Here is a 112,272-nt window from a genome sequence, read left to right as displayed (position 1 = left end):
TCGCTGGTCAAATGAGACTGTCAAATCTGTGTGTCTGGGGTTGTCTGACTAGTTTTAGTGAGTCTAGGATGGTGTTAAAAATGGCCTAATTAAATCAACTCTCCATTTTATAAAGGAAATCCATCTCCATTGTCACACTAGATTCAAATTACATGCAAACTATAGACTTCGTAACTCGTTGCACCACATTTCGGTAACTCAGAACTGGATGCTGGTCTGCCCCCTGGTGGACATAAGTACGCCTTACAGGGGCTACCAGTTCCTTCACCTGTTAAGGATTTTTTTCTGAAGATTTTAATGTAAATACAAATTCACTACTAAATATTATATAAACTCATTCCACAGAACGTTATTAATTGACATTGAGTCTGACTGTAATCAATGCATTGAAGTGTTTATTTGGGAAAAAATGTTTTTTTTTTTTAAAAAGATTATAAAACAATCCGGGGTTAGATTATTTTTTCATAAATTCTCTCGCAGAATTGTTTCTACCAGTATTGAATTTGGGGCCATAACAGCATCACACCTGTGTCTTCAGCGGTGCGTGGTTCATCACAGTTCTTCTTTTGTTAATTATCAGCGCGATTTATCATCGTAATCAGCATGTTAATTGTCCGCTCTGCGCCCAAATGACTACGTTGCTTTATCATTCCTCCAGCGTGTGTGCTGGTCTTGTCAAGAGCTCACATGGAATGAGAATGAATTCCCCGCAGAAGCTGAAGCACTGGAAAATTGCCCTCTGTTTGCCCCGGTCACCTAGCAACAGGGACATTGATCTGAGATATTCCACATTAATTATAGATCGGGGCGGACCGTCAGCATTATTTCAGTTTCCCGGGGAACTGGGCAGCGAGCGAAGGTCGGAGAGACATCTCATCACATGACACCTGTTGTCCCCCATTTTGTCGCCCCCCCCCAACCCCCCCACCCCCTTCAGAACCCTGAAGCTTGGCTCTGCTGCTCTCGAATACAGCAGTGCCAAATTAATTTTACACACTCACCTTGTGCTTGATTTTTTAAATATTTCAAAACAACTGTAGTTTGTGTGTGGGGGGGTTGGGGGTTGGGGGACGGGAGGGAAAGTGACCCCAGGAACAGCACCAAATGTGTGCAGAATTACTACAATTTGTCGTAGGAGTATAATTGTGTGTTGCTCTGTACGGCCATCAGCTACAGCCGACACCCGCACAGTCCCACCACGCATCTCTTAATTCAGCCGGATATTTCTCTGAAGAAGGATCCAGGTTAATTAGCCCTGCACAAGGGTGCAACAAGGGAGCACTCTACCCAGAAGCTCAACTGCCAGCCCATTGTGTGAGTCTGAAAATATGTAATTCCACCTTTTTTTGACCTGTTAGCCGCTGTTCCCTCTTAATGCCAGTCTGCAAGTGTGGTGGCAAACATTCACAGCACACACTCTGAGCTAATTTCCTTTGTGCGATGATGATGGTGTATTCTAATATTCTGAAGTGCCCTTCAGCGTTTTTTCCAAAATTAAATGCAATTCTGTTCAGGAGGAGGGCAGCCGGAGCTGGCTTTTTGATTTGTGCGTTACAGTGCCACGCTGTCTCTGGATCGGGTGATTAGACGCTCTTCATAGACAGGTCCAAACCTTCACCCGTTAATTTAGCTGTAGTGGTTGTGAGACATCAGTGTAAAGCCCCATCGTCTTACTAATAATTCACTCGGGCTCGAATCCAAGCTAACAATTTTGCGCTGAATTTTTTGGTCACCAAGCTAAGGTCGTCTGTTGGCTAGCCCCTCTTGACAGTACTCTGTGTTTCTTTGCAAAGAAAAGCACAACACTTAGCTTAATATAAAGTACTTGAATTGCTGCTCGGCAATGTGGCTGATTTAGTTTCTGCCAAACATATTTTGCTGAAAATTTAGTTCTAACTTGGCATCATTTTGATATCAATATTGTACACAGACAGATTTTTAGGCATTGTGTTCTTTTAAATGAGAACGGATACACCACCCTCCTTATCTTACATTACATTTCTTTGGCAGACGCTTTTATTCAAAGCGACGTACAATAAGTGCATAGCAAAGGTCATTTTAACAACTACAACCACAGGTCCGATAATGTACAATACTCATTTTGTAGTTATTCAGAACGCATTAAGTGCAGTTCACACACTGAACGTTACTCTGACCTAACCTACGCTAAGTGAAACTAGGAGGCATTACAAGCTACAACATCAAGACAATGATACAAGGCACTTATATAAATATATATGTATATATACATTATATATACAGTTGATTTAGAGTTGCTTTCCTGCCTTGTTCAGCCTCGCTCCTCAGCCTAGTGCATGGACATCACAGTCCAGGGCTGCTCCCCGCTGAACCACTGGCGCCTTTGTAGCTAACGCCTTTCCCCTCAGAGTTCCACGCTTGCATCACCTTTGACCTTTGACCTTTTTTTCCTAGTGAAACATCAGCCAGTTGAGCTGTCTCCATCGGCCCAACAGTCACCCCCCTCTTTCAAAAGTCGACGAGGCCTCATCTCCCGGCCACGCCGGCCCCAATCACAGAAAATCCGGCCTGCTCTGCACGCTCGCTCATGACCCTGAGACCGTACTGGGATTTAAATTGCTTAATTAAAACGAGGTTAGCAATCCCAGCAAGACTAAAGACTCTAACTCTAACAACATTTGAGGCTAAGATATATTGCTTTTAAAAAAAATTTTTTTTTACATAAGATAACAGGAGGGCGGGAGGGGTGGGAGTGGGGAGGTTCTTGTCAGTCGTCAGTTATTTTTTTGGCTGCTGGAAAAGCATACAAATATAAAACGCACTCAGCCTGTGTGAGGGAACACGGTCCACTCAGGGGGAAAGAATAAAACATAGATTAGTGCCAATATTCCATAAGGCATCTCCCTCAAGTGCTATATTTTCATCAACAATTGTGCAAACGCCAGATTTGCTTATCTCGCTTGATGAAGTTTTTATGATCTCATTATGAATTGGGCCCTAGGCCTACTTCAAACTGTACAACCAAAGTAGTTTTTTACGCTGACATTTTTTATTTCTCTTTGGCATTCTAATAGATGGCTGAAAAAGAAAAAAATGAAAGAGCAATATGTGACGTTCTTTCAAATTGTTCAACGTTTCAGTCCAAAACTGGTATAGGACTCACAATAATATGGGTTACTGGTTGTGCTACTTCACTTTACTATCACTCACTAGCTCCTGACCTAAAGATGAGTGACTTTATTGGAGCATTTAAAATAGCCGTTATGACCATTTTAATTTTTCACCGTAATGCATAGACAGCTCAGGGATGACATCAGTTTCACTGACGGTGATGTTGATGTAGTTGTGTGGGACTTTACTGTGGTGCCTTAAAAAGAGTTAAGTGCACAATGTTTCTTTCTTTTATTTGAGTCTGGTACCCCACACTCTTATAGAACAGAATTTATTAGCAGGTCAGTTGTTAACTAAATGAAACAACTGCTGTAATGATTATGGCAGTAATATGCTTCACTTTTTATTCAGTGGTGTATTTATTCTTGTTTGTATCCATTTATTTTTCCGGTCATTTATTTTTCTGTTGAATCTCCGAAACGGTAATATGTCCTGCAAATCATACTTAAATAAAAACAAAAACACTGTTTTTAAGAAGATGTAAACTGTTTTATTCTGACATCAGACTATAACAAACACAACTCGCATTTAGCTGATCTATCAGAGTACGCTTTCAATGGTTACATTACCCTTAAATATTTAATTATAAATAGACTGTACATCTTGAAAATAAATATTTAACTATTGAGTATATTAAGTCACTTGGTGTTCAAGGTTTCTGAAGCCTGCTGAAAACTCTTTCTTTCACTATGTACAAGTGCTACAGGGTCATGCAAAGTGATTGGTTGCTTGCCACCAGGTGATCTGGATCACGGTCTCGTGCGCAGTGCAAAAAGCATGGAGGACTTCCGGGATCACATCTCGGTCTCGGCCAATAGGCTGTCCCCTAGACCTGACGTCACCAAGACCATCTGGGAGCTGGAGTCTGGCAAGGTAAACACAGCAAAATTGCACTCGTTTTTTTAAGTAAGTTTGTAAAATTGTAAAAAACTGCACACGTTCTTAAAACAGCATGTTGTCGTTAAACGACTATCAATTTAAAAAAATTGTCTACTGTTGGCACAATGTAACAGCTTTCTTCTACAAAAGTGTTTATGTTTTTTAATCTTTCCCGTCAGTACTGTATAAGGTACAATCACATGCTCTTATTGGCTACAACCTGCCGCAGGTTTTTTTCTTCTCTGTGGTCACTCCTAGCTGTAAAGGTTGAATGTCGAGGCAGGGTAGATAAGGCCTGTGATTGGGTCTGTACTCACTGCTGTTCGGGAGCCAGGTGGTCTTCTCCCTGGCCACGCCCCCGCTGCCCCGCGCCCCGCCCTCCTTGTCCTCGTCCTCCTCGCCCTCGGACAGCAGGTCGGAGATCTGCTGCTGGAGCTCGGGGCTGATGGAGTTCTCGGCGAGCACCAGCACGCGCAGGCACGTGGGGTAGTTCTCCACCATGTCCAGGAAGATCTGCAGCAGAGGAGGAGAAGTGGGAGGGGCTTCAGGCGGGCGTGGCCGCGCTCGCTGGCTTCCTCGCGTCACCCCTGATGGCCACTACAAGGGTGAGCTCCACTACAGAATCTTACAGACTCCTTAGATACTCAACTCTGCGTTATTAACATTCAGAGTACTTGCAACTGCCCATTGAAGCCAAATCACTCTTAACTAATTCATGCATCTTCATTAAAAATTAGTAAAGATAGTGACCAAGAGTAATGCTGTGGAAATTGTATGCGCTGTATTGCTACACTATATTTAAAAAAAAAAAAGAAAACACAAAGCAATGTAGCTGAGTATCTAATGAATCCACAATCCGACTAGCCCGTGCAGTCCACAGCTAGGGCCCGTGGCAGTCGGACCGCATTCAAAATGGCCGCCGTGCACGCGAGGCAGGGCAATAGCGTGCCAAATGGCCTGACAACGCATGTAACGATGATAGCTGAGCCCTGCCTCCCTGCACGGCGTGTACGTCCGTATGTGTTTCACTGTGTTTAAACCTCCCCCTTAGTGCTGCTAAGCAACTCCTTAAATAACCATTGCTGCTTGAAGAGCCCCCTGAGAAATGAGGTTTAATCAGGGTTATTGCCAAATTGGCCTACCGCGCCACCCCAAGTCCCAAATCAGTCTCGCACAATACTGCGAGACATCTTTATGGCGAGCGCATGCCAAGCGGATCCTGCTTCCTCACCGAGCTCGGGCCAGAGGCCCACTGTGAAACAGGGTTCGCCGTGGAAACCGGCGCAATTGAAACTCCACGGCGCTGCAGGTCTTATTGAACTTCGCGGTTATTTAAAAATAAAATAAAAATCTTCCTCATTCATTTCATCAGGCTGCTACAGAGCATTTGGAGAGCACACACACACACACACACACACACACTATCATGTCACAGCTGGAAATACGCGCAGCTTCACTACAAATTAGATCCATGTTATTGGTCAAAGCAACTGAGAGAGAGAGAGAAACTGCTAAAGATGTGGCTACGCTTAGATCAAAGAGCGCGTAACTTTGGTATGCTAGCCCAGTGCTCTGTGCAGTCCCCCGTCGTTTCTCAAACACTACCACACGCACGACAGGCATCGTCTCAGAATAGTGGATTGACTTAATTAGACTGTTAGGAGGAAGGCTTTTGCCTGCCTGTTCCAATATACACGATGTTGTGGGCCACAGCACCATCTGCTGGTCGGAAAAAATATATCGTATATTATTTTCAAAAGAATTTATTAATACTGCCAATTCCTATGGGTGTCACTTTGCGTGTTGATACTAATGCACAATCACTTCGGGGGTAATTTGATTTATTTTCTGCCAATTAGTTAAATGAAATTTGGCAAGAAAAAGAACTGAAAAGTTACTTCAGTGATGCAATCAGCATCTAATTATTTCAGGACTAAATGAGAATTGGCTTGGGCCACACAGCTAATTTATTTCAGGGAAACCGATTATCCCTTTATTGGTGCAATGGGTGGCGTGAGGCAATGGACACAAAGGAAAGAAACAAATAGAAAAGAACAGTGTGTGCACTCAGTGTGATAAACACGGTGTGGATTGGCACAAGAGATCAACAGGAACAGAAGACTGACAGCAGTAATACGACTCATCCTATGAGATCACATGCAACTGCATAACTAAAGAAAAAGATGTTACAGGACTTCACTTTTTGACCGGCATTTTTGCAAATGTCAAAAATCCAAACCCCACCCCTCATCCCCCAGGAAAAAAAGATCATTCCCTAAACGCAGTACACCAGTTAATCGAATGCCACATTTTCAGGTTTAAAAAAAAAAGGCTTATCACGTGGAAACACCCTTTTTCTTTTTAAATGCAGCACTGCTAGTTGAATGTTGAGAGCGGCCAGAACTTAATTACATTGAACAAGGAGGGCAAATGTATATCGCAGAATCAATAGGCGCTTCACGATTTAATTGTGCTGGGATGAACGCAGCACGTGATTGGCCGCAGCGTCGCCACGGGCGACATGGTTTTAATCAGCTGGACATAGCCTGCCTCATAGAAGCAGCTTCTCTACTGCAGCTCAGCGAGTCGACTGAGGAGTGATACTATGATGTGTGCTATGATGTGGCAGCTGAGCTGCGTGGATCTTTGGAAAACGCACCTGTGCACCTTCTGAAACTGACAATTTACAGTACTGGGACTGGTTTACAATTCAATTTAGTGCCCCAAATCAGACCAATCAAAGCTGTGGTTAAAAATTTGTTCAAACGAACGTGAACAATAATGAACACAGACCGCGCTGTGCACTTTTTTCTGGGATGGTCTGAGTGCAGTGAGGTTGAGTGGGTATGACTGGGTTTTTCGTCTGTACACGCAAGCACATTGTCACTGAATTTATGGAAACTGAAACAGACAAATAGTAATGGTCACCCTCGTTGTCCCTGTAAAACTGGCTGCTAATTCTGGGCAGGAACTGATGTGTACCCATTCCCGGGCACGGCTGCAGCTACTCATAATGTAATAACTATGTATAATGTCATTTTTAAAAATGTAATAAAAACTCATAACGCAATAACCTGCCTATAATGTAATATAAACATTGAGCGCATAACATAATAACTTTTTGTGTGCAATGCAGAGCAAGGGTGGCCAGTCCTGGTCCTGGACAGCCATGTGGTTGAACATTTTACATGTAATGTTTTAAGTAATTACATTTCATGCACAATGTTATTATGTTATGCCATGAACATTTCTATTACATTGTAGGCAGATTATTACATTACGGGTTTTATTACAGATTATTACACCGTACGCGGTTATTAAATTAGGTGCAGCGATTACATTATGAGTGGCTGCATATGGTACACAGACTGTTGGATTGTGGGTGTTTAGGCGTGTACGCTGCTGACCTGCGCAGACTGGTTTGTGAGGCCAGTCCCCTCCAAATCCAGAACCTCCAGAGTCCTGCTGGACGACACTGCAACCGCCAGCATCCCGGCGATCTGGTCACCTGCAAAAACCAACCGGCCAATCATGAGCCCGCTGGAGAGCTCTGTAGCGCAGCTGCGCGGGATAGCCTGCTGTGACTGCAGCTGTGGACTGGCCCGCTGACTGCCAGCTGAGCAGGCCTGACTGTGACTGGCACTGGGGATGGCTCTGTGACTGTGCAGCTGTGGATAGCTCTGCTGGACTGCGCAGCTGTGAGTATGCTCTGAGACTGGCGCAGGACATGCTCTGCTGCCCGCGGATTGCCTGACTGCGACTGCCGTGCGTGGACATGCCTGACGATGCGCAGTGAGACATGTCTGCTGACTGTGCAGTTGAGAATGTCATCGCCTGTGACATGGCTTGACTGTACTCCACTGAATGCTGACCATGGGTCGATTCAATCATCTTTCTTTCCACTGCAATGCACCAGTGCATCTCCCACAGAGCACCAGGGCATCTCCGCACACCTGGCACACAACCTGGCCCCTTACTTTGTCTATTTTTTTTTATTAAAGATTCTTGAGAGGAAAAAAAGCGTTTGCTGTTTGGTTCAATCAAAATCCAGTTTTAGATGAATCAGGAGGTTTCTGCGCTTGAGCGGGCCCGGATCCTGCAGACACAGCAGTCGTCCAGCGCAAGGGCTGAGCGGGTGCATTTAACAGGATAAACGATTTTCCTTCATCTGCTCCCCGAGCTCCCCTGCAGTGTGCAGCAGTCCGGACGGCAGTGCGATTCGGACAGTGAGATTTCTGGATCCACAAAAAAAAACTTTCTCAACTTTGTTAATAATGGAGCTGCAGTAACGGGCAGAGGACAATACAGCAGCTATATTAATATACAGCAGCTATGTTAAGGCCTGGTAAGCCTTCATACACACCGGTGGTCATACATTAGCTGTGAAAACGCTTAGTTTGTGTCGCACTTATCAAAGTGGAGCTTGCTGTTCACTATCGTGTGCCATCCGTTCCATGCTGCTTTTTCCAGTTCTGAGAGATTGATCGCCACGGCGGACTCAACATCGTTAAAAAGGAAAATGCGGCTCCGCTTGTGTCAAATTATCCGGCCAATCGCAGGATGTGCCCCCGTTCAAATCTCAAAGCGTTTAATTTGAAGTTACACAACTACAGCTCACCCTGAAAAGGACGGCGCCTGACGATTGGCTTAGATCACAGGGGTCGGACGATGTGTGTGAAAAGTCTGCGACTTCACTTCACGGAATAAGATTTGGTTTCCCCCCCCCACTTATGTGTGAACACAGGGTTAAGGAGGCTAGCACCACAGGCTGACCGCTGCTGAGGACATGCTTTACACAACCTCATCAGTCATGTAGCAGGCTAGCTGGGAGCCAACAACAAATTATAGGGCCCATCTGACAGGACTCTATGCGGGGAATCGTGAAGATTTTTCAGAAACCCCTGTACCAATCAATGTATGAATGAATGAATGAATGAATCATTGCATTTATATAGCACTTTTTCGAACACTCAAAGTGCTTCGCAGTGATGAGTAAACCTCACCCACAACCTGGGTACCATGAACCAATGTGGAGCTCACATGGGATAAAAAATAACATGTGTATAATGGGATGGTTCCATTTCAGTTTCAGCACTGGGAGGTAAATATACAGAGCAAAACAAAAAAGGAGTGAATTTACTTAATCGAGCTAAGTTTGACCTAACTTTTTTTTTGTTTGGAAAAAAAAAAAAAAAGATATTTTAACGGATGATATTGAGAGGTCTAATAATGAGGCGGTGTTATGTATGTTTGTCTTTGCCGACTTTTTAATGAAAAGATAACCTTGAACTAATTTCAAAATGTATCAGATCGTCTGTTACCGGGTGCTGATTTAGATCTCCTCCCACAGACTATGTGGGAGGACCCGTCGGGACTGCGGTGGGTCGGAGGGCTGTGTTCGGCCTTCATGCTTCATGCTTAAATGACCTTTTATTCCCAACGAACATGCGATCTGTCAGCTCAGTGAACTCTTGGCCCTTTACAGCAGTAGGAATGAATCAATTAATTGTGTAGATGAATAACTGACTAAAGCTCTGGGATTAAAATACATGTTTAAAATATATCAAGTTCCTTTTGTGAAAGAGTGGGCAGTATATTAGCTCATGAATGACACATTTATGTTAGTTTTGTATTTAATTATTTCATTCTAATTATATTATTTAATTTGATGTTATAAAATTGGATGCCCTGAGTTCCCTGCTTTCTGGCTTGACTTGATGAGGGAAAATGTGCTAGATGGGGAAAAAAAATATATTGGTGTACACTTCACAGGATCTTATTATCATTTAAAAACAATGCATTAGTGGTTAACTGCACAATGCCAGCATTAATACCTTGCATGTTTGGTCAAATGCAACCCCTGTTAATAAGGACTATATTTAGTAAAACATGATATGAGTCTTTAATATTTCTTACTACTATCGTTATTAAAGTACACTATTTTTGTTCTGCCTTTAAAACACTGCCATGGTGGTAGCTACAGTATTGTAGTAGGTACAGTGAAACAAAACAGGGTTCTATCTATCATGTTCACATCCTTGTGTGTGACCCCCCCCCCCCCCAGTAAAAAAGACAGACAGCCTGTGGGGCCTGTATATTGCACATGCTTATTTTGGAGAAGGGCATCCCATAACCCTGTATTTATTTGTTCCACCCTCTATGTCCATCCCTCTTTCTCTCTGTCCTTCCTTCAAATTCCTTTATTATTCAGTCTCTCTGTCTCTTTTTCTCTCCTGCTATGTCCCTCCCCTGTCTCACTCTTTCTCTCTTTAACCAGAAGTGCCAGTGATTATCAGGAAGGCTGGCGTACGGTGTTGGCAGACAAACGGAACACCACGGAAACCTCATCTCATCCATTTCATTCACCCGGAAAAGTGCAATTAAATTCTATTCATGCAAGTGCAGGTGCTCATCAATATGAGCTCATGGAACAAAAGGTTAACCTCCGCGCGACTTTTCAATAAAAGAGGGGGGTCCCTGTTCTCTCAAAAGACGGGCAGAGCTTGCACATCTCACCAAGTTCACAGGTACAGAGGTCCACGAGGTAGGTTTGATGAGAAAAAAGGAATAATGAACCAATTTTAATGTTGCAAAGACAGCCTTTGTCAGGTATAGATAACATTCACTGTTCCCTCTCATGCCAGGAAGATTCAGAATCCCAGGTCTATTTTAGAGGCTAGAGTTGTAGCCATCTTGTCTGTTCATCAGTTTTATATAAAAATGTATGGTGCATTTGACAAATATTATGGAAGTTACTCGTTTTTTCCCCCACAAAATGAACAGAGCAGACAGAACAGTGGAATGTCAAAATTGTGATCATCAGGCTCTTACTAAACTCACTTTGCCACTGCGTAAGCATTATAAAGGATTCGCTGTGGTGGGCTGGAATCCCCTGTTAGATAATAAAATCTGCTGCGGAGAGTTTTTGATGAGGTCTCTGGTGACTGGAGTAACTAGATGATAAGCTCCCGTAGGCAGAAAGCGATGGTTTGTTTCATATTTCATTTTTTTTTTCACAGCGGAAGAGGAGGAATTGATCCATTCAGGGCCGCTGATCCGCTCGAAAAGTGAAGTGCTGCCCTTGCATGGACCCTGGTGGGCCCTGACTGAGAGAACTACAAAAACAAGTGTGCCAGCACAGAGAACCAATACCAGCCTTTTCCATGGACACAGGCAAGTATTAAAAGATAAGACAAGTTAGTTTACATCTTTGTTTAACAAATTATATGTTTGCTGGTTGAAGCCCAACACTGTGATTTTATTTTAAAGCAAAGGGAAGAATTTTAACGAACAAGAGTTGGAGTTTTTTTGTTTTTGAAATGCTGGTTTGTTTTGGTGTCAAAGCCCAGTTTAATTTGGCTAATTTTAGACAGAAAAGGAGGGGGTGACCTGTGTTTAATATTGCCCACATGCAATAGGCGCATGACCCATCTGTGTTCAGGCCGATTAGGCATTAACTGGCAGAAACTCCTACACCGATTTCGCTCTCTATGTGAATCTAATAACCATTTAAGTTTCGTTTTAACCCTATTTGAGTGTTCACTTTTAGGTTATCCTGTGTTTGGTGTAGAGGTACACCCACCACTATGACATTTCTGTGACTTAAAGAGTATTCTTTTTTTTTTTTACAGTAACCAATAACTGAAAGCCATGCCTTTTTCAGCGCAGTGATTGGCTCTTACCCAGGGGATTGTAGTCCAAGTTAAGCACGCGACTGAAAGCCATGCCTTTTTCAGCGCAGTGATTGGCTCTTACCCAGGGGATTGTAGTCCAAGTTGAGCACGCGCAGCTGGGAGCTGTGTGCCACGGCGATGGCCAATCGGGCCCAGCCTTTGGTGGTGATGGCCGGGTTCGCGCTCAGGGTCAGCTCTCTCAGACCTATGACGACATCATCACAATGTGACCAATCACATGACTTTTTTACTTACCAATTTTTTTTTAGAAAAAACAGATCAGTGAGGCAAGTGTGCTAAATTTTGAGTACAGATATAGTTATAAAGGATTTTAACATCACAAACATAAAGCACAAACCTGTCAGTGGCAAATAAACAAAAATGTTGAGGTCCAGGCGTATGTATAAACAAAAAATGTGCAACAATGCAGCCCTGCTAACATCTTTATAAAATTAATTATACATATACTGTGCTATAAACAGAAAAGGTAAACCATACAGGATCGATTTCTTTAAGCAATTTTGAAAGTCAATGACTTGTGAAAGATATTTTTACCTTGATTGTAACTGAATGTACGCAGCACTGTGGTGCACAGAAATGTCCTATACAGACGTTAATCTGGAATTATATCTTGTTTACATTTTATATCCTTATTCAAAAAGCTTCAGTGTCTAAATAGGTTAATATTTAAACTTTTTAAAAAAATGCCTGGATCAGATCTCCGCAGGCAGGTGCACTGAAAAACACCACATAAAATTCAAATGAAACCTGAAGACCGAGACTGTGAAATATCTACGGAAGATATTTCTACGAATTTCTGTGCGATCCCACTCTAAATGTTATGGTCTCCAACTCCATCCGGCGGCTCTCATAGTACTTCCCAATATGCCGCAAGCCTGGATGTGAAAATGGTCCAAATGACTGTAAAATGAAGCAGCTGTGAGATGAGTCACCTGACTTCGCCCCATCCGGTGGCAGCATGCCACAGATGAGCTGCATTGCCTCGTCCCCGAGCATACAGTCTCCCAGGTCAAGTGACACCAGCGACGGATGCGTGGACAGCGCCGTGTTCAGCGCCACCAGCCCGGCGTCCAACAGGGGACTACCGTGAAGGCTGCCGGGGACAAGAAATGGCAATTAAGAGCGATGTTACAGGCTACGTGTCAGGGATTGCCACTGTATCAGAATTTGTTTGCGTTATCAAAGCTTAATATATCTACTTTTCGACAAGACATTCGTTTGAGCTCACATTCACCTGGGACTGAACAGTGACTATGCGGAAAGTTTAACGCCAAGACGAGTCATTAGGTATTTAGACAATGCATATCTGTCTAGTCTAAACACTACGCGGCTCTTCTGAGTGAACATTTACTGCAGTTAATTTCCCAATTAAACAAGGACTTCTGCATTGTATTTTCTCAGAAGCTCCGCACGAAAATACAGTAAGCCTTTAAACCTTTAAACCCACCAACAACGCTGCCTTTGTTCCCCAACTCATTATTTTAAGTCTCTTCCATTCACGCGCACTCTCCTATCGCGTTTATCTATTCACTCGTGCTCAGATGAACAGTGAACGCTCAACTATAGTTAGAAGCGCGTGCCTTTAATGGACTTGGACTTCTTGGCCAACTATCAACTGGAAAACGCGCGTCAGTTAAATTGCATCTACCTCCCGATACCCAGAAAACTAGAATAGCGTCAGTGCAGTGCCCTGTTAGAATCAGGGTCGTGTTGAAAACGTCTAATTTTCTGCACATTCAAAGCATTCGCTCTCACGTGTATAAGTACATTATAACTTCATTTATAACGAGGTGTTTTCTTGACCCTCTATATTCGCAATATAAACATGTGGTCTTGTGGGATGAAGTGTCACAATGTGGATAATACCCCGAAAAGCTGATTAAGTGACTATTGTAAACCTACAAGATGTGCACCGCTATAAATCAAAAGAATTGATTGGTGTTCATAGTACATGCAATATCTATCGTACTCACAACAACGTCTGAATCGATCTGTTGGTCTTGAGTGCATCGGCAAGCTGCTTCACCCGGCTGATGCTCGACACCACGCCGAGGTTGAGGTTGAGTTGTGCCAGAGAGTGGGACTCCGCCACGCCGCGACACACCCGTCCGAAGTCACGGTCTGAAAACTGGCATCCCCGCACCGACAGCAACCTCACGCTGTTCTCTTTGAGACTGTCGCAGATATCTTTTATTTCCGCCCCAGAGAGCGTCTCTCCCGTTATCTGGATAGAACCTGGTAACATTTCGTGTAGCTAGTTGTCTTGTAGCTGGCTAACTACCGTCCTTACATTCAAGAAAACTACCCTATGTAACCGAGCATGTATGAACTTGTGCGGCTGAATAATTTAGAAACGTCTTCTACTTTTTGATCAAAGTGCTTTAATTATGCCTTCCCTTTGGTATAATGCGGAGTTATTGATTCCTTACAGTGACTTCGCAATACGTCCATAATTAACCATGCTTGCGAGTGGTCGCTAGCCTCTTCTAGCTATAATCCTGTAATGTCAATGCGACTGTTGGTTATTGTTTCGATTACTCGGTGGAAAGTAACGTTACCCTGTTGGTTATGGATTAAACTGTATGTTAAAATCTTGAAACATTTACGACTTTAGCTAGCTACCTATATACATTTTTTCAAACTGCAACGCTGCAACCCACTGGTAGGTTTCTCCAAGCGCTGACATCATAGGACAGTGGCCAGCTCCGGTATAAATCCACTGTCAACTCTGCAGGTCAGCTGTGAAGCGAAACAGTTAGCCTACGCATTCATTTATTCAGTGCTGAATTATTAATAAGCATCCGATTCCGTTATCCTAAAGAATAAAATATATTGCCAATGATTCACTCTTGATTCCGCTGATATTGACAATATCCATCGCCATTAAAGAGAAACATTTAGCATTCTTGTCAAGTTTGGGTTTCTAGCCTCCAGCGTTGCAGCACTGTGGCAAATGCGGCCGCCGTTTGTTTGCATCCGCTGCAGGTGTCGGTTACTATGGACACACTCCTCTCAATGTCACCCTGCTTTTAAAATAACATTATCTGGCAAAGCATTTGACGAAAGATGTCCCCTTCTTTTTCTGACATAAGTTCGCCATAGTTGCGCGTGGAAATAGCTACTTGGCTAATTCACGATTTTGCTTGTCAGAGGCGCGACGGATGAATTCCCTGTGAACTGTCACCGCTGCAATAGCCACTAGCCAGAAATATTGCAAGCATGTGAAGGTTTCCCGAGGAAGGAAAAGAGGCGAACCAAGAGTTATAGATGCAGCAAGTGCAGGGCCCAGAGCTATGTCTCAGAGTATCAGGTGTGATTATTTAGGTCTAGCGTTATCATTTCTTTTTGATGACCTAACCATTTATGAGCTTTTCTATTTTTCCTTTTTTTAAAAATTATACTGTAACATTAATACGGAATTATTTTGTAACAAAGGGAAAAATGTGCACTATGTTTGGATTTACAAAATTTACCTGTGTATATACTAAACGGAAACCACAACTTCTTCTTTCACCTTACGTCACACAGTTGAGACTAAAAAAAAAAGAAGAAATGCTGTTGTCAAAGCAATAGGATATTGTAGTGGGAAAACATTAATAAAAGATCTATGCACTGCTTTTCATGGGGTATTTATGAAACGGTGAGACCCGTGTAACCTCAAGTGCTTGTAATTGCTTCCTGTATTCTGCGGTTGAGGAGAGTCACAAACAATAATCCCATTAATAATACATCCCGTGGGACTCGATGGCCACGGGCACCGATTATAGTCGAGCAACCTGCCCTGTGGGGGTGATGGATGATGATGCACGTGTGCTTTGCGTCTCTACACAGGAGGCATCTCTGGTTGCAGGTTACACAGCCCCCCTGCCCTGGACCCCCCCCCCCCCAGTGAGGACAGAGTGTAAAGTGATCCATGAGCCTGGATCTGAAAGGAGCCACAGTGCCCGTCTCATTGGTGGACAGGTCAGCGTTTCCCTGTCTCATTGGTCAACAGGTCAGTCTTTGCCTGTCTCATTGGTCAACAGGTCAGTCTTTGCCTGTCTCATTGGTCAACAGGTCAGTGTTTGTCAGGCTCACCTCTGGTTAACCTCCCTGCTATGCAAAATGCACCCTGGCAGCCGCTTATGTTGACCATTGTGACATACAGACTGGCAGACAATGGGTCTAACAGGCTGTGCAGGGTGTAAGGCCAACATGGACAGGTCACCGTGCATAATATTGACTAATAATAATGGCTCCATTGTGTGTTTGAAGCAACATACCCGTGTCACTGCAGGACCTGGCTCGAGATCCAATCAACTCCTAAATCCTTTGCCCAAAAGAATGGGTCATAGACTGTGCAACAGTGAATTACTATATACCATTTCCCTCAATTTTAAGTGCTGAAAAAATACCTGGTTTTAGGATCATTCTTATATTTACAATTTTGTTTCCACACCAAACAGGTTTCAAATCCATACTTTGAATATTGAGTGCATATTCTCCCTTTTAGTTAATTCCGATGGCATTTTTGAATGACTGGTAAATCCCTTTAAAATGACTATTAAGTAGTTTGTGCCAAATGAAAATCAAGGCCACATGTTCTTTAAACATTAGCTTTATTTTCTGTACAATACCTCTATATGTACACACGTGAAAGAAAACTGAAGATAGTGAGAAAAAGACTTTACTAAACCTTACTCTACAAGAACATCTGAAATGACCATGGGAATACGACATCCAATTTTATAGACTTAATAGAAGAATGCAGAGGTAAAGAAATAAAACGAATACCTTCAATACTTTCCAAAAGCATCTTCAATTTTCTTAATATAAACCTAAGACTTACATTGATTTGCGGTGGATACATGAACTATTACATACTTCCTTGATGGGTAAGAAAGGCAATTCTCGCTTGCTGAGGAGAACAGTTATACACAGCAAATCATCCGTTCAAACAGAGAAATATTTTAACATGGTGCACGTGTCATCTCATCAGGTTCCACCAGTTCTTTCATGAAAATCCCAGTCTTCTTTCAACAAATGTCCAGCCCTTCATCTATGTATTATTGTCATAACACCTCTAATAAATACGTGTTTTTTCCAAAACATACTTTTTGCAACGTCTCAAATATCTCCAGTAAATGGACCAGACCTGGGTCAAATACTTATTTGTTTTGGATTCAAATACTTTTCTGTGCTCTGTTGATCTTGCCTGGTGTAACTGACCCTTCCATTATGACCAGAAGGCGGGGTTTGCACTTTTTGAGAGCATTTAATTGGTTCCAATACACCAGACAAGATCAGTAAAGCGCAGAAAAGTATTTGAATCCAAAACAAATACATATTCGACCCAGGTCTGAAATGGACAAAGAAACATACACACTTCACCTAAACCTTTGGATGCCATGGTTATCAGCAGTCTTACACGGCAAAGGTGACTACAGCGAGCTTAACTGTTCTTTTCCTTGCATTTAGGAACCAAAAAGACCATCACACACAGTCGCCAATCTTTAGGTATATAACGTGTTTAGTGTTCTCAGAAAACCTCTGGGATTCAAGTGGGAATGAAAGTTGACGCATAACAAACATCAAATCTTCCAAAACAAGGAGGCATGCTTATGCTGAGCCTAGAAAATATTGCTGACAATTAGCATTCTCCTGTTATGGGAGCTGTTCCAGCAATCTTTGTCAAGGAACAATCTTTTTTTTGTTATGATCCCTTTTGTAAGGCATGTTGGGGTTGATTGGCAATGTTACCAATGTTATACCCATTGTGTTAGCCTACATAAAACGTTTTTGCATGTGCTTTCTCAATATAGAGTACTGAGAAGTGACGGGGAGTTATCTTCAAGCCGACACAAACATTTATGGGTCACCAATGTGTACTTGGATGACAGTTAACTCAAAGACGTTTCCCCATCCATGAAAGAAATAAATGATGTTCAGCCTCTCTGGAGCCCAAGAACAAACACATAATCTTCATTTCTGTCCCCCCCCCCCCCTCACCAATTCTTTTAAAATGGGACCAGCATAATCATGCTTTCAGCCCCAAAGATGAATGTACACCGCAACACTGTGCCTACATGGAAATGCCAAGTGACTTCACTGTGCCATTAACCAGACTGATCGCCACTTCAGGCAAATCTCTGGCCACTCTCTGAATGGGGGGAACATTGGGTCCTTCCAGGGTGTCCAGAATACCTTCAGGGGAAAAGAACGAAACATTTCACACAAAAATCACTTAAATCACTTATTATAGCTTTATGTTCATTAGGATAATCTATTAACGAAAACCACCTGAGCTTCTGGAAAAAAAAAAAGAAAACTAATTAGTACGCGCTTAAATTAGGCCCGGGGTCTTAAACTCAATTACCGGAGATCCGCACACAGCTTTTTAAGTTCCACCATACTTAATCACAACTTTACAAATCTGTTCAAACCGAATGCCTGTAGTTGATATTGTAAGATTTACCCTTAAAAGAAAAAACACTAAGCCATCAAGTGAATTTTGGCTCAAGATAGGTATTACATTTATTCAGAGAATCACATAATTAGATATGCAGAACTGATGGCTGACGGGGCTGGAACAAACCAGCCTATGCAGGAATTACATTACATTACAGGCATTTAGCAGACGCTCTTATCCAGAGTGACTTACACAACTTTTTTTACATAGCATTTACATCGCATCCATTCACACAGCTGGACATGCACTGAAGCAATGCAGGTTAAGTACCTTTCTTAAGGGTACAACGGCAGTGACCTGCTGGGGAATCAAACCACTGTGCTTTTGGTTACAAGATCAGCTCCTTACCCGGGGGGGGGGATACCGGCGTGAGTAATGACCGTGTCAGTCCCGGTGCTGTCGGGGGGGAGCCTTACCTTCGACGATCTTGTGGTAGGCGAAGTGCAGGTACAGCAGGAAGAGCATGTGCAGGGCGGCCAGAGTGCCGCAGAGGATGAGGCGGGGGGTCTGCCCCACGGTGCGGGAGATCAGCGCCGTCACCTGAGAGAGGAGCGACGTTAAAGCCCATTTCATTTTCCCAACTGCCCAACTGTATATCCGAGGGAACCGTCTCCATGACGCAGTGCCTTCCGTCAGTTGGGGAGAGACGCAGAGAGCGGGTGTCTGCATCGCGCGAGTACACCCCATTTACAGCACGAGTACACCCCAGGGTCGACATAGCTCAGGAGGTAAGAGCGGTTGTCTGGGCAGTCGGAGGGTTGCCGGTTTGATACCCCGCACTGGGCGTGTCGAAGTGTCCCTGAGCAAGACACCTAACCCCTAACTGCTCTGGTGAATGAGAGGCAACAATTGTAAAGTGCTTTGGATAAAAGCGCTATATAAAATGCAGTCCATTTACCCCATTCACAGCATGAGTACACCCCATTCACAGCCGCTGCAGGCAGACTGCAGGTGCACAGTCAACCGCAGGAGCAAGCCTGGGCGTGTCCCTTTTTGTCCTTCTGTAATGTTTCAGGCCTAGGCCTTCATTGTGGTGACATCACATGCTGAAACCATATGGGGCAGCGATCTAACAATCTGAACTAACTGAAACTGCGTTATCTTGACTCATTTCCAGATGCAGGCCTCACCATTCGCAGAGTGGAGAGTCCTCCAATCACCAGCCACAGGATGTAGAAGAGGGAGTGGAAGTGGACGTTGTAGGTGACCAACAAAACCACGCAGTGGCCAAAGAGGCCGTAACCCTGAGGTAAAGAAGAAATAATTTAAAAAATATCAACTAAGGAACATCCAAAAGGAAGATCGTATATTTACAGAAAAAGTGAGATTCTAAAGTTACCTATTAATATCTATAACTTTGTCACAAGACTATACTGCAATAAAAACAGGCACAAATGGTGTGTATCCAGAACCAGGACAGAGGAAACGGTGTGATAGGGTACACTATGGGCCAGTTTCGCAGACACAGATTCAGCTTAGTCCAAGACTAAATTTAATTTTGAATGGAGATTCTCCGTACGAAACTCAATTTAGTTCAGGACTAAGTAATCTGTGCCCATGAAAAACCGATGCCCTAGATGTTGCAGGTCAACAGGACCCGCATCTGCGACGAAGAGTCAGGTACAAACCAGAAGAGACAGCATCTGCAGCATAGTGATCTGAGCGTTGCAGAGGTAGGCCAGGAAGTAGATGAAGGACGAGACGCCCAGCCAGTAGCCAAAGCAGGTCCCTATCGCCGTACCCATCAAGGTACCCTCTCTCTGAGGGGAAAAAAGGTAAACCATGAGTCCAGATGAGGGAGTGTGTCCAGCCAATGCTGCTTAAACTGCCATCCTGGTAAACTAAAGAGTATTTACGGTGCAAACTGAGATTGTAAAAATTATACTCAGGCTAGCTCCTGTGAGACAAGAGGACCCCTGACAAGAATACAGGTGATAAGTCTAAATATAAGTACGCTTTATTTATAGTAGCAAGCTTTAAATGCCATCAAATAATTACCTTAAACTGTGTCAGCTTCACAGAACAAATGACCAAAATACAGAAACAGGGCCACCTGGGACTGGGAATCTGGGACAGTTCTGAATGAGCACCTCTAGCTTTATTTTTGTGGATATAATGTCTGGGCCGAGTACAATCAAAGATTTACAGTAATGCTTTCTGCATTTGTGGAAATACCTAGATGGTCCACCTCCATGAGGGACGTGTGGAAGTGTGTGTGTGTGTGTGAGTGAGTGTGTGTGTGTGTGTGTGCATGCGTGCGCGCGCGTTTTAATACTGTTGGACTATATGCTCTGGGAACTCTTACGATCACGGTTCCAGACGTCTTCATCCCGTGCAGCAGGATGGCCACCAGGGTGAACACCAGCATCATCGGCCCGTAGAGCTCCCCAGCAATCTTCTGCAGGTACGGAAAGGGAGAAGTTTGAGTCTTATGTGCAGATTCATACTAATCTTTCCAACACACATGATACTCAGGCCCGTCCATCACTGTAGAACAGGGTTTCCCAAAATGGGTCTTGAGGGAGAGTTGAGGGGGTCCTTGAGACACACTGCACTACCCCCCACCCTAGACATTCACACTAAGTAGACACTGTCCGGTGTGCATGCAATTATGGTGAACAAATGCGGCTGTATTCCATTATGTTAACTAATTTTGCACTACTTTTTCCATGGAAGGTTGGTTACTGAAAACATATGGAATGGAATGTTTTGTGAAAACCAACTTTAGAGTATGTGATGTATTAATAATCTAGACCGAGTTAATATGCCTATTTAATAGCATGAATCTTAATCACAGATAATAATTATGATTGATATTGATGTGACCATGTGAATATGTCTGTAAATGTCCTTCAGTTTATTACGAAGTGAGTGGACGCTCGGATAGGCTTTCCCATGCATTTGTGGCTAACAAAAAAATTCCATTCAATTTCCATCTCTTACCAAATACCATCTCAGTTTATTATAATTAATTTACAAGTTCTGTATATAAGCATTAAGTGTATCTGTACTGCATTTCATGCACGGCAAAAAAACTGTTTTTGTTTCCATGTGGAAATGCATATAAAGTTTGTAACATGTTAATGTTATGATATATTTTTGTAATATGGATGGCTTTACAGATATTGACTTTGCCCATTCAGTCACTTGTGCTGTTATTTGACAAAACTTTAACACATTAGCCTAGCCAGACCAGCTTCTCACCTGTGGAAAGTTGATCATTCGGACAGGAATCATTGACTCCATCAACCTTGTGATAGAAAAAAAGGGCCTATGTTAGTGAAAATTTTGTCCGGTAATAAACAATATCACATGGCAAACTGCATAAAACAAATAAGGGGTGGTGTTTTCTTTCTTTTTTGTTTTAGTGATGCATGATATGTAAAGTCTGGGACCAAAATAAATAGTTGATCATTTCCTGTCCATATTAGCCGATGCGTGCACATCTCCATTTCACACTATGGCATAAATGCAAACTTGTACCAAGTTTCATATTCATGTATGCAGACTGGCATAGAAGTCATCTTATGAACGAAAACTGTAACAAATTATATTTGTATAACAAAATGTTTCTATACAATTTGCCTACTTTTGTTTTTGTACAACAGTGACACAAATTTACCGCACATAAGTTGCGTCATCATATGGGCCAAAATGTTATCTTGTATGAGAAGTTTGTTTTAAGCTCTCATCAACCGACACAGATGTGACTACAAAAGACATGTTGTGCATTCCTAGATTTCCTCTATTCTCCACAATGTACAATTTTTGATTGGTGTAGACACCACCATATCACTTGTTTGAATCAAACAAAGATGAGTTCATAGAAACCCAACACACCCATACTGCTTTGGGAACCTGTGTGTTCTTTTTAAAAAACTATTTAAAATTTTGTTTCCCCCCACAAAGTCCCCACTGCCCAAATACAATGCCTCACCTGTTCCTGACTTGAATGGGCTCCACATCAAAGTAGGGCCTGAGGATATCAATGTTGGCATAGAGGTTGAAGGCCTTGGATGCCTGCCTTTTCCCTGCCCTCCACACCTGAAGAGACAGACTCGGTTCACACCTCTGTCACACATATTCATTATTCATCTCTCTAATCTGTGCTTCAAATTGTTCTCTACACCAAACTGCATTATATTGGGAATTGTGGTTATGTTTTAATAAAGTAAAACTGCTGTCAATTTGTCTGAATTATGGGCACAAGTATAATATTGCTTGAGATGAATACAAATACTTTATTTTCAGAAGCAATTTATGAAATATTGACGTATTATATGCTACTAATTGGACTGAAGTTTCACGAACCTCAAAACAGGTGGAGCTGTGATGAGCTGTCAGTCATTGTCATGTCTGAGCCAATGAAAAGACTATGCTCTCCATAACAAACAACTATGATTGGTTTAAATCAGGGAGTCAGGGAACAGCATATGGTAACTCTGCCCATTTGTAGTTCCACAAACACTCATTCTCCCATCATGCTCATTCTTGCTGAAGCCAACAGCAGCTGCAAGCAATATCAGCACTGGGGACCCCTCAGAGTCTCACCAAATTGTGAACTGCTGGCCTGTTTTAAGGTATTTCCTCCCCTTGCTCTTCCTGTAACACGGCACCCCTTACCGCTTTGTGAGCTCACCTCGTCTGCCACCTGCCGTCCCAGCTGCCCCTTGATGCCCTTCATGCCCAGGAACTCCCCGTCCTCCCCGGTGTCCTCTTCAGTGGCCTCCGCCTCCTCCGCCACCTCCTCCTCCTCCTTCATGCGCTGGTGCATCTCGCCCATGTCCTCGAAGCTGGAGCCCGAGGTGTCGTCCATGTTCTCCATGTCGATCACCGCTGATCCACTGCCCTGAGGAGGGGGGAAGTGCCCGGTGACATCATCAGTGACATCCCAGGGACAAACGACACCAAACAGGCCTAAATGTACTATCAGGAGACCATTAAGAGGTTTAACCAGATGCCTGCAAAATAGAACCATTTGCAGGAAATTACATCACAGGCATTTAGCAGACGCTCTTATCCAGGGCGACTTACACAGGATTTTTTTTACATAGGATTTACATTGCATCCGTTTATACAGCTGGATATATACTGAAGCAAAGCAGGTTAAGGACCTTGCTCAAGGGTACAATGGCAGTTCCTATCCAGGAATTGAACCTATGACCTTTCGGTTACAAGCCCAGTTCCTTACCCACTACGCTACACTGGCGCCTGCAGCGTGGAAATGCCTCTCAAGGCACAGCAGCTTCAGCCATTCTAGGTCTCACTAGAGGGAGGTGGCTCAAAGAGCTGAAGACATAGATTTCTCAAACGTATGACTTCAACTCTTAACACTCACATGCCTCCAGTAAGACCCGTGAGGGTATGCACTGGGATGGTTATTTCATTCTCGGCAGTGATTTTATTTGATCAGGCATACCTAATTTGTATCTCCTGGTGAGCTTCAGGTATGAGTACATTGTAAATATACTGTGACCCACTACGCAAGTTAGTGTCCGAGTATAATTAAAAACTGAAGGGTGGTTAAAAAATGATCTCAGCTTCAATCACTAGTATTTCTAATGTGCTCAATCCTGCAGAAACACAGAATAACACAACTAGCAAAAAAACGACCTTAGAATTTCAATAATAGAATAATAATAGTGTCATATGTTCTAGCTAACTAGGTTTCATTTGAATTTCTAACATAAGTAGCCTAAGCATTCTTCCAAATAGTTAGAATTCTTTTTTACAAATCACAGACAAGTAACGACCTAAATAAAAAACTAAAATAACGTTGGCACAATGTTACATATTACCTTACCATCACTATTTGAAGAACTCCAAGTTATTAATAATGGAAACCAGTCTGGTAGGTAATCTCAGTTAGTCTTCAATGCACACTCAGCTGCTAGCCTATAAAGCTAGCTGTATGTATTCTAACATTGCTGCCTGGTTACATACAGGTACAATATTTTTGCCGCCCCCTTTACGCAACAGAATAACGTATTTACAGACAAAATGCTTGTAATGCTTCGCAATCGATTTGTCCAGCTACAGTACACAACGTTGGCTAAAGCCAAGACTGGCTAGTACTACCTGGATCAGGTTGTCATCAAATCCTCCCCATGCTTCCGTGTTCGTGTTTTTGTTTCCTTCGGGTACCGACATCTTCGCAGTGGTGTATTTTCCTTTAATTTAGAAACGTACTGAAAACCATTCAATTATGATCAAGTATACACATAACTTGACAGTTGCTCATAACATTGCTATTTTGCTAATCTGTATCTCCTAGCCTAAATCGTCTATATTGGAACTTTAAACGAGAATCTAGCTATATCGCTCTGTTCCTGCTATGTGGGTTCCTGCTCGGCTTGGATTGGACGGGAGACGTGCATTTCTACAAAGTCTCGCGAGATTATATTAAACGTCTATTTTGTATTGTTTGATACAATTGTAAACTGATGTGCTGCGATTTAGTGTCATAGCGGCAGGTAGTATTAGGTTTTAGTTACTCAATGTGTTATTATATTGCATTAATTAAAAAATAATCTATGTGGCACACAGTGGTGTCCATTGGCTTATGTCTATGGTGGTGTTAACACGGTTTCCGTAAAATTGGGTGGAAATACGTCATTGCAGGAAGTCAATATTGTTCTAATATGGCGGCACCCATGAGTAACGTGGAAGAAATTCGGAATCGAGTGATTTTGGGCGAATTTGGTGTCAGGAATGTGAGTAAAAGTGACATGAGTTGTAAATAGCTAGTAATCAGAAAGTGATATGGAGTGTATTTTACGTCCAGAACGGTATTGGTTCAGTTCATGGGCAAAAGTGTGCCGCACGCTATTAGCGTGGGAACTAACTAGCTCATTTTTAGCTATTCAACAAATATTTTGTATATACTTTTGCTGACCTGCTAGATACGTGCATAATACTGTGTACCTCTATTATCTCAATGTAGGAGGACGTACGTATAGTATCGCTTACATTTGTCTGAGGAGTTTTGAAATCTGGTATGCTGTTTTTTTCAGGTTCACACCACTGACTTTCCTGGTAATTATCCCGGTTATGATGATACTTGGAACCAGAAGAAATTTGAACAGGTGAATTACTGAACGGGGTTTGGAACGGTTTGTGCTATTTAAAATGTGTTCTACTTCAATACTGCTGTTATATCATGCTATGTTTTACCTTCACTCTTGCAGAATTTCAAAATCGACATAATTCAGATGGATGAAAATACCCTGGAGTTCGATATGGTGGGGATAGATGCTGCCATAGCCAATGCCTTTCGACGGATATTACTAGCTGAGGTAATGGTTAACACTGGGTATACTATACTGATGCACTTACTAGTTTCATAGTGTTCATAGTATTTGACACTTGATAGAGAAGTTAAGATACTGTCATATTGTGGCAGCCAAACGTGTAAATGCACAGTGATTGTGAGTGATGTTTTTCCTACTTATCTTGTTCAGGTGCCCACCATGGCTGTGGAGAAGGTGTTCATCTACAACAACACTTCAATCATTCAAGATGAGATTCTTGCCCACAGACTGGGATTGATTCCCATTAAAGCTGATCCACGCCTGTTTGAGTACCGAAATGCAGGTAAACATGCATGCATCCTAGAGAGCAAGTAAAATATAAACTAGGTTTCCACCAGCCTGAGAGAGGTATTGCTCGACTTGGTATTATATTCCGTCCTCACTTCAAGTCCGCCGCTAGCCAATCAGTCACCCACAACTTTCTTTGCTGAGCTGCACTTGAACTGTCTTCCTCTGACTCATGTCCGTGCAAGCCCGACATCAACTGCAGTGTGATAAGAAGTAGCAGCTGTCGTCTTGTGCGTCGGTTGAAAGCACATGCATGTGTGCTGCCTCCCGAATCAACCACAGAGGTTGCAGTGAGCATTATAGCCTGAGAGAGGTGGGGTGGGGTGGGGTGGGGTGGGGGGGGGGGGGGGGGGTTGGTGTAAGTGTCACTTGTCATTCTGACATTGATTGTATGATTTTATATTGGACAATTCCCAGGAGATGAGGAGGGAACAGAAATCGACACGATTCAACTTCAGCTGAAGATCAAGTGCACGAGAAACCCTAGGGCCACTAAAGACTCTTCAGATCCCAGTGAACTGTATCTAAACCATATGGGTAAGTCTCCTCACGACAGCATCTCCTAGTAGAGTAACATCACTCTACTTGCGTCCACTAAGAACTATGATGTCACCCAAGGGAGTGAAGAATGGTTGTTTATCTTTGTGACGGGTCAGGGTGTTAAAGCTAGTTCCAGTCTGTTGTTGTAAAGTATAAGTAGTTCTGTCTTGTTGAGGAAACACCACTCATAGAGAATGTTTTGTGATTGTTACGGTAATCGTTTAATAGTAAGTTGTTCAGAAAATATTCTTGTAGACATCTAGCCTGTGCCAAACCTGGACTTGTATTACAGTAGGCCCGCCATCCTGTTTTGAAAATGTAGTTATGTGTAAAACCAGAATGCATCCTACCACAGCCTGAGGGCTCAACTGAAATGCTGCACTATGATACATTTTGATTTCTGGTGTTACATTTCCCTGTTGTCACCTGTATACCTTTTGTCAAACAACTTGTTTTTTCTGTTTCTCTCAGTGTACTCCAAGGACATGAAGTGGGTGCCTATTGGTAATCAAGCTGACGTTTTTGCAGACGCCAGCATTGGTCCTGTCCACGACGATATCCTTCTGGCACAGTTGCGGCCAGGACAGGAGCTGGATATTGTCATGCACTGTGTAAAGGGCATTGGTGAGGCCTGTAAACATATTCAGTGTTCAGGGTTGAAAGGTAGTCAACGGCCGGGATATTGAGTACCTGTGTTTGTTTGAAATCATCATACTTGTGTTGACCTGAATTATGTTGTTGTAGATGTTAGGGTGTTATTTCCTCCTTTCAGTAACTGCGATACCCCTCTCCTGTTGCAGTGGCCAAGTGTGGTTTCCTAAACCAATTTGATCTCAAGGACTTGAACTAATCAGTCTGTTTTTGAGTTTGAAAGCAAACTTGTTTGAAACGAGTCTAATGACTGGCACTACGTGACAGTTATAAAAACAGTTAGTGAATTCCCATAGGCCTCCTTTGCCTGCCGGAGATTTGTTACAGTGACGCTGGAGCTCTCTCTCGCTTGTATTCTGAGGGCCCTCCGGGGTTTTTTGTTTCCAGGCAAAGATCATGCCAAGTTCTCCCCGGTGGCCACGGCCAGCTACCGGCTGCTCCCGGAGGTCACCCTGCTGGAGCCCGTCGAGGGAGAGAAGGCAGAGAGGCTGAAACGCTGTTTCTCCCCCGGTGTCGTGGAGGTGGAGGACTGTGGGGGTGAGAGATTGCAGCTGAGGGCACTGTATTGTGAATCATGGTCCCATATCCTTTAAACCTGTTTGAGCCGGTTTGGGGTGGTAGTCCTTTGCGTGTCTCACGCCTGTGTGTTTACGATAGAGTGTGTTTCTGTAATCTCAAAATGACACAAAATAGTTCAGATGAAGAGGCTTGATTTTACTTTAATTCCTGTTCCGAGAAGCATCCTTCATTCTTTTAAGGTTTTATATTAAGGTTTTTGTTTGATGTTTTAGCTGTTGGACATTCAAAGCATGTGTTCCTCCTTAGAATATAACTGAGCCTTTTACTAGCATAAATGTAACTATGTACTGAAACAACTATCAATTAAAAAATTTTTTTAGATAGACTCTGTGGTCACTTTATTAGGTACAACTACTCATTAATGCAAATAGCTTCCTCTTCCAAACAGCGTATTATGTGGCTGCAGCTCAATATATAAAGCATGGTGACATGGTGAAGTGGTTTTTAATTGTTTGACCATCCATTAGAATGGGCATGCCTAAGCATTGTTGCTGACCACATGCATCTCTTTATGTGTATCAATCAATATATGATGCTTATACCATAGTCATGTTTACTTGTTTTGTCCACCTCTGTCTTTCACCCAGGGAAGAGGGTTGCCAAAGTCGTGAACAGCCGTTTGGATACCTGCAGTCGTGAGGTCCTTCGGCATGACGACCTCAAGAATTTGGTGAAACTGGGAAGAGTCCGGGACCATTTCATCTGTACGTCCCTAAACTTTCAATAACGTGCCATGGAAAAAAGCCATACTTGTCCGTTCTTGCGTAATTTATCAAATTGTACAAACCTGATTGAAAAATCTTATAAAAATGGAAAATATAAGGTAAATATGGAATGTCTGGTAAGCCAATTTAAAAAAAGAAACCTGGCATACTCATACCCAAATAATATATGTGCACAATAACTGTGACTTGTTACTGATGCACAATTTTGCTTAACTTGTAATATGCATGGAGTTGATATCAGCAGTTCTCACTGTGGTTGTTGTCTCCCTTGAGCAAGGTACTTAACCTTCATTGCTTCAGTATATATCCAGCTGCATAGATGAATGCAATGTAAATGCTATGAAAAAGAAAGTTGTGTAAGTCGCTCTAGATAAGAGCATCTGCTAAATGCCTGTAATGTAATGTAATGTCTCCTGCAGTTTCAGTGGAGTCCACTGGGATCCTGGCCCCTGAAGTCTTGGTCAGCGAAGCCGTCAAAGTCCTCATGGCCAAATGTCAGAAATTTCTCAGTGAACTGGACTCTGCAGAGATGGAGTGACAGAGTGACAGGGCAGGAGCGCACAGCGTCTGTGACTTTGTCATCAGAAAAGGTTGCCTGAAATGGAGAGAACCCAAAAGACGAAGAACTGGCTGGATCGTTCAACAGTGTACCACCATTTACAGTTTTTTTTAAATCCTGTAATGTTTATATTCTCTGCCTGCCCCATTATCATGGTGAAATTATGTCAAATGTGTACATAATGTATTTACATTGGCCTACATTTTCGTAGTTGCCATTTTCCTTTGTTAAACGAGTAGAGAATGTGTGTACTACTCTTATCACCATCACTTTGTTTCTGAAACAGGGAATATATACGTTTGGTTTGCTTAGCTGAACAATATTGCTAACCTACAATTGTAATGAATTGTCACTTGAGGATCCCTTTGGTAGTTTGAGAAAATGGCATGGACAAGACAAAGTACATTGTACATTTGAGTTTATGCACTGTATTAAACAAACTTTTCAAATGGAATATGCATACTAATTTAATGTTGATGACCTCTTGTTTCATTATTAAGATTAGTAGTCATCAATAAATCATTTGGGGTTTAAGTGATCTACTGAACTTTGATTCATTGTTCCATGAAAAAGGTAAGACTTAAAGTTGTCTGTAGAATGTAATACATACTATTTGTCAATTATAATGAAAAAAATGAACTACGAGGTGAACAGTTTATCAGGTACACATAAAAGGAATATGGCCTCATTAATATTTCCATCGGAGTATTATTTGCTAAATGTATTATTGTGTTCCAGATGTGTGCTGGAAATGTTTTTGATTTTAATGCACACGGTTAATGTGATACATTAGCCCTTAACCTTTATGCAACAGGTCCTCAATTGCTGCCTTCGTGTTTTCTGATTTTTAATACCATATATAGTTATAAAACACGGGGTTAACGAATTATGTTCAAGTTCCTTTTGCAATTGAAATAATTGTTCCTCTATCTATGACAACACATATTAAGCAATTATAGATCCTATTAGGTGGTCTGACTTAAAAATGTGGTTACTGAATTATATGTGGCTTTGAAAAACTATACAGAATATTAATTTAGGTAAACTGCATTGTGGCTCGTTGGCTACGTCTGACTTTCATTAATAACTTTGCCATTTAAAAAAATGGACGCCTGAATGTTCTTGCAAAGCATTTGTACTGCGCTCAGAGGGACTTCCTCTTTCAATTTGCCCTTAATAAACGTCACTTCCTTAGATTCCTTAGGAAAGGAAGATGGCGGCTGTAGAAGAGCGAGTGGAGAGGGGTACCGGAGCGCTAGATTCCGATTCGGTTTCACCCAGATTATCCACTCCTCCACCGGATCAGCCTCACCAGAACAACCCGCTCTTGGGACTTCCCATCGTGGCGATCGAGACCATTCTAAATTTCTTGTCTTACGACGAAATCAGTCTGCTGCGATTGGTGAGACGGAACAAAAACAAACCTCTAATTTCCAATGCGGACGCGAGAAAGGGATAGTTGCGTGTTGCTTGTGTTACCCCCTCACTGTTCACCAATGTTAGCTTGTTAGCCGGTGGATTGAATGCTGTCTGTTGGTGATGCTCTCTGTGTTGATGACAATATGCATCCGCTAGCACTGACCTTTCAATTCCCATTGGATTTAAAAGAATGGTGTTTAATTAGTTGCTCAAGGGTTGGCAAGTTGGCTAGTTTGACCGCTGTGGTCTCATATTTAGCCGACCACAAGCCAGCTACGCCCGTTAAAATGAAAAAAAGTAGCTAACATGTTAGACTTGCGCTATTGTTAGCTGTGTGGTGAAAGGGGTTCGTTTTGGAGACTGTTAGCTTATCAGTAAGAAAATGGGCCTAATGGCTATTTTTGTGAATTACTTGCTAGGATATTGTTTGTCTTGTGGGTCGACTGGTAGAGCAACTTGTGATCTCATCCCATACCATGGGATTGAGTTACCAATGCATTGGTACGTAGTTAACGTTAGCTAGTTTACAACCACTTTGTTTGGCATGTAGCTTTGTCGATAGTTGTACAGCTAGCTACATTATTAGTGCTATGGTAAATACTGCCCAGCCAAGGATATCTAGCTGCCTACCTATTCAGGATCAGGGAAGTCGGTGGGTTGTACCTTCTTTCTAGACCAGTGTGAAATACCTAGTAAAGTATACGTTTCATCCAAATTAGGCAACTTAAATTGGCTAAATGGGGAGTAGGATAACTTGACAATTTGGGGAAATGACTTTTGTTCAATTGAGAGTGCGAAATGTGTTCTCTGCTAGGTAGCTCACCTGACGTTAATTGTGGTCAAAGTTCTAAAAGGCCTTAGGGATTCACTATCATATCCTGTTTGCAGTTGACGATATGTGCAGTTGTTAGTCGATAGAAGTAATATTGGAGTGTTTTTTTGCGTAACTACAGTCGCGCACGCTGTAATTTTCCATTCTCGTTGGGCTGTCCCACGTATTGAAAGTTCAAACAGGTTTGCATCACTGTCGATCGCCGTGGATACCTGGCGTCCCATTAGCTAAAACTTGTTTGACTAAAAACAAACTGTCCATTATTGAAGTTTTACACTTAAATAAGTTTTAAGTGATAGTGCCTCGTGTAGCATATTAATTTGTTAATTTTCCTTACTGTGGAATTATCCCTGCTGCCAGTTTTTCTGTACACCCAAGGTTATCCAAAACAAGACGCCTTTTTTCAGCTGGTCCTGTAACCTAAGCACCCAGTCTAAATGCAGCCAGTGTACAGGGTGGGGAGGGGAGGGGAATGGTGATATCCAAGGCAGCTGTCTAATGCCTCTGTACCCGTCACAACCTCACCCTCTAGTTACACCCTCCACCCAACTGGTACCCTCAGTACACTGTGTCATTGTTGGTGTGCTGTAGTCTCTTCATAGCAAGAAGCAAGAAAAGCTCCAAACAGCAGTTTGGGGGAGTGTTGGGGTGTCAGTTTTGTGTCAGTATTGAATAGTTATATGATTAAAATACACAAAGTCTGTATCGGAAATCAGAAATTAAGCCTTGTTTCTCTTTTTGAGCAATGAAATCAGCTATTGGTCTTGTTGATCCTTAGTTTAGAGTCAGCTGACTGGTGGGGGTGGGGCGGGGCGCACCCAGGTAAGATAACCGAAGGTTAACCCGGACCCTGTGCGCACGTGCCGTTTCAGGTGTGCAAGCGGATGGACATGATCTGCCAGCGCATGCTGAACCAGGGCTTCCTCAGGGTGGAGCGCTACCACAGCCTGTGCCAGAAGCAGGTCAAAGCCCAGCTGCCCAGGTAAAGGCCACTGGCTACCGGGCTCGTTAAAGCACGGTTCCAGGGTGCTGTAGTCTAGCAGGGGTTTCACCGCTCCTCCTGCCCCACGGCAATAATGTATTGAAATGCAGTTTTGGTTGAATCAAGTGTGACTTTTTTTTTTTTTTGGCTGATGTGAAAACAAAGCTTGCATTAACACTACACTTCTTTCATTCTTGTTGGTGTTAGTTTGACCGACATGCTTCTGGTTCCATTCCATGATACAAGCTGTTAGTTGGAGTAGCGTTCATTCCCCTGGTGTGGTCACATCTTCATATAAAATGTTCCATCTTATGAGATTTTCCAGACCAGAAGTAAATTCAAAAGACAAGGCATGTTTTGTAGGATAGCTTAACCTGGAGGATGGTTTAATTGTTCACAGACTAGTGTTGTAAAGGCTGTTTTTTTGAGCTGTGCTTGAAACTGAAGACTTAACTTTTGCTGGGGCTTGCTGTCAAGTCGTTTGCTCACTTATGTAAATGTAAAGCCTGTGTAAAAAAAATAAATAAATATATATCCTTTGCTTATAATGCTGTCTGTAGAAGTGCCCTGGGTGCTCTTTGGCTGGACTGACAGGTGGATTAAACGGGTCCGCAGCCGCCCACCTCCTGACAGGAGGGGCCCTGGCGCTCGTTGAGCGCAGCGGCAGATTTGCTCGGCGTTTTTAGCGGAACGAAAAACGCAGTGCCCTATCCGCGTGAACGGAGCCGGCTAGCGTATCCACCTCGCGGTAATCTCAGAGGAGGGCCGCGAGCCGCGAGCGCAGCGGACTGTGCCGCCGGTAATTAAAGGAGGAAACGTATCGCCGTTCATCCGGCTGACACGGGAGAATGGCGCCGCGGCTTTGCGGGCGGAATGAATATTTCACGAGGGAGTCGATTCGCAGATAATTTAATGTGCCTAACCCAATTAAGTCAGCGTGGATGCAGTTGTGTGTGGGGGCCCTCTGTCTTATTCTGTTGCACCATAACTAAAACCAATCCGTGTAGAGGGATCCCTATTAAATGCAGTTTGTTGAATAATCCTGATTAATTCTGCCCTTCTGTTGAAAGCCATTCATCTTTATAGTCATTGGCTGCTCTGGTTTTGTGTGGCATGGCCCCTTACTCTGTGTAGACCTGTTTCTCAGATGACCTGTGTCCTCTCCAGCCAGGTCTGCCACTTTAAATACTGGCAGGGTATTTTTTTATTTATTTTGAGCACATGTTAATTAGATTTTAATTTGAAGGTTTCAGGTTTCAGAAAGGGGCCAGTTGAATTGTGCAGACAGGAGATTTCAGTAGCACGAGGTTTGCTTTGCTTCCCCAAAACAGCATGTATTGATTGGTTTATCAGAGCATGGGCCTACTATAGTGTGTGCGTGCGTGTGTGTGTGCGCTTTCATGTGTGTTTGTGCACGAGCGTGTGTGTTTGTGTGTGTTTGTGCGCGAGCGTGTGTGTTTGTGTGTGTGTGTGTTTGTTTGTGCGCGTGCGTGTGTGCACGTTCATGTGTGTGTGTGAGTGTGTGTTTGTGCGCGTGTTTGTGTGTGTGTGTGTGTGTGTGTGTGTGTTTGTGCGCGAGCGTGTGTGTGTGTGTGTGTGTGTGTGCACATTCATGTGTGTTTGTGCGCGAGCGTGTGTGTGTGTGTGTGTGTGTGTGTGTGTGTGTTTGTGTGCGAGCGCGTGTGTGTGTGTGTGTGTGCATGCATGCGTGCGTGCTTGTGTGCGTGTGTGCACCTTCGTGTGTGTTTGTGTGTGTGTGTGTGTGCACGTTCATGTGTGTTTGTGCGCAAGCGTGTGTGTGAGTGTGTGAGTGTGCGTACATGCGTGCTGCCCTTTCTTTTTAACAGCGGACTGAACGCCCCCGTCTCCATTTGCTGCGGGACGGGCTCCTCCTCTGGGTGAGCTGTAGTCACTGCTGATCCCCGCTGCGTGTCCTTGCCGTTGGCAGGCGGGAGTCGGAGCGGAGGAACCACTCGCTGGCTCGCCACGCGGACATCCTGGCTGCCGTGGAGACGCGCCTCTCCTTGCTCAACATGACCTTCATGAAGTACGTGGACTCCAACCTGTGCTGCTTCATCCCGGGCAAGGTAAGGCTGCCGGCGTGCGTGCGTTCGCGCGTGCTTCCTGTCTCACTTCCTGTCTCACTTCCGGGACCTGGGAGTCAGTACCAGAGCAGTCAGGAACTTCACTCAAGTGGGTCTGAGAGGCAACTGGAAAATGGAGGCAGTCAAACCTGTTTCTGTCACTGTTGGTCTGAGCTCTGTTGGACGGCCGCCATTTTGTGTCTCGTACACAACCAGTGGCGAGTTTGTGTTTTAACTGAAAGCCAATGTCTTTTGGGCCTGTCTTTTTTTTTTGTGTGTGTGTCATTTTTGTGTAGATACGGCAGATGCAGTTCAGCAGTACGGTACGCTGATGACTTAATATCAGTCTTTCCTGACAGCACTAGTTCAAACTCTATGAAATTCCCTTTTAACGAACGTAAGGGTGCTTGAAGTTATTTTTTAAGAGCCGTGTCATGTTTTCATTCCACGATTGCTCTGTCTATCCGATGGGCCGCATACCTTCCTTCTCCTGTTTCCCAGCGTAAACATTGACGAGGCGTGTCGAGTCACAGACCCGGTCATGAGGGCCTCAACGTGTCACGGCGAACGCAATCACTTCACTTGGAAGCGGAAGCCAGTTGATTGCGACATTTTATGACCCGAGTTTCCCCAGCTGAGCGCTGGAGTGATGTGTGTGCAGTTTAACCGAGCCGGCAGGCCTTTCCCCAGACGATTCCGCTGCATTGATCGCCTGACTTGCTGGAGCGGGGGGGGGGTCATTAGATCGCAGATGTCGAGTCGCTCTGTGCGTTGGAATTCCTCATCTCGTGTTCAGCGGAATGAAACTGATCCAAGTCACTGCATAATATGGTTTTGGAGTAAGTTAATTCATTCTGTAGGGCAGACTGGAAAAATAGGGGAAAAAAAGTTTTTTTTTTTTTTTTAAATCTGTATTTGAATACAAAAAACTGAATGGCCAACAGCTGAAATCCGCATACAGTACTGTATATACTTTTGATCATATTAAGTAATTTCAAATAAGACAAAAACTTTTTCTTATTGCATTGAATTATTGCAACTATTAGTAGTAGGAATTGCTAAATTTGTCATTTGTTTTCCTGCCCTTCGGGCTGTGGCCACAAGATGGCGCTGTGGTACTGATGGCGTCAGCCTTAAGAAATGGGACCAAAACTTATAAAAGGTTTTGCCATTCTGACCTGAGAACCTTGATTTATTTTACCTGAAATGAGTGGCTACATTATACATGGAAGTGGTTGTAGAGACTGTTGGTTCAAACCCTGTGCGAAGGTGCAGTTTGTGGTAATGCAAATAACTGTTTGCTTTGTCAATGTCATTATTCGTGGGCCTCCGCTGTTTTCTTTTCAACAGCCTGGAACCCAGTGAACACGGTTCCGCATTAACAGGATTTCTCTAGTCTGGCCTTCGTTCTGAGGGAAAGGCCTCTGCGTTATCCTAGCCATGCTTAAAGACCGGGTCACATGACTGGTGTTTTTCAGCACACCGCTTTATAGTAATAGTAGTTATAGTTATAGTATTTTAGTTATGCGTAGTGGGTAAGGAACTGGGCTTTGTAACCGAAAGATCATGGGTTTGATTCCCGGGTAGGACACTGCCGTTGTACCCCTGAGCGAAGGTGCTTAACCTGCATTATTGCTTTAGTATATATCCAGCTGCATAAATGGATGCAATGTAAATGCTGTATGTAATAAGTTGTGTAAGTCGCTCTGGATAAGAGCGTCAGCTTAAATGCCTGTAATGTAATGTAGTAATGGCGTCGGCCTTCTTTCCCCCGCCGCGTAACCGGGGTCAGGTGATCGACGAGATCTACCGCGTGCTGCGCTACGTGAACTCCACGCGGGCGCCCCAGCGGGCCCACGAGGTCCTGCAGGAGCTCAGGGACATTTCCTCCATGGCCATGGAGTACTTCGACGAGAAGATCGTCCCCATCCTCAAGAAGAAGCTCCCCGGGGCCGACCTCTCCGGACGCCTCATTGGCTCCACCCCAGGTGGGTGCCCCCCCCCCCCCCCACTGGCCCCATCCCCTGTCTTCAGCTTGTCTTTTTTATTTAGCTCTGTTGAATGTTACCTCCACTCAACCCATTTTATAGTACATCCGTGAGTGCATGCTATGGGTATAGCAGTGTCCTTTGAAATTGTGGAGATGGGCGGAAATGTTTGTTCAGCATTGCCACGGTCACGGTTCCTTTACCTCACATTTTCCTCTAACCCGCTCTATACTTTGGCACACCCTCCTCCGCCCTCCCCCCCCCCGCCCCACCCACAGTGGCAGGCCCCTCCACCTCGCTGACCACCATGTCCCTGCTGGCCAAGAACACGCCGTCGCGCTCGGAGATGACCAAGGTGCAGCAGCAGGTGAAGGTGAACGGGGCGTCCATGACGGCGCTGCGGCGGGAGATGTCGGAGGTGCGGGTCAAGCAGCTGGAGCAGCAGAAGCAGCTGCAGGACCAGGAGCAGAAGCTGCTGGAGCAGACGCAGGTCATCGGAGAGCAGAACGTGCGATTGGCCGAGATGGAGCGCAAGCTGCGCGAACTGATGGACAGCGCCGTGGGGGGCGGGGCCGGCGGAGGCCCCGCCTCCTCCTCCTCCTCCTCCTCTTCCTCCTCCGCCAACGCCGTGGTGTCCGCTGCGGGGGCGGCGGCGGCGGCAGTGGGCGCCGACGGCCCCCCCAACAAACGTACAAGGAAGAGCCCGGACTCTCCCCGCCAGTCCAAGCGTCTGCGCAGCAAGAAGTAGAGGAACTCTACCCTTTTTTTTTTTTTTTGTTATTTGATTTTTAATTTTATTTTAAAAAATTTTTTTGTTCTCTCTCTGTTGTTTAAGACGCCCCACCCGTGCCCTGTGATGTCATTTTTTGTTTTGAATGCCGTTTGGGGAGGGAGGATGAGGAAGGGAAGGGTGGTGAAGCAAGAAAGTGTGGGCCAGGGGCTCCACATCAGCCTGTTTCCTTGTGTTAAGTCAGCGTCATTGCCTAAAAATCACCCCCCCCCCAACACCCACTTATACACATACCCCCTATACTTACATATGCCCAGGCATGCAGTTGGGCTTGTTTAGACTCTACTAGGGGGAAGCAGTGGGAGAACCTGAGGCAACAGTTAATCTGTTCAGGAGGGAAAGCTAAAATGGCGTCACACACAAGGAGTCCTACGCAGGCTGGGACACGCAATTAGCCAAAGAGAATCTTCTGTCTTGTCTATCCGTGTAGCCGGCACACTTCACTGTGGGCAGCGATCGACTGGACGAGCAGCCTTGGGGGTAAAAGACGGCAAAAAAAATTCAGTCTTCTCTTCAAGTGGCCGTGGTCAGGAGGCGCTTGAGAAGCCCCACTTTCAGAAATGATCATGGGGTCAGTGTAAAAAAAAAAACAAAACAAAAAATGAACTCCCCCGCCCCTAGAACAACTTTTTTTTTGTTCATTTATTAAATGTGTGAAGCACTCTAAATGTATTCACTGGCATGTTTTTTTTTTTTTTTTTAAGTCCATAGTATTCCTGTCAGCTATGTATATAAACCCCTCTTATTGTGGAGGACTAAATCCACTGCTTCTTGTGATAGGTAATGAATAATTTTATGTTCAGGAAGATGGAAGTCATTTCTTCTTAATGATTGTTGTTATTTTGTGAAGCGGGGGAGGCAGGATTGGCCGGCTCGTGTCTGAGCATGTGCAGTCTGGTTTGGCTGCGGCGCTATACCTGCTGTTGTGAGCCTCGCCTCAAGTGTCCGTGTGTCCTAGGAGATCACCGCCCCGTAAGGAAACACATTGCATAAGTACCCTCTTAATCCGTCACGCCCAGCAGGGATGATGCACATTTTTTTTGAAGAGGGATTTTTAAAAATTTTTTATATCGACTAGATCCATTGCATTAAAATATTAGTTGTTGAAGGGGTTTTTTTTTTTTTTTGAGGGAATTACTATTATTATCTTCCCCCTATGAGCTGGCCACATGTTTTTGGTTTTTTCCCCCCATTCTTTGAGCCATTTCCAGCGTGGTGAATGGGAATGGATGACCATAATGGGGTCTCTCACTATCGTGAAGGTAACGGATGCTGGCAGGAAAAGTGAGATGACTGTGATGTCAGTGGATGGATAACCAGACCAATGAACCGTGGTGTCAAGTAATTCTAAACCTTGGTCTTTCCCCAAAAAGGTTTTACGTGGACTCTGTCCCCCTGAGTCATCTGCTAGGCCGCACGGCTGCAACCCCAGGCCTGCCGCTGCGGCGTTGCGTGCGCAGATTCATTCACTGAAGTCTTGAGGTGGGTTGTGCAATTTCCGTTCGTGATGAAGGGAGGTCAAAAATGTGCCGTCTTGTGTGGAGAAATTCAGTGTAGCCTTGATCATGTGACGGGGGTGGGTGGGGGGGCGGGGGGGTGGGTGGCTGGGTGGGGGGTTGGTGTTCATCTTCAGCCGTGACATCACTTCCTGGCAGTTACTTTAGCGGCACGTTGGCATGGAAACGCCTGGATAAAGTCTGTAGCGTGGTGTCCGTGCCACAAACACTAGCGTGGAGGTGGCCAGGCAGATCGACTTTTCTTTCTTCCCAGATTCTGAAAGGGTCCACCATGTCTTGGAAGTGATTTTTTTTTTTTTTGTCTTGGGCTAGAAAATGTCCGGTTAGAACAGTCTTCTGCTGGATACCACTGTAATTTCATTAAGGTGGTGTCGTCTGACTGGCCTCGTTGCTTTTTTTTTTTTTTTAATAAAAACTTGTGACTTTTTTTTTTTTGACACAGACTGGTAACTTTTCTCCAGAGTGGTTTGTGTCATATTTCTATTTTGTACAAAAAGAAAAAAAAATACTAAAGTGGTCTGGCTCCTTCCTAATACACAATAAGAACACATACATTAGTTAAATCTCATTTAAGATCTGTTTGAAATACAGAAAACAAATACCACCAGGTCCTTGGAAATATTCATAACGTAACCCAAATTATTAAGAGATGCTTGGATTATGCAGCTGTATATACTGGGTGAGATGCTGTTCACGACTGGAAGATCTAGTCACCACTGAACCAGTTTGTCTTTCAGTACTGCAAAACCATTGAAGTCTATTAAACCCCCTTGATTTATATGACTAATAAGTCATAACTTATTTGGTTTGACTTCATAAAACCTTCCAAGTTTACGGCAGTTGAAAGGTTTCTTGACTTGGAATGTTGCTTTTTAGACAGATTTATGGTCTCAGCTGTGTAAAAGACCTTTGTCCCATGATATCAAGATTACATATTGACTATTTTTGAGAGGAAAATTTGCCAAATGACCAGGATGTATACCGTAGCAGATTTCTGGTGAAGGCTTTGGGAGGTGGTGGAATGGGAGGAGCGAAGTCACCATTTGATTTTGTTTGAAAACTTTACATTTTACTTCTCCTCCATAAATAACCAGATATATTTCGCACACTTCTTTATTGCCTTGTAAGTAATATCTTGTGAAAAGTCATCGTTAGAAGCATTTCATTAGCTAAGGATGACAGAAGCCGCACATGGTGAGAGAAACTAAAGATGGCTTCCCCTGACAGTGAGGCATGCTGGGGATTGCAGTTAAACCACCGGAGACATGCGAAACGGTCTCACTCACGCGTTAAACGTAGCCTGGCCACTGTGGACAGACACAGGAATATGTTAGCTTGCGGCTTCATGCGAGACAGCGTCTCCTGTTTAGAAATTACTGTACTGTAAACTTTATGTATTTCAGAGTTCAGATTGTGGATTATTTCATGTATGTAAAACAAAAATAAACTCAATCTTGTAACCTGCCTATTTCTGGTTAGTTAATGGCTTATTGCGCACACACTATATATATATATATATATATATATATATAAAAACAAATATTCTAAACATAGCATTCATTTGAGAATGCTTTATTAGCATTTAATTTGTACATGTGTTTTGTTCAGTCCGGTACTTCATTATTATTAATTCTGCTCACTCCCAGTTTTCCCTCAACCATGCAAGGAAGAATTTTAAAGCTTTACCGTTTTCCTTGTTTAATACTGAATAATTGATAAGGAATTTGGATGATGGCTATGGTCACCTGTAGCAGTATTGTATTGTCATTGCGTGTCCTGCTGTAAATTCCCTAAGCTAAGCAAACGCATGGCAAAGGTCATGTTGTATGCAAATCCTGCTTTCTGAGGCCACAGAAGGGCGTTAATTTAACTTTCTTAATCCCTGCCAACAGAACAGCGTCAACTAAAGACGTTTCTCTTAAGCATTCCAATGAAGTTAGCGTGTGAACACCGTAGGACTTGCATCACTGGTGGCTTGTATGTTTCAGGTAGACTTTTTAATTGGTACACCGCAATATTTCGGTTTAGTTTGTTCACTATCTTGACAGCTGTCAAAAAACTGTCCCTGTACTCTTTACATCGGGACTGCCCAGCCCTGTTCCTGGAGACCTACTGCCCTGTAGGTTCTCATTTCAACCCTAATTTGGCACTCCTGATTATACTAATTAGCAGGCCGGTGACATTTCTAGCTGTTGAATGAGGTGTACTTTGGTGGGGCTGGAGTGAAAACGTACAGGACAGTAGATCTCCAGCAACAGGGCTGGGCAGCCCTGGTTTACATGCTTGGTTGTGTAAGGCGCATTACAATAGACTAGACTTCACGATTACAACACCGTCTGGACAATGTTAGGAGGACTATTTCCTGATAAGGCTGCACTTGTAGTCAGATTTACAGGGTGGTTAATGGCAGTAAAGTACAGCTGAGAGCTACTAGGCCCCTGCAGAGGACAAGGATTACATTACAAAAGCTCAGGTGTCTTCATTAACTGACCAACGCAGGTTGTTTTGTGTTAGTCCATTTAAAGTCTGATTCTGTCACCTTCCTGGCTCCTCCTCCTGTCTATGCCATGAGGCTGAAGTGTGGAGATGAGATCCTTCTTCTTTCAAGCTGGAAGATTAGTTTACTGAATACTGCATTGCATTTCAGGGGTTAAGCAAAATGCAGGGAGGGGGATGTTGTCGGGACATAGAGAGCAGGCAGTGGCCAGACACCAAGGATCTTCAGATTCCACCTTTCTGTCCCACGTCTCACCTGAGCTTCAACAGGGGGAGACGTAGAGTGCTGCCAAAGAATATTTTAGGTAGACTCCGGGTGACGCAAGGCAGGGTGCTCACAGAGTCACATGAGGAGTAGCTGAAAAACTTTTCTTTTTCTTGGCTACTTCTTATGTAACTCTCACCAGAGTTAGTCTTGTTTTACATTCCACGTCACAGAGTTTAACCTGGCACCTTCCCTGCCTCTGGGTTAGACATGTTCGCTGCGCGAGGCATTCTGTAATTCATCTCCGAGGTTCAGCGTCCATCCTCTCAGCGCAGGTTTACCCACCTTCACCAAAAGCAGGATTTTTATAATGACACTACTGTTCCTTTGTTATGCTTTGTTCCCTGCTGGGAATTTGTCTTCAGTAAGCAGAATGAATTCCCATTGTGTTTAAAAAAAAAAAAAAAAAAAATTTGAATATATTGTGACTGTGAACTTGAGCCGTGTAAATCATATTACTTACACTTACAGCTTTTAAAACACAGTAGTGCCTTTCCTGCAGGGCATGCCAACGTGCAAAGGTTTGCTGATATCTGACCCTACAGGTATGAGGTTTTGCACAGATTAAGCCCTCTGTAAACTGATAAGAGCTTTACTTTCAGAATTACAATCAGATTTGCTTGTCTGATTAATCTACTCAAAGCTTGTTGCCTTACACAATGAAAATATATGCCCCTGTATTAAAAAGTATACTGTAATACTATAAATAATACCCTCTAATATATGTAGGTACTTCAAATACATAATAAAAATGAAACTTTTGTTGGTAATATTGAGATGTATCCCACTGAGACCAAAGTGATGATAATTGGTATACTTTTGCTTTGGTATACAATGCTGAAAATATAATATTGTCAAACAATTATGAATCAAGAATGCCAGTAAATTGGATATCCATATATGGAAAATATATTTAATTACATTAGGGATTATAATAAATTTTATTTAAGAGATGGAGAATGCCTTTCCTTCCCAATATCCTCAGGTACTGCATTTATAAATGGGAACAGTGCTTAAAGATCAGAGCTTTTTGGATTATTTTGAGGAGAAGAAACCTTTGTAATTATAAGACATGGTCAAGTACATTTTCTCTGTTTCTTTTCCCTACAGAACAGGAAATGTTTCATCCTGGCATTAGCCAGACACTAAAACAAACATGGAAATCTCTCCTCAATTAAGAGGACAGTGGCATTATAATTTTCCTATGGCATAACTTCCTTGTGTAACCCTTGCTCTGAAAACTAGCCCACTTCTAGTTCATGAACAATTAAAATGCAAATTTGCATTTATTTATTTATTTATTTGCACATTTTGCAAAGTACTGCATACTCAAATGTGTTCTTTTTGTTGACCTGGAACTGGGCTGTTTTTAAGGCCGATGGAGTTGATGTTTTGTGGTGGGTCCAGCTTATTTTATTGAATAAAAGATGCACACTAGTGTAAGGAAAAAAGGACGTCTCTCGAACGTGATGAAAATACGCAAAGTTTATTTTCAGTATCGGCAGTGACAAAGCGCACAAATTACACCTTGGATTCAGCAGAGTCTGACTGAACCACGCACCTTTCCAGTGGCTGCTGCTTATTCGTTTTCCAAGCTTTGATCAGGAGTGTTGAATACACATACTATGAAGGATGTAGTCGGTTTTGACACCTGTCAATTAGGCCGTAGTGTATTGGCCGTCATGCTGTGATTGAATTCGCTATTCTACCATTGCACCAACGTTATTGTAATAATGATAAGATCAAGGGAACGTGTGGCCAGCAGACATATTGGCATCAGAGACACTAGTCTTACACTAGTCAGCTGAATATTATTTCCTTGAACTCATTAACATCTCTTACACTGATAAGATTTCAGCACAGCTGGCTGACTAGAAAATAAAACTCAATTGCCCAGATTTCAATTTCTAATCTCCTGACCTTCAACTGCTGAGCCAGCAGGCACTGATGAAGTCTGTGTGTGTGGGTGTGCATGTGCGTGTGCTGTGCGCTGTGTGAGTGTGTGTGTGTGCTGTGTGTGTTTGTTTTTGTGTGTGTGTAAATATACACAGCCAGGACGTGAAGTTACTGGAATCATACTCTTATTTGCTAATGTTTTACTTCAAAAGTTGTTTATTTTGTATTACATATATCTAACTTTACCTCTGAGCTGGTTATTCATATTTATCGTATTCAATTTGTACATTTGCAGGTGCAATTCTTCTTGTAGTTTTTGCCATGAGTGTAATGGGTGCATGTAAATGCATTCTATATACAGACCGGTGACAAATTAAAGGAAACATCAACATAAAGTGTCTTAGTAAGGTGCTGGGCCACCACGAGCCACCAGAACAGCTTCAATGGGCCTTGGCATAGATTCTACAAGTCTCTAGAACTCTACTGGAGGGATGGGGCACCATTCCTTCAAAAGATTCCCTCATTTGGTGTTTTGATGATGGTGTTGGAGAGCGCTAACACGCTGGTCATAGGATAGAGCGGATCACTCAGAATAACTGTGTATTGATTCAAAGTGACCCTTCCCACTTAGGGGCAAGTGGACCCAAACCATGCCAGGAAAATGCCCCCGCACAGCATAACAGAGCCACCGGACCACTTCACTGTAGGGGTTCAAGAGTTCAGGCCTGTACAGTTCTCTTGGTGCATGCCACACATGCACTCACCCATTTGTCGAGAATATGGTAGATGACTCATTTGACCACATCACTTTTTACCACATCTCTGTAGATCAGTGCCTATGGATTCTGCACCACTGAACTCTCAAATGTGCATTATATATATATATATATATATATATATATAATATGTGTGTGTGTTTTATTGTCCAGGATTGCTCTTAAACAGTGGCTTACAGTTTTTTGAACGTTAGATTGCCAATGAGTGTTTGTGGCGGAAATTCTAAATTTCCATCCACTTTGAATAATAAAAGCTGAAACAAATTTTTGAAAACTAGGTGTGCTGCTAGTGTCAATACTCTCGGGAATAATTTAAAAGCCACATCCCTTTTGTACTAATTAGATTGGTACATTACACCTCTTGGGGTTAATTAAAGAAGAAATTACTCCGTTATTTGAGAACACTCTTCTTTGTTGACTGCAAATGCAAAAGTTGTTTCATAACGAACGAATTTAGCACTTTAAGCAAGATAGCTATGTGAAGGTGAAACAATCTGAGTCTACAGCAGTAAACATCCTTCAACATTAAAATAAAATGTTGAAACACACTTTACCGATATGGCGACACGTTGTTTTAAAAAAAATATTGAATCACAAAATTGTCATAATTCAATATTAAATTGTGTTCCATTCATCTAAATCGAGCAGCTTGTGTATTTTTAAAAAATATTTAAAACTAACATTTTTCTGCCTCAGAGCGTCAGTAACGTGAAGTAGGAGGGACAAAATTACATCAAGACGTTTTCCTTATCACGTAACCAGCTTGCCAGCCTGCGTCGCCTCTGGCTTGAAATAATTCGGTCTGATAGCGTAGTCGGGCTTAATGCCGGGTTGCTTCGCTAGCTGGTAGTTTAGGAGCTTGAACTGACTATTCTGAAGCCAGTTGAGCTGGGTGGGGTTTCCTACAGATAAACGCAGACGGGAAGAATAAAGTTGCGAGACTGGATATTATTCCTATTTTGCTAGCTAACGTAACTGTTCTCTGGACAAAAGGCAGATATGGGGAACAGAGTTGCTCGCGACGATTACGAATGGGTTTACACGGACCAGCCACATGCTGACAGGAGAAAAGAAATTTTGGGTGAGCCATGTACCTCGCCGACCTTCTCGTGTTCATGAGCTAGACTACTGGAGAGCCTGCTATAGGTTTAACCTCTTGGTTTAACTTGTCTGCACCGTTACACAACACACATTTAGCTAGCAAGCTAAGATTAGTTGGCTAACATTAGCCGGAATGTTCGTTAACAGTAGTTCCTGGCTAGAGATTGTAGTCTAACTACTAACTAACCCCATTCATTTGCTAACAACAGTTTAGCGAAATCAGTAAAAACAGGTGGCCAACTAACTAAGTAGGCATCCAGCACACCACCTGACATACAGGAACCAATTTGTTCATGGTAGGCTGCAAAGATAGCTGGTCTAGTTAACTTTCACTAGACTAAAGCTAGCTAGACTAGTGGTTAGCGTGTAACCCTCGTTCCTTAGCGTAGCTTTTTAACATCAAGATTAACGTTCGCCAAATGTAATTTACGTTAGCTAGCTAGTCTAGCTATTGAGTGTTAACTTAGTTTAGGTATGTTAATCAATAATGTAGTAACATACATATTTAGAGCGAGAAAGTTGGTTTGCGAGCTAGGCTAGCTAATTTGTCAGTGATATTGATGGCTAAATGGGAACCGTTAGCCAGCAGCCAGTTAACGACTAACGTTAGTCTGAGGAAAGACAACCACTCCCTTATTAATGGTGTCTTTCTGTAGCTTGCTAGCTAAGTGGCCTATCTAGTTTGAACATTGTTTTAACGTCTTGTGTGCTGGCGTGAAACCAAGTTTCCGGTCACTTTGTAGAAAGTCTGGCGCAGGAATTTTGATTGTGAAAATTCAGCAGTAAAAAGAGAAAATAATTGTTCCGAATTTTTTTTTGCTGAAATAAATTTTCTTTTTTTCTTAGTTTTAGCTTTGCATGCTTTAGTAGTGTTTGCTTACCTTGAAATGCGCTTTAGTAAAATAAAATAAAATAAAAAGTCGGTCTAATGTTTGATCTGTAAACTGTATTTGTGTTGTATAATGATTCCACTATAGCGAGCATTGTTTATATGCGTTAACTCTACAATATTTATAAGACATTTAACATAACGAGGGCTTGCCATTTTTAAAGCCAGTTGCAATTCATAAGCGTGTGTTGCAATTTACGTTAGGCCATCAAAACTATATTACTTAGATGACCTGTGAGATAAATATGGTTAATCGTACATCTTGAACTATAAGAAGCACGTAAGAAATTTGAAAGCTATTTTGTGTTCTAACTATGTTGGGTAATGCTTTACTTATGTCCAGGGTATGCTCTTGTATTAGGCAACGTTTCTGCTTGTTTCTAGCTGTGCAGAGCCTCGCACACATTTGTGGCTTAACCCAATAAGTCACGCCTTAATAGACCTCAAATACTGTGGAGTTTAGCTATTTACATGTTTCCTTCATTACTTTACTGGAAGGAGCACTACTTTGTAGGATTACAAAAACGACGTACGTAGCAAGCTATATTTTTATGACTACACTTAACTTATTTACCAATCAGTTACCGTTAGCAATAATGACGTTAGAAATTATACGTCCTTCATATTAGTCACTGGAGCCTTCCCGCGAGGCATTGGCGTTGGGGACAATGGCCTGTCTGAGCGTCTGACAAAACTTCTTTGAGCTCTATTATTTACATTCCCATAGTTTGGCAAACGCCCTTATCCATTGCGACTTACAGAGGTGCTTTGAATTTCAGCGTGACAAGATAGACATTTGCAATTTCCACCAGCTCACCCCTAGTAGTCAACCAAAGTGGAAGTGATCCTGGTGGAAATTAGACATTTTCACCAGCTCCGTATCAGCACATCAGAGTTGTGTAGTGTTTCCACTTGCATTTATAGTACACCTGAGAATATTCAGATTTGTGCATTTCCTGACACAGTGATCAGTTTTATTGAAGTCAGCCGTTTTACTGTTGCTGGCATATTGTTCAACATTTATATATTGTTTCCATATATGCGTGTATTGTTTCATTCTCCTGTCAGACATAAATTCATAAGCAGAAGTCCAGCATGGTTTTGGCTGTAACCATTGGTTTCCTGACCTGGTGAATGCATTAATTGCTGGCCCCAGGCCAACACGCAGTGCAGTCTCCTGTTTCTGGAGGCTTAATAGAAGGGTCCTGCTAGTTGATATGGATCTTCCCATTGGTTTAAATATGATGGTGGTGTTGGGAATGGGTTTTTTTTTTTAAGCATCTGTCCTTTTATAGGTGAACATGACAGACACTTAAGGTAATTGCCTTCCGGGAGGTGCTGTCTTTTGTATTTGGACACGGCTTGGTGGTATGAATGCACGGTGCGACAACAGAAACTTACTCCGGCTGAATAATTTAACAGCACACGAGCACGCACCTTATGGTGCGCACTGAGGTTTGCTGGGGGCCGCTGCTGTTTTCCAGCAGTGCCTGTTTATCACTGCAATCTGATGATATGTTGAATGTGTCGTGATGCCAGGGGTCACTATAAGTTTTGAAACAGTGCGTATTCCAGGATTTTCTCATGACATAATGTGACATAACGACATAAAATTCTCTCCCTCTTTTTTGCCGTCCTGTTGAGACTTGTCATCCCAGGAAGAAGGCTAATGCCTTGTAGCTCTTTTTGCTTTTACACTCTCAACTGAATGGCCTGCCTAAGTGATGTAATTGTGTCCCCATCCCAGATAGTGAAAGAAAAATAGCAAAAGTCGATTTTCTCTTCGTCATATTCTCTGGAGGATTATTTGAGTCAGTAGTTAGCAGGTAGCCAAACCTTCATTGTGAGAGGGAGACCTGTCCATGAATCCTTTTAATGCAGTTCTGTTTTTTGTATTGTGCTCATTTTTAGCATGAATCTTTAGCATACCTAAACATTAGTGAACATTATATATTAGCATATAAATATTTTTTCTGCAAATAAAACACTTCTGTATTAAAATAAGTGCTGTCTCTCTCCATTTTGTGTACCTTAACCAGCCTAGCTAAGTTTTTGAGACCCCACACAGCTCACTTTCAGTCTAGGATGTGATGCAGAAAATTCACAAATTCTTTATTTCACAACAATAAAGACATGTTAATGTAACCTATATCTGTAATGAGAGTTAATGTAGCTGTTGCACAGATAATCGATTGTCCCTTAGTAATATACAGTACTATTCTTCTCACTAGATTAAACATAAATTTAAACTTAAAAAAAAAAATTTAATTGATTTTTATGTTAAAAAAAAAAAAAAAAAATATGGTGTTGACATACTAATTGATAATTATTTCTTGTTTCACCTACAGTATATGTGGCAGCTGCTGAGCTCGTGTCATGTAAGAGATTACCAAGGATAAAATCTTTAAAGTTGTTACTCTGGTTCAGCACAAAGGACATGGCTATTATAGTTGTATAATAGGACTGCTGTGTGTGCCAGATTACAGCTGTACTTCAAACGCATGCCATGGTACAGCTGTACGAGGACCAGGCTGTGTTTCTGTACCACTTACCCCGTTTCCAACAGGTTGGCGTCTCTCCTTTGTCTCGTTCCGTTGCCCATTCTGAATGTGGTGGGCAAAGATTCCCAGAGGTGAAGGCGTGTTTTCTGCGATGCTGTTTAGTGAGGAGTCAGTGAGTGCATTTCTCTAGATTAACGGAGCACTGAAGGCCTTTGCTTTATGTATTACTGTGCTACTGTGAACTAAAGTCCGGGCTGGGCAAAATGGCTGCTATTTCTATAATTTGCCTGGAAAGAAAGCTTGGAAAGAGTGCAGCTAGCCTAGCTTGTTGCGTTCTCTTGGATGGATTAGATGTGACGCAGAACAGCAGACGTGGCTAAGCTTGAGCAGCATGATGTAGTTGAATGCTGTGTATTCTCGTGAGGTAATCGTGAAGTATGCACGCCACTGGTTAGGCCTACCTAAAACGAAACCATTTATTTCTTATGACATTTACATTTCATTGGCATGCAAATTGCAAACAAAAACTTCAGTCTGCCACTATCCTAGAATGCTACACGGGGCTCTTGGCCAAACTGTTGTTGTAAAGGTCTGGTTTATGAATAGTTACATAAAACATGCTTTAACTCCTGCCAGCTTGGCTAAAATGAACTTGAGCCTCTAGAATTTCCCTTCCCAAGAATTACTAATCAAAGGACAATTTGTGTGGAAATTTGTTATGCTAGCCAACGAAAAAAAAAAATCTTTATTTCAGGGAATAAAATTTAAGATTAAAATAAGAATATAGCCTAGTATTTGACAATTATTAATAAACAAGCACCTATCAGAAATGTGCATAAAATGAAGATGAACAGTTGCATAATCAGTTTGGCTCATTTATATGTCTTTTATGGTTTAAGATTTACTGTTGCTTTTCCACAGGCGACTGAATATTGTGCAAGGCAAACTCACTGTCTACACAGCTATTCTGTACCCTAATGCTGAGAGAGTGACAAGTCACTGACCTCCGCAGCAGCCTGAATGGACTAATGATGTAGCTGCAGAAAATGAGGGACAAGTAGTTTTGTATCTTTTTGTATCGCTCTCCTATCTCTTTGCGAGTGCTAAGAGATTCTAGAGATGGTTCTCATCACCATTGATGTCTTTTATATGATAAAAAAGGTTAATTCGAGAGGCTTTGAATAAGTCAGTTGATTTCCGCTCACAATGTGTGGGGCAGCTCTTGTTTGCTCTTCTTTCTCTCGTGTCCTCAGGCTTTGTTTGTATTCAAATCCTGCCCCCCCCTCCCCCCTTCTGTGGTGTCATTTAGAGTGCATCTCCCTCGTAAAAAAAAAAAAAGAAACGCTTTGGTGTTGCAAAGAGGCAGTGTTGCATGCAGTCTAGTGCTGAGTGACCTCAGGTGTGTGTGGCGGGGGGGTGGGGGATTGTGGGTGGTGGGGGGGTGGGGGATTGTGGGTGGTGGGGGGGGGGTGGGTGAAGAGGTGAAGGGTCCAGGTAACTCCAGCTGCGATATTATGTTTCCAGAGGCTTTGCATATGAAAAGATTAATTACATAGTCTTTATTCAGAATTCTAAACGTAGCTATTAGTTCTTGTGTTTTGCAGGTACTTTACCTTCCCCTGAGCATACAAGTCTCAGGTTGTGGGTGCCCATAGGAAATAGTTTCCGACTGAAAGTTATATTATAAGATTAGATGCAGTTTTGCTCGGGTGAGCTGCACACGCACGCATACACCCTCTGGAGTCACGACGAGCAGCTTTGGAGTCACTTTAAGTGCATTTTTGTGTATTTAGACAGTGAACCGACAAATTCCCCCCACCCCTGCCATTGTAACGCTGGCAGATTGCCAGAAACCTAAGTATCTAAAATATCACTCGACACTGTTTGGGCCAATAAAAACTAAATACTATCAAACAAAAAATAAAAAACCTAAACAGTGAACTGTCCTTTTTTCGGGATAAGTTGTAAATCAGTTGGAAGTAAGCCAACTTCTGTACTGAATCAAATCGCCCTGCTTGCCTATAGCAGAGGACTGCAGGAGCTATAATTTAGGCCTTTATCACAACCCAAACATCATTTCCCAGTGTTCACTGCTTGAATCAGTAACAGGAAAGTGTATTACATTATTCCTTATCGTCTCAACTCAAGTTGTTATGATAAGGTAACCCCAAGGAAGTGCATAGATGCAGTTGTTTAGGTTATCTTTAATTTTCAGAAGGTTTAGGGAATTGCCATATCATATGTAAAGTGTGTAAGTTTTCTTTTTATTTAGTTTTAAAGACTGCGACACATGATAAAAGCACTTTCCTGGTTAAATAATTTTTTTTTCCTGGGCGAGACTTCTTGCGTGGTCCGTAGGGCAGCCGATTGAACCATGGGCGAGTCTCCCGCCCCCCCCCCCCCCAATGGCTCCATCTGAGCTATGATCCCTTTTGTATTCTCTCTGCTTTCTGCCTGACTAATTAAAGAAGAACATATAAAAGGAAGGTGGACTGTTTACTAGCCCATAAATATTTTTTGATTTCCTCCTTCCAAAAAGCAAAACAAATTATTTTAGCAGTTAAAAAAAAAAAAAAAAATCCAATAACAACTCCGGTAATTATTTATGTAAATATTTATCAGTCGGCTTTATTAAGTGTATTTAATAACGCCCCACACACTCTCTCTCTCTCTCTCTCTGTCCTTCGTTCACACACACACAGTACTCATTGCCTGTCGTTGCGCATAACATTCAATAGCTATATACAAGCAGGCATATGGCGAATGATTTTAGATGAATATTCTATTAGTTTGCCACTACTGCTTTTAAATGAAGATGTACGTGAACAAACTGAGGGTTGTTTTTGCTGTGGCTTCTACAATATTGAAATACTTCATACACAGCTAATCAGTGCATTAATATAGGCCTAACTCTATAACTGCAGCACTGGCCAGGTTGAGAGTAGCTAGGTTGCATGGAAAGTCATTTTAATGTTACCTGAATTTATAACGAGCTTCAGAGTAACTAGCTAGTTGGCTAACTAACTAAATTACAAAATTACTGCGGCTGGCTTTAGAATGTAACGGTGATGGCTATCTAGCTTGACAAACCAAAACAAAAGAACAATTATGTAGGTAGGTGTCTGAAGAACTTGTGTGACCACGGTATTGAGATTCAAAAATCATGTTAACCTCAATTTCAGTTACTGGTTTTATGCAGTTGCTACTATTCTATTCGCATAAAACTAGCAGAGCCCATTCAAAATGTTAAAGAATATTTTGGTGATGTTTTGTGTTCTTTGCACTAGCGAAATACCCAGAGATCAAATCCCTGATGGGCCCGGACCCCAGGCTGAAGTGGATCGTCTGCATGATGGTGGCTGTCCAGTTCCTGGCGTTCTACCTGGTGAAAGACTTGGACTGGAAGTGGGTCCTGTTCTGGACGTACACCTTTGGCAGTTGCGTCAACCACTCCATGACCCTGGCCATCCACGAGATATCCCACAACGCGGCCTTCGGCAACCACAAGGCCATGCGGAACCGCTGGTTCGCCATCTTCGCCAACCTGCCCATCGGCCTGCCGTACTCGGCCTCCTTCAAGCGCTACCACCTGGACCACCACCGCTACCTGGGCGGCGACGGGGTGGACGTGGACATCCCCACCGAGTTCGAGGGCTGGTTCTTCTGCACGCGTGTCCGCAAGTTCGTCTGGATCGTGCTGCAGCCCCTCTTCTACGCCATCCGGCCCCTGTGCATCAACCCCAAGCCCATCAGCCAGCTGGAGCTCATCAACGTGGCCGTGCAGCTGTCCTTCAACGTCGCCCTCTACTGGCTGTGTGGCGCCAAGCCCGTGGTCTACATGCTGGCGGGCTCCTTGCTGGGCATGGGCCTGCACCCCATCTCCGGCCACTTCATCGCCGAGCACTACATGTTCCTGAAGGGCCACGAGACCTACTCCTACTACGGCTCCCTCAACCTGCTCACCTTCAACGTGGGCTACCACAACGAGCACCACGACTTCCCCAGCATCCCGGGGAGACGGCTTCCTCAGGTAGGACATACCCTGGGGGGGGGGGGAGGCCTCTGGAGCGCCGCTGTGTTGGTGGATTAACGTTTTTTTTCGAGCAGGGGGGGTTTAAAATGGCAGTCGCTGAGGGGGGGGCCTCCGTCTCTGCTGGTTTTATATGGTTTCCTTTCAGTCAGCTGTCAGTTCAGGCCTTGTAATGAAGGTGTTGACCACTGTAGCCACTTGATGTTACTTGCTTCAGTTCTGAGATGCACCAGAAGCCTGCAGATGCGGTGGCTCTCTAGGACTGGAGCCTGACACTGCAGTTTTAGTGTCTTCTTCTATGAAATTGAATCTGTAAATGTGTGGAGTAGTTAGTATTGACGGACTATTTGGAGAAGTGCTTCTAATGTTAATATTTTAAAATTTAAATGAACCCTTTAAACCCCACTTAAAATCCCCCCCCCAAAAAGCTTATAATAAAGAGGACATTTGTACCAAAGTGACCGAATCCCCAGGTCCTGTGGGAGTCCTACTTCGTAAACATACAGGATATATTTATTCTTAAAAAGCTTGTTTTTAGGTCATTTACTTGGCACTGGAATGTCTAGTTGGGGTAATTTTTTTTGCTGTCTGTAAGGAAGAAGTTTCTTTGGGATCAGAGGGGGATTTTAGCGATATGAATACCATTACTGTATTAGTAGTTGTTTGACTTGCTATTTTCTATTTTTTGACTATGCTATTTTTAGAAGCAGGCATCTAATTGGAGTTTTAATAAATGAATACAGATGTGACTGGTGGGTCAGGTACCTAATCAGATTAGCAGGTAGCACGGAAGTATTCCTAACAGGACTGTAATGGTCTTAAGGAGCATTTGTGTTTAGTGAGCTAAACATAAAAAATTCCACAGTGGCCTTTGGAATTTGGAGGGTGACGTGTGTATGGTGAGGAAGCTTGGGTGTGTCTTTGGACGTGGAGCTTGCTGCCCTGATTGTGTGTATCATTCTGTGTGTTTGTTTTTTTTTCTGTCCCAGGTGAAGAAAATTGCAGCAGAGTACTACGATGACCTGCCCCAGTACACGTCCTGGGTCAAGGTCCTATATGACTTTATCATGGACGACCAGCTGAGCCCCTACTCTCGCATTAAAAGGAAGCTGAAGGGGGAGGTCAAACAAGAGTGAGCACTTCCTGTTGTGAGTTCTCTCATTTCCTACAGCATCACACTGGTCTGCCTGAAACCACCATGGACTCTACTGCTTTTGCGTATTAATATACTGTAAACATGTACAAAAACAAATGTACAAAGTGTGTATGTGAAGTGCGCGTGCTTTTTTTTTTTTCTTTTCTTTCTCTCTCGCTCCCTTTTCTTCAAAGAACAATTTTCAGCATGTTCAACAGTTCCTGAAAATATGCCAGCATTCCTGGTCATCAACAGTGCAAATGCAGGCCAGTGGTTTGTACGCGGGGGGGAAAAGAATCATACTTCACTCGCCAGCCTTGATATAATTACAGACTGAACTGGAACGCTGCTGAATTCTGAGGTATTCGTTTTTACTTAAAGTGGCCTTGACCTTGTTTGTGATGGCCGCTTTGACTTCAACAAGTAACATGGCCGACCTAGCATGAGGCAGTTTTAATAACAGCATATTTTAAATGTTTTATTCCATTGGGAATATTAGGAAGGACACCAGATTTATTGCATGAAGCCACTTTTTCCAGAGAGTAGCTTATCTGATGCTGAATTTACTTAAACATAATACCTGCTTCATGGTGATTAATATTTATTGTCAGTAATAAGTAATAAGTCCTCATTAGTTCACCAGATAATGGGGCGGCCTGCAGTTAGGATTGTAAACTGCCATATTAAATGCTACTGAAATCTTAATTTTTTAGGTGAGCCCTTCATCCGCTGTCTTTTATTATTGGCAGATGAAGCGGTTTTGTAGTGGAGAGTTAGGTGGTTTAAAACATTACTCAATATATCATCACTTGTTCTTCAGTTACTGGTTTATCAGTTTTTGTGTATTTGAGACATATATCCTAGTTTCCTGGGTATATATACTTTTCCTGGATCTCAGATGTTGCAACTGAGATTATACAAACATTTCAGAAAAAAGAATAGTTTGATACGTTTCCTTGAATGTAACGTAAGAATGCTTTCTGTTGCCCAGCACCCCCAAATCAAGGTTGACCAATGGGTGCAACCAGGAGCCGGAGACTCCGCTCTTCCTCATAACAATGGGATGAGGAATTTTTTTACTAACGTGAGAATACAGGGTGGCCCTGTTGCTTTAACAGTGGATTTTTGGAGTTTCCTGTGGTAAATATTTTTAAAAATAGATGTTCTCATTTGTCCACCTCCTTAAAAAGCGTTGAAATTGATGGTCTCTGCTGGGTAGGTCAAAGCTTCCAGTGTAGGTTTGCCTATTTTTTAAAAAAAAAAAGGCAAAGCCCAACGTCTGACAAGTCAGCATGGTCATGTGTTTCAGTTTTCTGAGTAACTTGAAAGAAAGAAATGACATGACCTTTCAACGGAATAAACTTGTGCTTTTTACTCATGTACGTGTGGAGCTTCCAAAGTCCTGTCAGGTTGCGCGTGTGCGCTCTGCTAGATGGAGCTTTCTGCGCAGTGTACCCATGCGTTAGCATTCCTGGCACGTCGTACACATTCCTGTGAGTCACGTTGTCCGGTTTTGCTTCACCACCATAATGCCCGCAGTGTGAAATGAATGTTTTAATTTATTTCAATTCATTTCTTCACTTGATGATTCAGCGCAACACTGAACCTGACACCAATCGCAGGTGACGAAGTCATACAGGAAACTGCAGTTAGTTAGAAAAAAAGGGAGTGAACTGTTCCTACATATGACATCACTTGTAATACCTATGCTGTAATGGTCTCGTTAGATAAACGGACTGGTGTCCAGGTTGACTGTACAATCCTGTGCAACCCCAAAAGACCAAAAAGTTACACTGGCAGAAATGAGTCCTTTTTTTTTTGCCGCCATGTTGTAAGCACATGCACTTATGCTGTAGACCGATCAATAATCTGTGTCCTTAACATTAGCAAGTCAAAAAAAAAAACTGCAACTTATTTGCGCTCTCATTCTGAATCGGCCTGTGCTTATACGGAGCTCACTCTCCTGGGGCTGAGTCGCACATTTATCAGTATTAGTGGAGCTTGAGGAAGCCCTTCAGTTCAGTGAGGACACTGTCTGCTTCAGAGGCTTTTTTCTCGGAAGTCTCGCATGTTGGGCTCGTGGATTCCATGCCAACGGCCAGTCGATGCACACCGAGGTCCTCTCGTCCAATCAGATCAGTTCCACCCTCACTGTTTCGCTTTGCTGTATTAATTTGATTTCAATAAACTGTGCAATTGACATTTTGTCTGGCTGTTTTTTTTTTTCTTTCTCACCCCCCCCCCACCTCCCAAATGTATATTGTATAGGAGTTTTTAATTTTATTAGTTTCAGGAGGGAGGCAATCCACGGATTCTGCCACACTACTGAAATTTCACCCCGGCATCATGTGTCAAATGGTCCATTATTAGCATTTCTCTTCACTCTGATGATAATCTTCGATTCTTCTGCACTGACGGTGGGTTTGGCTTGAGACTTTGAGGCATGTTGTCTTGATTTCAGGGTGGTACGGTCAGTGCATTCGCAGTGGAAAATGTTTGTGGCAACAGTCAACAACAAATGGGAGCTGGCAGGATGCGCTTTGGGGACCGCATGCTGAGCTGAGGGAGAGCACTGTAGGGACTAGGGCTGGGCGTCGCCGTATTGGGGAGTGGGTGAAGTGCGGATGTGCAGAGGGCTACTTTAATGGAGCTTTATATGATGACTGCAGGTAGCTGTAGCTAACTGTGGGAATTTCAGCACATTAGTGCCCCTGTTCCAACGCTGTCAGACTGGATGGACTGGTTTTCCCAGGGCAGGCGATGCAAACAGTGAGTGCAGTGTGTGTCACACTTGGGAAAGCCGATTATGCAGCCAGTTATCGCCTGGAGGTACCGATCGGTGTCTCCGGATCACGTGACCCTTAAACCATTCCCCTGTCCCAACTCCCCCGCATATTTCCATTGGTTGTGTTCCCGCCCCCCCCCCCCCCCATCAGGGACTGCATTACCTCGAAGGCAGCTTCCAGGCAGTTTGCATAAGGCGCAGTCAGGTCTGAACATACACCATTCACGCCAAGCAGGGTTCGTCGCATCACACGCAGACATGGTTTCGTTGTGAAAGTTTACACTAATGCGTGTTCATCGATATTAAAGAAATTACGGGAGATGTCTTGTTACAACCCATGCACCAACCAATGACTATAGTCCTTATGTATTTTGCTGATTTTCCACTGAAAACAATTAATTGCAATAAATGCCTCCAAACATTTTTCTGCTCATTTATTTTACCAGGGGTGTTGCATAAACATGATTTCCCTTCATTCTGCATGCAAATATTACATATTTAGAATTTTTGAAGTTTTTTCATGTTTTGGACATAAGACTATAGTCTTATGTATTTTGCTGATTTTCCACTGAAAACAATTAATTGCTATAAATGCCTCCAAACATGTTTCTGTTCATTTCTTTCACCAGGGGTGTTGAATAAACATGATTTCCCTTCATTCTGCATGCAAATATTACATATTTAGAATTTTTGAAGTTTTTGGACATAAGACTATAGTCTTATGTATTTTGCTGATTTTCCACTGAAAACAATTAATTGCATAATGCCTCCAAACATTTTCTGTCATTTCTTTACAGGGTGTTGAAAAACATGATTTCCCTTCTTCTGAATGCAAATTTACATATTTAGAATTTTGAAGTTTCATGTTTTGGACATAAGACTATAGTCTTATGTATTTTGCTGATTTTCCACTGAAAACAATTATTGCATAAATGCCTCCAAACATGTTCTGTCATTTCTTTCACCAGGGTGTTGAATAAACATGATTTCCCTTCATTCTGATGCAAATTTACATATTTAGAATTTTTGAATTTTTTCATGTTGGACATAAGATATAGTCTTATGTATTTTGCTGATTTTCACTGAAAACATTAATGCATAATGCCTCAACATTTTCTGTCATTTCTTTACAGGGTGTTGATAAACATGATTTCCTTCATTCTGAATGCAAATATTACATATTTAGAATTTTGAAGTTTTTCATGTTTGGACATAAGACTATAGTCTTATGTATTTTGCTGATTTTCCACTGAAAACAATTAATGCTATAAATGCTCCAACATGTTCTTCATTTCTTTCACCAGGGTGTTGAATAACATGATTCCTTCATTCTGCTGCAAATATTACATATTTAGAATTTTTGAAGTTTTTCATGTTTTGGACATAAGACTATAGTCTTATGATTTTGCTGATTTTCCACTGAAAACAATTAATGCATAAAGCTCCAAACATTTTTCTGCTCATTTCTTTTACAGGGTGTTGCATAAACATGTTTCCCTTCATTCTGATGCAAATATTACATATTAGAATTTTTGAAGTTTTTCATGTTTTGGACATAAGACTATAGTCTTATGTATTTTGCTGATTTTCCACTGAAACAATTAATTGCATAAATGCCTCCAAACATTTTCTGCTCATTTCTTTACCAGGGTGTTGAATAAACATGATTTCCTCATTCTGATGCAAATATTACATATTTAGAATTTTTGAAGTTTTTTCATGTTTTGGACATAAGACTATAGTCTTATGTATTTTGCTGATTTTCCACTGAAAACAATTAATTGCTATAAATGCCTCCAAACATGTTTCTGTCATTTCTTTCACAGGGTGTTGAATAAACATGATTCCTTCATTCTGATGCAAATATACATATTTAGAATTTTGAAGTTTTTTCATGTTTTGGACATAGACTATAGTCTTATGTATTTGCGATTTTCCACGAAAACAATTAATTGCTATAATGCCTCCAAACATTTTTTGCTCATTTCTTTTACCAGGTTTGATAAACATGATTTCCCTTCATTCTGAATGCAAATATTACATATTTAGAATTTTTGAAGTTTTTTCATGTTTTGGACATAAGACTATAGTCTTATGTATTTTGCTGATTTTCCATGAAACAATTAATTGCTATAAATGCCTCCAACATGTTTCTGCTCATTTCTTTCACAGGGTGTTGAATAAACATGATTTCCCTTCATTCTGATGCAAATATTATATTTAGAATTTTTGAAGTTTTTTCATGTTTTGGACATAAGACTATAGTCTTATGTATTTTGCTGATTTTCCACTGAAACAATTAATTGCATAAATGCCTCCAACATTTTCTGCTCATTTCTTTACCAGGGGTGTTGATAAACATATTTCCTTCATTCTGATGCAAATATTACATATTTAGAATTTTGAAGTTTTTTCATGTTTTGGACATAAGACTATAGTCTTATGTATTTTGCTGATTTTCCACTGAAAACAATTAATTGCTATAAATGCCTCCAAACATGTTTCTGTTCATTTTTTACAGGGTGTTGAATAAACATGATTTCCTTCATTCTGCATGCAAATATTACATATTTAGAATTTTTGAAGTTTTTTCATGTTTTGGACATAAGACTATAGTCTTATGTATTTTGCTGATTTTCCACTGAAAACAATTAATTGCTATAAATGCCTCCAAACATGTTTCTGTTCATTTCTTTCACCAGGGGTGTTGAATAAACATGATTTCCCTTCATTCTGCATGCAAATATTACATATTTAGAATTTTTGAAGTTTTTTCATGTTTTGGACATAAGACTATAGTCTTATGTATTTTGCTGATTTTCCACTGAAAACAATTAATTGCTATAAATGCCTCTAAACATTTTTCTGCTCATTTCTTTTACCAGGGGTGTTGAATAAACATGATTTCCCTTCATTATGAATGCAAATATTACATATTTAGAATTTTTGAAGTTTTTTCATGTTTTGGACATAAGACTATAGTCTTATGTATTTTGCTGATTTTCCACTGAAAACAATTAATTGCTATAAATGCCTCCAAACATTTATCTGCTCATTTCTTTTACCAGGGGTGTTGCATAAACATGATTTCCCTTCATTCTGCATGCAAATATTACATATTTAGAATTTTTGAAGTTTTTTCATGTTTTGGACATAAGACTATAGTCTTATGTATTTTGCTGATTTTCCACTGAAAACAATTAATTGCTATAAATGCCTCCAAACATTTATCTGCTCATTTCTTTACCAGGGGTGTTGATAAACATGATTTCCTTCATTCTGAAAAATTATTTTAAATGCCTCAACATTTCTGCTCTTTTCCAGGTGTTGATAACATTTCTATTCTGATAAATATTACATTAGAATTTTTGTTTTCATTTTGGACATAAGACTATAGCTTATGATTTTGCTGATTTTCCACTGAAAATTATTTAATGCCTCCAAACATTTTCTGCTCATTTTTACCGGGTTGATAAACTGATTTCCTCATTCTATCAAATATTACATATTTAAATTTTGATTTCATGTTTTGGACATAAGACTATTCTTATGTATTTTGGATTTTCCACTGAAACATAATTAATGCCTCAAACATTTTCTGCTCATTTTTCACGTGTTGAATAAATATTTCCTTATTTCTGATCAAATATTACATATTTAGAATTTTTGAAGTTTTTTCATGTTTGGAATAAGACTATTCTATGTATTTTGCTAAATTTTCCACTAAAACAATTAATTGCTATAAATGCCTCCAAACATTTTCTGTTCCCTTTCTTTCACCAGGGGTGTTGAATAACATGATTTCCTTATTCTGATGCAAATTTACATATTTAGAATTTTTGAAGTTTTTTCATGTTTTGGACATAAGACTATAGTCTTATGTATTTTGCTGATTTTCCACTGAAAACAATTAATTGCTATAAATGCCTCCAAACATGTTTCTGTTCATTTTTCACGTTAGTGTGTTGAATAAACATGATTTCCATTTTTCGAATTGCAAATTTACATATTTAGACTTTTGAAGTTTTTCAGTTTTGGACATAAGACTATGTTAATGTTTTGGATTTTCTCATGAAAACAATTAATTGCTATAATGCCTCCAAACATGTTTCTGTCATTTCTTTACCAGGGTGTTGCATTAAATGATTTCTTCATTCTGATGAATATAATATTTAATTTTTGATTTTCATTAGAATAAGCTATATCTTAAAATTTTCTGTTTTCTTAACAGTTATTGATAAACCAAATTTTCTTCATTTTTTACTATGTTAAATTGATTTCTTTCATTTGACAATTAAATTAAATTTAAGTTTTTTCTGTTTTGACTAAACATATCTTATTTTCCAATTTTCCTGACATTATTCTAATCAAATTTTTGCTATTTTTTTCGTGTAATAACATATTTTTTTTGAAGATTTCATTTTAAATTTTTAGTTTTATTTTTGATTACACTAATATTATTTTTATTTCCCAAACAATTAATTGCATATCCTCCAAATTTATACATTTTCCTTTTAATAAAATATTTCATTATATATGAATTTCATATTTAAATTTTGATTTGTTTTATGTATTTTTGATTTTCTTCATAATCATTAATTGCTCAAACTCATCTGTTCTTTCTTTCTTTAAGGGTTGAAAAACATGATTTCCTTCATTATGAATGCAAATATTACATATTTAGAATTTTTGAAGTTTTTCATGTTTTGACATAAGACTATAGTCTATGTATTTTGCTGATTTTCCACTGAAAACAATTAATTGCATAATGCCTCAAACATTTTTCTGCTTTTTTTACAGGGTTGTAAAAACATTTCTTATTATGAAATATTAATATTTAGAATTTTTTGAAGTTTTTTCATGTTTTGGACATAAGACTATAGTCTTATGTCTTTTGCTGATTTTCCACTGAAAAATTAATTGCTATAAATGCCTCCAAACATGTTTCTGCTCATTTCTTTCAAGGGTGTTGAATAAACATGATTCCTTCATTCTGCATGCAAATATTACATATTTAGAATTTTTGAGTTTTTTCATGTTTTGGACATAAGACTATAGTCTTATGTATTTTGCTGATTTTCCACTGAAACAATTAATTGCTATAAATGCCTAAACATTTTTCTGCTCATTTCTTTTACCAGGTGTTGAATAAAGATGATTTCCTTCTTATGAATGCAAATATTACATATTTAGAATTTTGAAGTTTTTCATGTTTTGACATAAGACTATAGTCTTATGTTTTTGCTGATTTTCCACTGAAAACAATTAATTGCTATAAATGCCTCCAAACATGTTTCTGCTATTTCTTTCACTAGGTGTTGAATAAAACATGATTTCCTTATTCTGCATGCAAATATTACATATTTAGATTTTTTGCATTTTTTATGTTTTGGACATAAGACTATAGGCTTATGCATTTTGCTGATTTTCCACTGAAAACAATTAATTGCTATAAATGCCTCCAAACATGTTTCTGCTCATTTCTTTCACAGGGGTGTTGAATAAACATGATTTCCTTCATTATGAATGCAAATATTACATATTTAGAATTTTTGAAGTTTTTTCATGTTTTGGACATAAGACTATAGTCTTATGTATTTTGCTGATTTTCCACTGAAAACAATTAATTGCTATAAATGCCTCCAAACATTTTTCTGCTCATTTCTTTCACCAGGGGTGTTGAATAAACATGATTTCCCTTCATTCTGAATGCAAATATTACATATTTAGAATTTTTGAAGTTTTTTCATGTTTTGGACATAAGACTATAGTCTTATGTATTTTGCTGATTTTCCACTGAAAACAATTAATTGCTATAAATGCCTCCAAACATGTTTTCTGTCATTTCTTTCACCAGGGGTGTTGAATAAACATGATTTCCCTTCATTCTGAATGCAAATATTACATATTTAGAATTTTTGAAGTTTTTTCATGTTTTGGACATAAGACTATAGTCTTATGTATTTTGCTGATTTTCCACTGAAAACAATTAATTGCTATAAATGCCTCCAAACATTTCTGCTCATTTCTTTCACCAGAGGTGTTGAATAAACATGATTTCCCTTCATTCTGAATGCAAATATTACATATTTAGAATTTTTGAAGTTTTTTCATGTTTTGGACATAAGACTATAGTCTTATGTATTTTGCTGATTTTCCACTGAAAACAATTAATTGCTATAAATGCCTCCAAACATTTTTCTGCTCATTTCTTTCACCAGGGGTGTTGAATAAACATGATTTCCCTTCATTCTGAATGCAAATATTACATATTTAGAATTTTTGAAGTTTTTTCATGTTTTGGACATAAGACTATAGTCTTATGTATTTTGCTGATTTTCCACTGAAAACAATTAATTGCTATAAATGCCTCCAAACATGTTTCTGCTCATTTCTTTCACCAGGGGTGTTGAATAAACATGATTTCCCTTCATTCTGAATGCAAATATTACATATTTAGAATTTTTGAAGTTTTTTCATGTTTTGGACATAAGACTATAGTCTTATGTATTTTGCTGATTTTCCACTGAAAACAATTAATTGCTATAAATGCCTCCAAACATGTTTCTGTTATTTCTTTCACCAGGGGTGTTGAATAAACATGATTTCCTTCATTCTGAATGCAAATATTACATATTTAGAATTTTTGAAGTTTTTTCATGTTTTGGACATAAGACTATAGTCTTATGTATTTTGCTGATTTTCCACTGAAAACAATTAATTGCTATAAATGCCTCCAAACATGTTTCTGCTCATTTCTTTCACCAGGGGTGTTGAATAAACATGATTTCCCTTCATTCTGAATGCAAATATTACATATTTAGAATTTTTGAAGTTTTTTCATGTTTTGGACATAAGACTATAGTCTTATGTATTTTGCTGATTTTCCACTGAAAACAATTAATTGCTATAAATGCCTCCAAACATTTTTCTGCTCATTTCTTTTACCAGGGGTGTTGAATAAACATGATTTCCCTTCATTCTGAATGCAAATATTACATATTTAGAATTTTTGAAGTTTTTTCATGTTTTGGACATAAGACTATAGTCTTATGTATTTTGCTGATTTTCCACTGAAAACAATTAATTGCTATAAATGCCTCCAAACATGTTTCTGTTCATTTCTTTCACCAGGGGTGTTGAATAAACATGATTTCCCTTCATTATGAATGCAAATATTACATATTTAGAATTTTTGAAGTTTTTTCATGTTTTGGACATAAGACTATAGTCTTATGTATTTTGCTGATTTTCCACTGAAAACAATTAATTGCAATAAATGCCTCCAAACATTTTTCTGCTCATTTCTTTTACCAGGGGTGTTGCATAAACATGATTTCCCTTCATTCTGAATGCAAATATTACATATTTAGAATTTTTGAAGTTTTTTCATGTTTTGGACATAAGACTATAGTCTTATGTATTTTGCTGATTTTCCACTGAAAACAAATAATTGCAATAAATGCCTCCAAACATTTTTCTGCTCATTTCTTTTACCAGGGCTGTTGCATAAACATGATTTCCCTTCATTCTGCATGCAAATATTACATATTTAGAATTTTTGAAGTTTTTTCATGTTTTGGACATAAGACTATAGTCTTATATATTTTGCTGATTTTCCACTGAAAACAATTAATTGCAATAAATGCCTCCAAACATTTTTCTGCTCATTTCTTTCACCAGGGGTGTTGAATAAACATGATTTCCCTTCATTCTGAATGCAAATATTACATATTTAGAATTTTTGAAGTTTTTTCATGTTTTGGACATAAGACTATAGTCTTATGTATTTTGCTGATTTTCCACTGAAAACAATTAATTGCTATAAATGCCTCCAAACATGTTTCTGTTCATTTCTTTCACCAGGGGTGTTGAATAAACATGATTTCCCTTCATTCTCAATGCAAATATTACATATTTAGAATTTTTGAAGTTTTTTCATGTTTTGGACATAAGACTATAGTCTTATGTATTTTGCTGATTTTCCACTGAAAACAATTAATTGCTATAAATGCCTCCAAACATTTTTCTGCTCATTTCTTTCACCAGGGGTGTTGAATAAACATGATTTCCCTTCATTCTGAATGCAAATATTACATATTTAGATTTTTTGAAGTTTTTTCATGTTTTGGACATAAGACTATAGTCTTATGTATTTTGCTGATTTTCCACTGAAAACAATTAATTGCTATAAATGCCTCCAAACATGTTTCTGTTCATTTCTTTCACCAGGGGTGTTGAATAAACATGATTTCCCTTCATTCTGAATGCAAATATTACATATTTAGAATTTTTGAAGTTTTTTCATGTTTTGGACATAAGACTATAGTCTTATGTATTTTGCTGATTTTCCACTGAAAACAATTAATTGCTATAAATGCCTCCAAACATTTTTCTGTTCATTTCTTTCACCAGGGGTGTTGAATAAACATGATTTCCCTTCATTCTGCACGCAAATATTACATATTTAGAATTTTTGAAGTTTTTTCATGTTTTGGACATAAGACTATAGTCTTATGTATTTTGCTGATTTTCCACTGAAAACAATTAATTGCTATAAATGCCTCCAAACATGTTTCTGCTCATTTCTTTCACCAGGGGTGTTGAATAAACATGATTTCCCTTCATTCTGCATGCAAATATTACATATTTAGAATTTTTGAAGTTTTTTCATGTTTTGGACATAAGACTATAGTCTTATGTATTTTGCTGATTTTCCACTGAAAACAATTAATTGCTATAAATGCCTCCAAACATGTTTCTGTTCATTTCTTTCACCAGGGGTGTTGAATAAACATGATTTCCCTTCATTCTGAATGCAATAATTACATATTTAGAACTTTTGAAGTTTTTTCACGTTTTGGACATAAGACTATAGTCTTATGTATTTTGCTGATTTTATTAATCCCTATAAATACCTGAAAACATTTTTCCTGTTCATTTATTTCACCAGTGCTGTTGAATAAACAATTTCCTCCTGTTGTAAATGAAAAAATGATACATTTTCACACGTAGGGCAGAAGAATATAGTCCCATGTGTTTTGCAGATTTTCCACCGAAAACTATTCCTCACCATGGATGTCTTCATACCTATTTATATTCACTGGGGTTCACCAGGCCCACCGAGAGTCAATCAATGTGTGACATCCATATGGGTGGCCCATGCTCGCTGAAGCAAGACAACGACGGTCAAGGCAGTGTGAGCATGATTGAGCATTCCAAACTGGCTAGGAGAAATGGGGGGGAAAAAATCGATTTTCTGAATTATAAAACATTCTTTTATTTAAAAAGAAATTACACAAACAAGATGTTTCTCTGCGTTCCCGCTGGAAATTTTCAGGCGAGAAGCCGGACACCACGATGCCTCATCAGGTGAGCGACTCCCTCAAGAGCTCGTACATCTTCTGGTCCTGTGGAGACACGAGGCGCAGAGCTCGGGAAACCCGTCTCTCATTCACAAAAAACAAGATGGTGGACACAAGCCCATTCAAATACAGCAAGAGCAACTCAGTCAATTACAGTGAAGCTGGTGCACAATAAAGTATATTTACTTCCATGCATGTACACTGCAGGAGCACACACGCAACGGCTAGACTTTATGCAACTGTTGCATTCCGTCCGGCTTCTAAAAATCTGTGGCTATTTTACGACCATAAAAAGTATGGAAATCCAGTAAATTCCCACATAACAGACACATGAAAATCATAAAAACAGGGAGAAATGAAAAAGGCTGATGCTATTTCAAAATCTGAATATGTAAAAAAAATTAATTAATTCAACCAACCATTTTGAAAAGGTATATAATTTCATTTGACTGGACAAATAACATCTTCCTCTATGAAAACTGCCATGAACAACTGGCGACAACAAAATCATACACATTGACATGAATACACGTTTAATTCATCAATGTTTCAGAATTAGTCTCAATGAATAAGTAAGATTGTAGGCTGTCACAATATTGCTATAGTATTCAAGGTAATTTAGTGCAGTGTTTCAAAATCAGGCACATCGGGATAATGTGGGGGGGGGGGGGGGCAGTAGTCCTAGCTTGCACCCGAAGAGCAAGTATGGAAATACCATTATTGTACTGCCCTTGCATAAATGTTGGCACTTTGCCCCCATTTAACAGGGGGCAAAGGGGGCATCAGATAATTTGGTAGGCCGTTTAAGATTATTAACCCGAAACCTAACCCTAACCGTTATCCTAGCTCCAAACCCGAACGAGTAGAGAGGACTGTCTAGCAGTGGATGAAATTAAATAACAGAAATAATGCTGAAGAAGAATAATAATGCTAATCTCAGAAGAACATCGGAGAGGCCTAGGAGGGGTTACCGAGAGCCCTGTAGAGCAGGGTGTAATCTGGCACGGGGCTACAGCTCTAACTGATGGCCTTCAGGTTGCTCTCCCTGCGGACCCTGGTGAATAAACACTCTCTGTTTGAAACAGCATCTTTGTATTGCAGAGAGTACCACTGGTGCTCCCCACTACGGTTTATTGCTCTGGATAAAAGCGTGGGCCAAATGACTGTAATGCAATGTACCCATTACCCTCATCTCACTTGGGGCAGATTTCACGTGGAGTCTTCGGGAAGCAATTTTAAAATTTGGCCCACGTGCCAAAAACAGCCAGGCAATGGCAGGCGAGTTCGACGCGAACAATTACAAGCACAAGCATGCAACCGCACGCACAGGAAGTGCACAGCTACGCCGATAAAAATTCAACGGGCAACAATGGTGAGTTCAGCACAGGGAGAAGGGAAGCACAAAAACACCAGGACGCTAAAGCTACTCTGTAAAGTGTCTTTGTGACAGTTCTCTGTAAAAAGCGCTATACAAATAAGATTTAATTGAATAAAGCTACCCAGCCTTTGAGACGCCAGATCTGAGCACACTGCCATACGCACAATATCCACATGATCACGTCACTCAGGAACAGACATTTATATGCACCTGGTGTAAACTTACACACACCATTTCCGCAGCCTCACCTGCACCTGCGTGTTTGCTCACCCTCACCTGCACACTGGCTACTCACCTTCTTGGACACGGATGGCTTTACTTTCCTGAAGGCATCTTCAAAGTTCTGCCTGCTCACCCTAATGTCCGCCAAAGGACCCGGGATGGCGTGATCTGCGCACAGTGATGACACCCTCGTTACCGTGGCAACCTACTCACATGCACGTTAAAATGGCAAGCACAACATTACTAATGTTCATCTTTTTAAAGAGCGTGTGTGTGTGTGTGTGTGTCTGCAAGCAGGGAACACAGTACGTCAACATAAGAGAATCAAATTATATTGGAAACCCTTAACAGGGTTAATGAGGCTTTTAGCTAATCCATATTCTAGAGATGCTGGATCCCCTCCAAGCAAAACATTTGGCTAGTCATGAGAGTTCAGAAGTGTACTTTAGGAAGTGAAAAGGAAGGTAAACGAGGCGCTTGAGAATTGTGGCTTACAGCTATCACATTGTCATACAGCAACATTTTTTTGTATTACGCATTTGTATTATGGCTGTCAAAATGATAACAAAAATAAAGTATTTATCGGAAAGGTTTGCTGAATTTATTTTCTGTGATTAGCTGTGATAGTTTCAGAGTAAAAGTAGAAAAGTACATACTTTTCCTTCAGTAAAAAGTATAAAAGATATGATATTGTATTTTCAGAGCAGAAACTAATAGATTATATTTCAAAAGAAAATAATGTTAAAAGTGAGGATCTTGAAAATACTACTGCGTACTTTAACAGCAGAGTGCTGCAGGAATAAGGGTTTTGTCAGGTCTGTCATGGGAGAAAGGAGGAAAGGACGAGTGAACTCTTACAGGTGGAGGAGGTGTGTGAGTGGAGGTAGCAGAGTGAACTCTTACAGGTGGAAGGTGTGTGTGAGTGGGGGTAGCAGAGTGAACTCTTACAGGTGGAGGAGGTGTGAGAGTGGAGGTAGCAGAGTGAACTCTTACAGGTGGAAGAGGTGTGTGAGTGGGGGTAGCAGAGTGAACTCTTACAGGTGGAGGAGGTGTGTGAGTGGGGGTAGCAGATGAACTCTTACAGGTGGAGGAGGTGTAGTGGGGTAGCAGAGAACTCTTACAGGTGGAGGAGGTGTGTGGGTGGGGGTAGCAGAGTGAACTCTCACAGGTGGAGGAGGTGTGCGGGTGGAGGTAGCAGAGTGAACTCTTACAGGTGGAGGAGGTGTGTGAGTGGAGGTAGCAGAGTGAACTCTTACAGGTGGAGGAGGTGTTCGGGTGGAGGTAGCAGAGTGACTCTACAGTGAGGGGGTTTGATGGGAGGCTTCTCAGTCGTTGAGACAGGCCTCTGACCCAGGCAGACAGGTCTGCCATGGGACGAGACACACATTCACAGGCCTTAACACCGAGACACATTTAAACAGAGCACCTGCACCACATCACACGCAGGGTGAACTTCAGCATCAGTAATAATAATAATAATAATAATAATAATAATTATAATTATAATAATAATAATAATTATAATAACGTGCCGCTCCACCAGAGTAGCCTCAGCCACGCCTACCGGCGGAGAGAGCACACACACCTGGGGCTGTTTTAACAGATCAGCCCAGGTGCGTACAGGTGTGCTCCTCCCCAGAGGGCGGGGCTGAGGCCCGGAGCTCACACCGAGAGAGAGAGAGAGAGAGCGAGCGAGAGAGGGAGAGGTAGAGAGGGGGAGAGAGAGAGAGAGAGGGAGAGAGAGACAGAGACAGAGAGAGAGAGAGGGAGGGAGAGAGAGAGAGGGAAAGGGAGAGAGAGAGAGAGAGAGAGGGAGAGAGAGAGGGAAAGGGAGAGAGAGAGAAAGGGAGAGAGAGAGAGAGAGAGAGAGAGAGAGACAAAGCCGAAGTAACGTAGCAGAAAAGCAGAGGAGCTGGTCAGCTGAACAAGGCGAAAGCTGAAAAGCTTTGTTTGCTGCATTTCTGTTTGCTTTGATTTCTTTAAAAAAAAAATATTTTGGCCTGGAACTCGAGAGGGGGAAGGGTGAAGATTTTCATTGACTTGTTTTACATGTCTGTTTGTGGGTGTAGAATGTGCTCACTCTCTTATCTCGTAATGTGATAAGACACTGGTAAAAACTGGAATCGTCAAAACTCTCTCTCAAGGCTGTCACGGTGTGTGACAAATAATAATAATAGTAATCATAATAATAATAACCTAGTGGGATACGGCCACACATGCACGTTCACCACAGGATGCCCGAGAACTGAAACTGGATGCTTCAGAGCACAAAAATAACAACTCAACAGCACCTGGAGGTGGTGCTGCCTTTGGCCATAAAAACAGTGTTAAAAATGACTCGATGGAAAACGTTTTCCACGCCGAATCAGTTCCACGCTCACGTGAAGCAGTCGCAGCGCCCGTCGCTGGCGATCTCCTCCAGGTTGACGTCCGCCGCCAGTTTGGGCTTAGTGCCACCCTGAGACAGAGAGAAAGGGAGAAACTCGTTAAAATCCCCGCTCCTCTCACTTCCCCCCATTAAGGCTCATTTCCTCCTCTCCCTGCTCAGGCGCTGCCTTTGCTGTCACATCATTATCTCACTGACCTTCACTTCCACCACTGCAAAGGGACTTCCTGAAAAGGATTTTTTTCTTGGCAGGCAATTTTGAAGGGTAATGTATGCCAATTGTAATCTAAACCTAAATCGCAGTTCAGTTCTTATTATTATTATTATTATTTTTTTCCGTAAGTACCTGAGGGTACAGATCTCTCGGGTTGCGAACCAGGAAGTCCTGGCTGTGTATACACCGCGCGGGTTACCTTGGTGATTGTGAGCAGGATGGCGTGCCGGTCGGGCGGAGGGGGCAGCCCCACGTACAAGGTCTTGTCCAGACGACCGGGCCGGAGGACGGCGGGGTCGATGATGTCTGCAAACGGCAAGCAGGCCCCGAGTCACTCATTTACCCACAACCCCCCGGGGCCACACGCCAACGGACGCCCAAAGTCACGCAGTGAGGAACGGCGACAGACGTGACACCGAGCGGTTAAACAGTCGCTCGAGTTTTGAATTCAGGCAGGCGGAGCCGGCGGCGCGTAACTCCTCCCACCTGGTCGGTTGGTGGCGGCCATGATGAAGACCTGTCGTCGGGCCTCCAGGCCGTCCATCTCGGTGAGCAGCTGGTTGACGACGCGGACGCTGGCCCCCGACTGCGGTCAAACACAGAAGAGACGGGACACGTCACAGCAGCCACGCCCCTTTTCTGTGCTGCGCTAGCAGGCTACGCTTAATCAAATCATATTACAAACCCAGGGGAAGGGACTGGTTGCACGTGCTAAACATAATAAATCATGTCCCGGAAGGCCCGTTTATGGATTGTGCGTTTACATTACATTACATTACATTACAGGCATTTAGCAGACGCTCTTATCCAGAGCGACTTACACAACTTTTTTACATAGCACTTTACATTGTATCCATTTATACAGCTGGATATATACTGAAGCAATGCAGGTTAAGTACCTTGCTCAAGGGTACAACGGCAGTGTCCTACCCGGGAATCGAACCTGCGACCTTTCGGTTACAAGCGCAGTTCCTTACCCACTGTGCCACACTCCGTCCAGCATGTCCAGCAGTTTAGCATGTCTATGGTTAATTTTCATAAGCTTACCCATCTCTTCCAGGACAGAAAATTAATCCAATAATAACATGTGCATGGCTTAAATGACAGTAAATCACAAGCAGGTATTTCAGAACCATTCGCCCTTCACACAGTCGGACCGTAATTCAGAGCTGAAAGAGACAAGCGGGCGGCGGGGCTGGACTCCAACCTCGTATCCAGATCGTCGGGGGCAGAGGGCGTCGATCTCATCGAAGAAGATAACGCAAGGGGCGGAGTTTTGGCCTCTCTGAAACACCTGACGGACAGCCCTCTCACTCTCTCCCACGTACTGGGGAAGGAGAAGAAAAAAAATTCAATATTCATCATACCAACATCGTACCAATGCCAGACTCTGGACTCATTCACTCAGTCCTGTTTCTTTGTCATAAGAAAAATATTTATCCACTAATAAACAAGGGATAGAAAAACTAATAAAATAATATTCCAAATTGTACAAAACTGAAGAGGTTTTAGTGTGTTACTGGATATGTACACATCATGGGTCCCTGGTGCTCATTCAAACGGGACATTACTGAAGGAGTGAACCCAAACGGTTTTTACAAAGTTGCAGTTTCAAGGAGGACTGAATTTACTTACCATGTTCAGCAGCTCTGGACCCTTGACCGAGATGAAGTTCAGCCCAGACTCATTGGCAACAGCCTGTTACACATTTAGCACACAATTAAAGTAAAGAAATCATTAATCACAAACCTTATATGGCACCTCTAAAGTCCTCTAAAACTAATATAGGACACACATTGTCTAGTACTACTTGCCTAGTTCCATCTTCAAATTTGAATAATAATATATAATAATGTTTTTTTTGTCTACACAGACACGGTTCAGAGCAATCACAAAAAACACTAACTAGTTCAACTGAGTGAAAGTGCACTCTCAAAAAAAAGAGGTGGGGGGTTTGGGATGGGTGGAAGTACCTTAGCCAGCAGGGTCTTTCCGCAGCCGGGGGGGCCAGCCAGGAGCACCCCGGCCGGAGCGCTTAGCCCCAGGGCCCTGAACTGCTCCGGATTCCGCACGGGGGCCTGCAACCAGACAACAGGCTCACTGTCCTCACGCAACCCAGGCCAGGCCAGGCCAGGCCAGGCCACACAAAGACCACATTCAGGCCCCTGAGCTGGCCATCTGGCCTCTGCTGCCCTGCTCGAGTGTCTGCCCCCCCTCACACAGCCACAGCCACATGACACAACACACAAACCACGGGAGAACATTCTAGTTTGTAAATCATTTACAATTTGACAGAGAGATCTTAATTAGGCCCGAACGACAAGGGCTGGAGTTTGGTTTGGAGTTATGTTTTTGGTCATTTCAGAATGAACAAGGCTTCCAGGTAGGCAAAACTATGAAAGTAAAAAATCTATAATAATAATAATACAAAAATGTAAATTTTTTATTTAAATTATATTTATTTATTTTTACGTTAAAATATTTATTGTCACCAATTTATTTAAAAAAAAATCCCTAACATTTGCATCAGAAAAAGAACACGCACTTTACCACTTGAATGTAAAATGCCAGAGGGGGATTTACAAGGGAAGTGCGGGGGGAGGCCCTACCAGGATGGCCATGGTGAGCTCCTCGCGGATGTCCTGCAGGGCCCCGATGTCGTCCCAGGTCACGTCGGGCACGGTGGCGAAGCCCTCCCGCTTGGCCGAGGGCTGCACGCAGGACAGGGCGGCCTGGAAGTCCGACATCAGGATGCAGAGGCCGGCCAGCTGCCCCTCCGTCAGCGCGCTGGAGCTCTTCAGCAGGGCCAGCAGCCGATACAGCTCCCCCTGGTGGCCAGGAGGAAGAGGCACAGTTTACTTCTCTATTGGCTTCGATGAGACATCAGAATTACCATAAAGGTTCCTTGGTACCTCTGTAGTATTTTTTAAAATTTTATTATGTAACCATAGTGGTTTTCATTTATTTATTCATTTACTGACTAGTAATTTTCATTGAAATTTTATTGGAGACTTTGCATAAGATTCCATGCATACTGATTGGAGAGGGAAGCTTCAAATACCTCCAAATGGGTGTCATTTAAAAGGGCTTTCCAAACACACACAAGTTGGGGGAAATAACAATTCAATTGATTTGGCAGCAAACAGCCAAAGCTGATGGACACTCCATTTCTAATGGAGTCTGATTTCTCATGGGGTCTGATTTCACATGGGGTCTGATTTCACGTGAGGTTTGATATCACGTGGGGTTTGACTGTGTGCACTGCACATGACCTCTGGTGTGACTGACCTCGGTGGCGACCTGTCCTGGTGTGGCCACAGTGGAGGCCTGGACCCCTCCCTCTGCAGCAGGGCCGGGATCCGCCATCTCCTGGTTCCCCGTGTGGGGCTCGGAAACGCAGCCGTCCTGGTTCCCCGTGCGGGGCTCAGAATCGCAGCCGTCCCGTCCCTCAGCAGGCCCGGGGGTCCGCTCCGCCAGGGCGCGGCTCTCCTGGGTCTCCAGCAGCACCCGGTTCACGGCGCCCACCGCCGCCTCGCGGCACAGCGCCATGAGGTCGGCGCCCACGTACCCCGGGGTGAGGCGCGCCAGCCGCTGGAGGTCGAAGCCCTCCGGCAGCTTCAGCTTCCGGCACAGGGTCCTCAGGATCCTGCGGGGGGGGGGGAGCTTAGCCCAGCGAGCAGCACCACCATCCGCCAGCCCATTGGCTGTCACCATGGCGCACGCTCACAGTTCTATTAAAAGCACGCTGCCGCATCAAGCTCACTGGATGCTCGTTTGAAATTTCTGGGGTGACTGCGGTTAGTGACAAGGTTCAAGATCTCATTCATTACTGATGCTATAGATCTACAACGTTCAGCTTCTTGCTCTTCGTTTTCCACAAACTAGTTTTAGTACTTGGTTATTTAAAGCACTCTGATTGTCCTAATGCTTCGGTCAGATTGCTGATGATGTACGCAATTTGAAGACTAACGGCTTCAGTTCTACAGGTCTGACTAAGTTTAAGTGGGTCATAACCCAGCCTCAAGGTCACATACAGATGCCTGACTCTTGCCGTAGAACAAGTTCCCTCCAAAAAAGAAAAGAAAGGAGAAATAGATGCCGTGGCAAATTTGTGTGACGCCTACATCAGAAAGTAACAACGTCACTCCAGGAGCAGCACGCCATTGCACCATCCATAATTTAAACCTGCAGTGTTCGGGCCCCCGGCCCCTGAACCTCACCTGAATCTGGCTCCTTCGTCCGGGATCCCCAGACAGATCTCCCGGTCGAAGCGGCCCGCCCTGCGCAACGCCGGGTCCAGAGAGTCCGGCCGATTGGTGGCGCCGATGACCAGGACCTGCGCCGCGACGGCCAAGGAGTTCAGATCTGCCGAAAAGGAGAGAGGCGGGACACGGGAGGAGACGGTGTAACGGACTCTGCAGCAGTTCCTCAAATCACCCCCCGCCCCCCCCCCCCCCGTTTTACTGCTTTATAACTTCTCCTGAAGCGATTACGTTCACGCGTGACGAATGCGAGGCGCGCAGTAAAACCGTGGCTGTGTAAACAGAAATAAAGCGCCTGCTCGGCGGACAGATCTTGGCCGCGGTCCAGATCAAACACAGCTGGGGTTTTCGGAGCTCGCATGGCCACCGGCCCCGGGCTCCTACCGTCCATGCAGGTGAGCATCTGCGCCACGATCCTCCTCTCCATGTCCTTGGAGGCCACCTCCCGCTTCGGGGTGATGGCGTCGATCTCGTCGATGAACAGGATGCACGGAGCGCTGCTCTGCAAGCGCGAGGGAAAAATCGGGTCAGTTCAGACTTCCTCCGTCCGGCACCTTCCGGAATTACACACCAGCATGGCACAACTGGCCTGGGATGTCCCATGTTGTCCCATGCTGTTTGTGTTAGGAATTATTGTGATGTTGGCGTTAAATGTTGGGACCCTGCTGTTTTTACTGTTCTGTACCGCTCACAATATTCCACCAGCCTTGGCTGTGTGGTCATTAAAGAATCAGATTCTGAACAGACCATTCACAGCGTCATCACACCGCGACCTGCAGGTCATCTCAGCACTCACCCCCGACAGTTGCCAGGCAACGCCTTGCACACCCCGCCCGCCCGCCCGCCCGCCCCCCCCCCCTCAGTCTGCCGTGACGGAGCGCTTACCACAGCCTGCTCAAAGAGCTCCCGCAGCTTCTGCTCCGACTCCCCCGACACGCCCGACACCAGCTCTGGGGCAGACACCTTCAGCATGGGCAGCTCCATTTCCTGTATTTACACACACGCGCGCACACACACACACACACACACATAGACACACATGCACACACACACATACGCATGTGCGTGTACACACACAAATACACGAACACACACACACGTGCACACATGCACGTGCACACATACATAAATACACAAACGCACATACACGTGCATGTACGCACACACACCCACACAAGTAAATACACAAACACACACAGGCACGGACGTGTACACACACACACACACACACACACGCATGAGCGTGCACACACCCACACAAATATACAAGCACACACAGGGGAAATCAGCATCAGGTATTTATAATTTAATAAACTGCTTTAATTGTTTAGCAGACCCACTTATCCAGCTTACACTGTGTGCATATTCCCACACCACCCATTTAACGCCTTCTGCATTTTACTGAAACAGTTAAGGTAAAAGCTCAAGGGTGCGGTGTCCCTGCCGCTCCTGGGATGTGAACCCGCAGCCTCATCATAACGAGCACAGATGATTCTTATCCACCATTACCCGGCACAGCGCTCCCATTGTAACTAATGAGCCAGGAGGCTCCAGGTGTGCGCAGCGCTGATGAACCAGGAGCACGCCCAGGTGGGCATCGCTCATAAACCAGGAGCGCCCAGGTGAGCATCGCTGAGAAACCTGGAGCGCCCAGGTGTGCGTCGCTGATGAACCAGGAGCACGCCCAGGTGAGCATCGCTGATGAACCAGGAGCACGCCCAGGTGGGCATCGCTGATGAACCAGGAGCACGCCCAGGTGGGCATCGCTGAGAAACCCGGAGCGCCCAGGTGTGCGTCGCTGATTACGCGCTCACCCCCGCCACCGCCTGGGCCAGCAGAGTCTTCCCGCAGCCCGGGGGCCCGTGCAGGAGGAACCCGCGCGGGGGGACCACGCCCAGCCGCTGGTACACCTCCGGGTGCCGCATGTGGATCAGCAGCTTGCACACCTCCTGCGAACGTCAAATTTTCACGGATCAAACCGCCGCCCCATCCGGACACTTACTCCCCGTCCCGCTTTAAAAATCAACAGAAATCATTACATTGCATTTATTTGGCAGACGCTTTTATCCAAAGCGACGTACAGTAAGTGCATATCGAGGTCATTGGAACAACTACAAAACGCAGGTTTGATAAGGTACTAATAATTTCGTACAGTTGTTCATAGCCAGGAACACAGTCCAGTTCACGCAGTCAACATTATTCTGATCTTACATTACATTCCATTTATTTGGCAGACGCTTTTATCCAAAGCGACGTAAAAAAAGTGCATTTCATGGTCATGGACAACTACAAAACACAGGTTCAATAAGATGCAATAAGATAGGTTCAGTGATCTAACCTATGCTAATCAGTTTCTAATTCTCGCAACAAAGCAGATGCACTGCGGAGCATGCAGTTTTTTTTCTTCTTTTCTTTCTTACATCAGCGACTCCACTGGTGCCTTTAAAACACATGCATTCCTTTCCCAAGTCAACAGCATTACCTCCGCTTATGAAAGCCCCACTTGTACACAGTGTGAGCCGTGATACAGAAATGTGCATTCCTACTCTCTCAAGTCAACAGCCGAGTCCATTCCTTCCACTGCGTGACACCAATCTCCGCAGTCCCCCTGTTAATTTATTTACCATCGCCAAACTGTTAGTTTGGCCAATCGCTGCAGTGAACAAGCAAGAACAAATTGCCCAACGGCAGAACTCTGCGTCTCCGTGGAAACCTTCTAGAATGCAGAAACGTTTGATGAGAACAGGCCATTCAGCCCATCTTGGCTCTGTGTTTCAGTGGTTCACACAGCATACGGCACCCGCATCTAAACAGGCCCGTATCACGGCACTCAGAAGAAACGTAATGGCCGCCACCAGAGAATGACTCAACCAGAGAATGACTGTGAACGGTTCACCTTCAGCGTCTCCTCACTGCCGCCAACGTCCTCAAACTTCACAAGGGAGTACTGGAGCTCTGGGGTTTTCGTCCTGGCTGGGGAAGCGACGGACCAGAGAAACATTAGGGGGGTTCACTTCCGTGGAAAAGTATGGAAAACACAGTAAAAGAAGAAAGGCTAGGCCACTTTAATGATTAGACTTTGACAAATGAAGCCTTGAACAGAACAGAATATTTGAACAGAGTGCAATGATTGTCAAAGCAATCTAGATGGAAAAAATAAAACCAAACTAAAAATATAATATTGGGTGGCTTAACTGAACCATCCCCTTTCTCGTTCCACTAGGTCAAAATCAGGGTTTGCGGTGGCAACAGGGCAAGCAAAGCAGCCCAGATGAGCCTTTACCTAGCAACCGTCCCTAGCTCATCCTGGGGGAGGCCAAAGTGTCCCCCGGCCAGCTGGGAGACGTGATCCCTGGGTCTGTCCTGGGGGCTCGTCCGAGATAGACGAGCCCATACACCTCCGAAAGGAGGTGCCCTGGGGCCTCCTCACCAGTCAGAACCACCCCAACTGGCTCCTCTCAATGTGAAGCAGCAGCAGATCTATTCTAAAGTCCTCTGAGTTAGGCTGAGTTCCTTACCCTACCACAGAGAGTAAAGCACCACCATCATGCAGAGAAACCCCATTTGGCCATTTGTATTTGCCATCTCGTTGAGTACGCAAAGCTCATGACCACTGGTGAGAGGAGGAACGAACACTGACCGGCACATCAAGAGATTTGTGCAGTAATGTGCAGAATTTACCTTTCTTGTTCATAATGCTGGCCTCCACATCTCCATCAACGCCCTGAAAATCTCCTTCTTTCCTTCTCTTTCCTTTTTTCAGTCTGTTCTTCTTCAGCTTCTTCTCTGCCTCCAGCATGGGAACATCAGCATGCTTCTGTGGGTGTTAGAAAGGTCAACTTAACCAGTGGGCCAAAGGCCACAAGAAGTGCAGGCATCTTTGCAAGACCACAAGGCCACAAAGTCTTCGTATCTTTTCTCAATTCCACATTTTACAATCTACATACACCAAGCATTCACTTAACTTGGTGGGTTGTCAATCAGGTGAGCATGTTTTTGGTTTATTGTGCAGAGTCTCCAATAACCACACAGTTGCTGCAGGTTAGCTCTGTGACACCGTAAATCCGCATACCTGTGCAATTCTTCCATCCCTGTCCAATGGCAGAGCAGTAAAGCTGAGACAGCTCACTGAAGATGGCACTCAATTTCAAATATTGAACCTGGCTGACAAGTAAGCAGCACACTCAATGTTGAACTAAACTGTTAGAATGTACTAAGCTATGCAATGGCTACAGTTATATCAAAGTGCTGCAGTTCCACCAGGTCCAACTATAAGAAGGCTGTGGCACATTGTACTGCCAGTCAGTCAGACTTAGAGATCACCCCAGCTGACATACAGTAGAATTCTCTTATACATTCTACTGCTTTTCACGATGGTGCAATATTTTTGGGAAGATCTTATTTCACATAAATTTTTACATGTAATGATACTACAGACGTTTTCCAGGGAGCGGCTTACAGGGTGGGGGGAAAGGTACCATGATTTCTGATGTGTGAATCAACGCAAGGTATATAAAAGTTAGCCCTGTGGACAGGTTGCCAGCCCATCACCTTTATCCATCTCTATAATGTTGAATGAAGAAATTGTATGGGCATGACTGCAACCCATTACAGGAGTGAGTAATGCTAAAACACTGACAATCTGCAACCTTTCTAAACCGAATTGAAGGTTATAGTTAATACGCATAATCAGTGTACCGTCGAGTTGGCGTCATCCTCCTGAGAAAGGTCGATCAGGATGTTCTTCTCCTCGACCCCCCGGCCCCTGTCGATGAACCAGCCCCCCCTGGACACTCTGGTCCCCGGGGGAACGGTGCCAACGACGGGGGCTGTGACGGGACCGTCCCCCGACGGCTCCCCGGGTGCAGGGCTGCCCCCCTCCGGAACCCCTTTTCGGTACAGGGACGTCAGGGAGCTGTTCATCTGATTGCTGGGCTGTGAGAGGCAATGCAAGCACTTTTGAAAAGGACCCTAAAATCAATAGTGCTAATGGCATCAAAAAAATAAAAAAAAGATTCCTAAGAGAATATTTTGCAATTAATTTACCACGTTGTCAGGCACATCATCTTCGCTGTCTGAAGAGTCGTCTGAGAGGCTAACCTCATCCCTGTTCAGAATAAAAGATCAAGAACAAGTTGGATCTCTGACATGGGTCATTATCAGAATGCTGCTCAAACTGGAACGAGGGAACTCTGAGCACTGACCTGTCAGCTCCCTGACTGTGTCTGGCCCTTTTGGCCAAATGCTTGCTCTCCAAATCAGTGATGCCAGCCTCGCTGCATATCACTCCATGCACTGCAAAGCAATTGAAGGGAAAATGAAAGGAATACAGCAGTTATGCAAGTAAAAGTCTGCCCTCTACTGGATCTGCGAACAACCTACACTCAATTCAGGCAATACAGATGCTGACACACTGTTTATACTAATATGCCAGGGGTCCCCCACAATCTTATCCGAAAAGGGCCGGTGTGGGTGCAGGTTTTTGTTTTAGCCCAGCACCATGACACCTGATTCTACTTAACAAGGTCTTGATTGAGGACCATGATTAGTTAATTAGTTGAATCAGGTGTGGTAGCACTGGGCTAAAACAAAAAACTGCACCCACACTGGCCCTTTTTGGATAAGACAGGGTGCACAGTGCTTTGACACCAACTTAAAAATACATAGAATTTTATTGCTCAGTGACACTAAAGAATATACATCTGCATGGTTCAATAAACAGATATTTTAACCATAAATGAAGAAGGCGGAAAAGAGTTTGAAGTTCTTCTGCATTCATATGCAGCGTATGTGGTTACACGGCTGGTATATTCATTTAATTAAATAGGGTTCATTAAAATGTAAATCGGTGAGCACATCAACATCAAAATTATAAGACTTTTTAAATGACAAGACATATTATTATATTGATGAGGAAAATTAATTGAGCAATTATTCAATCTCACTGGAATAACAGAATTAACATCAGTAAGTTGAAATAACCTTAGCATATTGAATCCATTAAAAAAAGAACACTACATTCTCTCACCTTTCTCCACCTGTATCCTAAATGCAGTTTTGTTTCGTCGTCCATATTCCATTCTGGAAAAACATTTGGAATAGGTTACTTTAATAAAATCCCGATCAAACCAACTTTAACTTGTGAACCACGTCAGAAATTAGAACTGTCGCGCCAATGTTTGAACCAGTCTAACGGACACCCTGGAGTTACACTAGCCAAGGTAACGTTAGGCTACCCGTGTGACCGACAGCTGGGAGAGAACCTCACCTGTAGAGCCTCTGGAGGTGTTCTGCCATCGCTCCAATGTCGACATATCGACTTGTCTGTGAGCTCAAATACTGATACATGGCCGAACGGGACACAAACGTTAGACATTAACAATACAGTCACATTAATTCGGTTGCATGAAAGACAATACATGTAGCTAGCGTTGCGGAAGTTCCAGTAAACCTAGCTCACAGCACACTCTAGCAAACTAACTTTACATTTGTGGCACGCTAATAAAAACATACATAAAAACAAGTTAACGCCTAACTGTACGCTCAACAGTAAAGACGCTGTTTAGCCTCTTTAGTTACCTGTTCAACTCGCTGTTTCAGCCGGTTGTCTATACCACATCCGCCACCACCTCTGTTCTTCATTTCCCTCGAGTCGGTTTTCTTATAACCCTATACAATAACTTACCACGATACGAAATCCGTGCAGATGTACGCAGGAATGACGGAATGACTCCTTTGCTATGGAAATAAGGAAAATAATTTCTGCTTCCGAAATATTCCTGCGGCTTCACAACACTCCACGTGAATCTTGGGTCTTTAGGTAGAGCTGTCTTGGATTTTGCCCGACTGAAAAGGTAACACATTCAAAATTATCAGGTAAAAATTTAACAAAAATACAATTAAAAACCCACTATAGTTAATCGCTAAACAGAATTACTTAGTTTACCCCAGAGACTGTAAAAAATAGGTTTACCCACTGCGAATAAACAGTATTGTTAGTAACATTTCTTTTTTCTAGCAAGACCCCTATATGATAGGCTGTGACGTCGGTAGTTGAAACTTACGGTGGCTCGAGAGACCAAAACGCAAACCAAAAGTGTTCAGACTTGCTAAAAATTGATAAAATTTAAGAAAATTCTAATACAGATGAAGTTGGCTGAGAAAACTTCAGCAGTCTAATTTTGTTTTTGTTTCTTTTTTTTTTAAGTGTTGCATATCCGATTCCGTGTTTAGCCCACAACCCGAGCTTTTCTCCTGTTGCTCTCATTATCATTCCAACACACAGATATTGATATACCTACGAAATCCGACACAGGCTAACTCCCGATGCGAATGCATGCAACTGTATACCTTACACAATATAATTAGCAATATAAAAATGACGCCACACCTGCACTGACAAGACATTAGCTTGATTGGATTCTAAAAATATGATTGGTCAAAGTAAACACAAGGGGACAAAACGGAACAATTACTTAACTAATGAATTATAAAACATACAGATTGTGATATTGCAATATAAATATGTACAGAAAAAAACGTTGTTTGTAATTGTAATCCATCATTGTTGATACATCATAGCTCAACAAAATGTATCTGTGGCAACCAACAGAAATGCTTTAAATATACCAAGTTGGTTAAATGCATATTAATTCTGTCTATATTAAAACTGGATACTGACATTGCGCGTCCTATTGTACTTTGGGAAAAACATTTTAGCCAATAGTGGATAGCCAACCGGTAGGGTCTCCTAACTTAATTTACATAGAATCGGGAATGGCCAATTGAGTGTCAAATTACAGATATCATTGAAAAATCTTGACAGCATAACATGTCAACAATACTAAGGCATGGAAAGAGTCCTTTTTATTAGGGAACTAGGAAGTTGGGATGTCAAGTTTAGGGAGATAAGCCAAGTTTAGTTTAATTTACAAAAATACGGCAATACAGCCCAGTGCTATAACAAGCAGAGACAGCTGACCCCATATACAAGGCCAATGGCCGTGATCAGTTTGCAAAAAGTGACCCTTATACAGAGTCATACATACTTACAAAATTACATCAACATTCCTTAATGTGTGTATGCACAAAAGAAAATTCTACATGTGTATACTACATCTAATTTATTGCTTCAATTAAGTGAAGCACATATATAAATACATATATTTGTATATTCATACAAATGTATGCGCATCAGGTAAAGCAAATTGTAATATTTGTATATTACAATTATATGATGTTATACACACACACATAGAATTCCACTTTGGATACGGTACATTGAACACTGTTTCTTTTTTGTACATTTCTCTCATCTTCATAACATTCTTTTGTGGGATACTGATGGATAACATTTTTCACTTAAAATGCTCTTGTTCTTCACATTTTGCTTCTACAATATTAGCATATTACTTTCATTAGAACAGTGTTACTTTTCTTTATTGGTGTCAATGTATCAAATTTAAAATGCAAACCAAATGGCGCAGTTGAAGTTCTTTATGCACAATAAAAGCCATAGTACACTATAGACCTTTTCCCATTTCCTTGTGCAACAGCTGTGTCCGGCGATGAATGCGAATTGGCATTTGGACCCAACCGAAACGGTTCACTGGTTAAGTTCTGTCAGCCTTTTCCTTTTTTTCCCTTTCCTTTTTTTCCTTCTTTTTCTCCTTTTTCAACCTTTTCTTTTCCTTTTTTTTCTTTTTCTTTTTGCGCGCCTTTGAGGACGAGTCCTCGTCGCGGTCCATCCAAGAACTCCTGGACGAGACGCTGTCCTTCCTTTCGGCCGTCCTGGACGGCGTCGCCGAGCTGGGCCCAGACACCGCTCTCACCCGTCTCGAGGTCTCTAGTTTTTCCACCTTAACCAAAACCTGTTCTCCGGTTTCCCTGTAGCCCTCCGATCCCTCCTTGGAGGTCCACTTGTGCTCAGACCCTCTTGGCTCTCGCCTCTCCGTGTCCACTGCGGGTCGGACCTGGAGATTTCCCTCTGATTTACGCCCTTTGGCATGTTTCTGGTCAGAGATTTAAAAAAAAAAAAAAACAATAAAAAAATACAGCAATAACTGTTAGGTGTTCCTGGGGCTTACGTTACAAAGGCCGTTTTCAGACCCAACACTACACTAGGCCTCTCAAAGTTAATGTGACACACTTAGCATGGGATGGTGGAAATATTAGGACTGTTGACAGTTTTTGTATCTCCATACAGCATTTACTGAAGCCAGGAAATGAAAGGTGATGATACAACCCTTTACATTACATTACATTACAGGCATTTAGCAGACGCTCTTATCCAGAGCGACTTGCACAACTTTTACATAGCATTTTACATTGTATCCATTTATACAGCAGGATATATACTGAAGCAATTTCGGTTAAGTACCTTGCTCAAGGGTACACAAGGTCCTACCCGAGAATCGAACCTGCAACCTTTCGGTTACAAGCCCAGTTCCTGCTACACTCCGTTCCTTTAGACCAATCGGGCTAGTGGGAGTGGTCAGGGGTGTGAGATCGATCCAGGATGTGCCTTACCTTGCATTTCTCCTTATGGCTCTGACAGGTGGCGTGATCTTGGGCGCTTGCGACATCCCCAAAAAACTCTTCGCACAACTGGCAGCAAAAACCAATCACGGGCACCACAAACTCAGAGACTGAAAAAACAGAACCACACGCGGGGTAAGCGGGGGTTAAACAGCTAGTAACCACGGCAACATATATATATATATATATATATATATATATACACACACTTTATAATGCTGACTGCCTGTTGTTTCATATACATCTGAACCTCATCCTTTGAAATTATATTGGATCCATTTTCTGCCGACTAGAAAACAAGTTCAAAATGATCCCATGTTTTGCCCACTTCTAACCAAAAAAAAAAAAGAAATAAAAGGTGTCCGCTAATAACAAGACTCTTAAAAAATAGCATTTCTTTTTAATTCATATTCAGTTTACCAAATGAGGTATAGAAAGCGATGCAATGCACGTGAATCAGTATGATTAACACTAAACTGTATTAATTTGTGAGGACAGCACGGTAAATGCTTTGTGAATGCTGGGCATACCTTCCCGCTTTAGCAAGGACTCCAGTTCCTTCAGAAGATAGTCTTTCCTTCTCATTTGCTCGTTCAAAGCCTCTTCTCTGATCTGGAAACGGTAAGCCACAATTAAAAGTCTCACCCTGTGAAATTTCACCATTACATTTCACAAATCCAAATCATTCGTTTAAATTGCATACATTTAACAATCCGCAGCTAGTGCTAGCGTATCACAATAGGAGGGAAAATAAACAGCACAAAGTGCTACCTTGGCATTCTCTTCTGAATTCTTTTGTCTTTGGCTAGTTCTCCCATAAGCACTTTGATTGGCGAGGTCGATAAGGGTGTCCATGCCAGAGCCTGCGAATTGGAATTAGGAAAATAAATCCATTAATAAAAATACAAATCTATTGAATACACCGCTTGCAAGATTTGCCAGTGAGATCTGAAAACATTTATCTCAACTGTACATAAACAATCTCTTCCAAGAGCCCCCACATGTACATTATTTTAAATTAAACATATAATGATATGTGCACTGTGGGGAAATATATACATATCTTTTTTTTTGTTAAATCAGGAATTCAGCCAGTTGTTTTTCGTCTATCTCACCCTTGGTTGTGGCATTGAGTGACTCCAGAGCTTCCTTTAAAGGGCCCAGCCCTGGGATTTGATAATGACCGGCAGGGGTACGAGGCGCTGGTGCGTTCTGTTTCTGCGGCCAGCAGTTCGCCACTTTGAGCGGAGTCCGTCCCCAAATCGCCGGTTCAGAGCCAAGGGCGGACGTCTGCACGTTCGCCGTCAGGAGGGGCTGCTGTGCAGAATCTGGCCTGAAGAAAGGAATCTCCCCGGCTCCCTGCTTCTCCTGAGCGCTCGTGTCAAACTCGGACCTGACCAAACCAGCAGGAGCCCCACTGTACACAGCCTGCTTGGCAGACGAATGAGAGTTGTGGTACGTGTCTGAGTTTGGGGACCTATTTCGTTTCAGACCGTGATTCGGGCTGGGACTCGGGCCTCCTGAGGACGAGACCCCCTTCAGAAGATGCGAGCTCTCCGCGACCTGCGACGTCTGGTGTTCCTGCGTCCTGGCCACCATCTTGCTGATCTCCGCTTTGCCCAGGTCCAGCCCGATGGTCGTCAGGGCCTTCTTGATCTTCTCGAAATCGACAGCGGCCTGCTGCTTCTCCCCCGCCACGGGCCTGACCGCCACCTTGCCTTTCTCATCCTCGTCCCCGTAGAGGAACTTCTCCTCGTCCTCGATGTCCGTGAAGATTTTCCTCTTCTCCTGCAGATCGGGCGCGTTCCCCATCACGCCCAAAATCCTGGAGAAGCCGCCGGTGTCGTGCCTGACCCTTTCGTGCGGTAGGAGAAACTCGCCAACGCTCTCCTCCGCTGTCTCCTGCTTGACGCTGCCGAAAACGTTTGCACACTGCCCCGTCTGAACGTCCTCCCTCACCGCCTGCACCCTCTGGCCATGGGGCTGTTCCCCCATTTGCCCCTGGATGGAGGCTAAGAGGCTGGGCTCCATCCCCTTGTTCACGGCACTCAGCAAACTCTGCGTCTCCCGGGGCAGACTGCCCGTCTGACGCCCCTCCGAGGCATGCGCGGGGTAACGACTGGTCTGCAAAACAAACCGGACAAACATCTCATTAGGGCTGGGCACCAGAGCTTCTACTCACAGAACCCACCAGAACACGACACTTTCTGGTGCCAAGTTTTGGTACCCGCGTGAATTTTAGAATCTTATCATTTATCAAAAGCAATTAAATTCACAAACGTAAAAAATAATGTAGCGTATTGGCAAATAAATCTGTGGCTGCAATTGCTCTCAAGAACAAAATGACTTTCATTCCTTGAACTAGGTACAGCTTGAATTCAGACGCACAATGCACGCCGGAATTTAGACACATTCTCATTCAAAATATTTCCAAATTATTTATTTCCGTAAAATATTTCCGTTATTTGGTCATAATATCTAAGGCCACGTTCACAACAGGTCATTCACTTAAGGACAGAGTACTCTGAGCCAATAAAGACACCTGACCTGTGTGCTGGCAGGGCCATGGCTCGCAGGGTCCAACTGCTTCTTTAGAGCGGCCATCTTGGACAAGGTGAGCAGTTCCTCCCTGTTCTTCAACTGACCAGCCAACAGAAGCTCTCGGAACATGTCCATTGCACTTTTCTTCGAGGGGGGAGCAGTCCTGCCAGTGCCTTCCACAGTGATGCTGATGCTGCTGCTGCTGCTGCTGCTGCCGCTGCAGCTTCGACTGGGCCCAAGTCCCGCCCCCTGGCTACAACTCTTGGCCAGACTTTTTTCTTGGCTGCGACTCCGACTGCGAGGGCGACTTTTGCTCCGCCCCGCGCTCTTTCCCCGACTGCGACTGCGACTGCGAGGCCGACTTTTGCTCCTCCCCATGCTCTTTCCCCGACTGCAACTTCGACTGCGACTGCGAGGACGACATTTGCTCCTCCCCATGCTCTTTCCCCGACTCCGACTGCGACTGCGACTGCGACTGCGAGGGCGACTTTTGCTCCTCCCCATGCTCTTTCCCCGACTCCGACTGCGAGGGCGACTGCGAGGGCGACTTTTGCTCCTCCCTACGCTCCTTCCCCGACTACGACTCCGAGGCCGACTTCTGCTCCGCCCCATGCTCTGTCTCTTGCACGCCTGGTCATCCGCACCCGGCTCTTGCCCTTGTCCATTCCCCGGGCAGGGAGGTCTGTAGTGTGGTTCCCCCCGGTCGACCGCTCTGTCACGCACTGGGAACTTCTCCTTGGCAGCAAGGCACCGGAGGAACTCTTCACTTGCCCTCTGACTGCAAAACAGTCAAAGGTTCTTTGACATCTCAGTCATTTATTTTTAAAAGTAATAAGCAGTACGTATGGTAGATGTCCTGAGAAACATGCCTACTAAAGAACTAAACAGTTAAGAAGCCATCTCACATGGAAAGTGACCAATTATGCATTCAAATAAAAACAAACACAAATGTAATATGTCCAGCAGAAACGTTAAGCTCCCATGAACATTTAAAAAAGGTTCAATTCAATGTTAAGCAATCTTTTCTCAGAATATTCTTGGTCAGTGTCCTGTTAGCAAGAATACGATTGCATTACAGAAAATCAATCAGGAGGCTGCAGTCAAAATAAACTTAGCTTCATTTAAAGCTTTTACTAACTAGGGGTCAAGCATTAAAGCCCACACAAAATATGTCTAAGATCTTGGGAAACACAATGCATGCCAATCTAATATTTGTAGAATTTGCTGCTGCATACTGGTATTTCATAATATTGATAGGTATACACAGTGCATAAACGTGTTTTTAAAATCCTGACAATTACATCCTGATTGGATGCAGTGCCTTACTTCTCCATATCTTCTTGACTGTGGGGGTTGCCCATGGATACCACAGGGAAGCCAGCACAAGGGTTCAGTTCCTGTATGGGAAAAATGAATTTAACAAATGGAATTACCCTTTGTATGCATGTAGACAGACACGTAAACTAACAATAAAAATGTTTCCATTCATTTGCTAGCAAGCTTCACAACCACGGTATGAACTTCTATGGTAGCAGCATAGCTCACGTTATGAGATTTAACTTTACCAGCAAATCTTGCCTAAGGTTTAGGAAAGCAACACTGTGGACGCCAATGTCTTATTTTACATGAAATTTTGGATGAATGCATTTGATGGGTTAATCAATCATTTCGTTAGTTACATCTACGCTATGCGAGGTAGTTGAGTCGCTAGCTATTATATATCCATTTAATGTCAATCACGTTAGTTTGATAACATTATGACTAATAGTAATAGCTAAACCATAATGTGACAACACAAGCACGTAAGTTAGCAAACAGAACAGAAGGCTACGCCGATATGTCATACCCGGCCGACATTCTCTCCTGGGGGCCCACCACACGGTCCTTGATTGCTTCCACAGCCGGACGCAGGATAGCCCCTGCCAGCTGAGGAACGTCGGCATTCTTCCGAATTGCCTAGGTAGAATGGTGGAAAGGCAGGTCGACTGCCCTCGTACTGGTGCGGCTCGAAGGGCCCGTAAGGTACCCTGGGTCTAGATGGCAGGTTGTACTGTCCGTGCGGCCGAAAGCCGGTAGCCACACTGGGGCCTGGTGGTTGATCGAAAGAAGTCGGGTTTCTACAACGGGGTTCATACTGCCTGGGATATCGTCCTCCAGGTCCACCACCGTGAAACATATTGCACGTAAAATGTGTATTCCAAATTATTCCATGTCCTGCACCCAAGGCTTGGATGCAGCGAACAAAACCATTTTTACTGAACTTATTCAACTAGCTAGCTACAGCTAGCTAGCTAGGGCCGTAGACTGTAGGATCCGACGGCGCAGAACAGCAGCGTGAAGCTGACTTAGCCAATCACCAACGGCGTACCAGTAACTACGCTGATTGGTTATTTCGTGGGCATGCGCCGGTTCCAACCAGAGCTGTAGACAGAGAGAGTTCTGTCTAGTAAGATCAAAAAATTCAACGAAACAATGGCGGATCGCTGCTAGCTGTGAGGAATCCATTACATAGACATATCATTACCATACGAGTCTGGTTTTTTATACAGTCTATGGTCTGGCTCCAACCATTCAGTAGCCTACGGCCAATGAACTACATACGAACTTCTTATACAGTTCAGTGAGTACGGCCTAGGGCTCTGAATACTACAAAAATACCTTAGATTAGAGTATGTCCTAAAGTAGGGCTAACTAGCTAGCTCCCGACCGTCCGTCAGGCAGGGTAGCTATATTTCCGCCACATGCACTTCGAGGTGTATTTCCGTCTATGGTTGAGTGATCGATTTGTCAAGTTTGAAGCCATAGCCTACTAGCAGCAATTTCAGCTTAATTTAATGAAAAACCTCTAGAGTAAAACGAATTGGTGTAATATCTTTGGGCAATGCGTTAGTGGTGCTTACACTTTAAGTATGAATGTTCTGTCCGACACATTCAACAATGTTCTGATTCAGAACCAATTGCTTTCGGTAGTGTGGCTAGTCTGAAATGCATCTATTAAATATATACGATTTCACCATATTAAATATATATTATAAACCCCTCATTTCAAATGCATCTTTCCAAATGCATTCTATACTACATGTCTACACCAATAACATAATTATAAGTGCAAGCATATAATAAAAACCTCAACACACTGGAGGTAGATCAAAGTTGAACTGCATACTTATTTGGTGATTTCAGTATAATTTGGACAATTCAAATTTTAGGTCACAGGAGTCACTTGGTATGGAATTAGCAACTGGATACCTACACATGCTACAACTAAGAGATACAATACTAGGAACTGTAGAGAGAAGCAGTTAATTTTTTAAATTTATGTACACACCAGTGGGCCCATTATTGACTATACCCTCTTAAGAATTATGCTCCCATTAAGTTTAATTCTGAGTTAATGCTTCATCATAGGAACACAAAAGCATATTTCATATTACGTGAAAATCAAATTGTAATATTGCATTGCATAAGATACACATCAACCTCCCCGCAAATTTAATATTGTAAAAATTGATTTTATTAATTGCACATTTAACAGAGACTATTTCTTTTTTTAAAAATTAAAAAAAAAACAAAACTTAAAAACATAAACTTTATTCTCTGCCAAGTGATAATGCAATTCCTGTTAACAGCCTTTTGTACTACAATCTTTACACATTACAAAAGATTTCTAGCACACCAAATACCTGTACAACTGATGATACTCTGAAATAGTATGGTGTGAAATTACGTATTTCCACATTGCTTCATATTCCTTGATCAAGCGTTTTCAATCCTTAAAAGTGGACTCAAGTCTAAGTGAAGGCTTTTCATTCAACAAGTTAACTTCTTTTTTAAAAATTTTTTTTAAATCAGCCCCCCCCCCCCACAAGCCAAAACACACCGGACATGTATGGTCATTACAGGATATGTCCACCAAAGCAGCTCAGTAACTGCTTGCGTCTTTATCTGCGGGACCGCCTGCTCTCGAGAAGCAGCACCACCAGGCGGCTCTTCAGCGAGCGCAGCTTGCCACTGTAGTTCTGCTGCAGCGCGGCCGTCAGTCGGCTGCGCAGACTGCGCAGGCAGGGCAGGGAGCTGCAGTCGGGAATGTTCAGCAAGGTGTGGAAGAACTCCAGCCACAGCTCGCTGTGGGGATTCCTGTTAAATAGGGTTAATATCATCATAGTGTCGGTTTTGTTCTTAGTATTTATGCAATAGAAGTAATACAATTGAAATGCCATTACCTTTTGAAAATGCCATTTGTCTTCCAAACACCATCTTCCTTTTTCACTTTCATGTACGTTCCAAACATCATGCAGTGAACTGTGCCTGCGATTCCAAAGTAGTCGGTCTGAAATTTAAAAATTCAATTGTAAGCATTTTTATTTTAATGTACAAGTTATTTTATTAGTTATTTATCAGTATTTTATGTCCACACTCAATGTCCTCTCATTTGATTCATGAAAGCACCGGGTTCACCACGAGATGGAATTAATGGCCTTCACGAGCGCACATGCGTCTTGAAAATAAATTAGAATTGTGAAGTGTAAACTGTGATGCCCTCGACTTTACCTGGTAATTCCACGGTCTCCCATCCAGCATCTCCGTACACTGGAAGCCTGAGGTCATGCATTTGGCCGTGAAAGCAGTGCCTTCTGGGAAGAGAGTCATGTCAATGCTCTGGCCCAGGTCAATCAAGGTCAATCCATGCTCAAGGCCGTCTGGATCAAAATCTTCATTTTCAAGGAATCTGGGGAGGGGGTTGGGAAGAGCGAGAGAGAGAAAAAAAAACTGAACTTACAAAAGTATGTACTTGATTTGCAATACTGCACCTGTATACAAGACACCGATCTGTGCATGGCGCATACAAAAATAGAGTCACCATTAAAACCTTATGAACTACACATAGGACTGAATTTTTCTTTTTCCGCACAGGGACATCTAGTAATGCCATCTTGTTCCTTTTTAGGGGATAAACAAGTAACTTTCAAATGTAAACAAACTCGGCAAAAAATCTCTGAAATGTAAGAGGACTATACTAGTGTCAGTCACAGATATAACTGTAAATTGGGCTGTAAACTAAGATTAATCCCAGCTATTAAACTCCGCGTGAATATTAAGAGAGCATTTACACTTGTTTGGAGATAATCAGCAACAGCCAATAAAGCATCTGGCTTCTGGTCACCTGACGCACTGCATGACGAATGAGGCTTAAGAGTAAAGGTGTGTGCAGAGAAGGAAGAAGACTGATGCTCCGCCCACCTCTCCCCCAGCAGGAAGTTGTCAGGCTTGATGTCCGCGTGGACGATGTGGGCGGCGTGGAGCTTCTCCACCATGTGCAGGATGCAGGCGGCGAAGTAGAGGACCAGAGGCTGGGGCATCACCTTCTCGCCCACGTTCTTGTACAGGTTCACTGCGTTCTGCGGGGGGCGGAAAGGGACACACGATGCCGTCGAGCCAAATCCTCGAGCAACCTCAAACCAGAGCTGGGGAATTACAATCCAATCCAATCGATAATATGACATACCAGCAGAGTGCCACAGCTGTGGAGCTCGCCCAATAGCACGCTGCCATTGTGGAAGATGTGGGCGGAGTAGAGGTTGTTGTAGAGGTGGCGCACGCTGGGCTGAAGCCGCCGGTTAAGCTGACCGTTGATGTAGAACTCCCAAGGATTCGCAGGCTTCTGAACCTGGAGAAACGCAGGAAAGCTTCAGCAAAATCGGCCTGTATCCCAATACCGTGACCCTTCTCAGGAAAGGAGCCACTGATACAGGGGTTCCAACATTTTAAATTTCTAAGATTTTTTTACAATCAACTTACATCTTTGCTTGTTTGTTGCAGATTTATAGGCCACTCAGTACTTTAAAACATTACCCTAAGTCCAGGGGTCTCCAATTCTATCCGAAAAAGGGTGTGGGTGTAGGTGTAGGTATTTGTTTCAGCCCAGTACTACAACAGCCCAGCACTACAACATCTGGTTCAACTATAATTGACTAATCATGGTCCTCAATCTATTGCATACAAACACATGCACCCACACCGGTTTCAGGTTTTTACGTTGCACATAAAAACCTGAAGGAAACCGAAGGCGTCTAAGGCTGCGTAAGTCGGTAGTTTGGGTGCACACCTTCAGGACCAGCTTGCTGGAGGTCGTGGGGTCGGTGGCTTGGTAGACTGTGGCGAACGCTCCCTGCCCAAGAATGGAATCCACATGGAGGGATTTCTTACCTAGGGTTTTCACAAACAAAAATGTATTATTCTACCCAAGTGAAATATATATATATTTTTTTAATTTTTTGTTTACATAATATTTTTCAGGAATATTCCCAAATTATGAATTTTGACAAATGTCCACTTCCCCAACATGAAAAACACATCTGTTTATTTTATTTAGCATATTCAAGTGAAACACAAATCTAAGAATCCGCTGCTCCTAGATAACTCATGGACCATTTAATGGGCTTCACTTCCTCACCCATTTTTACAGTGATCTTTGGTGCTATGTTGGGGAGCTTGCAGCCCCAGGAGACAAAGCCAGGATAAGAGGAGAGCAGAGCAGGCAGACCGGAGAGTAGGCTGGAGATCAGCTCTTCATCCCAGGGATCGGAAACCAGGCCTGCAGCCGGACAGGACACGAGAAGACGGTCTCAACACATGCTTAATGCTGATTCTGGGGGACAACTGAAGTTAACTAAATTAACATAATCCAGGAAGCAGACGGTACCTGCAGGGGCAGAGGGAGCCGAGCTAACTGGGACGTGGGGGTTGTGCGTGGGTGCTGGGGCTGGGCTCATGGGGACCTCCCAGTCCAGTCCGGTTGTGTGAGTGGGACTCCCGGGAAGGCACCAGTCGGGCATAGCGGCCTGCTCCGGGCTCATGCAGACGTCCCTGACCGGCGCACAGCCGCGGGCGGGGCTGCAGCTCGAATCCTCATCGGCTGGCTGCACCGGGCTCATGCAGACGTCCCTGACGGACGCAGATCTGCGGGCGGGGCTCCCGCCGGCGTCCTCCTCGGCCACCTGCGTCTGCTCGGGGAAGGACAGCGCGGCGGTCGGCTGGGGCAGGACGGTGACGGAGGCGGAGGAGGCGGCCAGGCCGTGCTCGACCAGCCGCCCCAGCTCGCCGGCCTCCGGGGTCGCCTGGTCGCCGTCCCCGCGGGCCGCCACCGTGCACTCCGCCATCTCCGAGCGCTGGCCCTTCTCCGCGGTCGGGCTGTGCTCCAGTATCGGGCTGAGGACATTCGGGAGAAAGGACAGGACTGATCAGAACGCTTTTAAATGAGGCTGAAGATAAAATTGACCTTGCAAAAAAAAACAATTAGAGAAAATTACACAAGCTAAAAAACCAACGCTAATACCCAAGAAGCACTGCATACAAAGGGCACAAAGGCCTCTGCTGGGGGTGCTCATCGTAGGTCAGAGCACATTTACTCATGGATTTAAAAAACAAAACAAAAAATAAAATTTTAAACAAAGTAAAAAGTAAAAGGAACTACAATACCTGAGTTTTGTTGGCTTGCGCTGATAGGGCATCTCTTCAGTGCCACTGAAAACTGTGTGTGGACCGTTTTCTACATGACAAACACAGCAGTCAAACAACTACAAGTGATACGGATATCTCTCTCTCACTCACTCAGCAACACATTGTTCCTTTCAGAGCGTTACCTTGGTCTTCCAGGTCCCATGAGTGCGGGGCATTGCGGGAGAAGGGGGTGGAGACCAGGTGAGCCGAAAGAGCGAAGTCCCCCGTGTTGTTGGGACAGGGGTCCAGAGTGTTGTTGTAACGGGCTCCCCACATCATGCTCTCCTCCGTCATGGACTCTACACCAGAGTGTACATCCTGGTACCGGAGAAGACTCAGTTAAAATACCATCTCCATCGAGACTCAGCCACCAATCAGACAGCACTCCATTACATTACAGGCATTTAGCAGACGCTCTTATCCAGTGTGACTTACACAAATTTTACACAGCATTTACATTGCATCCATTTATACAGCTGGATATATACTGAAGCAATGCAGCTTAAGTACCTTGCTCAAGGGTACAACGGCAGTGTTCCAACCTGGGAATCGAACCGGTGACCTTCAGGTTGCCAGCTCCTTACCCATTATACTACACTCCCATCCTCACCAAAAAAAACACCAACCACCAATAAAACCACACCCCTAATTCTTCACTCATAGCTCCAATCAGCTCAACACCTACAGGAATGACAACAAGCTCTAACATACACCACCTGACCTGCAAGAGATCAGGAAGGAACTCCAACCCGTCTACAGGATGACCGAGGAGCAGCGATGACAGATCAGCGGCTGGGATGTACTCATTACATTACATTACATTACAGGCATTTAGCAGACGCTCTTATCCAGAGCGACTTACACAGCTTTTTACATAGAAGGTAACTTTTTACATTGTATCCACTTATACAGCTGGATATATACTGAAGCAATTCCGGTTAAGTACCTTGCTCAAGGGTACAACGGCAGTGTCCTTACCCGGGAATCGAACCCGCGACCTTTCGGTTACAAGCCCAGTTCCTTACCCACTGTGCTACACTCCGTACTCACCGTCTGCTTCGCCGGTTTGGACACGGGGATGTCCGCCAGAACCCGTGGCTGAGCCTTTTCCGCTCCCATGGACACACTACAGGGATGACTATTTAAAAAAACCAATAAAAAACAAACTGAAGTCATTGGAAAAAAAAAAAAGTTCACAGAACAGAGAAGACTCGTAAGAAGGTTGCAGGGGTTGTGCGAAAGCTTCATGGTGTTCTTATCACTGGTTGTGTAATATGTGCAATGTGTGTAATATGTGCAATATACAGTATGTAATGTGCAAATATGTGTAATGTGCAATATGTGTAATTTGAGGTTGTGATTTGCTTACGTTGTTTTTTATTTATTTTATTTTTTTACTACTATGGAGGCAGCTGTGTGTGTGCAGCATTTGAGTCCAAGACAAATTCCCCCACGGGGACAATAAAGTATGTTGTGTTGTATTGTATTGTATTGTATTAAAAACAGCCCCGAAATGGCTTCACCTTCCGTTTTCCTTGTCGTTTTCATCCTGGAAGATGGCGAATGGGGTGGCAGCCGGGGGCCTCCCCAGGGAAGACCTGTTGCCTACAAGAGCCACACAGAACAGCAGCTGTGGTTAACACTGCTACCCACAACAAACGACGTTATCCAAGAATACCACACTGCCCAGAAGGTCAGCTCCATGTTCTAAACATTTTTGGAAGTTTGGTCTTCCGTGAATGGTTGCCATAACATCTTCCAATTTGACGCCATCTTCTGAAAAATGACTTAAACGGACAGTTCCCTTTCTGGAATTTCTCGCCTTGGGTGGGGCAGTGCATAGGGTAGCCTTCAGTTACTGTCACCGCTCAACCCGGTCTGAATAAATACAATAAATAAAAATACGAAGGAAAAAGTACACCATCGATCTTTTAAAAAAATAAAATCAACATGAACTTTTGTTAGTAAGTGGAGCCTTCAGTTGTTAAGAAAAAGTGAGGACCAAAGGAATGTAAGAGTTGACCATCTGGTTGTAATATTTGTAACAGCCCCCCCTGAAGCTTGCAAATACAGTATAAAGAGACAAATGTACTGTATAGTGTAAACTCAAAGACAAATGTACTGTATAGTATAAACCCAAAGACAGATGTACTGTATAGTATAAACTCAAAGACAAATGTACTGTATAGTATAAACTCAAAGACAAATGTACAGTATAGTGTAAACTCAAAGACAAATGTACAGTATAGTGTAAACTCAAAGACAAATGTACTGTATAGTATAAACTCAAAGACAAATGTACTGTATAGTATAAACTCAAAGACAAATTTACTCTTATTTCTGCAGGCTGCTTCGAAACTGTCATCGTCCTTTCGAGGCCCACCAGTGAACGGGTCATCGTGGAAGAAGGTTGGCGCCTGGAACATGTCCATGATCACGTCTGGAGCCAATCAACAGCAAACAAGTTAGCAATCCCATGGGCCACACCGTACTCTTTCAGTTTCATTGTCAAGACCACTCATACAACTCATGGAGAAAATAAACACTGCCTCAATATGACAGGCGTGTGAATCACACGATGTCTCATAAAACAGCAGCTACGGATGCACAATAACATTGGGGGGTTGTGTCACGTCATCAACTGAAATTGGTTTAAATCGGCATCAGCATCAGCTCAATGCCGAAATCGCAGCCCATCTGGTGAGCCAATATGGTGACTCCACGTACATTCATCAGAGAGGTGACCAGACAAATCATCGTTACTGCTTTTGGCCATGCATCCCTAATGGCAACAATACAGCAGAGACATAGAATCGCAGCGCGGTTTATCACAAATATCAGCAGCAGCACACACATCTGAGAAAAACAAAATCCAGCTTGGTAACCGACTGGACTATAATGCGCTGAACAGACCCAGAAACGGCTGAGCTTACCCAGTGCTTCCCGCGTGTTGACGGTCGGAGAAGGCTGCACTCGGGAGGGCGTGGCTTGGACCAGGCCCAGGGAAGTGTTGGGGGTGACATGGGACAGATTCCCCGTCCCTCCCTGTGACACTGTGATGAGAGAGAGAGAGAAGTGAGCCTCGAACACCAGCCACCACCCCCCCCTCCCCCCGACCCCTCGTTCACACTGGCCACAGATCTGTTAATGAACAGAACTTAGATCTGTTAGTGGAGATTCAGCGCACTTACGATCTGGCTGTGGTTCCGTCTCTGACATCACACCGTCAGGAACATCCCTGAAAAACAAACGGCAAACGCACGTGAAGCCACTTCAGTCACCCTGCTCGCGTCGGACTCAAAAAGGTGCACATGGGGGGGGGGGGTTCATGTTTTTATCCACTCCACCGGAACTCTTCAGAACCAACTTGAACCATTTAGCTAACAGCCAGATTGTTGGAATGACTTGAAGCAGCATTGTCGCAGTAGCAGAACTTACAAAACATGGTTCATTCATAAGCGATAATATTGCAAACCCGAGCAAATAATGGCCGTTGAGATAATCCTGTGCGCTTACTGTTCTCTGAAGCTGTGCTGGTGGAAGCAGTGCTGCTGGAGACTGCTGGCGAAGACGCTGGCCGAGCCGTTCAGATACGAGCGGCCGGCCAGGCCCTGAGAGGCGACGGCGGCGGCGGCCCGCGCACTGGGGGTCCTGTGGGGGGCCGAGAAGGAGCAGCTGACGGGGTCAGCGTTCCTCTCCAGGGCCGGAGCGAGCAGGGAGGCGTGCAGAGCTGCCGCCGAGGAGGGGGGCGGGGCTTGGGCGCCGGGGGCGGGGCTTTCCGTCAGCAGCGGGTTGAAGGAGGAGCCGTTTGGGACGGCGGCGGCGCCTTCGCACGCTGCGGCGGCCTCCTCCTCCTCCTCATATTCCTCCTCAGCAGGACCCGTCCGTACAAACGGCAGACTCTGTTCCCCAGGCCGCACGGTCTCAGCGATTGGCTGCTGAAATGAGCCGCAGGGTAAGGTCAATCCCAGCATCCCCTGCGCCGTCGCGTTCAGGTCCGGCCCGGCCCAACGCGCCGGACCGGCGCCGGAGGCCGCTCCAGAGCTGTGGCTGAATGGCAGGCCTGCGCCGGGCCCCGTGGGCTGAACGAAGGACCGCTGGAGGAACTCCGGGCTCGGCTCTGCCGTCTGCCTCGCAGATGAACGGTCTCCTTGGGAAAAGCCCTGCGGCATTACAGAGGACAGCAGGTGAAGAGGCAGGTACACAGCAGGTCTACAGGTACACTCACACCTGCGCAAAGAAGCTGGCTGGAATGACCTTCAACAGGTGGAGATGGTAAGTTGAGGGGCAGGCTTTCTGTCTGAGAATAGGAATGATCTCTGACTTGCTGTGGCAACATAAGAGCTTTCAGTGTTTATTAACGACCACCGATCTCCACTATTAATTCCTTTAGCAGGCTGTACATTAAACATTTTTCCAAACTAAAAACGTGGTCTTTAAGAATCTGGAGCTACATACACAAGCTAAGCTGAGCTCAAAAGTGGCACCTAGTAACGGGAGCAGCTGCATTGGCATGCCCCTTATCTGAAACAGTCACTCAGAGCCTTGGAGACCTCCAGCCTCAAGGTGAAGTGCCGCAGTCGGGTGGCTAACTGCGCCCTCCGGTGCTTACCCACTGCGGCGGCGCTCTGCCAGAGCTCCCCGCCCCCGCTGCTCGAGGGCCAAGGTGACTGTCCAGCTCCGCCAGTCTCCTCTTCAGCTGTTTCACCTCCTCCTCTTCCTCGAGCAAGCGCCTCCGCTGTTTCTCTGGAAACGGAGCACATCGAAGCGGGTCACAAAACAGCTTGGGAACGTTAAAACTCCATCTATCCGTCACTCTGCACCACAAGAGCAGAGGGAACATTGCGTAGCGCGATTCAAATACTATCTGTCATTGCAGTTCCCCGTCTTAACTGCCTGACCACACCACTTAGTGACAGCAGCTAGATTAGAGTGTGATGTTATTAGAGTACGCAGGTACGGCGACCAATATTATTCCCATGTGTTGAACCGACCCGTGTGACCAATGAGAACCATTCAGATGAAAATATATATATACTACTGATGTGAGAATAAGGCGTCATTTAAACCGAAGTGGGTGGAGCTATAACATGCAATCAACCAATAACGGAGTCTTTCCGTGGAGCGCAAAGCTTTTTGACTGTTGTTAAATGAGTGGATGACTGACAGGTTGACAGCTCCACCCATAATGCATCACACCAGTCAAAACCTCTTCTGTTGCAGTAAAACTGTGGGGGGGGGAAGAGAGGAATTAAGGTGGGTTATAGGGACAGATGAACAGGGGATACAGGGACAGGCGAGGCACAACGCACCCCACTCCCTCAGCTCCTCGAGCTGCCTGCGCTTGTCGAAGTAGCGCCGAGCCCGGAGCTCCTCGAAGCTGAGCTCGGAGCCCTCGCACACGAGGTCGTTCACGCAGTACATGGACACGAACTGCTGGCCTTCAGCCGGGCCTGGCGCGGGCTGCTTCACCAGCGCGTTCTCAGACCTAGAGATTCTGTAGAGGAGAGGAAACACGTTCTCTGTTGGTACACATACGGTCCAAAGCCTAGTTCAGACCAAAGATTAGCGACGCAACAAAACCGTTTAGAACGTCGCTGAGGGGAACTGCGGCGGTTCGAACCGCTCGTCTCAGAACGCCTGATGCCCGCGCTCGATTCAGGTTGTCTGATCGCAGTTGGCCAGTTCAGAATGTTGCAAAGAGTCACCAGTTGCAGCTGGTCGTGTCGCGAATCTTTGGTCTGAACTGGGCTCAATAAACACTCTAATAAAAACACTCTAATGAAGTCTCATTTAAAACCACTGTAGATAAAAAAAGTCACAAAGGATCACAGAAAAAAAAAGGGCAAATATTTGGTGGAAGCGCTTGGTGCTTACATGCGTATCGTTTTGTCGACAGGAAATTGTTCCAGACCCTCTAGTTCCTGTGGCAACAGACACAAAGATAAGAGACAAAGCTTTTTTTGCCACGGAAATGCATGTTCGTGCTAACGAAGATCCGGTACAATGCTGTCGCCCCAAAATAAATCTCATCACCGTTTCTTGAATAGAAAGCAACTCGTCCTTGATCACGCCACCAAAAATAAGTCGGAAAAGCAGTTTATTTTATTTAGGCAGTACCGTGCACTGCGGGGGGGCAGTCTCCCTTGGGCGTTCCTTCTGATTGATCAGCTGGGAATTCTGCAGAGGGTTCCTCGCAGCTCCTGATCATATAAAAAGAGACATTTTTTTTTGCAGAATTTAGCTTCTCCCTTTTTTTAAATTCACCACGAAATAATTCTATACACACTGCAATGGAGAGAGCCAAACTCACCTGCTCCCGCAGTCTGACTCACAGGCATCCTGGCTTGGAACAACCTACATGAGAACAAAACAGAAGCGCACCAAAATATAAAATATGAGAACCTTCTGCAGCAGTTGGGTAAGATGGGGCTCCCTTTCAACCCATACAAATAGGCACACAAGAAACATCAATATAACTCAGTTGTGAGATACCTACTCAATTTGAAATACAGTTTTGCCTCATCTCTTCAATGGTATAAAAACATACCCTTTCTATCAAAAGTTGTAACATTGAGGTTTATTAATGAACAAACACATCCAATAATCAAATATTCAATTTTATACAAAAAGAGACACAGGAGAACAGACATAGTTTAAACCTGCCGCCGAACACCTCTGAAATGAAGAACCGTAAGGCTGGCACTCCTATGCGGCAGAAGATTGAGGCGGTTGTATTTACCGGTATTGCTGGAGGACTAATTCAGCTGGCTCAGCCAGGTTTTCCACAGCACGCTGGTACACAGCATCCGCCTGAGGAAGCAGACCCTGTTTCTCAAACTGCTCTGCCCAGGCAATGTAGAGGGCAGCTGCTCTGGTGCCGATACCCTTGGCGTATATGTAGCTATACAGATTGATTGGTTCACTGTAATAGCTCGCCTGGAACGAAGAAAACACGTTACATTTAACAACTACAAAGGCTTCTATCCAGGACAACGCAACGTTTTTCATATTGACATACATGTACCGACGTACACATTTGATGCAGTAGTTGATGTATCTGACATCGTCGTAGTAGCGGGTTTGTGGAAGGAAGGTTTGAACCAGACGGTCCAATACCACTGAGATGCTATTCTGTTCTCCAGCTGGTAGTTTCTTCTCCAGAAACCCGATATACCTAAAAGTCATAAATGTCAAAAGTCAAGCAAAGATATAGGCTACAAATTCATAAATTCAAATACACATTCAAGTTCTAAAATGAACAAATATTTAATATATTTACCTGTCCCACAGATCGAGCGGATCATCTCCAGTGTAACTACTCAGACTTGCCTCAAACCTCCTGCAATAGACATTTGTCAACCGTTTTTATATTTCACAAACATAATCTCTCTGCAGGTTAACTACTTTAAAATATTCAGTGTCCCCAATATATTACATGAACCCTTATTTTAGAGTTGGGTAATGTATCATGTCGGAAACGCTGTTTAGCCATGATGTGTCATGTAACTTCACATACGCTGTGTTATCATACTTAGCTAACTTTAATAAAAAAAAGAAAACCGGAATTGTTTTTCTGTTTTCCACGTCAATTTGAATCAATGCAAGAGCATGTGAACGGCAGTGTGGGAGCACTGAAAGCAATGGACACTAAGCTAACATAGCTAATGTATATTACTCTATTTAAATAAGTACATTTTGATACACCGTAAGTTTCTGTCAGAGATCACGACTGTTCGTAAAACCACTGACCTCCCAGAGCTACGTCAGCTAGTCAAAACAGTTAATAGAACTTACTGTGAAGATGTCCTAATATCCATTGCGTGCTAAGTCGCTCCAGTGTACGCCACTCCGATTTCACGTTACCAAAGAATACAGGCGAGACCACGTTTGCTAATTTAGCAGACTATTATAGTCTGATATGTTATCAAGAAACTTTCCCACTTTCTCCTCCGAACTCCTCTTGTGTGATCATTTCAAATTCAACGTAACGTTACAAGGAGCCGCATTTTAAAATTCCGCTTAGCCAATACAATGAAACACGAGTATCACTGACAGCCAATCCTCTTGAAGAACTAGCAGTCACGTGTGAACCATTGGGATTATTGGCTGCTCAACCAAAAGGCGGAAACAACAGTTCCTTATGTGAACCAGCAGGAGGCGTTGTCGAGAATTGTTAGCATTTACCAACATGTAAAGTCTGACAAATGAAGAAGAGGAAAGCGGAGGAGAGAGACATTCAGGTTTTTTAAAGGTTTCGTTTTTTGCTGAAAAACAAAACGAGTCATATTTCTTCAATTATTGCTTCGTAATGCGCAGTGAAAACATTCAGAGGGACATGCAATTGTGATAAGCCAATTGTGTGAAAATTGTTTTATGTGACAGTACATGTGTTCTTAAATAGGACACATTATGCATATTTATGAAATATGTTTTTGGTTTGCTTAGAAATGTACCTTGTCGTATATAATAACTAAATGAATAGATCCTAAAAATAGACTGGTTGATCTGGAGCTCATGTGGAAAGGTTTAAAGATCACTGTTTTGCTTAACGCCCATGGGAATTCTTGCATATTCATATAATTGTTTGGTTTCAACAAATGTTCAGCCAGTTCCCAGACGTACTACAATATGCTTGTGGACAGAACACGCAGCAGCTTGAGTCTCTCTGTCCACTCTATCTCTGACTATTTTATTTCGGGTTACTTATTTAGCATCTGATCCTATTTCTGAATGACTGATCTATAGGTCGAGCAGCAGTCAAATTCACTGGCCATTGAGATATCCCAGGGAGCAAATTAAATTAAAAGTAAACTAGATATTTGAACGTTGAACGTTGTGTCTATGTTCTTCCACAGGATAAGGAAATTACAAGGAGAGTATGCCACAATAAACTACTTTTCAGTTGTTGGGTGCTTTCTATTACTCCAATAAAATTCTCGACATGAATTCATTTTATCTTTTTTTATTGCTCACTTTTCATTCAATCACACGTTCAATGTCTTTCACATCTCCTAATAATGTATGTACACAACATTTCCAAAAAAAGCAGCATCACGTGGCTTTTTTCCCCAAAAAAGTAACATTAAAGTCCATCACGGTTATTTGCAACAGCAAAACCACAGTCAATCTTCTCCAAAATGGCAGCAGTCCAGTCCAATGAACACACATGTTTAAAGCAAATCTCACTGGAGAAGAAATACATGTCCTTTCAAGTATTTTCTCATTGAAAAAAAAAGCTAGAGGATGGACTTCAAGAATTCAACACCATTTTTCAACAGGAGACATTATGAAAATGTTCATGTGGTGTCACGGTCAGAAAATGTACTTGTGACACAGAAATTCTGGACTCGGACAACACTATACCTCTCAAATAGTCCCCAAGATAAGGCTTGTCAGTATCAACCCAGTGTTGTTACAGAACAGTTAATGTATTATTTCCAATGGTAAACACACAAATATTGCAGGTCAGCTTTCTTTAGCTTCAGGGACCATCTGGTGAACGAGGATAATAGGAGTTGTCTCATACCTGAAACAAGGTGTGCTGTATGTGCTGATTACATCAGAACAATCAAAGCTAAACTTGTTGAACAAAGTCATGTGATGCAGAAAAATGGTAGTGGAAACTAGCTTGGGTCAGATGGATGCTTGTCAGCGTCCAACATTAGTGCAACACCGATTTCACATTCCCCACCGAAAGAGCACTCGACCTGCAAAACCAAAAAAGGAAAAAAAGAAAAAAAAATCTCGCTATGGGAAGTTCTCTCTGCTTCTTCGCACTGAACCTGTAAGGCGTCTTTCCTGTCTCTCTCATTCGAAGGAGCTTCTGTGTGAGCAGTGCCGCGATCACCCCGCCAGGGTGGTTCCCCCTCAGCTTGTGTAGTGCCTGCCCTGCCCGAAGCCGGCCTGGTTATACTGATGGCCCCCCTGCTGGAAGAACTGCTCAAACTGCCCCCCTTGGTTGAAATTCTGCCCGCCTCGCCCTCCCCAGCCACCTCCTTGTCCTCCCCGTCCGCCTCTGCTCCGACCCCCTCGCCCGCCTCGGCCACCTCTTTCCTGGTAGTGGTTGTCTTGCTGGTACCCGCCCCCTCCACCCTGATAGCCTCCGCTGCCTCCGCCGCCGCCTCCGCCGCTGCCTCCGCCGCCCCCACCCTGGTATCCCCCCCCTCCTTGGTAAGTAGAGCCCTGAAACCCGCCCTGATAATTTCCGCCACCGTAACCTCCCCTCCCCCCACCTCCTTGGTGGCCGCCTCCCTCCTGGTAGTTGCCGTGGTAACCACCTCCGCCACCACCTCCGCTCCCACCTTCCGACCAGTTTCCTTGAACTTTACCCCCCCTGCCACCACCTCCACCTCCTCCACCCCTACTGCCCCCACGCTCATAACCTCCTCGCCCTCCCTGGTCATAGCCTCCCCTTCCACCACCTCCTCCTCCTCTGCCACCCCCTCCATACTGCTGTCCACCCCCTCCCTGGGGCCCATCCTGCCGCTTCTGCCAGGTGGGCATTTCCGGAGGGGGGGGCTCGATCTCATTGGGTCTCCCACCTCGGTCAGGTACACGCCCCATCAGAACCTAGCATGCAAGAAACCAAAAAGTCAAGGACGACCATCAAATATAAATATACTGCGTCAGAACATGAAGACTACGGAAGCCTAAATGTGACAATATTCAGATCAAAGTGGTCATTGGAAAATTTAAATTCTGTAACACGTTTGCGGTTTCATTTTTTAATGATGCACAGATAATATGCGGCCAAAATAAAATAAAAAATTTGACTGACTACTTTATTTTAACTTTCATGTTTGAGTATGCATAAAATAAAAGTAATGCAAAAATGAAAATGAAATCCCAGCAGACATTAACTTTTCTATTTTTTGCCAGTATAACTTTGCCATATTCAAACTAAAGCTGAAAATGATACAATCTCCTCCCTGACAAAGAAAAAAAAATCTAATTTGATTTCATGAAATGACTTGGACTGCATGAATGATTTTCAGATAAAACTAAAACGAAATCAATGTGAAATGCATTTTCACTGTCCACCTGCACATCTTACAGCACAGTTAGACTTGCACCATTATACTTAGTGGATATGGAAAATTCATTTCAAGTCGAGATTTCCTTTTAGTTTTGTCACGTGTAATCAGTTTCGGATTCAAATACTTTTCTGTGCTCTATTGATCTTGCCTGGTGTAACTGAGCCGGCCAATATGACCAAAAGGCGGGGTTTGCACTTTTCGAAAGTATTTCATTCGTTCCAATGCACTAGACAAGACCAGTAAAGCGTAGAAAAGTATTTGAATCCAAAACAAATACATATTTGACCCAGGCCCAGGTCGCATTAAGGAAACACCATCCCTCAGCTCAATGTTGATTTTTCCTTTACTCATTTTAGATCTCGGTTCCGGCCAGCCCACCTTGTTGATGGCGCAGGCAGTCTTCTCCCGGATCCTCCCGCTGCTCGTCCGCAGGATTTTGGAGAGGTCCTCCCTGGCGGCGAAGAGGTGGGCGACGGACACCGTGCCCTTCGAGGCCAGGGTGGAACGCAGCGGCGGGTACACTTTGGCCAGCTTGTCAGCGTGCGTCTAAACGAGAAAATCCCACAGGACCAGAGGCTTTGACAAAATCGCCCCGCTGACTGCGCAATTAATAAATGGAAAAAAAAAGCGTTAGCGTTGCTCTTACCTTAGCTCTGCTCGACCACCCGAATGACTGGATTGTCACGTCCAGACGTTTCAGCAGCATCTTTCTCCTGACTTCATATTCATTCACAAGTGCTTGGTTGATTGCTTCAATTTTCTCCTTTAAAATGCATACATCAAGCTGTGAGCACCTTTTAGATGAACAGAAACCACTGCTTCATTTCGCTCCGCAATCTGCGCGTCAAGCCACCAGTTACCACCTTTTTACTTCAGTCCATGTTCCAGATTTGGGACAGTTCCAGGCTTTACTCAGTGCAGTTACCCCGCTAACTTGGTAATAAGAAGCGTACGTGTGCACACACACAATTGGCCATTGCAAATTGAGGAGAAAACAGCAAGAAAATACATTTAAAAATTACTTCAGGTCTTTCCTTGTAACTTTTACATTTTATACCAGGAACCAATTTAGTTGCACTTCTTTGCACTTTCCACCAGAGGTTCTAACTATTATTATATTGGCTGATAAGGTAAAGGAAGTCTCAGATACTGACCCAGTGTACTGGACCCAAGGGTTTCTTCATCAGAGGTCCTCCTACATGAGTTGGTGGGACCTTGGACAAAGCTTCCTTCAGCTGAGGACACAAGACCATGGCAGGTAACAATTAATTATGCTTAAAATGCCCTGTTTGGATTGAGTCATAGTTGGTGTCACTTGTACTTACTTTTACTAGAAGTCTTTCAAATTTTAAATTAATTTGAGGTGAAAATAAAAAACATCACCTCTCTCCAAGATTCCATTTTTCTGGTACATTCAGGCAACACAATGAATAAGTAACCCACTAATCTAGGCATAGTGCTTAAGGTCTCCTACACAACGACTAAAGGGAAGGAACACATCTTGATTATGATTCATGTTTTCTTTTTGTAGCCAGTTGCAAAAATATTGATCCAAAATATTTTAATCCTGTAATCGATTATGGCCCAAATCCCATGGCCATAGCCAAATACTTGAATGCTATAGTCTGTCCGTTTTTATTTTTAACTGAAATTATCTGACTGGAAAAAACAACAACAGCTGCAAACTGTTACAGGGAATGTTCGACAAATCTTAAGAACTTTTGCCATGTTGTTTTGGCTCCAATACAACATATCATAAATGAAGCATGAAAACAGATAAAACACACACATGAATAGTCTATGCCGGTGGTGAAAGACAGAAAAGCAACATATTACTGCTCCATAAACCAATGGTTTATTAGTCACCACAACAACATGAGCAACATTTCAATCCACGTTGGCCTTTGAAACTTGGTCTTGACGAAGGCCAAGCTGGTTGCTACGTTGATCATGTCGTTGTAAATAAACCACAGATGTAGGAAGAATTGTTTGCAGTGCAGAGACCGTTTCCCCTTTTCCACACTGACCAAAAGCCACACAGAAGGACGGGAGGCTGCATTTTTAACGCACTTTCTTTTCGATGCCGCTGAAGAACTGGAACATGGTGATGTTGGCAGGCGGCTTGGACATGCCCAGGGCCATGCAGATGCCCTTCAGCTCCACGAAGACGTCGCTGCCCCCGGCCTCCTGTACCTGCTTCTGCGGCCTGTTCACCAGGATCATCCTGGAGGCCTCAAGCTCGGAGATCAGGAAGGCTGCAGGAGAAGCGGACATCAGCTCGAACAACCACGAAACTCCAGTGCAGCACCTCAGTGCGACAAACAGTACATTACATTACAGGCATTTAGCAGATACTCTTATCCAGAGCGACTTACACAACTTCTACATAGCATAACTTTTACATAGCATTTTTACATTGTATCCATTTATACAGCTGGATATATACTAAAGCAATTTTCGGTTAAGTACCTTGCTCAAGGGTACAACGGCAGTGTCCTACCCGGGAATCGAACCTGCAACCTTTCGGTTACAAGCCCAGTTCCTTACCCACTGTGCTACACTCCGGCCCTCTGGAGTAAAGGCACCAAGATCCAGTACAGAACTCTGCCCTCCCGTTATAGATTAAAAACCTGCTGGATTCTTCTATAGACTGGCCTTGGGACGTAATTTGCCCGGCTCCACAGCGGGAATAGCCGAACGGGCTTGTTCTCCTCCTCTCATTACCCTTCAGAAACCTACTGGCACGGCAGGGCCTGCTAAAGCCGTGCTAGCAAAAGGCTCAATGGAACTCTCCACCAAAGTATGTTACACTGCCTAGAAACTAGTCACAACAAATCAAGCGGGGAAAAAAAAAATCGGTAACTGACTTAACTAGCACCAAAGGTGTCTAGTGCTAGTCTTTGCCCTCTGGGATTGCGGAGGGTAGTGTACGTGAGATTTACTAGGATCACGAACCTTCTTGATCTGGTGGCAACTACAAATTAGGGAGAAAACTTTTGAAATGAACATATTTCAATGCAAAATGTGCATTTGTACGCATGGTACATATACTGTACAATGATGTTTATTGAAGGATAGGAAGGAGAGACACAGGGAACCAAAAGTGGGGTTTCAACACTTAAACGCTGCAGTTTCGGTATTGCTAATGTTCTCATTATTATTCTCGCAATGCAAACATTATGCAGCCCTTGTTTCACTGAGCCTCTCAGACTATCCTCTGGGCATCGCAGTTTTGTGCAAGGTGCCATACCAGTCCTCACAAAATTAGACCACGCTACGCAAAGAACAGCACGGCACAAACTCACTGAGGAGGAGCAAGCAGTTGCCCCTGTCGAGCAGGCGCTTGGTGACGTCCCCGGTGGTGAGGACGGAGTAGGGGCACACCAGCTCCGCGAGGAGGCCGCTCATCTCCAGCTGGAACCCCTCTGCCTCGGTGGGACCTGAGGAGGACATTCCACGTAAAGGGGGAAAGGGGGCGGTCTTAATTTAAAAAAAATATATATATTTTTTTAAAGCATTAAGGAGAAAGTAGGCAACAAGGAAACCGATGTGTGTGCATCACGCTGCTCTTTTACGGAACTGAGGCAACCTTACGGCAGTGCGCTCGTGAAAGATTCTTGTTTACCCTAACATTATCAGTAATGTTTAATTCTGCAAGCTGTGTAAAGGTTCAGTAACACAGAGAGTACCTGTCCTCTTTAGATCAGCCTCTTCCTTTGCACAGCGCTCCAAATCCAATACTGCCAGCATTATGAACACTATGCCATATACCATATGAACACGAACACATGCCACATGGTATACTTTCAAAGGAGGGTCCCATCATTACTCTGAGAACAGGCCATCTTATCTTATCTTAAAACAAACAAGTGAGTCATACACTTCTGTCTGAAACTCTTTACAAAATGGCTGAAGTTCTATTCTGAGACCAAATTTGCATGAGCAGCAGCGACCTGCCTCCCCCCATTCCCAAAACCCCCAAACACCCCCCCTCCCCACAAACGTTTTTTTTTTTTAATTAAATACATTGAATAAAAAAATAAGCTGCAGTTCTCACAGTTTGTAGCATGCACATTCTCCTCAAGCTTGCAGTAGAGCTTGAGTTCGGAGACGATCCAGGCGCACAGCTTGGTGAACTCCGGAGAGGCGGCCCCTGTGCTCGCTGCCTGGTCCAGTGCCCCATCCTCTAGCAGGGGACCTTTGTACCTGCAACACGGAAAGCTGGTTTTAAAACCAGCACTGCTGGTGCAGATACAGTGGATTTCTGTACGGGGATCATACTACCTGGAACTTGTACAAAGAGGTTAAAAAACCTTACATACTCCAAATCCGCATCAAGTTTCAGCAATAACTTTTGGCCTTGAACTGGAGAAAAATTCATGAATTTGACATATGGAGCTAGGTCACAGACTTTCCTCCTGTACAGGCCCTGTCACGCACACGTCCAACAAGCTGGAGTTAGTTATCTAGTAAGATAATGGACCACTAGATTGGTTGTATGCTAGCTAAAATTAGTGATGTGGCGTCACTGCAGATATCAGTGAACGACAAATTAAAACTTATTTTTAAGATATATATTTTTAAGGTATATAATTTTTTAAAATGTAATTATGTCAGGACACACACAGCGAATACGTTGCTGTCAGTGTGAAAATGGGAGACCACACCTAACTAGCTAGAATGCTAGCTAAGTGGCAGGACTGACAATCCTTTTTGGAACAACCTATTGTGGCAACGTAATAAAAGTTAGCTTCTTAACAGAAATAGCATAAGTGAGGTCATTTCAACTTCAAACCAGTGTAAATACTTCAGCGAGCTGTACTGTAGCTAACATGCTAACTGCCACACGTCCTGGCACATTTTTTCAGTCTATCGTAAGCAATCAAAAAAGAGAACGCTAGCTCGGCGTTTAGTAGTAATGCATGTAACCACATCTGTATAGTTCGCTGATATTAGAAAGTCTAATGTTCCAAGCAGACAGTGGCAAAATTCAAGACGGTACCGCATCGGACAGCCAGTTCAGGTCGCTACATATGTGCCACTCAATTTGTCGCTGAGCAAACAATTAGCTAGTCTACGACAAGCGGTGGCTGCCGGCGTTAGCAAAATGTAGAAAACAGGTCAAAAAAACAAATGTTTTTTCCTACCCAAGGTCCTCCAGAGAATCCAGAATATCGTTCTCCATGTTTCAATTCAATCGCTGGATCTTTTAAATAACACAAATTCACAGAGTACACTTTACTGCTAGGTTGGCATGTCTGGGTCCAAGCCCGACCTCTGAACTCCGTAAGGGGCTGACCGACAATATGCCGGTATACACCGAGGTGTAGGTTTTTTTTCTCCCTTGCATATAGCTGATCCTGGGTCAGTTGTGGTCAGATTTGTTCAATTGTGCTGAGCGGCGTTGGTAAGGTTTTTGTGTTAGCAAACTGTTCTAAAATCAGCTGTCAAGGACATAACTCAAAAAATGTGTTGGCTACCTGACCAAGGTTACCATTGAAATTGTATATTTTTACATTGTAGTTTAATGCAATATTTTGGTATCTTAATATACGATATGATTCATTATAAATTCAAGTAAATCGAAAGGGGGCTTCAGTGCATGAATCAAGAAAGACCATATACGGATATCGCTAGCTGACGTTATATGCGTGTCGTGTACGATATCTTTAGCCCGACTTGCCCCGAGTTATGTTCCAGGGTTTACAGAATGAGCGATTGAGGGTATTTTGAGTGCATATCATGGGTGCGTTTTGCTACAAATGTCTGAACATGAGGCCCCTTCTGTTTTCGTTATGAATGGGCTGGATTGGCTTCAAAAAGCCATTGCAGATTGATTCATTGATATTTTCATCTACAAGGGCATTATACATATGAACAGATTAGTTGTATAGGGTGTATTCACAATTATGAACATACATATCTTTATATTGTTTTTATATTGCGCACTTTATATATTGAAACTCTTGTGGTCAGTATTTGCGGTAGGTAGTTGCATGCAGCCACTTGCTTCATGAAAGCTCTTGGCACTTGTATTTTCATTGTACGTCACTATGGTGGTATAAGTGGTGTTACTTAAAGTTTCGTTTCTGGCCTTGTACACTGTGGTAGGTTGGGCATTAGAAGGACGCGTGGTTGAAAATTACGTCAGCATCGCCAGGGGAACAAAACAAAAAACACGCACAGAGTAATAAACGGAACACTAGCTCCCTCTGCTGGCTGTCTTTCGAAAGGGTCAACAAAATAAAGCATGTAAGTCCTGTGGTATAAAAAAAAAGAAAACAGAAAAAGATTTCACTCGTCTTTTTCTGTCGAAGCAAAAGCTGATATTTGGGATGGGGTTGTGGTCATACATAAAACAGACACTGTCTGCCTACACATGTGTGGTCTCTGTCCTCACTGCTTCAGATTTCCAGAAACCATTTATACTGAGAGGGTCGCAGGAACAATTAATCACCATTATCTTATAATTATGATGAAACTGTCTATATAGTTATTTCATGTGTTGCCAATCTCTGACAATATAGTAATGTTGAAATATCCACCAGTGAGACACTACCACTGATAATCATTTTAAAATGTCACAATAATTACAAAGGCTGAATTTGATTGAGATATTTTATTTGTGGCTTCCAGTAAGAACAGAAAATGCAACATTGTAATCTTAACAACACTAAAAGTAAAAAAAAAAAAAAAAACAACAACAGCAAAAAGTATGATACAATAACTGTTACATAGAAAAGTTGTATTAAATTACATTATGGAAAATTCAACATATTTTAGAACCTGACATCACCAAAATTATTAGTAGGTAAAATTATATTTAGAGAAACCTCTTAGTCGCATAATAATTCTTATATACAGTAAAAAATAAAAATTAAAAAACAATTTTTTATCGGTTGCCATTTGATGTTTGAGTGTGGCCTATTGTGATAAACAGCATGGAAGAAAACCATTTCATTGTCAAAAATAAATATGAAAAGGTAGTGTTATGTTTGGGAGCTCACGTAGGTGCCTCTCTTGATGAATGACACGTGATAGCTGTTTATTGTGATCTTGTAGATAGGCATTCAGTACAATATTTTGGCTGATCTGTTCCTGATGACTATGAGGACATGGAAAGGCCTGGGGACAGCCTTCTAACCAACCGGCCACCAGTTGCTTAGACCCGAATCCCCCTGAGCCAATAATAGACCAGAATTGCACAACTGGACCAATAACATAACATTACAGACTGAAAGGCAGAGAAAACATAAGACAGCTCTTCCCTGTAATACAGTCAATACAGAAGCATATGGCATTTACCTTTAGCTTAGCTGTCAGTGCATTGCCATTGGACTTTCCCAAAATTTAGAAATGAAAATAGTATACTGACGTGACCATAAACCTGAATTTAGCAAACGCGAACAAGAAATTAAATATCAGTCTCTCTCCAAAAAAAATAAACATCGCTACTGAAGGCTCTTCAATGAGCATTTTAACAGCATGAATGTAAAACCAAAATACAATCAACCAAACA

At 43.1% G+C, this 112,272-nt stretch overlaps 9 protein-coding genes across 11 annotated transcripts; 3 read left to right on the top strand and 6 right to left on the bottom strand.

The window, feature by feature from the left end:
• Positions 1-3,617: 3,617 nt before the first annotated feature.
• On the bottom strand, positions 3,618-14,977 carry lrrc73 (leucine rich repeat containing 73). Of its 2 annotated transcripts, none has more exons than XM_064317281.1 (6): positions 13,697-14,977; positions 12,656-12,816; positions 11,785-11,907; positions 7,437-7,537; positions 4,347-4,542; positions 3,618-4,015 (listed from the first exon to the last, which is right to left on the bottom strand). In XM_064317281.1, the coding sequence occupies exons 1-6, from the start codon at positions 13,966-13,968 to the stop codon at positions 3,945-3,947; spliced, it is 924 nt and encodes a 307-aa protein (XP_064173351.1). In that variant the 5' UTR covers positions 13,969-14,977; the 3' UTR covers positions 3,618-3,944. The 2 variants fall into 2 exon arrangements, with proteins under 2 accessions (XP_064173351.1, XP_064173352.1); XM_064317282.1 differs by lacking the exon at positions 13,697-14,977 and adding an exon at positions 13,171-13,308.
• Positions 14,978-16,304: 1,327 nt separating this feature from the next.
• yipf3 (Yip1 domain family, member 3) lies at positions 16,305-24,527 on the bottom strand. 2 transcript variants are annotated; one of them, XM_064317277.1, is made up of 9 exons: positions 24,250-24,527; positions 22,811-23,020; positions 22,109-22,215; positions 21,376-21,421; positions 20,477-20,569; positions 19,800-19,931; positions 19,302-19,415; positions 18,588-18,711; positions 16,305-17,906 (listed from the first exon to the last, which is right to left on the bottom strand). In XM_064317277.1, the coding sequence occupies exons 1-9, from the start codon at positions 24,319-24,321 to the stop codon at positions 17,785-17,787; spliced, it is 1,020 nt and encodes a 339-aa protein (XP_064173347.1). In that variant the 5' UTR covers positions 24,322-24,527; the 3' UTR covers positions 16,305-17,784. The 2 variants fall into 2 exon arrangements, with proteins under 2 accessions (XP_064173347.1, XP_064173348.1); XM_064317278.1 differs by lacking the exon at positions 24,250-24,527 and adding an exon at positions 23,975-24,227.
• Positions 24,528-24,620: 93 nt separating this feature from the next.
• polr1c (RNA polymerase I and III subunit C) lies at positions 24,621-29,361 on the top strand. The gene is made up of 9 exons (XM_064317276.1): positions 24,621-24,884; positions 25,185-25,256; positions 25,359-25,466; positions 25,632-25,764; positions 26,187-26,306; positions 26,781-26,933; positions 27,348-27,497; positions 28,127-28,243; positions 28,684-29,361. The coding sequence occupies exons 1-9, from the start codon at positions 24,813-24,815 to the stop codon at positions 28,800-28,802; spliced, it is 1,044 nt and encodes a 347-aa protein (XP_064173346.1). The 5' UTR covers positions 24,621-24,812; the 3' UTR covers positions 28,803-29,361.
• A 644-nt stretch (positions 29,362-30,005) lies between these two features.
• fbxo28 (F-box protein 28) lies at positions 30,006-39,901 on the top strand. The gene is made up of 5 exons (XM_064317275.1): positions 30,006-30,225; positions 31,947-32,056; positions 34,005-34,143; positions 35,933-36,128; positions 36,407-39,901. The coding sequence occupies exons 1-5, from the start codon at positions 30,037-30,039 to the stop codon at positions 36,874-36,876; spliced, it is 1,104 nt and encodes a 367-aa protein (XP_064173345.1). The 5' UTR covers positions 30,006-30,036; the 3' UTR covers positions 36,877-39,901.
• A 4,724-nt stretch (positions 39,902-44,625) lies between these two features.
• On the top strand, positions 44,626-55,726 carry degs1 (delta(4)-desaturase, sphingolipid 1). Its single transcript, XM_064317279.1, has 3 exons — positions 44,626-44,949; positions 51,647-52,389; positions 53,379-55,726. The coding sequence occupies exons 1-3, from the start codon at positions 44,868-44,870 to the stop codon at positions 53,523-53,525; spliced, it is 972 nt and encodes a 323-aa protein (XP_064173349.1). The 5' UTR covers positions 44,626-44,867; the 3' UTR covers positions 53,526-55,726.
• Positions 55,727-65,564: 9,838 nt separating this feature from the next.
• nvl (nuclear VCP like) lies at positions 65,565-81,078 on the bottom strand. The gene is made up of 23 exons (XM_064318123.1): positions 80,716-81,078; positions 80,405-80,475; positions 80,165-80,217; positions 79,341-79,431; positions 79,183-79,243; positions 78,835-79,071; positions 77,818-77,953; positions 77,033-77,109; positions 75,951-76,085; positions 75,022-75,123; positions 74,521-74,638; positions 74,095-74,239; positions 73,163-73,520; positions 72,484-72,702; positions 71,848-71,952; positions 71,510-71,572; positions 71,082-71,201; positions 70,361-70,460; positions 70,074-70,180; positions 69,655-69,732; positions 68,133-68,262; positions 67,348-67,442; positions 65,565-65,719 (listed from the first exon to the last, which is right to left on the bottom strand). The coding sequence occupies exons 1-23, from the start codon at positions 80,776-80,778 to the stop codon at positions 65,678-65,680; spliced, it is 2,706 nt and encodes a 901-aa protein (XP_064174193.1). The 5' UTR covers positions 80,779-81,078; the 3' UTR covers positions 65,565-65,677.
• Positions 81,079-81,980: 902 nt separating this feature from the next.
• si:ch211-195b21.5 (zinc finger protein 318) lies at positions 81,981-88,671 on the bottom strand. The gene is made up of 8 exons (XM_064316878.1): positions 88,061-88,671; positions 87,541-87,611; positions 86,221-86,992; positions 84,789-85,797; positions 84,445-84,536; positions 84,204-84,285; positions 83,665-83,783; positions 81,981-83,147 (listed from the first exon to the last, which is right to left on the bottom strand). Exons 1-8 carry the CDS (start codon positions 88,388-88,390, stop codon positions 82,749-82,751), a joined length of 2,874 nt encoding a protein of 957 aa, XP_064172948.1. The 5' UTR covers positions 88,391-88,671; the 3' UTR covers positions 81,981-82,748.
• A 1,034-nt stretch (positions 88,672-89,705) lies between these two features.
• Positions 89,706-101,722, bottom strand: bub1 (BUB1 mitotic checkpoint serine/threonine kinase). Its single transcript, XM_064317034.1, has 25 exons — positions 101,512-101,722; positions 100,997-101,056; positions 100,750-100,891; positions 100,457-100,653; positions 100,028-100,071; positions 99,835-99,917; positions 99,592-99,638; positions 99,027-99,211; positions 98,327-98,460; positions 97,231-97,877; positions 96,906-96,952; positions 96,648-96,767; positions 96,047-96,154; positions 95,238-95,319; positions 94,765-94,852; positions 93,858-94,032; positions 93,694-93,763; positions 92,918-93,423; positions 92,669-92,809; positions 92,321-92,421; positions 91,721-91,882; positions 91,456-91,613; positions 90,766-90,943; positions 90,438-90,544; positions 89,706-90,351 (listed from the first exon to the last, which is right to left on the bottom strand). Exons 1-25 carry the CDS (start codon positions 101,532-101,534, stop codon positions 90,156-90,158), a joined length of 3,801 nt encoding a protein of 1,266 aa, XP_064173104.1. The 5' UTR covers positions 101,535-101,722; the 3' UTR covers positions 89,706-90,155.
• Positions 101,723-102,663: 941 nt separating this feature from the next.
• Positions 102,664-110,047, bottom strand: fam98a (family with sequence similarity 98 member A). The gene is made up of 8 exons (XM_064317036.1): positions 109,901-110,047; positions 108,811-108,959; positions 108,059-108,193; positions 106,824-107,008; positions 105,908-105,988; positions 105,400-105,516; positions 105,132-105,299; positions 102,664-104,286 (listed from the first exon to the last, which is right to left on the bottom strand). The coding sequence occupies exons 1-8, from the start codon at positions 109,936-109,938 to the stop codon at positions 103,585-103,587; spliced, it is 1,575 nt and encodes a 524-aa protein (XP_064173106.1). The 5' UTR covers positions 109,939-110,047; the 3' UTR covers positions 102,664-103,584.
• Positions 110,048-112,272: the final 2,225 nt, after the last annotated feature.

This window comes from Anguilla rostrata, chromosome 18 (genome assembly GCF_018555375.3).
Source record: "Anguilla rostrata isolate EN2019 chromosome 18, ASM1855537v3, whole genome shotgun sequence".
NCBI classification, from domain to species: Eukaryota; Metazoa; Chordata; class Actinopteri; order Anguilliformes; family Anguillidae; genus Anguilla; species Anguilla rostrata.
Note: the sequence above shows the minus strand (reverse complement) of the source record. Positions and strands in the feature narration are given on the sequence as shown.

Coding starts and splice junctions, on each gene's coding strand:
- degs1 (XM_064317279.1), top strand. CDS start 44,868: ATGGGGAACAGAGTTGCTCGCGACGATTACGAATGGGTTTACACGGAC. Junction 44,950..51,646: donor CAGGAGAAAAGAAATTTTGG/GTGAGCCATGTA, acceptor TCTTTGCACTAG/CGAAATACCCAGAGATCAAA. Junction 52,390..53,378: donor CGGGGAGACGGCTTCCTCAG/GTAGGACATACC, acceptor TTTCTGTCCCAG/GTGAAGAAAATTGCAGCAGA.
- si:ch211-195b21.5 (XM_064316878.1), bottom strand. CDS start 88,390: ATGTTTCACGGTGGTGGACCTGGAGGACGATATCCCAGGCAGTATGAA. Junction 87,612..88,060: donor CAGGAGAGAATGTCGGCCGG/GTATGACATATC, acceptor TTTCCCATACAG/GAACTGAACCCTTGTGCTGG. Junction 83,148..83,664: donor GCCATAAGGAGAAATGCAAG/GTAAGGCACATC, acceptor ATCTCTGACCAG/AAACATGCCAAAGGGCGTAA.
- fbxo28 (XM_064317275.1), top strand. CDS start 30,037: ATGGCGGCTGTAGAAGAGCGAGTGGAGAGGGGTACCGGAGCGCTAGAT. Junction 30,226..31,946: donor AAATCAGTCTGCTGCGATTG/GTGAGACGGAAC, acceptor GTGCCGTTTCAG/GTGTGCAAGCGGATGGACAT. Junction 36,129..36,406: donor CCTCATTGGCTCCACCCCAG/GTGGGTGCCCCC, acceptor CCCCACCCACAG/TGGCAGGCCCCTCCACCTCG.
- yipf3 (XM_064317277.1), bottom strand. CDS start 24,321: ATGTCGGTACCCGAAGGAAACAAAAACACGAACACGGAAGCATGGGGA. Junction 22,216..22,810: donor GACGGCAGGTGGCAGACGAG/GTGAGCTCACAA, acceptor CTGTCTCTTCAG/GTGTGGAGGGCAGGGAAAAG. Junction 17,907..18,587: donor CTACCACAAGATCGTCGAAG/GTAAGGCTCCCC, acceptor TTTCCCCTGAAG/GTATTCTGGACACCCTGGAA.
- bub1 (XM_064317034.1), bottom strand. CDS start 101,534: ATGGATATTAGGACATCTTCACA. Junction 96,155..96,647: donor CAACACGCGGGAAGCACTGG/GTAAGCTCAGCC, acceptor GATTGGCTCCAG/ACGTGATCATGGACATGTTC. Junction 91,614..91,720: donor ACAGCTGTGGCACTCTGCTG/GTATGTCATATT, acceptor CGCCCCCCGCAG/AACGCAGTGAACCTGTACAA.
- fam98a (XM_064317036.1), bottom strand. CDS start 109,938: ATGGAGAACGATATTCTGGATTCTCTGGAGGACCTTGG. Junction 108,960..109,900: donor GATTCTCTGGAGGACCTTGG/GTAGGAAAAAAC, acceptor TCCGTGTTGCAG/GTACAAAGGTCCCCTGCTAG. Junction 105,989..106,823: donor TCAGCGGCATCGAAAAGAAA/GTGCGTTAAAAA, acceptor TTGTGTCCTCAG/CTGAAGGAAGCTTTGTCCAA.
- polr1c (XM_064317276.1), top strand. CDS start 24,813: ATGGCGGCACCCATGAGTAACGTGGAAGAAATTCGGAATCGAGTGATT. Junction 25,257..25,358: donor ACCAGAAGAAATTTGAACAG/GTGAATTACTGA, acceptor TCACTCTTGCAG/AATTTCAAAATCGACATAAT. Junction 27,498..28,126: donor GGAGGTGGAGGACTGTGGGG/GTGAGAGATTGC, acceptor TCTTTCACCCAG/GGAAGAGGGTTGCCAAAGTC.
- nvl (XM_064318123.1), bottom strand. CDS start 80,778: ATGAAGAACAGAGGTGGTGGCGGATGTGGTATAGACAACCGGCTGAAA. Junction 79,072..79,182: donor ATGATGTGCCTGACAACGTG/GTAAATTAATTG, acceptor TGCCTCTCACAG/CCCAGCAATCAGATGAACAG. Junction 70,461..71,081: donor CCCGACGATCTGGATACGAG/GTTGGAGTCCAG, acceptor GTTTGACCGCAG/TCGGGGGCCAGCGTCCGCGT.
- lrrc73 (XM_064317281.1), bottom strand. CDS start 13,968: ATGTTACCAGGTTCTATCCAGATAACGGGAGAGACGCTCTCTGGGGCG. Junction 11,908..12,655: donor ACCGGATGGGGCGAAGTCAG/GTGACTCATCTC, acceptor ATGTCGTCATAG/GTCTGAGAGAGCTGACCCTG. Junction 4,016..4,346: donor CACCTGGCTCCCGAACAGCA/GTGAGTACAGAC, acceptor TTACCTTGCCAG/ACTCCAGCTCCCAGATGGTC.